At 42.4% G+C, this 120,000-nt stretch overlaps 2 protein-coding genes across 3 annotated transcripts; both read right to left on the bottom strand.

Moving 5' to 3' along the window:
- Nucleotides 1-11,159: 11,159 nt before the first annotated feature.
- LOC147635829 (endo-1,4-beta-xylanase 5-like) lies at nt 11,160-14,600 on the bottom strand. The gene is made up of 8 exons (XM_086801187.1): nt 14,358-14,600; nt 14,156-14,196; nt 13,792-14,023; nt 13,317-13,507; nt 13,024-13,128; nt 12,752-12,898; nt 11,807-12,457; nt 11,160-11,722 (listed from the first exon to the last, which is right to left on the bottom strand). The coding sequence occupies exons 1-8, from the start codon at nt 14,425-14,427 to the stop codon at nt 11,303-11,305; spliced, it is 1,857 nt and encodes a 618-aa protein (XP_086657313.1). The 5' UTR covers nt 14,428-14,600; the 3' UTR covers nt 11,160-11,302.
- Nucleotides 14,601-44,822: 30,222 nt separating this feature from the next.
- LOC147635828 (cysteine-tryptophan domain-containing zinc finger protein 7-like) lies at nt 44,823-107,679 on the bottom strand. Of its 2 annotated transcripts, XM_086801185.1 has the most exons (11): nt 107,067-107,679; nt 106,842-106,914; nt 98,060-98,202; nt 97,592-97,957; nt 95,951-97,488; nt 95,388-95,854; nt 95,211-95,305; nt 94,970-95,124; nt 79,661-79,821; nt 61,879-62,048; nt 44,823-45,235 (listed from the first exon to the last, which is right to left on the bottom strand). In XM_086801185.1, exons 1-11 carry the CDS (start codon nt 107,265-107,267, stop codon nt 45,047-45,049), a joined length of 3,558 nt encoding a protein of 1,185 aa, XP_086657311.1. In that variant the 5' UTR covers nt 107,268-107,679; the 3' UTR covers nt 44,823-45,046. The 2 variants fall into 2 exon arrangements, with proteins under 2 accessions (XP_086657311.1, XP_086657312.1); XM_086801186.1 differs by lacking the exons at nt 44,823-45,235; nt 79,661-79,821 and having other exon boundaries at nt 61,912-62,048.
- Between the last annotated feature and the right edge of the window lie 12,321 nt (nt 107,680-120,000).

Genomic DNA, 120,000 nt, shown 5'->3' with positions numbered 1-120,000 from the left:
ATGCTCCTCTTTCTCTTTTTCTTCTCCTAAAAAGTATTGTATGCAAAAGCCCAAAACTATGTTCCTCTTTCTCTTTTTCCTCTCCTAAAAAAATAGTGTATGCAAAAGCCTAAAACTATGCTCCTCTTTCTTACAAGGTCTGTCTTTTAACGAGACCAAAATCTAAGTGCACGGGAGACCTACTAACCCAAATGCATCTAATTACACCATTCCACAACGCCACCCACATACCAACCTACATTGTTTCACAACGTCTCTCATGTGTGATGCCCATAACTTGCATAGTTCCTCCACATCATCTCCCTTGATGCAACGTATCCACAATGGCTCATACCAAAAAGAGAAAGAGATCCCGATAAAGGTTGCCTTGCAAGTCTAAGGAGAGTATAGACATAAAAAATAGGAGATATACTATGCTTGCTAGAATTAGCAAGACTTATGAGGAAGAGTGGTGTTATCAGAGACAAGTGATAACTCTTTAGAAATAAGGAAAGATGGAAAAGATGATGTTCACTTAGAGTTTGGTGAGATCTCTTATAGCTCACATGAAACCACTAGCATTGACAACTTCTTTAGATCTAGCTGATTGGGATGAAATGATTACCACTTATTATTGAAAATAAATAAATAGTACATAATAATTAATATCAAGAAATATCCCAACTTTAAAAGTATGTAAGTGTGTACACATTTCTTTAGGTCTAACTTTAGCTGGGATGAAACCACTAGCTCTTTAGTATTGAAAATAAATAAATATTATAATAATTAATATCAACAAATAAATATTACTATAATTAATATAGAAGTGTATACACGTGTGTGCACTTTGAGGGGGAGATGGTGGTGGTGGTGGTGGTAGTGCGAGGTCATGGGGGTCATAATATTTTCTCTCTCAATTATGTAACATTATTTTTATATCATTTAGTCCATTATATATTTACAAATAGCTTATACACTAGTTAGATAATCTTTTAGCTTATACACTGGTTAGATAATCTTTTTAGTCCCTCTATTGTGTAATATTATTTTGATGGTCTATTATATATTTACAAATAACTACATTAAAGAATCAATGATTTGAAGTCACCTTATAAATCTTAGGTTTTTGATTCTCTAAACTAAATACTTCATGCATTCACTACTATATGGTAGCTTAATATCGGCGCTTATACCGATGTCATTGAACGGGGTCGAAAAAAGCCCCGTCTCATCGGTATAAACGTCGGTATCTACGCCGGAACGATGACGTCAGTATAAGCATCGAAAAAAAATACCGGCGCCTATATACCGGTGTCTATACCGACGTTACACCAACGCCTATACCGATGAGCATACCGGCATCTATACCGGCTTCTACACCGGCGCTTATACCGGGGTCTATACCTGTGTCTATATCGACGTTTCGCCGGCATCTATGCTGACGACAATACCGGCATGTATACGGGCATGTATACCAGCGCCTATACCGGCATGTATACCAGCACATATACCGGCAACTATACCGAGGAATATACCGACGCTATAGCAAAAAAAAAATTTAGATAGAATAGTGTTGCCTGGCTGTTGCCTGGCTGCCTACAATGAACAGGATCAATAGCAGCAAACAGATAGCACCATTCTGTCTAAAATAGAGCACAAAAACAACCGTGCTCGTTTTTTTATTTTTCAGATAAACAAGAAATTAAATTAAACATTAATACTCAAGAATCTTTTGATCATATACCAATAGTTTGAAGGTCATCTTACATCATGGTAATGCCTCCCAATTGACGGTCTCTCCTTCTTCTTCAAGCATCTCAAATAAGGCCACAAGGCCATGTTTGTGAGCGTACTTCTCCTCTCCCCTACTTGATGGCCAACTCCTACACAAACGATTAACAATTACAACTTTTAGAAACCAACATTTAGCCCACATACATACATTTAGATAAAAAAAATTGCTACAAATACTTACGAATTCATGGCGCATGGTTTCGTAACCACCACTCCCAAGATGAGAAGCCCCTACTGTTTGGAGTCTTGCCCTTGCCGCCTCTCTTTGTTGTTGAAACCTCTCTGGTGTCTCTGTGAGCTCCTGAGCAATGGCTTCCCACTCCCTGTCATCTAGCCAAACAGGTTTCTCTTTCCCCTCTCTAAATGCATCCCTCGCCTCTGACCTACGATGCCCTATCAAAATGTGAGCTGTATACTGTATCCACTCATTAGAGACGACATTCATAGGGTCAGATGGCTGAAACTCTTGCTTTATCTTTGTGTTTATATAATTTTTCTTCTCCTTATCTTGCTGATCCCATTTAGTCATGACAGAGTTGTGAAACTGTATAGTGCACAATTGTCGAATGCGTGTCTTCATTGCCTTCCCTGCACTATTCATTATTGGTGCCCCATCCCTGATTGTATATATCTTGCTGTTGTCATGGTCATGTGCACCCTAGGGAGTGGAAGGTGAACCTATGGGTGTGCTATCAACAGATGAGAGCGAAGGATGATGCTCACGTGGTGGTGGTGTCACAGCATTTGTGGCACTACCACCACAACAACCTCCCCCTGAAGACCTACTACGTGAGCGACATCTATGTGAAGAGGTGGTAGATCGAGCTGTAAGAGGAGTGGAAGGCTGTGTGGTATGAGGTGTGGGAGCTGCTATCGTACCTACGGGTGTGGGAACTGGCGTCGGGAAGCCAGATGGTGAGGCAGATGTCCCTGCTCCAGAACCTCAATAACTCTGAGCCATGGCTCTCTGCTCTTGAGTCATGGACAAGAGAAAACCATATAACTGCTGGGGACTCATGCCCTGCGGTGTAGGATTAAATGAGAAATCAGGACTGTAGTCGAGCGGCGGTGAGTCATCACCCATGGCCTGTTGGACAAAAAACCATATGACAAACTTGTGCGAAATGAAAATTACACGGTAAACAATGAAAGAACCATATGACAAACATTAACAATGATAAACAACAATGGTAAAATCATATCAATTTGCACCTGCACTAGTGATTATGACAGTAAACATTAACAATGGTAAATAATGAAAGGACCATATGACAAGCATTAACTTTCCTAAACAACAATGGTAAACCATATCACTTTGCACCTTCAATGTCATAAAATCATTACAAATATATGTCATAACTATTTGCATAATCATTAAGATACATCATTTTAAAATTCATTATCTATTCTATCATCCTCATTAAGATCAGTAGCCCCAAAGAGATCTATGTCTATGTACATTTCAGCATCCTCATCATTAAAAGTTCCTTGATGAAGGATGTCCTCATCATCTATGTCTTCTTCCTCAACATGTTTTTTAGCTTCATTGGTTTGTACCTCTTCATTTGCTTGCTTCTCTTCATTTTTGATATCGGCTTGTTCTTGCTGCTCCCCACCACCCTGTGAATCCACATCACCCTGTTGTAGCTCAAATTCTTCATAAATTTGCTTACTGCGGCGGGGGGTGACTTGAACCACAAATAGCCAGCGTGGATCTTTTGGATCCGCTTTAAAGACAACCTGTGTTGGAAATCATGGATCTAGGACTAGGCTAGCCTATGGAGGCTCAAACATAATGCTAAACATAATTATAAACAAATGACAAAAGCAATACAAAGCAACACAAGATGCACTTACTTGACCAAGAGATTGTGTACTTGAGAATGAGTTGTACTACATTACATTGAAATGACCCTTTATATAGGTCCAAGTACCATATGGGCTTTGCCTTTGCATGTGGGATAACTCCTAGCCTTCACCACATTCATCCACATCCCTTTGACCTTGTCTATGATATGACATAGATCACTTTTTCTAACACCCTTCCTTGATCATGGCATATCATAATGCCCTTCCTTGCTTCTAACATGAAAGAAAAAGCTTAACTCATAAGGAGTATAGCCCTACAGTACATAAAAGAAATTAGCATCGCTCATAGGGAGCATAGCTTCTACATTGCGAAAAGAAAATAGCATGACATGAAAACATTCCTACATGAAAACATTCCTCTCCCATACCCCATCATCATCATAGCATCATCATCATCATATCCATGGGCATCATCATCATTTGTTGGTCATGGAGACCCAACTCCCCATCAATCCCCCCTTGAGGGCTACATGGCCTACTGAGAGATATTGTGGGCATCATAATAACACATAACCTACATCATCGGTGGTTAGAGGTGTCCATACATAAACATTTGGGTAAGAGAGGGCATAATTCATTCGTCATTATGACATGTGAGCCATGACATAATAATCAACATAGACAGCATCTTGTTCATCTTCATTGACATCTTCGTCTTTGTCTCCATCCATTTTTGCATCTCTGTCTGCATCTTCATTTTGCATAGCATCTTCTTCGTCCTGACATTGCACATAGACTGGACGTACGTGCATTCCCATCCTTGAGGCATCTTCATAATGCAGAGAATTTTCTAAAAAGAGGTAAAAGAACATCCTTCCTTAAGTACCATATGAACAGCCTCTTAAAGGTTTTTCAAACCTTAGTCTCAAAATAAGGAATAAGAATTCTTTATTTTCAAATTAAAAAACGGCCAGATTTTATTCCACCGACGGGCGCTATGCTGATTTCAGATCTGGTCAACTGCGCTTCGCTTGCTACTCATCACTCGCCTCTGATGCTGCTTCTACAGCTTATTGCCTTGATGGAGCTATCTCTGATGTGCTGATGAATGCTGAGTTGAATCGTGTTTGCTTGCTGATCATCACCTCCTCGCTGCCGTCAGCTTCTCCCGTTGTTGTTGTCTACGCTGCTATCTGCTGCCTCTTGTACTGTCTATTCTTTAGATGCTCACTCTCTCTCTTCATGCGGTGTGTGTTGCTCAGTTATTTCCTGAAATTTCTTAGCAAGTACCTCTTGTATGGCAGAGCGAGTGCTCGTCTATGGACTCATATCTTGATGATGTTTGTTGTGCGCAGGTGCTGCCGTGGTGATCTCTCCTTGCTATGGCCTTTGTAGCCTCTTCTTTGGTGCTGGTCTTGAGAGACGACCACTCAATGAGGCCTCGACTGCTGCTTACTGGTTGTTCCAAGGATGAACTATTGGGTTCTAAGCTTGTGCATATCCACTTTCTCTTCTTTACTCTCTGCTGTGAGCTATGGAGAACACCGCTTCTTTCTAATGACAGTGAGCTGGCTTTTGATGTGTAATGTGGGAACAAGAGCAAAAGCTCTCTCTACTTCTTTGAAATGAATGCAATGGACAACACCTAAGGAAACCCTAATGATGCAAAGACTAATGCAATAATTTTGCTATTCCTTCTTCTCAATGGCACTTCCTTTTGCGGGCACCATATTGAAAAGAAATGGCAAAACAACTAAACTAAGCTAAGCCATAGCCTGCCAGGCTCTGATACCATGTTAGAAATCATGGATCTAGGACTAGGCTAGCCTATGGAGGCTCAAACATAATGCTAAACATAATTATAAACAAATGACAAAAGCAATACAAAGCAACACAAGATGCACTTACTTGACCAAGAGATTGTGTACTTGAGAATGAGTTGTTGTACTACATTACATTGAAATGACCCTTTATATAGGTCCAAGTACCATATGGGCTTTGCCTTTGCATGTGGGATAACTCCTAGCCATCACCACATTCATCCACATCCCTTTGACCTTGTCTATGATATGACATAGATCACTTTTTCTAACAACCTGCTCACAATGCTCTGGGTGCACAAAAGTATCTTGCTGATCGGTCCATACCTTTGTGGAGTCCACTTGGATGAGGCCACTCTTGTCTCTACGTATAGTTGCATGTGGCCCATTCGTGATTACCTTGAACCACTTCACATCAAAGATAAACAACTCAAAACTTCTGAAGCCAACCTTTAATATGTCTTGAATGGTTCCAGAGTAATCAAGCATTCCAGTAATTGTGTTATTATCACTTGCACTTGCACTTGCACGACTTTCTTGAACAAACTGTGCTGTGACACCACAATCAAAGGTGGCTCTTCTTTGGTCTATTCATTCTACTCAAAAATGACATCCATGTGACCAAAACGCCCCATATTTGTGATACTACAAATAGCACATAAAGATTGTTGATGGACAAACAAACACTGAGACATGTAGAGAAAAAAAAGAGAGACATGTAGAACTTAAACACTTACATGCCAATCGCATCCTTTTGTAAGCTCCTCCTCCTCCTCTGTTATAGTTAAACCAGCACGTTTGGCTTCTAAAATTGTAGCTTCTAGCCATCTACCTGTGGGAAAGTCCGGAAGAGCTTGCATACCTTCTGGATATGGGAGATTTCTTGTAGTGCGATTCCTTCTAAAACTTAAACGATCTTGTACTCAATGTCGCTTGAGAGCTTCATATGTCTCAATCCACTTCTCCATTACATGAGAGTTCAAGATGCAAAATTTGTTGATTTTTTCCCTCAAATTGTTATCCATCTTTCTCTTAATGCCTTGGCCTTGAGGTTCCTCACCAATGACTCGCCTGTTAGACTCTTGAGACCATAGTCAAGGTATCTCTGGATCTGAAGAACTTAAATATTCAGTGATGTAAACAAGGGACTCTTGTATCAGCCACCCTTCTGACATACTACCTTCTGGGCGAGCCATTTGGCGAACAAATCCCTTTAATGTCTTCATAAACCTCTCCAAAAAGAACATCCATCTTGAATGGACTGTTCCAGCAACTGCAACCTCATCTACAACATGAACTAGCAGATGCATCTGGATTGTTAATAAACTTGTAGGGAAAAACTTCTCTACCATGCAGACTGCCTCTATGGAGTTTAAACGCGATGTCTCCAAAGTGTCTCTCTTTATCTCTTTTGAAGAAATCCAGCACACCAATGTGCCAATCTTATAGATAGTAGCTCTAATGTCTTCAGTGAGGCAATCTTTTATTGCTATGAGTAGCACAAGTTGTAGAAACTTGTGCCAATCATGACTCTTGAGGCCACTAAGATCATCATCCTTTGTAAATGCACTTTTCAAGCAATGCATATAACCTGTAGGAGTCCGAAACTCTGAAATTGTCCTCTTCACTTGTTATTCCTCCATCTTAGACGGAGGTTACGAGAATCTTCCCTAAAAGCCGGCCATTTCTCTTCAATGTGTCTCCATGCGGGTGAATCAGCAGGCAATATCTTGTCTTTCAAAAGCCTGCAAGTATGGCAATATCTGATCGTTACTATTAAGATTTAGTCAAATACAAGTTGAAAAATTATCATTTCAACATTAGGTGTAATCTCCAAAAAAATCCTTACTTGAAGAGTTCAGTGACACTTGTATTAGACCATCCAAAAATTGACTGCAAATTTAGCATCGTAAGAGATGCACGCAATACAGATATGTTGGCACCATTGTATAATGGAAGGCGTGCAAGTTTACGCATGGCCTCTTCCTCTGGTTCATAATTTGACTGTTAAGAATGTCGTGGGTGGTTGATGATCTTCATGTTCATGCTCCTCGAAGAGAGCTTCTTGTTGCTCGATGAAGGCATCCAATATTTCCTCCATTGGACCTTCTTCCATTTCCTGACCTTCTTACATTCCCTCGGGTGCTATTAATTGAGCTCCATCTGTCACTCCCTCCTTCGATATTCTCATCCTTTGTTGGGGACGAGAATTCATAGGTGCAATGTTATCAAGATGCGGCTGCACACTTGCTTGGTTGTACGATTGAAACCGTAAATTTTGCAAGCGCTTCATTGAAAATATGCCAGCGTCATGAATATGCTGGTTGCAAATCCTTCGTTTTCGAAAGATTTGGTACTTACATCGCATGCATGGACATGCTATTCTCTCTTCAAGATTGAGAGGCTCCATCTAGCAGGATAACATGTACATGTAGCTCATTAAATACAAATCATTATGCATTACACAAAGCATTATGTAAACCATAAAACATGGCTTCTTTTTCCCAGCCGAGGGAGATTTTAAAAATAACATTTAAAGCGTCAAACGGGCTTCTTTTTTCCAGCCGTTGAGGGAGACTTTAAAAATATTTAAAAAAGCGTCAAACGGGCTTCTTTTCCCCAGCCGTTGAGGGAGATTTTAAAAATAACTTATACATTAGCTTATCTTCTCTCCATACAAAATTAAGAAGGTAATCAGAACAAGGATGGAGAGAGGGGATACCTCTATTCATAAATAGCTATTTATAAAGGCCTTATGCAAAAATCTATATGCATAAATTCTGCAAATAGAGCCTACACATTGAGCTCTATGCATAGAAGCCTACACCTAAAGCTGAACGCATAGAGCCTTATGCATAAAGCCTATGCATAATTATCTATACATAAGCTTATGTGTAATGCTCTATACATAAGTCTTATGCAAGCTTTATGAATAAGGTTTATGCAATCGTATGCATAGTAAGGCTTGCAAGCCTTAAGTATAAGCTTGCATAATAAGGCTGCAAGACTTATGCATAAGCTCTATGCATAAGCCATATGCATAAGTCTTATACATAAGCTCTATGTTATAAGCCTTATACATAAGCTCTATGCTATAAGCCTTATGCACTATGCTAACCCTTAATCCCATCACCCAATGGTGTAATAAACATGATCTTGTCTTACATGGATAAGAGATCTTACCTTGATAACATATATAAACTCTATGAATAAAGAGAATACCTTATGCATAGAAAAACAGAGCATAAGAAATATATGTTATATGTATAAGAGAGTATAAACATTCAAAAAGCTTATGCTCTCCATCCATGCAAGGCACTCTACATCAAAAAAGCTTTATGCATAAAAACATAACGCATGTGAAGCCTTATGCATAAAGCTCATCCATAAGATTTATACATAAAACATTATGTATTAAGCTTTATGCATAGATCTTAATTCATGCATTCAGCTAGATTCATATAGTTCTATGCATAAACTCTATGTATAGATCTTGCATAAGCTTACAAGCCCTATGTATAGAGCTTTCATAATCTTACAACCTCTATGTATAAAGCCTATACATAGAGCTTATACATTAAGCTTACAAGAAGGCTATGCATAGGGCTTTCAACAAGAAGGCTATGCAAGCTCTATGTACAATGTCCATGCAAGCTTTCAAGAAACCTATGCATAGAGATTTTATAAGCTTGCAAACTCTATGCATAAAGCCTATGCATAGAGCTTATGCATAGAGATTTTACAAGCTCGCAAGCTCTATGAATAGAGCTTATGCATAAAGCTTGCAAGAAGGCTATGCATAGAGATTGCAAGCTTATGATAGGTTTTATGTATACATCTTGCACTAATCCTATGTATAAGCTTGTAAGAACCCTAAACCAACCCTAAACCATAAAACAGGGATGCAATAATACGTAGAAAAAAGCATAAACAAGGAAAATCGAAAGAGGGACTACCTCTTTTTTGCGAAGCTGAAGGAGAGGATTGGTGAAAGATTGGTGAAAGAGCTGCAAAACAAAATATTAAACAAAGTAATTAGTAAATTAAACATAAGAATAAGAAATAATACAAAGTAATACAAAACCCTAAAATCTCTATGCATGCATTAGGAGATCTATGCATACATAGGGAGCTCTCAACATGCATAGAGAGCCAAAAAAAAACACAAAACCCTAAACACCCTATATCCTAAAAAGCAAAAGCAAGAGCATATAAGTTAAAGTGGAGAAGGAGAAGAGGAGAAAAGAGGAAAGCTTGAAGGAGATGCTGAAACGCATACCTTCTCTGGAACGCCACGGAAAACAGAGAACAATAGGTTCTCGGCTGTAAAAAACTTACGAGCGTCGGTATGTGCGTCGGTATACGTACTGGTATATACCTCGGTATATGCGTCGGTATACACAACGGTAAAAGCATCGGTATACACGTCGGTATACGCGTCGGTATACGAAATTTTGAAAATAGCTCGCCCGACTTGTCTCCTCTAAGATTACGACGGACATACTGACGTTCGACATTTGCGTCGGTATTCTAACGTTGGTATGCCCTAAACCTTTAGTAGTGATTTGCCGAAATATACTAAATTTCTAAAAAAGAGGGCAGTGGTGGTGAACCATATGAATTTTACGTCAAAACTCCTACATGTGACATACAGTTAGAAAGCCCTTGTAACATAGATGTCACAATCATTAGAATCTACCTTTTAGTGGGGAAGGCATAACTTGAGCATATCAACTCTAAATTTGTTGGAGGTGGCATATTTAGAATCTACTTTTGAAGGGCTTTCCAACATTATATCACATGTGAGGGTTTTGATGTAAGATTTGTAAGGTTCATCTCATGACTTCCTTTTTTATATCAAAGTGATGGCATGGCTCTACTTAGAGGGCCCTTTTTAAGTCCAAATTTTACATAATGATCCTTCAAAGTTAAAGCTTGCAATATAGAGAAGGCTTTTATTGCTAGTATTTGGCTTTTTTGTGTTGCAATATAGTGTATTAGCTTAGGATTATAATATATTCATGTAGATTATATCTAATGGGAGAACAAAGGCTTGCCTTAAGAATGGGTGCACGAGAGAGAGAGAGAGAGAGAGAGAGAGAGAGAGGACTAAGGGTTATTTTTTGAATCCTAACCCAATTGATGATTTACCTATGTTTTACAAAATTTTACCAATTTCCTTGTAATTTTTTTATGGATAGACAATAGCTACATGTATTTGAGGAAAATGCATTAAAAAAGCATGGTTAACTTAAAAACTAAGTGGGGAGAGAGAGAGAGAGAGAGAGAGAGAGAGAGAGAGAGAGAGAGAGAGAGAGAGAGAGAGAGAGGTGGGTAGAGTAACCCTTATTTTTGGATGTGATTATTGTAGGAGGCAAACATCACTACCAAAAATAAGAATGTAGGACACATTTCTAGATGATAATTAGTATGCACACTTGAAATTATGTTGACTGGTGACCATGATGATGTGGATAGGGGTTACTCCATAGAGATAAGGATAGGCTTCAAAGTTCACACAATCAGGCACCTAGGAAAAAGAATAAAGTAGGGGAAAATCAAATCCTTCTTAATAATCATTGCCGTAAATATATTCCAAGATTTTGTCAACAAAGAATACAGTGGCTCTAGAGCACTGAAATGGGGTGAAGCATGAACCTTGGTCACTCATACGAAACCTTAAGGAGTGACATTTTTCTCCTAGTGGTTGAATTTACAAGCAAACATAAACAAGGTATGATTGAAATGAACAGTAGGTTTCCATAAAAGCAAGAACTTTATTGTTGTTGTTATTTTATATTTCTTGTAGTATACCGTTGTATTTCCGGACCATGTTCAATGGCCTACTACTATTATACATGATTCCTCGAAGTGCAAGGAGGTCTTTAGTATTTCTCTCCTTAAAAGTAAGAGGATAGCGAGGGGTGATGGCCACGAATGCCGTTGAGGCGGAGGAGGGTGGCTGGGTCAGCGGTAGCGTTGGCGGCGGGCAACCGCATGCAGAGGCGTAGGGTGCTTCTTCCGGGGGACACCATGACGGTGGCGGAGTAGGTGGCGTTGCGCCAGCGAATGGATAGTGCATGTTCGCCGATGGGACCGCGCCACTGTATGGCGCCACCGCTATGTGCCATCACCTCCACCTGCTGCCACCCCTGGAGCAGCGTGTCAAGCACGTTTCCGGTGGGGAGGTTGACCAAGTTGGAGTCAGTCAAGCACATACGGTAGCAGCCGGAGGGGTTCCAGGAGGTCCACAACACAATGCCGGCGATCGCGGGGTGGGAGAAACCTTCAAGGAGGACTTCCTGGAGGTAAGCGGCAGCCTGCAAAATGCCAGTCAGCTCTTTATAAGTAACGGAATAAAGAGGGTATTGAATTATCGAGGGTGGTATCCTTGCTCCTTTTACCTTCGTGATGTTGTTGCCGAGGGCCTGCACGTTGATGTCCAGCTCAGTGAGCCAAATGGGGTACCCAAGAGTAGCCAGCTTGTCGATTGTGCTCCGCATGTAGGCCACATCGGGCTTGGTGAAATGGGACTCCAAACCTATGCCCAGATTCGCCACCCCGGCGGCGTGGAGCTGGCGAAGCTTTGCAATGTAGGCGTCGGGGGTGGAGGCGGCGTCGTTGACGTTCTCCAGCGTGTTGTACTCATTGACAAAGAGCGGGGCGGCCGGGTCCAGTGCCTGGGTTGTCAAGAAAAATTCTGTAGAGGCGTTGCGGTCGCCCAGCGCGTCCTCGTAGAAGGAGAAGTGCAGCTGCTCGTTACTCACGTCCCAGCCAATGAAGCGGCCGGTGTAGCGACCCACCACCGAGCGGACGCGCCCCATGACCGCCTGCCGCAGCTCCGCGGGCCGGCCAAGCTTCTGTACCCACTGCTGCTGGAATTTGGGGTCGTCCCACACCACGTTGTGCCCTCGGACGGACAGGTTGTGGGCCTCACAGAAGGCCAGCATGGCGTCCGACGTGTTGTAGTCCACCCGTCCCTGCTGCCGCTCCGTGGAGTACCACTTGAGCTCGTTCCCGAAAACCGCCGTGTTGAAACGCTTCAGAAACCACTCCTGATGACATTCAACCAACAAAAAAAAAACTGATCACAAGGGATGAAGTGATTTAAGCAACATTTAACATATCCCATAACACGGCGGGCTTAATTAATTAATGATGCGTTACAATGTTCCACGTGGTTTCAATGCTCCAGCCAACCTCCAATATCTTTTTTATCTTTTTTTTTAATAATAAAAAGACAGGAGGGATTATATTATAACATAACATATCTTCCAATGCTCCAGCCAACTTCCAGTCAGCATTATTATTTAATCTGATACTCCAATATAAACTAATCATTATTTAACCTGATATTGCTTGTTGCTTAGGATGTTTTGCTCGATGGCTGACCCAAACTTAAAGCCCAGCTTCGTGCCCACCACTTCAATGTTGGCGTCACGCACCCTCTTGCCCATGAAGTCCACAACGTGCAAGCTCACTGTTCTCCTTCGCAGCTACGATTTAAACAAAACAGGATTTTTTTTTTAACAAGCTGCAAAACCTGCACGACGCCGCGCCATTGATGCAGTAGGCGCCAGCTGCTATGCCAAACTGCAATACTACTGTGAGACGTAATTACCGATTCTCTCCACGCTCTCTGATGCGATAGCCACTCTTCGTTGCTGAAAGGCTGCACGGAGACACGATCCAGCCATAGCTCCATTCCCGATGTAAAATTTATCGTCTGCTCAATACGTCATACAACATTAGTCGATCAAATCTGAATTTTAGCAAAGTACTGGATTAATATATTTATAATCGTATTGCATATTGCTAGGCAAATTAGTGCATGATTAATCAATCGTTCAAGCTTTGATTGCGCGAGGACGATTTTGAACTAGCCGCGCGCGCTCCAACCTTATTGATCCTTACCTCAAAGTAGAGTCGAGAGGAGGTTGCCGGTGTGTAATCCAGAACGAAGCCTCCTTTGAGGAAGGACCAGCATCCGCTCTGCGCAATCACTAAGCCTGCGCCCACATACTCCTTCCCACTATCTGTCACCACGGTGGCCTTCACCATGGCAGTCGACGTTGCGCCTGCTGGCCCGCTCACTTGCAACCATGCTGCATTTCACTTCAACACTACAACATTTAATTATATCACTAATTAAGCCCTTATAATCTGCTTTTATCTATGCAAAAAATGGTTTTCCTAGGAGGCAGTATGATGTGTAATTAACCACAAGTTCCACAACTATAAAGCCGACTAATTATTGCTGCCAAATTAGAAGGATGCTTTGAATCATTCCAATAAGGCATGCCAAATTAGAAGGATGCTTTGAATCATTCCAATAATGCATGCATGCATGCAGCCACAGGAGGAATTTTGAAGGTGCAGGAAACGAGACCTGAGACACTATACTTCACTCCGCTTGTGAGATTGCTTAGCAGCTGCGAGGGACCGTTGTAGCTGGCCGTCCTGTTGGCAGCCACCACGAATCTGTTTCCATCATCATGCGCATAAGATCTCAGCTGGAGAATGCAGTTCCCCAATGGCGACCACCCATTCAATCCATCTTTGAAGTCTGGATTAGTGACGATGCCTCCGTCGTATAGAAGGGCACCTGGCTTCGATAAACACTAGTACGTGATGTGCCAATACAATTAGCAGAATAATATTGCACCCATGAGCACATCTTCCATTTTCCTTAATGATACGATACATTACATCGACTTTGCCCTTTAAATTATAAGTGCCGGTAACTCTCTTACCTCGCTGTATGCTGTTGGGTCATAAGCCGTCCAGCTTTGAGCTGCGATTGAGGAGTGGCAGAGTTGAATCAAGGTAAGTACCAGGCAAGGGTATATAGATTAATTCGTTCCATACAAATGTGAAAAGTAGGTGCTGCATTCAGCACTGAGTTAGCAGCAGCTATGTGATGGAGTGTGATATTAAATCAGGGGCGAAGCTCACCTGGCCTTGGTGCCAACGTAGCCTGCAATATTATGAATATCCAAGCTGGTATCATGCGATGTAGAGACATGTTATATTGCGCCTTGGGCACAGCTATGGTTGGATACAAGCACTGATCGGATCGGACTGATGTATATATATATATATATATAGATTAGCCTACCATCAAGACAATCTGAAGGCCGATGTTTTATCACACAGAGTGGGGGCTTAACGATCATACATATCTAAGTTTGCACCTTGAATCGTGATCACCTAGGGAGGAACCTTTTGTAGGGAGCCTTACAGGTAGCTTACCTTCTACTAGAAGGTTGGACTGTCGCAACCTCTGAGTGTCCATTTGTTGCTTGCGTGACTTAATTAATAAGCGTTAAGTGCTAAGAATGTGCACTTTGATACATCTAATAATAATCTAGCAAGAAAATCTCCAACACGGATTTTAAATACCGTGATTAATAATCGTTGATTGACGCGCCAAAAAGAGCTTACGCCTGAGTTTTTAGACATCAAACTTTTACGAATTATGCAACGGAAATGTGCCGGATTTTCTCATTGGAAGACCCTACTCATTCGTTCCTACAAGATCGCGTACTCCGCACTTGTAATAATTAGGCCGGCCACAGTCTCGTTATCAATTCATTGCATAAGTACCCACACACTTGAATGGGCGAACTTTAATATGAATCATTATGATGGTCCAAGTCATTAATCGGAACTCTATCATGCATGCTGCTGCACGGAAAAGAGAGGCAGCAGGCTGCCTTGCAATGCCAGTCTGCGCGCACACACAATCATACACGCACTCAAGATTACTGGTTTGCCCACAGTTTTACGATTTAATTATGTTTGGTCACACCAGTTCTAGAGTTAGGGGCGGATCACACGGCCAAATGGGGTGGCCCATTTCTGCTCGCCATCAGTGGCCGTGAGTGTGAGAAAAAAAAATCAACACGAAATCATCAGTAGCGTTTTTTTAAAAAAAAAATTTTATGGGAAAACTATTTTGAATCTTACAAACTTTCCCTCTTAAACCACGAAAAGCTAACAAAACCACTTAGCAAAATGGCCCTGCAAAACTGCCATAGTCTGGAGTTTGCACCGACTTTTCTTGGAACTGCCATCTCTTAGTGGCCTTAAGCCATGGTCACCCGAGGTAAAAAATGTGCACATTTTGGCTTCCGCGTGATCTGCCTCTGTTTTCATTCGCCGAGCACCTGGTCTCTTTGTTCGCTCTCCATGCAAACTCTACATGGAGAGGGCGCGCCGCGGAACATATACCAGCCAACCTTTCGTCACATCGTAAAAACTGTGATAGTATCACGGATCACACTCACTCTTTGCGCTTGATCTTGCGAAAATAATCGTATCAATATTATTCGTAATTATCCACTAGTTTTAACATAATCTCATTATTTGTACATCACGCATTAATATTTGAGTGAAAGGTTACCTACTTAACCTTGGTTAAATAAATCCTCTACGTAAATAAGTAACACCTTAGGACCAATGGTTTCTAACCGTCTAGCCTTCTGGCTTCTTGTTAACACCCATTTTGGGTTCTTAGTAATTTAGTTCTTGTCTACTATGTGTCATCTCACACATAGTCTAGTTTTTCACATGATATCTTTAACTAAGAACTAGGCTTCTGATTTCTTTTCTCATTCATATCTATGCCTTGATGTGCATACCTGTTTAGTTGATCCGAATAACTAACTATGGCATGTACTTATTAACAAGGTGCAAACCCTTCTAATCCTATTGCAACTAACCCACAACACTACAAGACAACAAGAGCATAGCCATCCCCACAACCGCGTGCTAACAAAGGAAATTCAAAATTTCAAATTTCTCTGACACACGGCTAGGCGCAGCTATGCAGGTGGCTACAACCATGTGATAGCTGTGCTTATAGCCGCATGCATAGCCACGCCTATATTTGCACTGTAGTTTGCAACAAAAAATAATAATAGGTACAGAATGGGAGAGATGTGCCCCTACATCTCTCCCATTATGTCTCCATTTTTTTAACATATAAAAAATATTACAAATAAAAAAATAATTGCAATTCGTATACACATGAGAAAATGTCATTATATTACATATATATTCTCCATCCCCAAAAAAATTACATAAGAAGATTGAGTGGATTTTACAAAAACTAATAAGAAAACTAATTAAGTTAAATCATATTCATATTCATCTTCAAGATCGTCCTCGCCACCATAATCTTCCTCCCCACCACCACAGTATCTCTTGCATTTAATAATGAAACAATGCAAAAAGTTAGTGCTAAAAGCAAAATAACATAACTTGCATGGATTGAGTGGATTTCACAAAAACTAATTAAGTTAAATCATCTTCATCTTCATCTTTAAGATCATCCTTGTCATAATCTTCCTCCCCACCACCACCACCACCATGTGCACCACCACCTTTTTCAGTATCGTCTTCTTGCATTTAATAATGAAACAATGCAAAAAAGTTAGTGCTAAAGGCAAAACAACATATGAATTGAGACTTTGGTGATAATTGAAATTCAAGTTCAAAGAATCACCTACTCTTCACAAAGTCATAGTTCTCCCGAGCTCATTGGATATTAGCATCAATGACCACTCCCGATTGTTTCAGCCACTCCCAAGTCTCGACTTCATTGTGATGCTTGCGGTACCTATTCTCCTAAGCATTTGGGGATGACCTCCTACTACCCTTTCCTACAACAAATTATAACATACTTAAGATATGAAATTCATGAGGAGAAATGTACTAAACTTCGTGATGCATAAGAAAGAAGAAACTTACAAATTGTGTGAGCCAAGTTGCCTTTCCCTCGGAACCATATTTTTTCACACCATAGTATATGTTGCCTTTTGCTCAGGGTATGGAGTGCCCTCCCTATCTTCTTTCTTTGCCTTCTTCCACACCTTAACCAAGCAATTGGCAGGCATTCATTTCCCTTATTTAGTGCACCTCCTTGCACGAGACCTCTTATTGTTGAGTATCTTTATGATGCGATCCCTAGTCCATTGGTTGAAAAAATGCATGCATGTTGGATTCAGGAATTGCTCATGCATGCACTGCACCATATACATGAAGTCTTTATCCTTTTGCTCCACCCATGGTTTGAAAGCATCTTTATAAGTTTGATTAACTTCCTGACACAGAAGTTATAATAAACCCTCCACCCCATCTCATCCATAAAGGGCATGTCCTCCTCATCAAGAGTATAATAAAGCATACCATCCGTGAGGACCTCGTTTGTCCCATAGGTGAAGGCGACTGCTCACCTTCTCCAAAGCATACCACCCCCCACTACTAGATTGTCGATAGCTCTAAGAAGCCCTCACACTACCACCATCTGAGAGTCATCGTCGTGAGGCTATCACATGTGGCGAAGATGGCATCGTAGATGTGAGCGGGGTTTGTTGTGTAGAGGGGATAGGAGTAGGCCATGTTGTGGTAGAAGCCAAAGGACAAGGAGTAGATAAAGTGCAAGGGAGAGGGGCAAGCAAAGTGGCAGTGCGAGGGGTACAGAAGGTAGTCGAATGCATGGAAATGGGTGATTGCAGGATAGATGAAATCTCTAGCACATATAAAAGGTAGGGAATATACTCGAGCGGCTTAATAGCTCGGCCCGGTACTTTGAGTTCAGCTACCACCAAGACACTTGTGCCTCATAGATACTACATAAATCTGGGTCATCCTCTGATATAGAAGGTGTATTTAAGGATGCCCCTCCATATATCGGATCATTTTCTAGTGGTGACCACATCTATAAAAATTAATACTACTAGGATTAGAATAGACAACAACTTACAAGGAGCATGCAAAGTGGAAGGGATAGGGCCTATGCATGTATAGAGCCTATGCATGCTCTAACATGCATGCATAGAGCCTATGTATGCTCTAATATGTGAGAGGATCCCACTTCACAATACTTGCCAAACCTCCTTACGTGAGCATGCAATGTCACTTCTCACTGAACTTTAACATAAGGAGGTTTAGCAAGCATTGTTATAACTATGTCTATACACATGTAAACTCTATGAATAGAGAGTATACCTTATGCGTAGAAAAAGAGAGCATGCATAGGTATGCTATATGCATAAGGGAGTATAAACATTCAAAAGCTTATACTCTCCATCCATGCATAGCACTCCACATCAAAAAAGCTTTATGCAGTAAGCTTATCCATACAGCTTTATGCATAAAAACATAATGCATAAGGATTTATGCATAAAACATTATATACTTAGCTTTATGCATATGTCTTTATGCACAAAACCTTATACAATTAGTTTTATGTATATGTCTTCATGCACAAGCTTAATGCATAAAGCCTTATGCACAAGCTTTATGCATGAAGCTTTATACATTAGTCATATGCATAAAGATTTAAACCCTAAAAACCTTATGCATAAAGCTTTATGCATATGGATTTATAAACAAGCTTGATTCATAAAGCCTTATGCATGAAGCTTTATGTATAAAGCTTGTGTGTATGGCTTTATGCATAAAAATGTAATGCTTAAATCCTTATGCATAAAGCCTTACGCACAAGCTTTTTGCATAAAGCTTTATGCATGAGACCTTACGCATAAAGTTCATGCACAAGCTTTATGCATAAAAACATAATGCATAAGCATAAGCATAGAGCCATAACACATGAGCCTTATACTTTATGATTAAAAAAATGCTCCCAAGCACCGGGGGGTGTATCATAAACAAGTAAAGAAAGGGATTATGAAAGACACGTACTCTTACCTTGAGAAGAAGAGAAGTTGAGTTTGCGTTACGAAGTTGAGCATATGTTACAAAGTCAATCTACAAGTTTAAGCAAATATATATATATATATATATATATATATTAGTAAAGCATATATGTATTAAGCTTTTGCATAATCCATATGTATAAAGCTTATGATGCATAAAGCTTAATGCATAAGCCATATGCATTAAGCTTTATGCCAAAAGGTGTATGCATAAGGCTTTTACATTAAGCTTTATGCAAAAGCCTTATGTATTAAGCTCAATGTGAAAGCCTTATGCATAAATCTTAATACGTAAGCCATATATGCGTATGCATTAAGCTTTACGCATAAGGCTTTTACATTAAGCTTTTTTAAGCTTAATATATATGCTTAGGAGGTTCACTCTATGAAAACTCTCTATATCATGTGCATTCAAGGCCTAATTTAAAAACCCTTTATCTATAAATTTTTTATAAATAAAACACATGACCCTTTTCCTATTCAATATATAAATACTGCCTTTAAATGGTACCTTTTTGTATGTAAAAAATGTGTTAAAAAATGATTTAAAAAACCCCTTCCGTTGAATCCACGTGCCACGCTTATATATTTATGAGTGACCCCTCGAGTGTATATGGCTTATGCATTAAGCTTTATGCATGTCTTTTACATTAAGCTTAATGTATAAAGCTTAAGCTTAAATATTTTACATTAAGCTTTATACATAAAGCTTAAGCTTAAACATTTTACATTAAACTTGCTTTATGCATAAAACTTAAGCCTTAGGCATAAGGCTTAATGCATATGGATTATGCATAAGCTTTATATTCAAAGCTTATACATAAAGCTTAAGCTTAAACCTTTATACAAAATCCTAATGTATAAAGATTTAAGCTTAAGCTTAAAGCTTAAACCTTTATGTATAAAGGTCTACGCTTAAGCTTAAAGCTCAAACCTTTATACATAAGCTTATACATAGAGACTTAAGCTTAAACCTTTTGCAAAGCTTTATGCATAAAGCTTAAGCTTAAATCTTTTTCCATAAGCTTATGCATAAAGTCTTAAGCTTAAACTTTTCTACATAAAAGTTTAAACTTAAGCTACCTTTATGCAAGAGCCTTATGCATAAATCTTTATGTAATTTAAGCCTTATGCATAAAGAAAACATAAAGGTTAAGCTTTATGTAAAAAGCTTAACCTTAAGACTTTATGCAAAAGCCTTATGCATTAGCTTTATATATAAAGCTTATGCATAAGCCATATATATTAAGCTTATGCATAAAGCATATGTATTAAGCTTATGCATAAAGCTTATACTTAAACTTTATGCATAAAGTTAATGCTTAAACTTTATGCATAAGCTTTTACATAAATCTTAATGAAAAGTATTATGCATAAGTAAAAGTATAAGTCACATGCATAAAGCTTTATGCATAAATGCTTTTATGCACATGGTTTTATGCACAAGCTTAATGCATAAAGCCTTATGCTTAAGGTTTATGCATAAAGCCATACTGCATGAGCCTTATGCTTTATAAAAATGAATCTAAGCATAATGAAAAAAATGCTCTCAAGCACCCAGGGGTGCACCATAAACAAGTAAAGAAAGGGATTATGAAAGATAAGTATTCTTATCTTGAAGAAGAGAAGTTGAGTTTGTTTGCAAAATTGAACTTATGGATCGAGCATTAATCTATAAATTTAAGAAAATATCTATGTTAGTAAACAGATATGCATAACCTTATACATAAAGATTTGTGCATTAAGCTTATACACTAGCTTTTTGTATAAAGCTTAATATGCATAAACCATTTTACTAAAAGCTTTATACATAAGCCATTTTACCAAAAACTTTATGCATATGCCATATGAATTACCTTATGCATGAAGCTTAATGTAAAAGCATAGGCATAAGCTTAATAATGCATATGGCCCTATGCATGTATATTAGAGCTATGCATGCTCTAATTTGCATGCATAGAAACCTCTATGTATGCATGTTAGAGCATATACACTATAAGAGAAGGCATCATTAGCAACGTTTATTTGCAGCGTTTTACGTTGTCGCTATAAGAGCCGTTATTAGTGCCGCTGAGCATCGCTATTAATGCCGTTATTAGCGCCACACTGAGCGACGTTGTAAAACCATCGTTCTGTTAATAAACGATGCTCACAGCGATGATCGAAAAAAAACAGAGTGTTGAAATTAAGTAGAAATAAAAACTTAAACTAAATTAAAATCTAAAAAGCTTGACAAAAATTCAAATATTTTTGAAATAAAACAACAAAATCATCAAATCGTTATACAAACCAATCAATGTGTACATATGTTATGATAATATAAATTAAATTTATACGGTCATCAAATCTATCTTGAAATAAATCCATGCATGCCAATTGGTCTATCTCTAAATCCATCATTTTGATGGCTCCTATATTAATACAAAGTCATATTTCACTACATAAAGAAGATGTAGAGGTATTATCATCATGGTCGTCATATTGATTGTTAGTTACATCCTCCATTGATTGTTCGATGCATTTCTTTTTCAACATCTTTATCTTGAAATATACGTTTAGATCAAGAAGCAACTTGTATTACACATACTGGTCACCAATTAGGATCTCTTTGGTATGGAGGATCAAACACAACCTAAAATAAAGAACCACAAAATATTTATAAGAAAATATATACAACCTAAAATAAAGAACCACAAAATATTTATAAGAAAATATATACAATGCCTTCCTTCTATCTATAGATTCATCAAAATTGAAAATCAAGTGTAAACTTGTTCACAATGTTATGGTAGAATGTATGTGTCTCTTGAATCTTGCCATGATTTAGTTGAGAAAATTGTAAAAAAATCAGCTTGGATTCTTCTTGAGACGATTGCTTGAGTACTTCTATATACCACTTTGAACCACTTAACATCAGGAATAAATTGATGATGTTTATCATATACCACTTTCTTTAGTGCATGTGCTTGCTTGGATACAAGCGATGGACCACAAATTGGACATGCATTATATCCTACAGTTGTGAGATGACCCACAAAATTGGCATGTAAGAAATTAAAAGTTAATAGACATTACAATACATTAGAGTTATAAACGAATCATTTGTTCATGCTTAGATAAGAATCAATTTATAAGTGCTCCTTATTACAACGCTTTTAGTTCTTCCTCAAAGTTTCCCCAATGACAGAATACTGAGGCATATTGTGTAGTACTTGTGCACAAATGTCCATGCTTTCCTCATCCTAGTGAACCATATTTAAAAATGACACTCGACATTACAAATGCCAAACCATGAGTTTACATTTCATCTCATAAGTTTATATACTAACCGAGGAATTGGATTGCATCATCAAGTTGGTTGGCATTGGTTCAAACGATCCCTATTTTCTAATATTCTCCAATGTCACTTGATGTTCACGTACACAAACATTCTTGCATCTTGCACATGAACAATAACCACTCTCATGAACCTCCAATTAATAGTGACCCATCACTATCCAAACTAGTAGAAGACATCTCTACCGGACATAAAAAGTTTGCAATTAAAAAACTAAATATGAATACATGCACTAAGTCTAGCAGTGTCAATGGTATATGCATAGGTTTTCTCTATGGAATTTACCCAGCGTCGCTATAAATGTCTCTATAAGGGTTGCTATTAATGTCGCTATAAGCGTCGTTAAAGCATCGCTAATAAGTGTCATTTTTAGTGATGTTGAGAAAATTAACTTTTCGAAACCTACGGCACGCCGACGCCTATCTTTCTCTCCCCCAAAAAATTCCCTCCATTCCTTTCCTTAAGTTCCTGCACCGACTCCTCCGTTCCATCAATCTAGCTCCCCTCACATGCATTTGTACTCTTTATATTCCCCTTCCCCTTTCTCTTCATGAGACTCTTTCTCTTCATCACCAAATGGCTATGGTATGCTCTTGAAGGTATTTTTCTCTTATGTTTTATTCTAATGCATTTGTACTCTTTATATTCCCTTTCCCCTTCCCCTTCCTCTTCATGAGACTTTTTCTCATCACCAAATGGTTATGGTGTACTCTTGAAGGTATTTTTCTCTTATGTTTTATTTTAATGCATTTGTTTAGGATTCTTCTTCTTCTTCCCCTTCCCCTTTCCCTTTCCCTTGCTATTCCTCTTTCTTTTCCTATCCATCACTCTACAAGTGATGGTGTGACCTAATTATTAGGGTTCACTTCTATTATGCTTAACCTAATGATTAATAAGAAACATAATGAGATTAAGATTAATGCATAGAGTACTAGCCTTCTCCATTTGCTTCTTCTCCTTCTCCTTTTTGTGTCTATGCTTAATGTGTATTGGTCTTTTGTATGTTTCTTGTGTTTGTTAGGTAGAGTTCATTAAATATGTTACTAATCACTCTTTTGCCTTTTTATGTTGTATAGGTCTTACACTAATTATATCTTTTAGCTAGACAATATAGAGGTAAGCTCTCTTTTTCTTATATTCTTTAGGGTTTTGTATCTATGCATTAAGCTTTTAGGGCTTTGCATTACTAATTACTTTGTTTAATCTTTTATTTTGTAGGTCCTCTAATCCTCTCCTTTAACTTCACCAAAAAGAGATAAGCCCTCTAATTATTTATGCTTTTCATCTACCTATTATTGCACCCTTAGGTACTAGGGTTTAGAATTAGCTTAGGATTAAGAATGCATGAATCTAACTTAAGCTTAATGCATGCATTAAGCTCTATGCATAGAGCTTAATCTATGCATTAAGCTCTATGCATATATTAAACTCTATGCATAGAGCTTAATGCATGCATTAAGATCTATGCATAAAGCTTAATCTATACATTAAGCTTAATGCATATAGAGTTTAATTTATAAATAGATTAAGCTCTATTCATAGAGCTTAATGCTTAGATTAAGCTCTATGCATAAAGCTTAATGCATGCATTAAGCTCTGTGAATTAAGCTTAATCTATGCATAGATTAAGCTTTAAGCTTTATGCATTAAGCTTAATGCATAGATTCGGATCTATACATTAAGCTTTATGCATAGAGCTTAATCTATGCATTAAGATATGCATAGATTAAGCTCTATGCGTAGAGCTTAATCTATGTATAGATTAATCTTTATGCATTAAGCTTAATGCATAGATTAAGCTCTATGTGTAGAGCTCAATCTATGTATTAAGCTTAATCTATGCATTAAGCTCTATGCTTAGATCTTAATGTAAGCATAGAGCTTAAAGCTTTTTAATGCTAAATCTATGCATAAAGCTTTTTTGATGTGGAGTGCTATGCATGGATGGAGAGTATAATCTTTTTGAATGTTTATACTCTCTTATGCATATAGCATATATATCTTATGCTCTCTTTTTCTATGCATATTCTCTCTATTCATAGAGTTTACATGTGTGTAGACATATTAATCACAATGCTTGCTAGACCTCTTTATGTTAGAGCTCAGTGAGAAGTGACATTGCATGCTAATGTAAGGAGGTCATGCAAGTATTGTGAAGTGGGATCCTCTAACATATTAGAGCATACATAAGCTCTATGCATGCATGCATATAGATCAAGCATAGATGTGTTAATAATTTTTTTCTTATAAATGTGTTACTTTTTTTACATGTTATGTTTTTTAGGTCTTGCATTGTTGTGCCCTCCTTCTACATAGAGTGACTCAAGTATCATTCCATCTTTTGAGGTACTCTCCAATGTTCTTATTCTTCCCACATATATGCTTTGTACCCTTGGGTAGTACCAGGGTTTTAATTTTTCTTAACTCTTAGGCTTAGAGCATAATGCATAGAGATATGGGACATTATTGCATGCCTTTTAGAATATTGGTTAAGTCAAGTCAGGAGTGGTTATCCCCGTGAGTAGGTGGTTATAGTGGCAGGGGATCCCTTGATCTTTTCACTATCCTTCTCTTGTAAAAGAGAAGTTGCCTTTGGCTTTAATAGTGAAGAGCGTGTGGAAAGTTCCTGCTAGAAGCTATCATCTGAAAAGGGGCACTGTCCATCTTGCTTGTCTAAGCAGTATTGTTATGCCCTCCTTCTACTACATAGATCAACTCAAGTAACATTCCATCTCTTGAGATACTCTCCAATGTTCTTATTCTTCCCACATATTTGCTTTGCACCCTTGGGTACTGGGGTTTCAATTTTTTTTTATCTCTTAGGCTTAGAGCATAATGCATAGAGATATGGGGCATTATTGTAGGCCTTTTAGAATATTGGTTAATTCAAGTTAGGAGTGGTTATCCTCGCCGCGAGTAGGTGGTTATAGTGGAAGGGGAGCCCTCGATCTTTTCACCATCCTTCTGTTGTAAAAGAGAAGTTGCCTTTGGCTTTAATAGAGGAGAGCATGTGGAAAGTCCTCAGAAGCTATTATCTAAAAGGGGCACTATCCACCCTGCTTGTCTAAGCAGTATTCTAGAAGGTCTCAATAAAGTTCTAATATCACATGAGTAGTATAAGAGTTCTAATGCGTTCTTGTGTTATTTAAGTTTGAGCATGCCTTGTTTTTATAATGTAGACATGTGGGGGGACAATCCAAACTCAAGAAGCTCAACGGACCATCATTTAGTGTCCATCGCCGATGCTCCAAACACGGAGCATCTCTCACAGTGGCCCCGCTAGTCTATCACATCGGTATGGGATAGAGAGAGTGTGTGGAACATTTTTGCTCCACCCTCGCTTCCTTCCACAGTTAACCCTACACCAATGGTTGGGGGGCACTCCGTGGGGGGCACTCCGATGGGTGGTTCTACTCATGGGTTACTCACTCCTATACCTGTGTCTACTCCCATTTGAGGATCTAGTCCACATCTAGGTGTCGAGCCTTCACGTGGAGGTTGTGACCAGGCCACTCCACTCTCTTCTATGGCACCTAGTCCACGACTGTGTACCACAACCTCGTTAGATAGGAGGTCTGCCTCTTCTCATCAGTCTAGTGGGAGTCGTCGTTCTGGTGGGGGTGAATGTGGAGGTTGTTTTTGGAGACAGTAATAGATTTGCTTCCAATTCACCATCAGGAGGATGTGCCAGCATATCAAGTGCTCGGAGGGTTCACCTTAAAATATTTAAGTATATAGCACATGAGTTCATCAAGAGGTGTATATTGATCCATAAAAATTACAGAATTACATTTACAACATGGTTTTTTTTAACCAATTTTGAAAAAAAATCGTAAGTTTATGAAGAAAGCCTAGTATATTTTGTTCATAAACTTGTATGTAAGTGTAACAGGTTTTTTGAACACCCCTTGAATGCACATGATACCTAAAATTTCTTAGAGGTGAACCCCCCAAGATTAGGTGGTGGATCCAAATGCCTATGACCCAACAACGTTTCCTTACCGTGTGAGGAGGACAGATGGGTCGATCATTGAGGATAGCAAGAGGAAGCATATTATGGCACGCATGCACCACCTTGTAAATCTTGAGTTCAAAAACATTTGGGGCATTGATTGGAGAGCTCAAGACAATGCAAAGAAGCAATACATTCTAAGTGTATTCAAGACAGATTTTCTTATGTCGCACCCCGACTTATAATTTAATGACCTCAAGAGGCTGAATCGTATTGCGGGGTCATGTGAGTCACAGGAATCATTGATTTCTTAGGCCATCAAGCGTGGTGGCATCAAGCCGCCAGGAGAATCATAAAAGGATTGGAAGAAGGCCAAAAAGACATACCACGCATGCATAAAAAAGGGGCTTCTCATCTTGGATCAGGTGGAAGGCCATCTTTCCTCGCTTAGTTTGTAAGTATTTGAACTCTTAACATTTTGTATTCAAAAATTTGGTTTCCAAAGAATTAAATCTTATATAAATTGTTCTTTTTTTAATGTGCGCTCGCTTTATTGTAGGAAAATGTGGTGGGCCATTCTCCTTCTCATGAAGAGTACAACTTTCACTCTACTACAGGATGACCCATTTTTTATGCCTGGTATCGACGGCGGTGGTTGCGCCATCGAAATACTCGTAGATATATAAACATCTAACTAAATGTTGAAGCTGAGCGTCGAAATAAGCGTCGAAATCAAGGTCGGAAATAAGCATCGAAAAGTGAGTCGAAAACTTTTTTTTGGACTTCTTAAAAAAATTAAGTATGCAAAAAAAGAAAACATTGACAAAAACCAAGTATTTCTTGGTAAATAAAATTAAAATGAGATATTATAGCTCATCATTGACTCTCTCATCCTCAGCTAGATCCATGGCTCTGAATACATCTATTTCTAGAAATACCTCTCCATCTGCATCTTCATCAATAGGTGTAGCCTCTGTATCATCCTCTTCTATTCTAAGCATTAGAGGTGGTTGTGTTGAAAGTTGTTCTTCTATTCCTAGAAATACCTCTCCATCTGCGTCTTCGTCAATAGGTGTAGCCTCTGTATCATCCTCTTCTATTTCAAGCATTAGAGGTGGTTGTGTTGAAAGTTGCTCATCTATTTCTTCTTTAAATTCTAGATTGGTTGTTGTGTTTGCTTCTAGCTCTTATCTCTATGCATGGTTGCTTGTGGTCCTTGAGTCACTACCTTGAACCACTTCACATCAAAAATGAAAATAGAAAACTTTATGAACTCAACCTTGATAGCATGCCAACTTCACTACTTAGATCACTTGCACTTGAACGACTTTCTTGCATGAAATTTTCTTTAACACTGCAATCAAATGTTTTTCTCTTCTTATCTATTCGCTCCACTTGAAAGTGACGATCGCGTGACCAAAGTGCACCAAATTTGCGATAGTGCAAGCAAAAGAAGATCATGAAATTGTATCAAGAACAAAAACTTATACAAGACTATGTCTTATGGTTTGTACATATAAAAACTCACTTACATGGTAATCACAACCATATGCAAGCTCCTCCTCCTCCTCATCACACTGTTAACCTCACTACTCTGTTTTGCTTGTTGTATGGTTTGCTAAAGCCATCTACTAGAAGGAAATTCTGGAAGTTGATCAAGTGAATCTGGGTATGGCAATGCTCTATTTGTTCAACTCTTTCTAAAATTCAAACGATCTCGGTCTCTTTCCCTCTTTGCTAGGTTATACCTCTTGATCCATTTCTCCATAGCACTTGAGTTGAGGACACAAAATTTATTAATCTTCTCTCAATGCCATATCCATTATTCTTTGAAGTCATTTTCCTTGAGGCTCTTCCCCAACGAGCCGATCATCCTCTTCTTGTGTCCACAATCGTGGCATATCTGGGTCTGACATACTAAAAAATTATGTTATGTATACAAGAGATTCTTGAACAAGCCATCCCATTGACTTATTGCCTCCTTTCTTCAACACTACTTTCTTTGACGAAAATTGGTGGGAAACGAGGGTGGCCGATAAGGCAAGTGTGATTGAGGTTAGGTTGTCCATGAGAATGAAAGAATTTAGAACACCCAGGCTAGCACGAACATTAGGAGACTGTGAACTATGGGTGGCTTGTCGAACATACCTAAAGGGATTTGGATGCTTCTTAAGCTACTCTTTGAAACATCGGCGGTGGCTATTTGACCTACTTGCTTGAAGCATGTTACATCGGTTCCTCGGCTTAGGGGTGAAATTTGGGATTACTAGACAATGCATGCAGCATTACATTGACCTTTTTTGGGCATATGTACCTTGCTTGATAAGCACGGTGAAGGCTAATTTTGTGCCTTGGAGAGAGGTGTTGAGCATGGTTGATTAAATCATCACTATGTGAAGAGCTCTCTTTGGGTGCATGGATCCGTTAGCTCCATGGACCACAATTGGGATGCCCATTTGATTGAGTTAAATGGAGGATTTGCTGGTGGGCATCTTCACGAAGTCCAAACATGGCACACGTATGGATGGAAGGCTAGTAGCCCTTGTGAGTGTGCAAGAATGAGACTCAATGAAGAAAATGAGACAACAGAACCAGATTGAAGAAGGTAAGCATGCATGGGGCATGGGTTCTACATGTAAGAATGGGACACGGTGTCTGAGTGCCTTGATAAGCTATGGTTTAGACCATTGGGTGCAATTCACAAAAGGCATGGGTGTCGGCTGGTGGACCACAAGGCAGGAAGGACTATCCAAGCCTATATACCTAAGTGCTGATGCCAAAAGGATGTGAGTGAAGAGGATTGGCTGCACACCAGAAACTTGCAAGGGTCTACCTATTGTAAGTGGAAGCTGATTTGGGTTTGATGGTAATGAGATTTTCTTTGGGGTTTGCAGGTGGTTTGGTGATAAGGTTATCTGAGCAATGTACCTACAAAAAATCCCAATTGTACGACCTCTACCGTTTTTGGGGAGTGATCTACTCACTCTTGGGAGCTCAAATAAAGCAGTAAAAGGAGGAAAATGGTTTACATGCACTTAGCAGTTTCTTAGGAAGACGTGGACACACATCTACCTTATGTTAATCGTCGTGTGGTGCCAGAATGTTGGTAGCGGTTAGGAGTGGTCTTCTTTATGTCAAGGGTTGCTTGCTCAAAATAGGTGCACTTTGTTGCTTGCATGCAGTGTTGGTGTATCAGTTGGTTGTTGCTTGTGGTCTTCACGACTTTGAGGTTAGTGTGGGAGAGGTTGGTTGGTCAGCTTTGGGATGTTGGTGATGGTTTCAGTAAGGTTGGGGTTTATGTTGGTGAAGGGTTTGATTCTTATAATTGTTGTAGTATTGCTTGTGTCTTTTCTTGCTCCCTCATGCACGCACGCGCACACACACACTATGCCCCTTTCTCTCAAGCTGTCTCTCTCATACACACACGTGGATTTTCTTGCGCGCGCGCGCACACACACACACACACACACACAATATCCCTTTCTCTCAAACTCTCTCTCTCTCTCTCTCTCTTTCACACACACATGCACACACTATACCCCTTTCTGTCAAGCTATATCTCTCATATCCCTTTCGCTCAAGTTGTCTCGCTCATGCATGTACATAAAATACAATAAGCCACATGCTTTTAGAACACACATATAGATCATGGTGTCTGGCTTGATGCCCTCTTTTAGCATTTTTTGGAAAAGTGAAAGCGCATCAAGACCATGTCCATGAATCAGCATAACCTCCAATCATTGCACTCCATGACACCTCATCATGCTCGGGCATTTCTTGGAAGACTTGTTGTGCTTCATCTATGCTCCCACATTTTGCATATATGTCTACAGGTGTGCTAGTTGTGTCTACATCTGCTTTAAGCTCCAACCTAAAAAGTTGATCATGTATCCACCTGCCCTTTTCTATTGCACCTAGGTTGGCACAAGCTCTCAAGGCATTCAAGAGCATACCTTTGTTTGGTTGAATGCCCTTTGCTTGCATTTACAATCCTTGCCATGGTAGCTTATTTCTCGATGTTTTATGAGAGTCCATTGTTATGATGTGGAGATGATCCATGGCACACTATATAGCATTGTTTATCCTCTTAACTAAGACTATCAACTTTTCATGTGACATCTCAAGAAAAAAAGGGTATAAGCGAGTCTATTTGGCACCTTGTAGGTAGTACTTAATCATCCAAGGTTCATGACATGGCTGTAAGAACGGACACCAGGATATGGCCACTAAAAATAAGATTAGTGCACCCCCCACCCATGATTCCTCTCCACCATCAAGTTCTTTTGGCCTCAAGAAGTTGACCAAAAATTGCAACATAGTCAAGAGGGTAGTATTTTGCAAGAGGAGCACAAATCAAGTCCTTTTGCCAAGCAAAACCTGGACCATGATGATGGGATCACTCACAAAGGGGGTAGAATACAGAAACTAGCTTGTGCACAGGTCATGACTCTCAAGAGCCTTCCCATACCCATTAAGCCAAGACCAAGGGCTTTGACCAAGGCGAACTTGAATGGTTTGTAAAGGCTAAGATATAGGTTTGTAAACCCCCGAAAAGCCATTGTGTTGTTGTAAGCGCGAGCTCATGCGCAGAGCGGACGCAGCCTGCAGGGCCAAAGGGCCATGACTGGCGATGGCTAGGAATCCCCACACGCATGGCGCTCTGACAGAAAAGGGGTCTCTCCCTCTCTACAGCAGACCGGATGATCGGCAACGTTGCTAGATCCCTCTGTCTCTCCTGCACTCTGCAGATCGGCGAAAGGGAGGGGTGCTGGCAAGGATGGTTTTGTTTTGTTTTTTGTTTTTTTTGGGAGCACGTAGTACATTAATTTATTAATTTATTGCTTTTAGTGTTTTGTTTTGGTCTCTTTAGTGAAAAAGGAAAGAGAAAAAATTTTAAAAAATAAGTAAGGAGAAGAAAAAAGCAAGGAGGGGTCGAAGAAAAAATAAATATAAAGAGGGATTTAAAAAAAGGGAAAAAAGAAGAAAGAAGAAAAATAAAATTTTTAAAAATGATTTTAAAATTTTATAAAAGAAGAAAAAATAAAAATAAAATGAAAAATGAAATAGTCAAAAAGAAGAAAGGAAAATAAAATAAAAGTTTTTTTCAAGAGAAAAATAAAAGCATGGAGGAAATGTTTTTCTAATATGAGGGGGGGAAATAAAACTAAAATAATAAAAAATATAAAAAATAAAAGGGGGGGAAGGGAAATGGAGGGGGAGGTGGAAGGAAAAAATTTAAAAGAGGGGGGGGGGGAAGGGAAATGGAGGTGGAGGGGGAGGTGGAAGGAAAAAATTTAAAAGATGGTTGTTTTTTTTAAAACTATATAATAAAGAATGAAAGAGGAAGAAAGAAAGAAAAAAGGAAAAAATGAATGAGGTGCAAAGTTGTGTGCATAAACGAGTGAAATTATAGGGGGTGTGTGCATGGGGCCAGGTGTGCAACGTGCGAAGGCAAGTGCATGTGGAAAGGGGTGTGCGATGAGCAGAGGTGTGGGTGCGTGTGTGCACACAATGCAAAGGTGCACGTGTGCAAATGTGTGAATGGGGTGCATGTGCACGAGTAGTGCATATATGGGGTGGTGCACGTATGTGCACGAGCAACTGTGTGCACGCACGTGCAAGAGCGAATGTGTGAATGGGTGCACGATGTGCATATGAGATGCAAATGTGAGTGCACGTGCATGGGGGAATGTGCATGCGCACGCTACGAGTGCAATTGTGTATGCAAGAGCAAATGTGTAGGAGTGCATGCACGTGCAAATGTGCGTGTAAGTGCGGTGAAAATGGAGGTGCAATGCAGATGGAAGAGTGGTGCACGTGCCAGTGAATGTGGGTGTGTCAACATGCGTGTGCGTGTGAATGTGTGCATGCATGGGTGAAAATGCGAGGGGTGCATGCATGCAGGTGGGTGAAAATGCGAGGGGTGCATGCATGCAAGTGGGTGCATGTGCATGTGTATTTGCGTGTGTGCAGTACGCAAATGTGAGTGTGTTATGCACACATCCGGGTGTGTGCACGAAAATGGGAGTGCGAGGGGTGCATGTACACGTGCATGCGTGTGCAAATGCAAAGGGGTGGGGTACATGTGGAAGCGCGAATGAACGAGATGTAAGTGTATGTGCACGCACATGTGCATGCAAATGTATGGGGTGCGTGCAGGTGAATGTAAAGGAGTGTGTGCACATGGGTGTGGAGCATGTGCGGATTCAAATGTAGAAATGCAACCGACTATGCAACTGTGAGACAGTGTGAATGTGTATGCACAATGTGTGCGCACGTGGGAGTGTATATGAATGGGTGTAAGTGTTGCAAATGTGCGAATATGTGTGGGCACTACGTGTGCAATGGGTGTGTGTGGCTTTTAGTTGTTTTGGACTCTTCTTGATATGTTTTTGCATTTTTTATCATTCCTAATGAATGGCGTGATTGTACACTTGAGCGGGGTGGCTACGTTATGTAAGTGCACATTGGCTACGGTTCAAGGCATACCATGCATATGTTTAGTGGGTGAGGATGAAATATCGTTTACCCATCTACAACAACGAAAGCTTAGATGTGCCACCGCACTTGGCTTTGTTGGCGTGCTAGATTGAGCTGTGTCTGTGTCTTTCCAATCCCCCCTGTCTGTCCATTTAACAAGTACCTCCTGGTACACTTTATGTCGGGTTTGTCTATCACGATACTCTAGAATCTTTTCAGGTTCATGTGGTATCTTTGGTGGCTCTATCAAGTCCACCAAAATCTCTGGAGAAACTGCGTTCTCTAACCCGTGAACTGATTTCTTCAGTTTACTGACATGGAAGACAGGATGGACTTGAGAACTCTCCGGTAACTCAAGTTTATATGCTATGTCCCCAATCTTCTTAAGGATTTTAAAAGGACCACAATATCTCGGAGAAAGTTTATCACACTTTCCCGTTTTCATGGTTTCTGACCTCGCAGGAACCTTGAGGAATACAAAGTCACCTTCTGCAAAGGTCACCTTTCTGCGTCCTTTATCCGCATAAGTTTTAGCGCGATCCTGAGCGCTACGAATGCTCTCACGTGCGGCTCTGAGCATATCATTCATATCTTCAAGGAAATCCTTGACAGATTGAATCTTCTCCTTTTCTAGGCTTGCAGCCATCGGAGATCTCGGCTGGAATCCATACATTAACATGAATGGTGTAAATCCAGTCGCTGAGTGTTTGGAGTTGTTATAGGCAAACTCCAATAAGGGCAAGTACTCTTCCCAATTAGATTGCTTGTTACTAACATAAGAACGCAACGTATCCTCTAGAATTTGGTTAACTCTTTCAGTTTGACCATCAGACTCCGGATGATCTGCCATGCTCATACTCAGAGTAGTATCCAACTTTTTGAAGACTTCCCTCCAAAAATGACTGTTGAACTTTCTATCTCTATCCGACACTATATCTGCGGGCAGGCCATATAGTTTGTAGAGATGTTCAATAAAGAGTTTTGCCAACTCTGGCGTTTTAACAAGTTTCTTCATGGCGATAAACTTTGCCATTTTAGTTAACTTGTCCACTACCACCCACACCGAGTCATTCCCTCGACTCGTCTTGGGTAAACCGGTAATGAAATCCATGGAAATGCTTTCCCATTTCCCCTAAGAAATCTCCAGCGGCGGTGGATGGAGTAGTCCTCCAACCTTAAGACGTTCGTGTTTATTGACCTAGTACTTATTGCATTTCAGCACATAAGTCTGGACGTCCTTAAACAAACTAGGCCAATAAAACTATCTTTTTACTAGTGCATAGGTCTTCTGAATCCCGGGATGACCTGCACTTGGACTATCATGACTTTCTTTAAGAATTTGGGCCCGAAAGTCACCAATAGTTGGTACACATACTCTACCCTTGTAGAGTAAGTACCCGTCGTCAATGGAGTAATTAGCATATTTCTCCCCCTGACAAAGTTTATCACCCCCCTTTGAAGCCGTGGCAGTCAAAGGTGATGAAGGGCCTACGTCAGAGCTCTCCGGCTCCAAACTATACCCGGAAGACACGGCTAGTCCCTCCGGACTAACTCTCGCTTCCCTTCCCATTGCACCTTCGGCCAGTCTCTCCGGACTAGCAATCCGTGCCAAACGAGGGAGGTGGTCGCGTCTGTGAAGAAGTGCGTACGCGTACAGCGCGCCAGACCTCTGTAAAAGATGGATCGTGCTCACATAAACCACGTAGTGACTCCAAGAAATCATTCTTGAATACTATGAAACTAAGTTCATTAATCTGTGGCATGCGACTAAGTGCATCTGCCACCACGTTATACTTACCTTTCTGGTAACGTATCTGAAGGTCAAACTCCTGTAGAATCTCCGCCCACCGAGCTTTTCTACCCTTCAGTTCACTTTGACTTGAAAGCCATTTCAGACTTTCATGGTCCATCCGGACCTCAAAAGAAGCACCATATAAATAGTGTCTCCACTTTTTCAGTGCATGAACTATCGCTAACTCTCGCTCGTAAGCCAAGTAGTTACACTGCGCACGATCTAACTTTTTACTCTCAAATGCAATTGGGCGTCCCCTTTGCATAAGTATGGCCCCAATGGCCTCATTACTAGCATCTGTTTCCAAGACAAACCGCTCATTTGGATCGACAATAGTCAAAACAGGTGCAGCTGCTCTACGGTCACCTTGAGCTTATCAAAGCTCTTCTGTTGGGCCAACTAATGTTTTTAGTTTTTGACCGTAAACTGGTCAGTCTCAACGAGACTGCGATCTTCACGTAGTCCTTCACATACTGTCGGTAGAACCCCGACATGCCAAGAAAAATCTACACTTCCTCGAGATTCTTCGGCGCTGGTGGCCATTTAAGAATAGCCTCTACTTTTTCTGGCTCCATCCGCATACCATCGGCGGCGGATATAATATGACCAAGGTAGTGAATTTCTATTTCAAAAAATTCACATTTGCTCTTCTTTGCAAATAGTTTGTGCTCTCGCAACAACTCGAACACTAGACGCAAATGCTCTATGTGTTCTTTTTGTGTCTTACTGTACACAAGAATATCATCTAGGAAAACTACTATGACTTTTCCCAGATATGGACGTAAAATGCTATCCATCAGTGTCATAAACGTCGCTGGAGCATTGGTTAGCCCAAATGGCATAACCAAAAACTCAAAATGCCCGAAACGGGTCCTAAATGTTGTCTTCGCAACATCTTCTGCTTTAATTCTAACCTGATAATACCCTGATCTCAGGTCTACTCTTGTAAAGTATCTCGATCCATAGAGTTGATCAAACAACTCATCCATGCGTGGCATTGGATACTTGTTCTTAATTGTTATCTGATTAAGAGCCCTATAGTCTCTGCACATCCGCATAGATCCGTCTTTCTTCTTTACCAGAAGAATAGGCGATGCCCACGGACTTGAACTAGGCCGAATGAAGCCTTTGTTCAAATATTCCGTCAATATTTTTTCCACCTCCTGAGCCTCGAAGTGGCTTAATCTATAAGCAGGTTTACTTATAGGTTTTGATCCTGGCATAACTTCGATGCCATGGTCTACTTCTCTAGATGGTGGTAAGCCATCTAGCAAATCATCAAGAAAAACATCGTGAAATTCCTCTAATAAATTCATTAAAGTATCTATGTACTTTTTCTTTAATGTCTCTTTCACCTTGGATTTTTTCTTGTTTGAATCGCATGCATGCCAAGCAAGGTTTTTAAACAGTGGGTCTCGTCCAAGGCTATTTTGTTTTCCTTGTTTGTCTACGCAAACATCATCTACAGTTTCATCTACGGAAACAAAATTTAAAAGAGGGTAACAAGCATATACCTCTGCTATGTGGCCTCTGCGGATCTTTGTGCACAGCTCCATGGAGGAATTAAGTGGTGTGGCGGGGACTGTACGGTCACCCTGCAGGGTAATGACTCTACCTCCATGCACAAAATGTAGCGTATTATGTAGGTACCTCCGAGCTAGACTAGGGCCCAAGCCATACAACCACTCCCTACCTAGATATACGTCTGCTCTGGCTAAGTGCATGACCTGAAAGTCAAGCGGAGCCTCGTAGTCCTACATAGATAATGGGACCCCCAATACTACGGTATTCCATACCGTTTTGTCATACCCGTTGGCTAGGCCAACAGTATACTCATGATCGCTCTGGGTCTCAGTCAACCCCAACTTCTTGACTAACGAGAGTAGTTCAAGAAGTTGTGTCTAGCTCCATCATCGATAAAAACTATGACTCTACGGCCACCTATGATGCCGTACATGCGCACCATGTCATGTGGACCTACAGTAGGCTGCCACATCGCTAGTGTCACCGAACAAGCATGATGCTCATCACAATGACACACTGTCACCTCTCTGAACTCTGCGGAACTAAGAGGGAGTCTCTGGACCTGTATGCAACTGCCAAGAGGATTTACCATCTCTTTTGGGCTCGTTGCCGCTAGTGCTGGCTTTAAGCTTTGGACACTCAGCCTTCGTGTGCCCTACAGCGTTGCAATTAAAGCAGCGATTTTCCTTTCGCGCTTTAATATACTCCTCTTTTTTTTGGACTTCGCTGTCTCTTTTCTTTTTGGATGGTCGCGGTTTTTTAGGCCAATGACCACCCTGTCCTCCCTGGTCCATTCTATCCCCTTGCTTATCACTGCGGAACCCTTTTCTCTTAAGGCTTGACCTCCTCTTCTCACTACCCTCGGCCCTGCTCAAACCACCACGCGCACTACGGTGCTTGATGTCATCAAATATCTGCGCATACTTAATTGCCTCTGCTAAGTCTTTAGGCTGTAAGGGCTCTACGTACTCAAGGTAATCATCTTTGAGGCCCCCTTTAAAGCCTCGCAATGTCTGGAATGCATTGATCCCCTTTAGCTTGAGTACTATCTTCCTATAGTCTGAGATGTACTGAGTCAGGGATTTGTTCTCCATCGAGCACTTGTCCCATAACTCCCAGCTTCTCTCCACCTCATTAACACGCAAAACTCTTTTCGAAACATCGTTTCAAAATCCGTCCAAGTGGCAGGACGAGTTGTCAAACTCATCCACCACTTGTACGCTTTGCCGGTTAATGAGAGGCTAGCCTCTACGGACTGCACCCGGTTAGGCTGCTGTCGCAGCACGTGCAAGTCTGACCACTTCGCTAGAAACATGTTGACCGAGTCCTTGTTTCTCTCCTTCTCCTCGCCACCAAAACCAGGCGGCTTTAAGTCTTTCAATAACGACGAAGCTGTCTCTACGGGCGGCCCCGTTAGGCGCATCGGCCTATACTCCTGCAACCACTGGCGAGGCTACGGTCATCCATCCCGTAGGAGCTCGTCTATCACAAGGAGTCGGAGTACTAGCCGAGGCGGCTATCAGTGTGTCTAACCGTGTGGAGATGCTCTATAGCATCGTGATTAAGTCAGCCTGGACTTTACTCATATTGTTCAGTTTTGCATTAAGATATTTAACAAGTCCACTAGAGAGCTCCGTCTCTATCAGGACGTCGGCAGGGTCCAATAGGTCATAATCGTCGTCGTCATATTCCAAGAGGTCCTCCTCGGTCCCCTCGACAATGTCGGTGTTCATGTCATCTGGCTCATCGATCAGAAAGGCGTCATCTGCTACTACTGCAGCCGCTCTGCGGGCTCGTTGGGTCCTAAGGCGGGGTCAGCAGACGAGGAGAGCGCTGGCGGATCACGCGTGATCAACGAGCGCACTCCGGACCGGACAACGGTCGGGCGTATAATACGGCCTGACAATTCAGTCGGGGTCAAACCCGCGACCGAGGACAAGAGACCTGAAAACCCTAGAGAAGTAGAAGGTGGTGGGGACACACTACGCCTAGCAGATATATTTTAATTCTTGCACAAATAAAAATGCGAGAACTCAAAAATTACAAAAAACGCTAATAAAATGAGCAGTGGTGAGAGAATAGTCACCCCCCTTACGGTCGCCTGCGACGATTGTCGACTGCCGATTTGTGTTGCGCTGCGAGCCTCTACAAGCGTCGCTACTGGAGGATGCTCCGATCCGAGAGAAAGGTGCGTGCAACTCATTAAAAAAATTATTCCCTGCGGGAACCTGTGCCTGAATCACCCCGGATTATCCCTCCACTGTCAGGATTATTCCTCCACTGCCAGGAGAGAGGTGTTCGATTGATTTTTTTTAATAAATAAATTAATTAATTTAAAAAAATTCCTGGCTGGCCACCTGTGGGCTGGCCGCCGCGCCGGCTGCGCTGGCCTGGCTGGCCGCTTGTGAGCTGGCCGCCGGCGTTGGCCTGGCTAGCCACCTGTGGGTTGGCCGCCGCCGCCGGCGCTGGGCTGGCTGGCCGCTTGTGGGCTGGCCACCGCCACCGCTGGCCTGGCTGGCCGCCTATGGGCTGGTCGTCGGTAGCACCAGCAGGCAGGCCTCCCGCTGGGCAGGCCGCCGATTCCCTCCACACACCAGACAGCCGTCGGTACCCTCACACAGTCGACAGCCGCCATTACAAGCTTCCCCACATACGACCTCTTCTTTCGTAGACAAGCTCCAAACAAAAATAAATAAATAATTTGCTTACCTGCAATGGAGAGCTTGGGTGTGTGCAACAACGGAGGGAGAGAGAGAGAGAGAGAGAGAGAGAGAGAGAGAGAGAGAGAGAGAGAGAACCCTTCCTTCCAGCTATGGCCGCCTCCCTCCACACAGCCAATTATGGAGATAAGGATAAGATTTTTATTGAATGGTTGAAAACCATTGAGTGGGCTCCGGTCCGCGGTCACGCACTGACCCTGACCAAATGGAACTGACGCTCTGATACCAATGTTAGATCACCGTAACACCACTACGGGCACTACCACACAGGAGGGCACGGCCTCTGGCTCACCACCTAGCCATAGAGGAAGAATGAGGATTGCCCCTCATCCCCCAGGCTATATAGTGTGTGGCCTGCCGTCCACACTAGCCTGGCCGCCCATGACTCCGCATGGGCGTCCTCTCCCACTGAACCCTGGGATGGCCACATCCTCGGCGCTCCGACTGAGGCGTTGACCCTAAAGCCCCATCTGGCCATCCGGTCTGCCGTCAGTCTCATCACATGCATTACAACCTACGTGACAGAAACTCTATTGGTCATCTTCTCTCTCCACTCTAACTCGTCGGTGTCTTCTGTTGACTACTAGCCTTACATGCCTTATGCACGGCCTTATAAGGCTTTTCAAGTCTTTAACTTTTAAAAAAGCAATAAAGCTTGTCAAAGGAGAGAGAAAGATAGTAATCAACCACTACATCATTATTCCCTCTATTATCTATTTTCTAAGCTACTGGTGGAGACCCCGAGAATATGATTTACTGAAATTCAGAAGGCTATGTCGGAATTTGGACCCTTGGATTTAAAAAATGCCTAAAGTTAGGTGGTATTACTATCATGAGATAAGTACATTCATCTTCTCCAAATTGCTTACAATAATACTCCTCATTCGGCTCTCATTTGGCTACTGTCAACCACCTTTTGAAATTGTGTATGAAAAACCTTTGCCTATTCTGGTAACTAGACTTTTCCACAAAATCGAAGCTACTGATCAATTCACTATTGATTTTAGTAGCATTTTGAATGATGTAAAATATTCTATTGTTCATGCTTAAGAACAATATGTTAAGAAAGCAAACCGTAAACCTAAAGCAATATCTTTGGACATTGGAGATTATGTACTTTTTAGAATTGAAAAGCGTCGACTTAAGAGTGTTAAAAAAATTTAGTTGTTAAGCTTGCTCCAAGATTTTATAGACCTTTTAAGGTGATTCACAAAATTAATGATGTTGCATATAAACTTCAATTACCTTCTCATTGGCATATTCATAACCCATTTCATATCAGTTTGTGAAAACCTTTCAAGGGATCACTTCCCACTCATCTTGTGTATAAGGAACCACCTCTTATTAAGGGTGAGGAAGACATTTTGCTTCCAGATGATATCATTGATCATCAGATTACATCAACTTGTACTGAAAATCAATATATTAAATATTTAGTGACTTTCCAAAATCATCCTCGTGAACATGCACGATGGATGCTTGAGAAATATTTTCATTCTTCCCTTGAGATCCTTCATTCTTTTCAACAAACTTGCAATTCAGGGCAATTGCAAACTCAAGCAAGAGGGAATGTTATGGGAATATATTTTAAGCCCTCTTAAAAATATTACTCTTCCCTCTTAGATAATTCAAGGATGCTTGGATTATCTTTGTGTCAAGCCAACTCACGTTAGTATCATGGGTGCTGCCATTATAAATATTAATATGTTTGGTGGATATTGACATATTTTTGGAGCCTCCAATGTTTGTTTCAATCGGTTTGTATGGAAGGGTGATTCTTGGGTTACTTAAGCTTTGGAAAACATGTGTGTGGTTATGGTTTGTATACTTATGGAATATTTCTTCTTATTGGTTATTTTATAGGTGAAGAGGATTTCGAAGATTGAGGAGAATTCACATATATTTATTACTTGGCACACCATTTTTGTAAACAAGCTTTGTATATGCATGTGCTACCTTATGCACATTTTGATTTATTTCGAAAGCCTTAGTTTATCAAGCATACACTTGAACTTTAATATTTTGTAAAGGGTGATATGCTTTAAACCCTAGCGTCAATTTATGAACACTCTATTTTGAGAATAAGAGTGTTGTGCAAGAAAAGAATCTTTTTTTATTTTTGGAGGCTATGGCCTAATTCGGAATAAAGGAATGCATAAATACTCATGTGTAGGGAGAGGCCACACACATGAGGAGAGATGATTGCACCCAATCTTAGAGTCGTGCTTTATGAGCTAAGTATTATTTGTTTTTCACTCAAATATTGAATTTGTTAAACATGTGGTATGTGATAAGTTATTTGATTTGATTTAATCAAATTCTTGCAAATTTCTTTTAACTCTATTTTTCTAGAATGTAGATCCATGATGTGAATCATTGTACTAGTCATGTGTCATTGACCTCTTCCTTGTGATGTATCAAAGACAAGGCTATAAAAGCATGTACGTGATACAAGGATTAATCAATCAAATCAACAGATTATTGAGTCGTGCAAATCTCTCTCTCTCTCTCTCTCTCTCTCTCTCTCTCTCTGTCTACGTATTACATCCCTCCCTCTACCGTCTTTTCTCTCTCTTTGCAACAATGGAGCGAACCTTGAGTTTGCTAGCTACATCTGTGTAACCCTAACCCTGGTCCTTCAACTAGTATCAAAGTTGGGTTGCCCATTTGCTGTGAAGCTGCTCGACGACATTGTGGTGCGATAATGGCAAGCAACTAATGTTGATGTCCACCTGTCGACCTCTACCCGCACCTTAGTAATATGGTTCCCAATCCACATCATCAACACAAAAAAAGAAAAAATCATGGGAGAAAAACACCAAATTGAAGCACTTGTACACGCAAACATTTACGGCTTATCGAAATTGAGCCCTCTGTATCAAATTGGAGCTACTACATTGACAAAAACATTAGATTTCTTCTGCATAGCTCTCAATTTGAGTGATTCCAGGTTCTCTGCCCTAGCTTCGGAGCTTAAAAGGGGGATCTAATCCCTCATAAAAATCTATGTTTTTATGTATGTTTCATGGGTCCTCTACCCAGGTTATCCCCTGAAAAAGATTTATAATAAGTGTTCGACATTTTTGTCAGGTCAGTGTCTGTATCGCCTTATGTTGCAAAAGGCTCCACCATCCCAGTCTATCCCTTTTTGAATCCAGGGGGGTTGATCTAATAGTAGACTAATGTAAGTGAAATTCATGGGTGGTCAAGCTCTTTTGGCACATGTTCCCTAGACCTCTGAGTCTAGGCACAACCATGCTTGTTAAGCCTCTGAGCCATGCTTGTTGAGCCTCTACGCCTTTTGTGTTGAGCTCACTAGCCTCTGAAACACACTTACTAGCCTCTGAGCAAGGAACATGTCTTAGTTGGAACATTAGAGTGTAGGGTTGAGCCCAAATAATATTGGCTATTTAAGACCTGTCTGATCTCCACCTTCGCTCCAAAGGAGATTTTGTTCGGTATTTTGGAGACTCTTTGTATGTACCCATCATGTACATGTACCCCTGTTTGTGTACCCGTGTATGTCTGTGTGTGAACAACTCTTGTTTGTGTGCGTGAACACTCACTTATGTGAGTAAAAGAGTAAGTACTCTTCCTACTGGACGACGGCTTTTATTGCTAAATTGCTGGCATTGGTAATCACCTCAAAAGAATCATCCCATGAAGCAAACTTGAGAACTGGAGACTCAAAGGCAACTTTCTTCATTGCACGGAATGCCTAGAGTGCTTTGCCCGAACGAACACTTTTTGTTGACACGTACGTCTTTATGCCCTTGAGCAAATCTGTAATAAGAGATGCTACAAGGTCAGTTATCCATGTGGAAATTGTATGCTCGACTGAGACCTGCAAAAGAATGGATCTCCTCGACATTTTTGGGAACATCCCATTCAAGAATTTCCCTTATCTTTTCAAGGTCCAGACTAACCCCATCTACCCTATGACATATCCCGAATAGTAGATTTCTTGAATCTTCTACTCCAAACTCGATGTTTTTTGCATTGATATAGAGCTCATTGTCGCGCAATAGTTGCAAGACCTTTTCAACATCTTTCTCATGCTGCTCTGTAGAGCAGGAAAAGAAATGACGATATTATCTAAAAAGATGAACACAAACTTTCCTATGAGCTCCACAAACACCAGAAACATCATCTTGTTAAACATCACCAATACATTAGTGAGTCTGAACGACATCACCACAAACTCGTAGTGGCCACGTTCAATCCTAAAGGCTATTTTGGAACGTCAATCGTAAAGATCCAAACCTTATGATAGCCACTCTTGAGATCTATCTTCGAAATAAACTTCGCACCATTGAGTCGCTCAAGAATAAGCCACTCTTGAGATCTATCTTCGAAAGAAACTTCGCACCATTAAGTCTTTCAAAAATATATTCGTTCCTAGGCATTAGGAACCAATTTTCATTGTGAGCTTATTACTTGCCTTGTAGTCCACGCATAATCGTGTGGACTTGTCTTTCTTTTGCACAAATAGGATAGGTGCAACACAGGTGAAGATGAGGGCCAGATAAATCCAGCTCAGAGTAACTTGAAAAGTTGATGCACCTGGTCACCCTCAAATACCTTAACTTGCTTTTCCGTCTCATTTGCGTGCATTCCCATCTATGTTTTGCTTCGTGTTGGAGATTCATCACGACCCGCTTATGCACGGCCTTATAAGGCTTTTAAAGTCTTAGTTTTAAAAAAAGAAGCAAGAAAGCTTTTGAAATGCTTTTCAAAACAAAACGTTGATGCTTCTCTTCAAGCAACGTTGCGTGCTTGATGCCGCTTCTTATGTTAAAGACAAGCAATGGAGCTTGAATATATCTTGCTTTTCAAAAACATGTCACTCTTTATGACGAGAACAAATCGACAGTGCTCTTCACCCTTGAACTCGGCTGGCTCTGATACCAATGTCAATAAACCTTTGAAGAAACTATCGAAGCTCAAAAACTAGAACTTACTATTATGTTTGGGCCTCGGCCCTTTACATACAATGTTCACAAAAAGCAATTTGCTTTCCTCACAAAATCTAAAGTACGCTTCTCATACAAAAGTATTTGTGCCAATAAGTCTTTAACTTTCAAAGTTTGTTCCCATGCTCTCGCTTCCCAAATACTATTTGAGCTTGTATTCTTTCAACTTAAGGTTTCAAACTTAGTTCACATGCTCTTGTACTTGAGCCTGTACACTTCAATAGGTGGTTTTGGGGGGGGGTGGGGGGGGGGGGGGCGGGCATCTTCGACCCTTAAGTGTACTATGCAAGTAGTTCATTTGGTTGAGTGCCTGTGTTGTGTTGTCATGAGTGTTCTTAATCTTGTTTACGGTATTTGATTCTGAAACACGCTCAAAGCTGTTACACATCCCCCCTTTTGTCCACTTGTAATAGACAATATAGATTTAGAAGCATATACATGGCAGCACATATCCAATGGATAAAAGATGTTGACTACCATCCCCTAAGGCCAAATATGACCTATGGGACCCTGTACCAAGCATAGACCATAAAAGGCATCATACAATATGAAAAGAAAATTCTTGAAGGTCTATGCACCAAAGATGCAATGGTAACTCTTAATACAACTGAATTAAAACACCCTTCGTTGTTGGTACACACTGCCCAGAAAAAGTCTCATGTGCAAATATAGTGAACCACACAGAGCAAGGAGCATGTACACCCACCATTTTTAAAAAGCTTTTTGAAAACGGACCTGCCAAATTCACCACTCCATCAAGCCAATCTAAAGAGAATGCATGCTCGTCGATGCACTATATCATCCTGGGGTGGTAAAGCTGCAAGCTCCAACATCTCTCACAAATGGAATCTCTCCCAGCCTGGTCATCAAGCGAAGTGGATACAAAATATACACACCAAATAATGATTGGCAAGAGTCTTCAATAATGGGCTACTGAAGCAAAGAGCCAGACCCAGAATTTTCTTCTTAAAAAATATAACCTTTTTACAAAATGTGCTCAGTGTACATATGGTACAATTCAAATTCCCTCCAAACTGCTGTAACATCACTTGCAAGTGTATGCATGCAGCAGCAGGGCAATAATGGTCAGAACCAAGAAACAAGTCATCGTTCTTGGATCACTCAAATATGCACAGCCCATGTTACAATCGCAATTCCTCCATAGCTACACGAACAAGTCGAACTAAGCTCTCCACATCATGAAAACTGAAGTCCAAAACCCTCTTTAATGCAGCCATGCCTTCTGAGGAGTCCGCAGAAGCTGACTCCGCAGCAGTGAACGCATTGTATGACTTTGATAAAGCTTCCACTGCTGCAGTCGTATCTCCCACCTGAATAATCACAAGTTAAAGTTTCAGAATGCCGCATCCAATCAGGGGATACCAGAACTTGTCAGGAACAACACGCATGTACAAAAACAACAATTTGCCCCATTTTAAAGCTATTTACCTCACTTAAAGAACTTTTACCTTGTTAATCATCCCAAAGAAAACAAATTGCTTGGTAAACCTTGCAATGGTCATACATGTCACCATCCTAGACAATTCCTAGTATTTTTCACACTTGGATGAGCTCTAGAAGACATTAGAACGCCCAAAAAACCAAGAAAGTAAAACCTTTGTAATTGGGAGAATTATCCGGTACAAGAACCATCACGCCTGGAACCTCGTCATGATGCTTGGAACAGGATCTTGGTCAAACAGTTCACGTGGGAAGCATTCCTAGCAACCCTAGAAGCCCTCACGAAGGATTCACACGTGGGCATTTGATAGTGTTCACATCAATTTTAATGATGGGAGGATAAGTTATTACTTGGGCATCCTGTCACCAATTGGCCGACCATTTGGTCCATCTCCAGTTTTTGCGTCTCGTTCACTTGAGGCCAGGCCGGTGTCTCGTGTGAAGAGGCCAGTATTTTGCTGACATGGACGGGAGCCAGACTGGTGCCACCCGTGTGTTAGCAGGATGGTGTCGTATGGACGGGAGCCAGACCAGTGCCACCCGTGTATGACCTGGACTGTGTTCAACCCATGGGATTGTCACGCCATGGAAGAGCCAGTATTCGTGCCGTGTTTTGCCTATGGGACTGTCACACCATAGGGAAACTCGTGCCTGGAACTGTGTCTTACCTATGGGACTGTCACTCCATAGGAAGACCAGGTTTTTATGTTTTTTATGTCATGCCAGTTTTGTGCCGACAGATATTTTGTACTTGTTCCATGAACGGGAGATATGTCCATGTTACTATTTGCACATGCACACATATTTTGCATGTTTGAAACTGTTTTCGCATGACATGTATTTGTGTGTTTGCCTGCTTGACGTGTTACTTACTGAGCGGGGACGCCTGCCAGTGAGTCGTGAAGTCTGCTCTGTATTCTGACAAGTTTTGGTGCATGTGAACAGGTCGTAAGTATGTCGCACTTGTTGTTTTAATGTTTTTTTATTCTAACCCTTTATTTTATAAGGTTAGGTGTTCACACTTATTTAAAAGTGGGCACCCCCTTTGGGCACCCACTTAGGGGCCAAGGTGGGGAGCCCCACTTTTAAGTGAGTGTGGGGGTGGGCATGGTCACCTACCCCCACTAGTTCCCCCACATGCATGCGTGGGTATCACCAAAGTTAACTCCACTATAATTTTATTAAAAAGACTTCCTCCTTCAAGCGTGAGGATCCATCGCATCTTTCTGGCGTTGATTTCATCACCCGGTGATCACCTACGTTTGCTGTCGAATCAGCTGCTCCACCACCCATATCCTCCAGCCGGCTGCTCCTCCAATAGGCGGCTGCCTTCCCTGCACAACGACTGCTGCAGTGCTCTTTGCTGCTGGCTGCGCCTACCTCTCTACAGGTGGCTGAGTACCCTCTGCTGCTGGCTGCGCCTGCCTCTACAGGTGGCTGAGTGTTGTTGCAAGCGACTGTTTGCTCCACGCTGCTCTCTCTCCCAGGCGGCTGGCTGTACTGTACTACAGGCGGCTGCTCACCTCACATACAGGCAACTACACCTTGACTGCTGGCGGCTGCTTCTCCTCCCAGCCAGGCGCCCATCACATGCTCTGCCTACACAGAGTGGGCTGCCACCATCTGAAGGCCACGTCTCAACTCTACTGCTCCCCCAGGCGGCTGTGCACTGCAGCCAGGCGTTACTAAACTGCACACCAAGCCTACTACTGAATTGCTCCCCCAGGTGGCTGTGTGTCCATCACTCACAGGCTGCGTGTGCATCACCAACAAGTGGCCTCTTGCTTCTAGGACATTGTCACCCACCAGTAAGTTGTGCTCCTCCTCTCACAGCAGGCGGTGGTGGTCTATTGCGGTGATTCTTGTCTTGGTGGTTCACCACGAGGCAACTCTTTCTTCGACAAGGGTGGCTTCATATTCTACACAAACACCACAAGTATTGGTTTTCTATCAACCATCTACAAGTGAATTTCAGATTTCAATAAAGTATTTTATGTTTAAATCTGATAAAGGATTCATCCCGCTCGGCCAACACCCGTTCGGTGCCGGGTTGTCCAAGCTCTATTGGAGAACCTCGGTCCAAAGGTGCTGAGATCGGGAGAGCCAGGCGTTAGTACGAGAGCGCCTGTTTGTGCGTGGTCTCGGAACACCAGTGAGGCGCTCTCCGCGGAGTCCAGTGAAAGCACAGGACCGTAGAGATTGGACCACACTAGTGGTCGTTCTGTTTCGAGCTTCTACATCGAAATTCGAGCCTATTTGTTTGGTACTGTTTTCATATGTACATGGACATTATCTGGTTCTTGGAACCCATGGAGCATTGTATTTATTAAATACTCCCAATAAATATATCATATATTGAGGGGGGGGTCGGCCCGTTCCGGCCCCAATGCTGGTGTCCATCTTTCCATTTCATTTCATTTATATTTCAAGTTGTTTTTAAGTTGTCCATTTCAAATTTGTGATTTTAAAGTTGTGCTATTAAGCGTGTGGGTGTCCAACGGAGTCTTTCCCACTTGCGGGATCGGTTTCATTGGTATCAGAGCACGGTTGTTTCCCTCTTCCTAGTGGGGAAACGAACCTGTGTACTGGACATCCCGCTTTTAGCAAACTCAAAACACAATGGACAGCCAAGGCAACCCTTTGGAAGTACCAAATTCGAGGGGTCCATCTAGTGCTTCTCATGGGTCTGATGCCCTACGTGGTAGGCACAAGCCCCTTGAAAGGGTTCTTGATAGTGAATCCAAGGGTCAACTGTCTCCAGGAAAGACAGTTATGCTTGAACAAGAGCCTGAAGCTATGAGGGCTGAAATGGAACATATGAGAAAACTTTTGCAGGCTCAAGAGCAAGAGTTAAAGTTCTTGCATGAAGATCCCCATCTACAAAGTGCTATTGAAGCCAGGAAGGCTGATGCTATGGTTGATGTAACCTTTGAATCAATGGCTCGTGAAGTGGGCAAGAAACCAAGGGAGTTGGCACTTGCCTATCTCCTTCGCAAAGGTGATATCAAAGAGGGGGATGACGGAGAGCTGAAATTCAGAAATCCACCTCGTTTGAAGCATGGAGATCCCGCATCCCAAAGGCTGAAATCTTTTATGCAAAAGGAAGAGGTGACTGTCACCTCTCGACATGCATCCTCTCCCCAAGGCACTAAGCCTGACAGATATATGTATGCCAGTGCTCATGGAGGGCACGAAAGTCACATGCATGCAAGATATGTATCTCATGGTGACAGGTCTACTACCAGAAAAATTTTGCCTTCTGAATTGTCTCATGGAGAGACCATGCCATATGCAGGTAAGTCACATGCATCTGAGCTTCGAGTTCGTGGAGCACATGCCACCGTGCCCCATGAAGCTTCTATGACGGCCCATGGAGCCCATGCAGACAGGGCTACCCCGTTGGATAAGGGGAAAAGAAAAAGAGAGGACCATGAGCCTCATGCCAGGAAGCTCAAGGAATTCAAAGCAGGTGATAAATCTGTCAAATTTGATGTCTTTCATGGTGAACATGATGCTTCTAAGGTGTTAGCGTTTGTGGCACAGTTCGACATTGCTTTTAGCGATGAGGATTTCACAGAAAAATCAAAGGTGCGCCATGCTAGCATGTTTTTGAAAGGGACTGCTGCCCATTGGTGGATCACTGAAAAGATCACCAAGGATCCCATCTCTACTTGGAAGGAATTCAAAGATAGATTTTATGCTCAGTTCTTGCCACCCAATGCAGAGCAAACTCTCACTCAAAAGTGGGACAGGTTGGAACAAAAAGATAATGAGAGTGTGCAACAGTATGTTAACAAATTTTGGAAAGTGTTGCTGGAAGTGACTCCCTTCATGCAAATCACAGAGGATGAAAGAAAGAGGAAGTTTCGTTCTGGATTGCAACCTGCATATCGATCGGGAATTGAATTGCACCCGAAACATACGTTGCAACAACTCACAGCTTCTGCTCTTGCTACAGAGCAATTGGTGCTCAAGATCAAGCAGGATCAAGGAGGTTCCAAGGGGAAGGACAAGGCTGCCCCAAATCAGCAAAAGGGTGGACAGCCACCTAAAAAGAACTTCCGGGAGCCCTACAAGGGTGGTAAAGCTGAAAATAACACATCTAAAGAACAGGGCCCAAGGAAGAACAAATTTGGATTAACCCCGGAGCAAAGAGAGCAATATGCCAAGGATGGAAAATGCTTTTCTTGTGGTAGCAAAGACCACATATTTCGGCAATGCCCAGATCGCAAATCAAAGCACGAGGATAAGCACACCAAAGCTAATGTACATGCAGTTCCTGATGTGCAAGGTAATACAGGTCATGATGCAAAAGAGCGTATGGTTTGCAAGGCTTGGGGGCAAATCAAGGATCAGCCCGCACTCTTCATGTTTGATGACTGTGCAACTGACAATTTCATCTCTATGCAAATGGCAGCTGCATTGGGTATTGAGGTTGAAAACATGGGACCTCAGATTGAAGCCGAAGCTGCATTTATTGGTAAAGAGGTGCAGGTTACCCCTTTGATAGGGAAGTTGCGTATCCATATTCAGGGCTACCTTGATAATGAGCATTTCCTAGTTGCTCCTCTGAATGGATGTGATGTATTGTTGGGCAAGCCGTGGCATCATAGGCTTGAGCCCCGCAAAGACTACAAATCCAATATGATTTCTTTTATGCATAAAGGCCGCATGCATTTTATTGATGCTGGCAAAGAAGGGGATTCCATCCCAGTTGTATCACACATCCAAATTAATAAAGCAATGAAAAAGAGTCTTTCAGCGTACTTGGTTTTTGTGCGTGATAGTCTTGTGCCAAATCATCAAAATGTGGATGCTATATCTAATGATAGGCTGAATTTTCTTAATGCATTCAAAGACTGTTTTGCTGACTCGTTGCCAGGTGAATTACCTCCCCAAAGGCCCGAAGATCACCGCATAGATCTTGTGCCAGGTAGTTCTCCACCTAACAAACCCGCATACCGAGTGAGTGCTGCACAACAAGAAGAAATTATGAAGCAGGTAAACGAGCTTTTAGAGAAAGGTTTGGTTCAGCCCAGTTCCTCACCTTACTGCTCTCCTGTGCTTCTTGTTCAAAAGAAGGACGGATCATTCCGTATGTGTGTAGACTATAGAGCTTTGAACAAGCTTACCATCAAGAACAGATTTCCTATTCCACGTATTGATGATATCTTGGATAAGCTTGATGGTTCGGCTTGCTTTAGCAGACTTGATTTGAAGAGTGGTTATCACCAGATACGCGTGGTGCCACAAGATGTCCATAAGACTGCATTCAGGACAGCCTTCGGATTATATGAATTCTTGGTAATGCCTTTTGGTCTCACCAATGCTCCTGCTACTTTTAATCGTAGGATGGATAGGATATTCCAACCCCATCGCAAGTTTATAGGAGTCTTCTTTGATGATATCTTGGTTTTCTCCAAGAATGAGCAGGAACACAGAACTCATTTGGTCACAGTGTTCGAAGAGTTGCGGAAGCATAAACTTTTCGTCAATGCCAAGAAAAGTGAGTTTTTCCTTTCAGAGATTCATTATTTGGGACATATTGTATCCAAAGATGGAGTTACAATGGATCCTGCAAAGATAGAGACTATTCGGAATTGGCCCGAATTACAAAACGTACATCAAGTACGTAGTTTTCTGGGATTATGTTCGTATTACAGGCGTTTCATAAGGCATTTTGCTATGATTGCCACTCCTCTACATGATCTCACAAAGAAGAAAACTGCTTTCAAATGGACTTCAAAGGAACAGGATGCTTTCTTGCAGCTCAAGCATGCTATCATTTGTGGCCCAGTATTGATTGTTCCTGACTTGCACAAGTCATTCGTGGTTGAATGTGATGCTTGTGGTGATTACATAGGAGCTGTCCTAAATCAAGAAGGGCATGCAATTGCATACGAGAGCCGTCGTTTGCATGATGCTGAGCTTCATATGGATATCTATGAGAAAGAGCTCTTGGCTGTAATTCACGCCTTAAAGATTTGGAAACACTACCTTCTTGGGGCTGAATTTGTAGTCAAGACAGATCATCAAAGCTTGAGATACTTTCTATCTCAAACCAAGCTTTCAGAGAAGCAGATGAGAATGGCAAATTTTCTTTCCATGTTTCATTTTCAGATTGTGCATACTCCAGGAAAGAAAAATGTCGTGGCCGATGCACTATCTAGGAGGCCTTATGTTGCTGCAGTCTCAGTGGCCTCTCATGGAGATCTATCTGCTATGAGAGATTTGTATCATTTGGATGCTGATTTTTGCCATATATGGACGGATTTGATGGCTGGTCATTCACATGCCTCTTATGTTATCAATGAGGGTTATCTCATGAAGGATAATTGCCTATGTGTGGTGAAGGATTTGCGTCCAAAGGTTATGGACGAATGTCACGCTCCACCTTATGCTGGTCATAGAGGTATTATGCCTACTACTCGCATGATTCAGAGGTATTTCTTTTGGCCAAGCATGCGTAAAGACATTGAGGCGTATGTGCGTGCATGTATTACTTGCCAAAAGGTGAAATTTGACAGGCAAAAGCCTCCCGGTTTGCTTCAGCCATTGCCTATTCCCTCGCAACCTTGGGAAAGTATCACGATGGATTTTATTATGGATTTGCCTAGATCCCAGCATGGGAATGATGCTATTTGGACTATTGTGGACAGGTTTAGCAAGCAAGCTCATTTCTTGCCCGTCAAGAAAACCATTAAAGCTGATCATATGGTAAAGCTTTTTCTTGCTAATATTTTCAAGCATCATGGTATGCCTAAATCCATTGTTGGGGATAGAGATCCCAGGACTACAAGCCTATTTTGGAGGGCTTTGTTTGATAATATGGGTACTAAGCTTGAGTTTTCATCAGCTTATCATCCCCAAACGGATGGCCAAAGTGAAGCTGCAAATTCAGCCGTGTTGGATTTGTTGAAGTGTTATGTGGCAGATCAAAAGAGTGCATGGGAGAAGTATCTTCCACTTGTTGAGTTTGCCTACAACAATACAATCCATGCTTCCACAGGAAAGGCTCCGTTTGAGATTATTTATGGCAGAGTGGTCTTGCCACCCATCCTTCGTACAAAGGATGAGATTTTTGCAGCTGATGAATATGTTCGTGACTTGGATGTTGCCTTTGGTCAGGTGCGGACAGCCATTGCAAGATCTCAGGATAAGCATAAAATGGCTGCTGACAAGCATAGAAGGGACATGGAAGTCAAAGAAGGTGATTGGGTATTGCTGAAATTTGAGAAGGCTAGGCTTCGGAAGAGGCCAGGACGAGAAGGATCATATCCTAAGCTTTCTCCTCGCTATTATGGACCCTTCAAGGTGATTCACAAGATCAATGAAGTGTCCTACAGGCTTGCTTTACCTAGTCATTGGAAGATTCACAATGCTTTTCATGTGAGTCTATTTCGGAAATATGTGGGGCCAGATCCTGATGAGCCTGTCACAGAAGATCCACCAGAGATTGAAGAGCTTGAGGAGATCCTCCAGCCAGAACAGATTGTTTTTCACAAGGAGAGAAAGCTACCTGCAGGAAAGCTTTCCAGGAGATACCTTGTGAAGTTTAAGAATTATTTGCCTATTGATGCCAAGTGGGTAAATGAGGATTATTTTGCAGATTATCCGCAATTGTTGCAGGCATATCTTGAGGCTTTTCAGTTGAGGTCAACTCTTTAGAAGCCCGGGGGGATGTCACCAATTGGCCGACCATTTGGTCCATCTCCAGTTTTTGCGTCTCGTTCACTTGAGGCCAGGCCGGTGTCTCATGTGAAGAGGCCAGTATTTTGCTGACATGGACGGGAGCCAGACTGGTGCCACCCGTGTGTTAGCAGGATGGTGTCGTATGGACGGGAGCCAGACCAGTGCCACCCGTGTATGACCTGGACTGTGTTCGACCCATGGGATTGTCACGCCATGGAAGAGCCAGTATTCGTGCCGTGTTTTGCCTATGGGACTGTCACACCATAGGGAAACTCGTGCCTGGAACTGTGTCTTACCTATGGGACTGTCACTCCATAGGAAGACCAGGTTTTTATGTTTTTTATGTCGTGCCAGTTTTGTGCCGACAGATATTTTGTACTTGTTCCATGAACGGGAGATATGTCCATGTTACTATTTGCACATGCACACATATTTTGCATGTTTGAAACTGTTTTCGCATGACATGTATTTGTGTGTTTGCCTGCTTGACGTGTTACTTACTGAGCGGGGACGCCTGCCAGTGAGTCGTGAAGTCTGCTCTGTATTCTGACAAGTTTTGGTGCATGTGAACAGGTGGTAAGTATGTCGCACTTGTTGTTTTAATGTTTTTTTATTCTAACCCTTTATTTTATAAGGTTAGGTGTTCACACTTATTTAAAAGTGGGCACCCCCTTTGGGCACCCACTTAGGGGCCAAGGTGGGGAGCCCCACTTTTAAGTGAGTGTGGGGGTGGGCATGGTCACCTACCCCCACTAGTTCCCCCACATGCATGCGTGGGTATCACCAAAGTTAACTCCACTATAATTTTATTAAAAAGACTTCCTCCTTCAAGCGTGAGGATCCATCGCATCTTTCTGGCGTTGATTTCATCACCCGGTGATCACCTACGTTTGCTGTCGAATCAGCTGCTCCACCACCCATATCCTCCAGCCGGCTGCTCCTCCAATAGGCGGCTGCCTTCCCTGCACAACGACTGCTGCAGTGCTCTTTGCTGCTGGCTGCGCCTACCTCTCTACAGGTGGCTGAGTACCCTCTGCTGCTGGCTGCGCCTGCCTCTACAGGTGGCTGAGTGTTGTTGCAGGCGACTGTTTGCTCCACGCTGCTCTCTCTCCCAGGCGGCTGGCTGTACTGTACTACAGGCGGCTGCTCACCTCACATACAGGCAACTACACCTTGACTGCTGGCGGCTGCTTCTCCTCCCAGCCAGGCGCCCATCACATGCTCTGCCTACACAGAGTGGGCTGCCACCATCTGAAGGCCACGTCTCAACTCTACTGCTCCCCCAGGCGGCTGTGCACTGCAGCCAGGCGTTACTAAACTGCACACCAAGCCTACTACTGAATTGCTCCCCCAGGTGGCTGTGTGTCCATCACTCACAGGCTGCGTGTGCATCACCAACAAGTGGCCTCTTGCTTCTAGGACATTGTCACCCACCAGTAAGTTGTGCTCCTTCTCTCACAGCAGGCGGTGGTGGTCTATTGCGGTGATTCTTGTCTTGGTGGTTCACCACGAGGCAACTCTTTCTTCGACAAGGGTGGCTTCATATTCTACACAAACACCACAAGTATTGGTTTTCTATCAACCATCTACAAGTAAGTGAATTTCAGATTTCAATAAAGTATTTTATGTTTAAATCTGATAAAGGATTCATCCCGCTCGGCCAACACCCGTTCGGTGCCGGGTTGTCCAAGCTCTATTGGAGAACCTCGGTCCAAAGGTGCTGAGATCGGGAGAGCCAGGCGTTAGTACGAGAGCGCCTGTTTGTGCGTGGTCTCGGAACACCAGTGAGGCGCTCTCCGCGGAGTCCAGTGAAAGCACAGGACCGTAGAGATTGGACCACACTAGTGGTCGTTCTGTTTCGAGCTTCTACATCGAAATTCGAGCCTATTTGTTTGGTACTGTTTTCATATGTACATGGACATTATCTGGTTCTTGGAACCCATGGAGCATTGTATTTATTAAATACTCCCAATAAATATATCATATATTGAGGGGGGGGTCGGCCCGTTCCGGCCCCAATGCTGGTGTCCATCTTTCCATTTCATTTCATTTATATTTCAAGTTGTTTTTAAGTTGTCCATTTCAAATTTGTGGTTTTAAAGTTGTGCTATTAAGCGTGTGGGTGTCCAACGGAGTCTTTCCCACTTGACGGGATCGGTTTCACATCCCAATTTTTAAAGGGGTTCATACTTGGTTTAAAAGGGTGAAGTTATTATTTCTTGGACACCCCATTTGTAACTCCAAGTGGGGCAGAAGGGGTTTCTCAAAACACTTGACCATTGCAATTAAACACTTATATTGACCACAGCCTTGTACACAAAACTATAAAAGAGACAGGTGCACATCTGACACCACATAGAGGCCAAAATGGACCGACCTGCCCACCCCCCCTTTCCCTTGAATATTTTATTAGCCAAGGAGAAAAATATCATGTACAAGCTTTGGGGGAGCACAAACTCCAAATTTATCCACATACAACCATGAATAATTCATATACACAAGCTGTCATCAAAAAGCCCCATGAAAATGTGAAGAATATGTATATTCCGTGTGGATACTGGCCAACATAGCTTATCCAATAGCCCACATAGCTGTCCAAAAACCCATATGGCTGAATCATAAGCCCATAAAGCTGTCCATGAACCCATATAGCTGAATCATAAGACCATAAAACTGTTCATGGACCCATGTGGCTGAATCATAGCTTATCCAATAGCCCACATAGCTGTCCAAAAACCCATATGGCTGAATCATAAGCCCATAAAGCTGTCCATGAACCCATATGGCTGAATCATAAGACCATAAAACTGTTCATGGACCCATGTGGCTGAATCATAAGTTCATAAAGCTGTCCATAAGCCAATATGGCTGAGATACAATACCCCATGACAATAGCTGGTGCCCAATGGCTCAATTTCATGCACAATGGCAATAGCAAGTGTCCAATGGTTGTCCATATATAACCAGAGTTGCATTCCGTACCCGTACTCATCCGATGTGTACCTTCAGTACTTTCTATACCACTCCATACGTACCATACCTCATACGGATAAGGTCTTCGTACCAAATATGAGGTTCAATGTACAACACTTACTTGACCCGCTTTTTAATTATTTTAGTCAATGGTTAATAGATTAGTTTTCATTTCAATATTACTATTGTCTTTCATGCTATTTTTGTATGGATGCTAGATATTTCTTATTTTACATACATACATACATACATACATACATACATACATATATATATATATATATACACATATATATATATACACATATATATATATACACACACACACATACACACACACACACACACACACACACACACACACACATATATATATATATAGTGTGAAAAACGTGAACATACTTAAAGTACTTATCTTGATGTGTACTTTATGTACACGTACCATACCGCACCGTACCTAAAGTCAACCACTATGTATATAACCGATTAAGAAGACAAATACCCAACGGCTGAAAATTCTTAACACAATGATTAAATAACCTTGCCTTCAATCTCTCTTCACAATGGAAGCCTTCAAAACAATCCCCAACATGCCACTAAACTTCATAGGCAGCCTTTGAGAGAGAGAGAGAGAGAGAGAGAGAGAAAGAGAGCAACCAGCATTAGAGTAGCATGTAGCGAAGAGTTGCCAACATGGTAGGCTAGTTTCCAGCAGTAGTGCCTCGTCAAATGAAGGGACGGGACTAGATGAGGCTCTCATAAGCTAGAATGGCAAGTAAAAGCTATAATGACAAGCGTGGAGCTGATGTGACAAGTGTAAAGCTACTTGTCTCACTTTGATCCTTAGTCCTACCACATGTCCCAATTTAAGGTTTTCCCCCATAAACTTCATCTCTAAAAATATCTCAACTCAGAGACATTCTGTCAAGGGTGTTTCAGTCAGTCCACCCATTTGCTTAGCTTACGGACGTAATGACATGAACAGAATTTCTCTTGGGGATTTGTTATGTACCTAGCACTAACCCTTTGTTGAGTATTTTGAAGACTTTGTGAATGTACCCATCATGTATGCGTATCCCTGTTTGTGTACCCACTTATGTTTGTATGTGAACAACCCTTGTTTGTGTGCGTGAACAATCACTTATGTAAGTGAGTAAGTACATGTGAACCACCTCTTATAGCCATTAGCGTGCTTGTCTATGTAAGCAGTGATGTCATTGTCCTAGCCATGTGTCATTGACCTCTTCCTTGTGATGTATCAAAGACAAGGCCTCCTAGCCTATAAAAGCATGTACTTGATACAAGGATTCATCAATCAAACCAACAGATTATTGAGTCGTGCAAATTTCTGTTTAATCTCTCTCTACGTATTACATCCCTCACTCTAGCTGCAGCAATGGAGCACCAACAACCATAGCCAGCCTTGAGTCCTTTGTACCTGTGTCCTGGTCCTTCAACTGATATCAGCGCTGGGTTGCCCATCTATTGTGAAGCTGCTCGACATTGTGATGCTGCATTGTTGTCCGCTTCGATAATGGCCAGAGTATAGACGTCAATTTATCGACTAAAGCTGCCAACCTCTACACGCACCTTAGTAATAAGGTTCCCAATCCACGTCATCCACACACACACACACACACACACACACAAAAAAAAAGGGAAAACGGGGGAGAAAAACACCAAATTGAAGCACTTGCACATGCAAAATTTAGGGCTTATCGAAATTGAGCCCTCCACATCAAATTGGAGTTGCTACATCGACAAAAACTCCGGATTTCTTCTGCATAGCTCTCAATTTGTGTGATTCTCGGGTCTCTGCCCTACCTTCGGAGCCTAAAAGGGGGATCTAATCTCTCATAAAAATCTATGTTTTTTATGTATGTGTCATGGGTCCTCTACCCACGTCATCCCCTGACAAAGATTTATAACAAGTGTTCGACATTTTTGTCATGTCAGTGTTTGTACCACCTTATGTTACAAAAGGCTCCACTATCCTAGTCTATCCCTTTTTTGATCAGGGGGGTTGATTTTTGAGTAGACTAATGTAAGTGAAAGTCGCACAAGCTCTTTTGGCACATGTTCCTTAGACCTCTCAGTCTAGGCACATCCATGCTTGTTAAGCCTTTGAGCCATGCTTGTTGAGCCTCTAAGCGAGGAACCTGTCCTAGTTGGAGCATTAGAGTGCAGGGTTGAGCCCAAATAACAATGGCTATTTAAGGACTATCTCGGAACATCTCCACCTTCTCTCCAAAGGGGGTTTTGTTGGGTCTTTTGGAGACTCTCTGTATGTACCCATCATGCACATGTACCCCCGCTTATGTCTATGTGTGAACAACTCTTGAGTCTTCTTTGTGTATGTGAACACTCACTTATGTGAGTAAAAGAGTAAGTACTCTTCCTGCTGGACGACAACTCTTATCGCTGGCATCAGTAATCACCTCAAAAGGATCATCCCATGAAGCAAACTTGAGAACTGGAGACTCGGAGGCAACTTTCTTCATTGTACGGAATGCCTCCAGTGCTTTGCCCAAATGGACAATTTATGCCACACGTCTTTACGCCCTTGTGCAAATCTGTAAGAGGTGTTGCAAGGTCGAAAAATTTGTCCATGTAGAAACTGTATGCTTGAGAGAGACTTACAAAAGAACGGATCTCCTCAACTTTTTTGGGAACATCCCATTCGAGAATTGCCCTTATCTTTTCAGGGTCGAGACTAATCCCATCTACCCTATGACATATCCCAAATAGTAGATTTCTTCTACTCCAAACTCGCTCTTTTTTGCATTGATATAGAGCAATAGTTTCAAGACCTTTTCAACATCTTGCTCATGCTGCTCTACAGTAGCAAAAGAAATGACTATATCATCTAAAAAGATAAACACACACTTTCGTATGAGCTCCACAAACACCAGAGACATCATCTTGTTAAAGATCGCCAGTGCATTAGTGAGTCTGAATGGCATCACCGCAAACTCGTAGTGGCTACGTTCTATCCTAAAGGTTGTTTTTTTGGAATGTCAACCGTAAAGATCTGAACCTCATGATAGCCACTCTTGTGATCTATCTTCGAAAGGAACTTCGCACCATTGAGTCGCTCAAGAATATATTCGATCCTGGGCATTGGGAACCTATTTTTCATTGTGAGCTTATTGAGTGCCTTGTAGTCCATCCATAATCGTGCAGACTCGTCTTTCTTTTGCAAAAATATGATAGGTGCAACAAAGGGTGAGGGGATTGGAGCCGGATAAATCCAGCTTGGAGTAACTGGAAAAGTTGTTGCACCGTTTCGCCCGCAAATACCTTAACATGCTTTCCCTTCTCATTTGCATGCATTCCCATCTATGTTTTGGTTCATGTTGGAGATTAATCACGAGCCTATGCGATGATCCTCAAGGCACCTAGGTGGGAGATGCAACGGGAGATCATCCTTTAGCATAATATCTTTAAACAATGCAAGGAGACCATCCAGCTTTTGCATTAAAGCGGTTGTTGGTTGAACAGCACACTGTTGGCTATGGACATGAATCAAAGCACATTCGGCTCCTTTTCTAATGGCTCTTTGCGCCTGATATGTGAGATGAGTGGAAAGTCGGTAATGCTCCTATCCCCATAAATCAAGACATGCTCACGAACACCATCAACAATAGTGAAAGTATCCTGCCTCCAATTAGGAATGGGTGCATAATCCTCGCAAATCAAGACAAGCTCAGGAACACCATCAACAATTGTGAAAGTATCCAGCTTCCAATCAGGAAGGGGTGCATAATCCCTAAACCACTAGTGGCCGATGTTGGAGGTGTGGATGCAGCTGGACCACTGGCTACTGTGGAGGCAGAGGTCTTTGAGGCTTGTGCAGCCTGCTACTTAGTACAATCTTTCTTACCATGCCCCACGATGTGGCACAAGATACATCAGTTCTTCCCCTTGTACCGCGTTTGCTCTTTTGGTTGAAGATATCACCAGTAATCATAATCACAAGAAACACTTCGAGGTTTTTTTCGTTTCGAGGTTTTGTTTCGAAAGGTTTCGTTCCTCGGCTAAGAAACCACGAGGTTTCAAAAAATCAATAATTTCATAAAGTATAAATACTTAAAGAGCTTATAGTAGCCATCTAAAAACATAGTGTAATGATGAAAAAATGGTGTATTCTCACACACCTCGAGAAACCGTCCTTATTTTGGTGAGGCATTATGACAAATTTGCTTGACTAGAGGCCACAAGTGGTTCAATCAAGGACTCTTAAGAAATTGAAGAAGAGAAGGTAGAAATTGGGAAAGATTTAAGACATTGAAAGATGGTGTCTGAAGAAAAAGGGGAAAGAAGAGAGGAGAAGAAGAGAAAAGGAGAAGAAGAGAGACAGAGAGTTGTATTAACATCTTCAAAAGGCCAAAATGACCTATGAGACCAAAAGGTTACATCATATCCATGAGGTACATAAGCCTAGGTACAAAATAGTAATAAAGAAAGATAACAAAAATCTAGAACTTTAAAATCTGATCTAGGTACATGAGCAGAGAGCTCTCATATCACCCTAATACATCCCTCATGGGCCGCTGTGACATGGTGCTCAAGGTGGTAAAACTGAGCTAGCGCGAGAAGGTCCTGCGATGATGGGAGATGATGGCCCGGATCTTCCTGTGGTGGCGTGGCCGTGGGCGAGGGCCATAGGGTCTGGGGCGTCGAGCTGTACTCCATTCAGAGGAGGGTGACACAAGCTGACTTCTTCCCATTTCTTTGTATTACAAAGCATGTGTGGCAGGCGGACCCTGTTTTCTTTAGCAGATGTTTTTTTTCAAATTCATGTTTTTTTACATCCAGTTTACTCATGGATCACATGCATCACTTTTTCGTCCCATGCACCCTTTGGTCTTTCGTAGACATTGATACTCTCTCTCTCTCTCACACACACACACACACCTGTCATCTCCCATCATTGTAGGACCTTCTCACGCCGGCTCAGTTTTACCACCTTGAACACCATGTCACAGCAGCCCATGAGGGATGTATTAGGGTGATATGAGAGCTATACCTAGATGAATCCAGGAACATGACCAAATTCACCTTATAAGAAAGTGCAATTTAAAACCTCATGGTAGTCATCCACAAGACAATAAACCATCAACTACATCATGCATAGTATGGACTAGATACTACGACATCCCCTTAGGGTGATATGAGAGCTCTCTCCTCATGTACCTAGATCAGATTTTATAGTTCTAGATTTTTGTTATGTTTCTTTATTACTATTTTGTACCCAGGATGATGTACATGGATATGATGTAACCTTTTGGTCTCATAGGTTATTTTGGCCTTTTGAAGCCATTAATACAACTTTCTTTCTTTCTCTTCTCTCTCTCTCTCTCTCTCTCTCTCTCTCTCTCTCTCTCTCTCTCTCTCACACACACACACACACCTGTGCAAGCTCACGCATTAGCACTAGTAGCATCATACATCCGCTTTTATGTGCGATGTGATGGGTATACCATGACGAGCAACATCACAGCCAAGAAACTGGCTTAAGCTGCTACCTTCAAGTTAGAGAGAAAAAAAGTATATTCTAGGTGTAGATGTTATCTGTCCAGAGTTCACTCTTATGTCAGATCTAGTGACTATTACCAAAAAGAGCAGGAACATAACCATGCAAATCTTCAAAACTTGCCTAAGGTGCTACCTCCAATAGTCAAAACAGAGTATTCTGGTAATCTACTTTCATACTAACTGTTTTGCTCCAACAATTCTCAAAGAGAAAAGCTATGTACAACAAATAATGATAAAAATTATTTTAAAAAATATTATTTACTTTAACCACTGATTAAAAACTTTATCAAAAACATGAGAAGATACTCACGTATTGCAATATTCGATTATAACTTGGACGACTTTTTGCGGGGATTATAAAAGTGCCTCCCATTTGAGAGTTTAATGATGGAGATGCTGCTCCCCGTGTTGGCAGTCTATCCATTGTTAAGTTGTTAAGATTATCCACGTCTGATGCTATTGATGAGCTTGGTGATTCACCTGCATAATTAGATTCAGAATCTCTCTCTCTCTCTCTCTCTCTCACACACACACACACACCATGCCCACTTGGTGCCAACCACAATTACCTCGCCTTCACCATCATCTGCACACCACCTACCCCACCACAGGCACCGCCCATCTCACACTACACCCAGATCCATTTCAGCCATGATTGTGATCTTATCTATGCAGATCAGCTCTACCGTCGTCTCTTGGATGTAGACCCGTCTGCACCTCTCACCACCCTCACCTCACAGCTCACAACCATTATCCACACATCCGCCATCAACAGTTTTCCACACACCCGCCGGTCCACCGCCAAAGCCGCAAAGGTACCATGCCTCAAAATTGTTGGTATGACGACCAATGCCGTAGCACATGTGCATGTCTTTTGCGTGGGTTAGGTACCAGCCAAATCCAGAAGCGTGAAGCTGAACCAATTAACCAGTACCTTACTCGCCACAATAAACGAGCACATCGTCACAAGGACTCATACCAACTCTTCCTAAGCCAGAATTCTGACAAGGCTTGGCATACGATCCAGGAACAATGCACTCACCCAATCCCATCATAGACCCACAGATCTAGCATTCATATGCACACTCCTTTTACCACATATTAAAGCCTGCACACGTACCATGCCTCAGAATTGTTGGTATGACGATGAATGCTGTATCACAGGTGCACGTCTTTTGCATGAGTTAGCTACCGGCAAAATCCAGAAGTGTGAAGCTGAACGATTAACCGGTACCTTACTCGCCGCAAGAAACGAGCACATTGGCACGAGGACTTATAACAACTCTTCCTAAGCGGGAATTCTAACGAGGCTTGGCGTAGGATCCGGGAGAAATGCTTACCCACTCCCATCACAGACCCACACATATGGCACTCATATGCACACTCATTATACCACATACCCCACCAACCCCCCCTCCCACATCCACCTCACGCACGTCCCACCACATCCACCTTCTTCATAGGAGACATGGTGAAGGCTATGCGCATGCTTCAAAACAGCCGATCACAAGATCACGAGGGGCTTATGGTTGAGCACCTCTCTTAGGCGACACCTTGGAACCCCTCCTAGCCCATATGTTTAATAGCCCCCCTACCCCCCCACCCCCCCGGTCATCACACACTATTGCAACTATCCATAAGGTGGGTGACCCCCCAACTGGTCATCACACACTATTGCGCCTATCCCATAGTCACAGGGAATGGGCATTTTTAGACTTGGGAATGTTGGGGATGGCAGCATCTCCCTGTTCTCATCCCCGTTGCATGTCACTCTGTAGTCACAGGGAATGGCCATTCTCAATCTTTTCCGTCCCCGTTCCCTGTCCCGATTTCGCGTCCCATGTGACTATGGCCTATCCATAAGGCGGGGAGACCCCATGGATCCTAATAACTACAAAACCATCATGATTGGCCAAATCTTGGCCTAGCTCTATAAATCTATAATTGAGTCTAACCTAAGCACACTAATAGAGAGAGATATAGGGCACCAAGGCAGGCAGGCAGGATTCAGAGGACCTTCTCCATGCTAGATCACATATTCACTCTTCAGGCTATCATCAAGCAGGCCAAGGCAGATGACCGCCGACTATACTACTACTTTGTGGACTTCGGCAAAAGCTTTTTATATATGCCTTGGGCCCGTCTCCTATAGCGCTTACAGCATCTCGGGGTCCCGTCTCACATGATCTGAGCTATCATTACACATTATGAGTCAGTTATTGGCAGGGTGAGATGCCCGGGAGGACTCTCTGAGGAGGTCTCTAGCACCATCAGAGTGAAACAAGGATGCCCACTATCTCCCACCCTCTTTGGACTCTACATAGATGAGATATCAGACTTCATTGAAAGAACCGAAGGAGGAGTAGTTTTTCTAGGAGATCCGAGGTATTCATGTTTATATACTGATGATATTTTACTCATTGCAGATTCTGAGGAGTGGCTATAGAAGCACATGGATACTTTACAAGATTTTTACACACAAAGGGGGCTTTCAGTCAACCTTGAGAAAACCAAGGTTACGGTATTCCACACCTCCTACCTAGTTGCAGGCCATATAGAGATCACATACATGGGTAGCAGGGTTGAGGTGGTGCACTCAATATGCCTATCTCAGAGCTACCTTCACTAGTCCACGCTCTGCTATGAGACAAGCAGCAGAGAATAGACTCACTAGAGGATATGCAGCTCTACCCCTATTGGGAGGCAGAGTTTGTTGTGGCTCCTATGTTGATGGAGGCCCTGTTCCAGACAGTCACTTATATACACAAGGTGAGGGAGAGAATTCATCCTAGTATGGCACAATACTCCACTTGGTTTCACGGACAGATGGACCGGCTCCCTCCATTTCAATATGATCCAAATTCCCCATACATTAGACTTATGCGTGAGGACAGGAACCAGGTGATCTAATACAATCTATTGGGGCTACACACGTAACACATGGATCACACTAGTAGGCCCATTGCCTACCAAGATGTAGTACTACAACAATCATTTCCTAAGATTCACAATAGATGGTTTCATACAGAGACCAAGTTATCTCACTGCCTTCATGTCTCATGCTATGAGCATAGCCATTGGCCAACTTAGGGTATCATTCCATAGACTGAGGATAGCGACTCGCAGAGCTGAGCGGATACCCAAAGAGGACAGGACATGTGGACTCTGTCAGACGGGGGGTTGAGTCGAAGGCGCATTATGTTTGCCAGGGCCCAGTCTACTGATCTCATCATCAGCTTTGGAGTGTTTATGGAGTACCTTTGATCACATACACTCAAAGAAGAGGAATCGCTCAGCAAGAAAGCAAATGAGCTCGTCTTTGTTAATGCAAACTTGCGTTTGCTAACAAAGATGAAGCATGAGTACACACATGATAAATACATTGGCTTTCATAAATCGGAGGTAAACACAGGCTCCATTATTGGTGATATAGTTGAGGAGGCAGAGGGTGATGATCAAACACATGAAGATGGCATGGAAGAAGCTCTACCAGAGGAGAAGCATGAGAATCAGCTTCAAGAGGATGAGGCTATTTCTGTAGCATAGAAGAGTCTTCAGGAGTCAGGACTCTAGAGCTTGACTCATTGATGATTCAGTGATGGATTTAGCTTATTTTGTGATTATGGCAAGTTCTAAATGCTTTGATTTCTCATGCAACTTTAAAGTTTTAAATTGTGAAGTTTCAAATCAGAGTGTAGTATGTAGTATGTACACTATAGACTCTAGATTTAGCACATGTTTTACATTATAGTATTATACATGTGGCCTCTCAACTTAGTGACTTTCCCTATACCCCCCTCTTAGGATAACCTAGGATGATGTGGCGTTTCCGTTTCTCCCATCCTCAAAATTTCCGTTTCCCCGTTTCTCACAACTATGATGAGGTCAGAGGGAGATTTCACCATCTATTCAAAGAGGGCTTTGGACCCTTATCCCGGATCATGGAGTACCCAGATCAGAGTTCCCTTGGACTCTTCCTACTTAAGCTCAGCCGACACAAAGAGTCACTACTCAGAGATCCTCGCCCCCCACAATCTCTTAGCTTAACCATTACCAATTCTTTCCAGCCTACAAGGGTGGATAGGGAGGCACCACAGCCTATCACAGTGATACGGGACTCTATACCACAATGCCCCCTCGCATCAGGCCCATGGGAGTCACATCAGATCAGGGACGCACACTCCAAAGAGCTGGACGCCCTCGTCTTATCGGAACCCGGCCACCCCCAACACATCCCAACTTCAGGAGATCCTGAACCACCATCGAGCAACCTCATCCTCATAGCAACAAACTATCAACATCTCTAGCCTTCTTGTATCACCCATGATGGACATCCAAGGTTGATTGAGTATTTTAATTCAGCTCTCCCATATCCCATCACCTATACCTGGCATAGCAAGATCTATATTTTTATTTTGTATAATCTCAGAGTCTGAGATCTTACCTTTCAGTTTTCAGTTTTAGTTTACTGTTGCTTTTTCCTTGTTTATCCGTGACGAGATTTCATGGACACTGTATACAACATTTTGGTCTCACATACCCTTTGGGTCTTTTGAAGGCGTTAATGTACGTTGTAACTCTCTCTCTCTCTCTCTCTCTCTCTCTCTCTCTCTCTCTCACACACACACACACATGCAGGCGCTTGAGCCCCCGACGTGCCTTTTGACTACTAGTCACGCAGCTGCACACAAGAGCCCCCTACCCTATGCGTTGTTCACCGAACTTGCACCACGCTACCTGCACTCCCCCTAATTTATGCTCTGCCCTATGTTGCCCAATGCTGCCCATCCCCCACCCCCCCCCTCCCGCGGTCGAAAATCAACACACACACCCGCACAAATCCATGCTTTTTAGCACCGCATGCACCTCTGTGCACCACGCCCCCATACATCTCCTCATTTGTAGACATTCAATGCCCTCACAGCCGCAAGGCACGTGCATATGTATTAATTTCCATTTGTTTGGTATCCTCTTTGGAAAGAATACTAAACAAATCATTTGCAAAGTTGCTCGCCATATCTAACTGCTGGTGAATGTGAGAAGGAAAGATGCTAAAACAAAGCTTGAACTTTTCGTCGCGACAAGTGTGCTGATTTCTGAGCATTGAAGTTACCGATCTCCCCCGAAGCTTCTGCATGTTACAGTGGTATCAGGGCCTACTTCAAGTGCAGAGATTCAGCAAAGAAACCAGAATTTTTTCTCGTTCGTGTGGTTGGTTTTCAGACGCCGGTGGACTACCCCTTTCGGAGTGATTCCTGTCCCTCGAAGGATGGTTGGTTTTCAGCCTCCGGAAGTCTCCCACACACATAGTGGATGGTCAGATTGCGCTCCGAAAAGGAAGTGCGTTTTCCTGCTATGGCGAGCTTCGACGACGAGAGAGACCAAGAACCTTGGAACCAGAGTGCACTGGGCAGCCCAGCTAGGGCACCATGCTTGAGTGTTACAAAGATGTTCCAGCACATGATGCGAGCAATCGCAGACCAGACGACCAAGTTGGAAGAGCAGAAGGCGCAGATCCAGGCTCTAGAAGAGCGTACCCGTTCTCCAACGTCGCGTTTTCCATCCCCTCCTCCCTCTCCTTCTGTAGCCCAGATTCCAGATCCTCGACACAGGGACCCTCTGGCGGGGTAACGACCGCAACCAAGCTCCTTGCTTGAGTTGCAGATGCGTGCATTGGAGATCCGACAACGTGAAGACAAAGCCATGCGACGCGTGGAACATGAGCGTTACCTTAAAGCTTTGGATGCCAGATTGACACCAACGGCGCCCTCGAATCATTTTCCCAAGAAAATGAACTTCAGTAAGTATAATGGTAGACTCGACCCCACAACTCTTTATTCATGGTTGCATCAGCTTGAAGTTTACTTTGCCGCAGTTCGAAAGACAGATACTGACAAAGTGATCTCGGCTAGTTGGTACTTGGAAGGTGAGACCGTTCCTTGGTGGACTCAGTGGGCTCATGCCCACACCAGATTAGGTATGGCAGCTTATGTGTGGGACGAGTTTGTCCGCGACCTTACGCAGCGGTTTCTACCGCCCCACTACCTTGAGCGACTCAAAGACGAGTTCAGGGGAGCGCGTCAAAACGCACAACCAGTCCTTCAGTTTGCCAATACAATTTTGACTTTATGTTTGCAATTAGACTTATCTGATTCGGACAACAAAGGGCAGTTTTTGTATGGCCTTGACACGAAAATCCAATGGGAGGTGCGTATGTTTAGGCCAACCACCTTCGAAGACGCACTCTCGCTTGCGCAGAGTGTAGAAATGAAGCATAATGGTGGCAAGCCCAAGACTTCCCAGCCGGCTACCTCCAAGACTACCGCCTCAGAGGGGAAAGGCCAGAACCAAACAGGGTCTTCCCCAGGACAAAGCACGTGAGCCTCTGGCTCCAAGAACTCGAACAATGCGTCTAAGCTTACTTCAGACCAGAAAGCGGAGGCAGATAAGACACGTGGCAAGTTGAGTGCCGAGGAGATTTCGCAGTACAAGGAGAGTAGATGTTTCTTTTGTCATACAAAAGGACATACTTCTCGGGAGTGTCCTAAGAAGACTCCAAAGACCACCACCGCAGCCTCCACAGCTTCCGTAGTGAGCCCAACTCCCACACAGACCCCAGTGGTTGCCCCTAGTTCTTCAAATCCCAATGCTTCAGTTGGAGCAATTATTAGCCGAGAGCTCGAAGATAAGCAGAAGGGTGCCCATGACCAAGAGTATGAGCACAACGAATTGCTCAAGTCCTTTGGCTACATAGGTGGCCAGAGAGTCGTTGTCTTGTTTGACAGCCGTAGCACAGAGGATGTGATCACGAAATAGGCCGCTCGGCGTGCCCGTTTCGTCCTGACTTCGGTGGACAAACAGGTTGAGGGTTTTAGCACAGGCATGACAACGAGCGTCAAGTATGAAGCTCTAGGTGCTAAATTAGTTATTCAGGGTATAGAATTTGTGCGTGATTTTATGGTTTCCCCTCTTGTAGAAGTAGACATAATTTTGGGCATTCAGTGGCTTCACAAGTTTCTTCCTGATGTCAAGTGGGACAAGCAGACGTTCCAAATTAATTGGAATGTGTCAAACGCCCCAGTGACCATTAAGTGTGAGCCAGGAATTCCGAACTTTCCGCTCACAAGCCACTTGCAGGCTAAGCGAGCAGTCAGGAAAGGCGCACATTGTGTGATGATTTACATCCAGACAGCCTAAACGGCGGCTAGTGCTTCCGAGAAGTACTTGGCTCTCCATCAAAAGTTAAAAAGATTTTTCTTCGGGACAGTCTCCCTCCCTAGCTCCCCCCGTCCAAACCGGAGGACCACAAGATTGACCTCCTCCTAGGCTCGGAACCCCCCAGCAAGTTTCCGTATCACCTTTCCAAAGCAATGGAATCGGAATTGGACCACCAACTCCAAGAATTGTTGCAATATGGCTTCATCCGCCCCAGCGTGTCGCCATTTGCAGCCCCGATCTTATTTGTCAAGAAGAAAGATGAGTCTTCCCGTTTGTGTGTCGATTATCATGCACTCAATAAGCTGACTATCAAGAGTAGATTCCCGATGCCTCGAATTGATTATATTCTCGAGAGGTTGAATGGAGCGAAGGTGTTCTCGAAACTCAATTTAAAGAGTGGGTACCACCACGTGAGGATTGTGGAGGGGGACATCCCCAAGATAGCCTTCCGTACGGAACGGACCCACTATGAATTTGCAGTCATGCCATTTGGCTTGATGAATGCCCCAGTAACATTCAACCGCATGATGATGCGTGTTTTTCGGGATTTGATTGGAAAGTGTGTTCACATTTCTGGACGACATACTGGTATTTTCAGCTACGGTTGAGCAGCATGACATTGATGTGGAGAAAGTCCTTAAGTTGCTGGAAAGCAACGAGCTCTACGTCAATGAAAAGAAATCGAAATTTTATTTGTTGCAGGTGCATTACTTGGGATACATAATTAGTGCAGAAGGCATTCGACTTGATCCGGCTAAAGTGGCCGAGATTGTCAATTGGGAGGTACCTCAACCAGCATATGACATCAGATCCTTTGTGGGTATATGCCAGGCATGCTCCACCCACATAGACAAGTTTTCTGACCTCTCGGCGGATCTCACCGATCTGCTAAAGGGTGTGAAGACAAGAAGGCAACGGATTCGAATGACTCCACGAGCGTTGGAGGCATTCAAGAACCTCAAGGTGGCTTTATCTGAAGCGCCTTGTTTAGCACTTGCCTCGTGGGACGAGCCATTTCAGGTGATCACCTATGCGAGTAACATCGCAATTGGCGGTGTGTTACGACAAAATGGTCATCCACTAGCTTACATGTCTTGTAAGTTATTGCCCGCACAGAAAAATTACTAAGTCTACGATCGTGAACTCCTTGCAGATATTCAAGTCTTGAAACATTGGAAACATTTTCTTTATGGCAGTGACTTTGAGATTCGCACGGACCATCAGGCATAACGCTGGATTCCGACAATGCCAAGTGCATAGTGGAGTGACCGACAACACCGCTGGAGCCAAATATTCCAGCAATTCGGTGGTATGATTGAGTACCTTCCAAGAAAGGCCAATCCAATGGCCGATGCATTGAGCAGGAAGGGACAAGTGACTTCAATTCAGACCACTAGACTCGACATTGTTGGTACAAGACTAGATGACATAAAGCACACATACGCGGATTCTGAGGAATTCGGTACACGATGGGAACAGGCATTGGATGCCACAGGACCATGCCACTTTCTGATACGCGATGGTTGGCTTTTCTACAAAGGCCGATTGTGTCATGAAGTCGTTCAGGGCAGCTCTTCTCCATGATGCCCATGACGCCATTACTGATGGTCATAGGGGCATGAATTCGACTCGAGAGAAATTGGAACGGCAATATTATTGGTCAAAGATAAGGCGAGATGTGTTTACATATGTACAACGTTGCGATATTTGTCAAAAGGTGAAAGCTTCTCGTGGAAAGAAGATAGGGTCCTTTCCAAGATATTTCAATGGACTTTGTCACAAATCTGCCTCACAGTCCGAATAAGCGTAATACTCAACGCTTAACTATTGTTGATAGATTTAGCAAACTTGTTATGCTTATTCCTTGCAGGGCCAATGTGACCGCCAAGGATGTTGCCCAATTGTTCATTTAGCATTGGTACCCGATTGGCGGGATTCCTAGGACCATAGTGTCAGACCGCGATGCCAAGTTTACCAGTCATTTTTGGAGGACATTGTTTGATAACTTTGGTACTAATTCGAATTTTTCCAGTGCATTCCACCCACAAACGGACGGCCAGACAGAGATATACAACCAGTTGGCCTTTGATGTACTGAAGTGTTATGTCCACAATCAGCAAGGTACGTGGGAATCATATTTGCCTTTAGTTCAAGCTGTTTTGAATAATTCTTTTTCTTCAACTATTGGCAAGACTCCATATGAGGCAACATTTGGAAGACCATTCCAGTCATTTTTGACCAGGACCTTGTCTGCGAACAGAGTGACGGAGTCTTACCAGGAGATTTTAGAGTCAGTAAAAGACAGGTTGGCTAAAGCGCAAGAGGCCTACACTCGACACGCCAATAAAGACCGAAGGGATATGAAGTTTTCAGAAGGGGATTAGGTTTATCTTCAGATTATGAAGCAAACGTTGAAGCAGGTGGGCAAGCGAAGCCCAAAGTTGTCTTTCAGGAGCTTCGGACCTTTTCCCATCTAGAAAAAGATCAATGAGGTTTCCATGCAGTTGAAGCTACCTCTGAGTTGGACTAAGCACGATGTGTTTCACGTCAGTTGGTTAAAGCCATATGCAGGTCCGACCCCTTCAGAAGTTAAAGACGAGGTGAAACCAGATATTGTTGATGAAGAAGAGCATGGCTCAGGCCGAAGACACAGACAGTTCCTCACGAAGTTTCAAGACCAAGGGACCCATGAAGCGGTATGGCTTGACAAAGTTTTTCGACGACTATCCGGCGTTATTGACGGATTATTTGGAGGCTATGCAGCTTCCGTCAAGTTAAGCAGAAGGGGATGTCACGTGTATCCCGCACTTGGATGCCACGTAGACATATCTGTACAAAAGGTGCAGGACCTGGGATGGTAAACTGGTCTCATGTGAGCCCAGTCTTGGACGAGTCAGCCAGGGTTCCATCCTGGTCGTCCGAGGTCAGGTGTGCATTCTGTGCACATGAGTCCAAGGTTAGGTGTGCATCGTCCTGCACATGAAACAGTGCCAGTCCGCGCTGTGAGTCTCCCTCTAAAATGATGTCACTGATTCTGTGTATCTGGTATGGTACTTGATGCCATATTATTGTGTAGACAGTTAGGGTTTGCATATAGGAAAGGGGCCAGCACATAGGGCTACCCCAAGTACTTGTGTGGGCATGGGGACAGTGTAAAACCACCCCCATAAGGACCAGGAAGGTCCTGGCTGTACCCACCAGTCTTGGGTAGGCCATGGAGGGCTGTAGGACAACCCTAGGGGCATGTCAAGAGCAGCCGACAGGTCATCCAGCCTTCTGATGCCTGTAGGGCAAGTATTCAGTGCCCAGGCCTCTAGAAAACCATGCGCCTAATGCCCAGCCAACAAGGGAAATATACGCAGATTTTGATTAGCATTTAATGTTGTTTATTCAGTTGTGGGCTGATTTATGACAACCGATTGCATTTAAGGCAGCTGACTGGTCATCTGGAGTAGTATAAATACCTAGCCCACAATCCATTCTTTCATCTCATATTTCACCAAGTGCTAAAGCTGATCAAAGGGCCAGGATAGCCAAGGATAAGCTAACGCAAAAGGGGTGAAGGACTGCAGGTCAAGGGCAGAGTTATCTCAGCCAAGAAAGGTCAAGTTTTGTGTGTTTTCTTTTCAGATTTGCATCATTCTAATAAAGCAAATACACCATTCATGGTGGGGGCCCTACAGAGGGTATTCGGGACCCAATACTGTGTCCGCTTCTCCCTCTCTCTCTCTCTCTCTCTATTTTTCTGCACATCTACATTCAGTTTTGTGCGTTAATTTTCGTCGCGACAAGTGTGCTAATTTCTGAGCATTGAAGTTACCGATCTCCCCCGAAGCTTCCGCATGTTACACAATTGCAAGTGAAGCAACGGAAAGTGGAGTCAGATCGTTTGGCGATTGTGCTGCAAACACGATCCGACTGAGATCGAAACGATCCAACAATGAAAAAATTGAGTCAACTGCATCTATAGGTAAATCGCTTGATGAATGAGCTGAATTGATGATTAAAAACACCTGCAATGAAGCTGTTGCTTGAAGTAGAGAAGTCGATTCAAGATAAGAAAGCCTTCTACAGAGAAAGTAAGCTTCAATGGAGAACTTGATGTCACCAAAGCATCAAAATAGAGGTTGCTAACATGCAAAACAAAATGCAACGCAAAAAAGTAAAAAACCAAAAAACAAAAAGAGTTTTGGAAAAAAAATGACATGGCATTGATGACATGGTACTACCACGTGGCAAGATAGCAGTGCAAGGCCACCTTCCAGGCTTGTTATGATGTGACTAGCTTTTGGAAAGCAAAAGATTAAATACTAAAAAGAGAAGAGCTTATATATATATATAGATAGATAGATAGATAGATAATTTTAATTGTGCCTTTTAATCTTCATTAGCTACCAAACTAGCCTTGACAGCTGATGATGTTCTCAATGCCTAACCTATCATCTTGAACATAATCTTGTTTGATCAACTCTCATACTAGCTCTTCCTTAAGATCTGTGCACCTTAGGCCTTTAAAGAAGTGCCATCAGCCCCATCACATGGAACCTTTCAACCTCTTTCTTCTCATTAGTGGTGTTGGATTACCCCACACAATCCTAAAGCCATGACATGGAACCTCTCTCATACCCATTTGTCTCCATAATGCCTTGTAATCATATATGTGTTTTTGGAACAAGAGAAGTTGCCTTTGTAGGAGGAGAAGAATCAAATAATAAGAACGCTAGTGGTGTTGTTGTGACCTAGCGCTCAAGCAATTGGGGGAGCTTATACCAAACAGAAGGGGTTCACCACATAAGATTGAGCTGATTAAATGTGTATATATATATATATATATAGATGAATCCAGGAACATGCCCAAATTCACCTTTTAGGAACGTGCATGGTATATACTCATGGTAGTCAACCCACAAGACTATATAACAATCAACTCCATTATGCATAGTATGGACTAGATACTACGACATCCCCACTAATGTCATCAGTGCCCAATAGTGGGTGTAGAACTCTGTATCAAGATATGCTCTCACACACGCACTCCACACACACACACACACATATGAGCATATATTCACACAAAGCCCTTCGTACTGAGTTTCTGTTAAACCTCCAGAGATGCAAGGCAGACTCAGCCATAATGAAGCCTAGCACTAAGGGAAGTAGCAAATAGAAAGAATTAGTACAGCAAATAAGTAGTTGACATGGTAAATGCACCGCTAAAGATAGAAAGAATAAGCACAATATCAACTGGCCGCAACTTGGACGAAAAAGCACAATATCAACTGGCCGCAACTTGGACGAAAACTTCACAATGTGAAATCTGCATGTCCGCTAATACGGCTGAATTATATACCTAGATGAACTATAAGTGAGTTTTAAAGCGCTTTTCTCAGGTGCATTTGGGCAGGAACTATAAATTCAGCTATTCTCTCATTGTTGAGACATGTAGAAAGACAAGAGGGCTCTCTAGCTCTAAGAACTTGTATAGTTTTGTGGATTAAGTGGCATATGTTTAAGGTTGTGGCCAATTTCAGTGTTTAATTGCATTAATAGTCATAAGTGTTTTGCGAACCCCCCTGCGCATCGCGCTCCGGAAGTTACACGAGCACGGGTCTTTCGGCATTCCTCATCATACTAATTGTTCTATGAAACTGTCCCATCTACCAATCGGGGAGTGGCTCTAGTGTGTGGAAAGGCGACAATGGCGGATGTGTGAAGGGAGGCTACAACCTTTGTGGTAAGCTCGTCAAGTGAGATGTGTGGGCCAAGTCGGAGATGATGCGGAAGATGTGATTAGAGTAGACCAAGGAGGCCTCCCTGGTGAAGTGGTCTCTCGGGTGGTGATGGCGTGGTAAGGTAGACGGATGAGTGGTATACTGGCATGTGAGGGAGAAGGCTAGGTAGGTATGATCAGTTGCCACACCAATGGGGCAGGGCGAGATGGTGAAGTTTGAAATGAGCGGTATCAAGGAGAGAGATCCCATCAAGTAGTCCACTGTACTGGCTCCATGTCTGAAGGGGTAGCAGGTGAAGGAGCTGGAACCAGGCCACCGGGCTAGTCCATTGCAAATGACCCGAGAAGACCCAAGAACCACATGGTCAAAGAAACTATGACCAATATACGTCTGGACACTGTTCTCCAAGATCTTGACTTGATCAGAATTTTTGAGCAATTACCTAAGAAGAACGAGAAAATGAAGAAAGGGGATGAGCAACCAACAAAGGAGGATGCAGTTGAAAATCAAAAGTCTTCACCAAATAGATCTCCCTAAAAGAAATCACCCAATCCTCCACCATCTTGTGGAAGGAAGAGGAGCCATTCCAAATCAGCCCACTCTCATCATGGGAAAAGCCGACATAGTCAGAAAAGGTCCAAGAGCCCATCTTCTTCATCAAGCCTTTCATCATCTTCTTCTTCTTCTCCTTCTAGGTCACCCTCTCCACAGCATGGCAAGAAAGGGAAGAAAGGTAAGCACAAAGCTAAGGAGTTCAAAGGAGGAGGAAGGACGTGTATCATGTTCACATGTGGTCAGGCTAGTGCCCCATGTGAAAGGGTCAGTCATTTGGTGTCACACGGACGGGAACCACTTTTGTGCCACCCGTGTGTGACCAATATTGTGCCATATGGACAGGAGGTTGTTTGCTGCCACCCGTGTATGACCAAGATTGCGTCTTATCCATGGGACTGCCACTCCATGGTAGGACTGATATTTGTGTCGACCTTGTCTATGGGATTGTCACTCCATAGGAAGACTCGTGCCAGGACTTGTGTTTTGCCTATGGGACTGTCACTCCATAGGAAACCAAGACTTCACATTTCTGTCGCGCTAGTTTTGTGTCCAACAAGAAATCCTTGTACAAGTTTCGTGAAAGGGAGATTTCGTCCATTACATGTGCACATGCATTTATGTTTGCATGCATAAACTTGTTTTCGCATGACTTACTTTCATGTGTTTGCCTGCTATGTCGTGCTAGTACACTAGACGGGGACGCCCCCAGTGTACCGTCGGTGTGCTGTCTGCTAACGAGTTGGTGTGCCATGTGAATAGGTGGTAAGTATTACTCTTTTTGGCCTTTTCAAATGTAAAATCCCTTAAGTAATGTCAACCTTAATATTTATAAGGTTGGGTGTTCACACATTTAAACATTGGCTGGACATTTGCTTTAATGTGAGTGCCCAACATTATTAAAGCTTAATAATAATATTTATAACTAGTATTGCATGGAAAAATATTGTTTCCCCACACGTGGATGGTTGGTGGGAGGGTGGTAGATGGAAAGTACCCGTCTTTGTACTTGCAGCTTGTACCCACCTGCAGCCTGTACCCACCTTGGTACCTGCAACGTGTACCAGCCTATGTCCAGCAGTTTGCACCCGACTGTTCTGCTGTCCAATACCCGACTGTACTTGTAGCTTGTACCCGCCTCTGTCCTACAGTTTGTACCTATTGTTCCAGTACCATATTGTACTTACAATTGTACCAGCTGTTGCCCAACATCTGCTATTGCCAGCACCTGCCTATAGAGCTATATTAGCTGCTGCCCTGTACTCAACTGTACCTGCAGTCCTTGTACCCGCCTACAGTTTTGGAGTGCATTAGAAAGGGGAAGAGCTACTCTACTGAGGATTGAATTTGAATCCTTGTCAGGTATTTATTTCAGTTATTTTCAGATTCAGTTATTGTTAAAATTAAATGTTGTTTGTACAAGTCTTGTTAGGGAAAAATATCACACCCTGTTGCATTCGTTAAGTAAGGCCACCGGGACGGTGACTTTTCCCATGATTACCCTGACCGCGCCCTCACATTTTGAGGAGCCAGTGAAGGTCATTTGGGGTATGAGGAAAACTGGGAGCAAAGCTACCTCAGGAGCACTAGGTATTACTCCCTCCGCGGTGTTTCACTTGCCAAGCGTTAGTACGAGTGTGCATGTTGCTGCACGATCCCGGAAGACCATGTTCACCCAGTGAACCACTTTGCTCAAGTAGGGAGTCGATGGTCCGGCCAATTTTTTGGTCAGAGTCATTTGGTTATCAAATGGCTCACGTACAAAAAGTGGCTTTGAGAGTCTTGTCACATGTGACTATTGAATATTCAAAACTTTTAACTTTAAAGTTTATACTCTAGAGTAGTAACTAGTTCTTACATTCTAACTCTCTTATTTTTTCATAGGATTGCTCTTCCGGGGCATGTAAGAGAAACTGGAGTTCCTACTCATTCATACACACACAGATACGAAATCGTCTCAACACCATGCAGTTAAAGCTACTTGTATATTGCCATGCTAACATGGAGAAGATGCATGACATGGAGATCTCCAAACAAGTAGAGATCTCCAGAGTTCAAAGTTCGATTCATGAATGATGATTCATAGCATGTCACGATGATGAGTCGTAACTAATAATATATAAATATTTGCTTTCAAGTGAATGTCAACGAGTTCAAGTTGACAATGGACACTCTTAAGAGTGTCCACAAGGAGCGAGATCCAGATGAGAAGGCCATATATGCTGATCTTTACAAGGAGCTAGAGGAAATTGACCATCGAGTTTCTCGTACTCGTAGAGGTCGTGCAGCTAGAGGTGGCACACGAGTAGGAGGTCGTTGATGAACTGTTCGGTGCTCTACTTCGATCAGGGTGCCTACATATGTGAGACATGGCTCAACTTCAAGGAGCTCTTTAGCACCTGTTGCTAAAGAAGAGGATGCTCCTGTTGTTGTAGACATCAGAGAGCCCGAGCACGATGACGAGGACAGCGTCCTTAGCAAGGGCAGTTTTGGGTTGGTATCTGATGATGGGAGCACCTCTAGCAAGGGCATTCCTTCCCCTAGTGATTTCTCTGAGGAGGAGGACTAGAGTCTAGAGTCTAGAGTCTAGACTCTATAAATTTTTGTACTTAGTGTTGTGACTAGTCACAACACACTTGTGTATTTCCTATTGTAGGCCGCAGGCCACGGCTCTTATTTATGGCATGCCGCATGGCGCATATATTCAGTGTTCATTGTTCATGACTCTTGAGTCTTTGTACAATCAATTAAACACTCTGAAGCAAAAGGATGGTGAATCTATGAGGGAATACATCAACCAAGCCAAGTATTGTGAGGGAATACATCAACTAAGAAAATTACTTGTATAACCATTTATGAGCATGAGGAAAGGCCTAGCTAGAGACCCTAGTTGATCTCTTTATTCCTAGAAGGTTTATAGAGAGAGAATCCTCTTGATGTCCTCTATGCTTGAGGACATAGGACGTTCAATGAGAATGTATCTTAGATGCTATTGATTATGATGACAATTTAATGGGACCTCTAAAGGAGTTTAATGGTTTTGAAGAATCACTCGAGACTCCTTCTAGAAGTGGATCTCAAAGCCATTTTATGACAAGTTACAACTTCTCTAGACTTTGCATCTCTAAATGTGATACAATTATCTTTTTTTCACGTGTTTTTTAAAGTGGACCGTACCTTTATTTTTCAAAATTTAAAAGTCCCGTACCGGTACCGTGTTTTCGTACCTTCGTTTCATACCTAACAACTATGTAGTGCGTCTAGGATGTCCTGCAGCTTGCCTTGCAGTCCGTCCCATTTCTGCGATCCTGTCATCTTGGGCTGAAGGGTTCTCCTTTGAGGGGCGGGAAGCTCAGGTCAAAGTCATTCTTGAGAATGACCTGCAACAACGGGAACCTGGGCGCAGCCCTGTAGCTCCCAGGCAGCTCGTATCTAAGCCTAAGTTGCTGCCTTGGGAGCCTGAGCGAAGGGCAGGTGGGATAAGGGAGGCGGGGATAGAGAGAGAGAGAGAGACCATCAGGCGGCTGCAAATAAATGGGCCTCCCTTCAAAGCACATACGTGGATGCTGATGACGTAGAGGCTGGTCGTGAGCAAAGATAGTCGGTGCGCGTGAGAAGGGGCTGTGCACAGAGGGAAGTGCTGGCTACTTGAGTGATTCGAGCAGGGAATGAAAGCATTGGTTGCATGCGTAGCAAGATTTCAGCACAGCATGGATATTCATAGATGGCTACACATGGCACACAGAAGGTAGGCGATGTTTTCAAACACAGCACACGCGTGCGAGAGAGAGAGAGAGAGAGAGAGAGAGAGAGAGAGAGAGATGACTACAGATGGCACACACAACGTAGGCGACGTTTTCGAGGAGAGAGAGAGAGAGAGAGAGAGAGAGAGAGAGAGAAGTTACAATGAATCCATGAGTAACTGAATCAAGGAATAACAAACTGAAAATGAAACAAGACCTAAACTAAAACTGAGCTATCACTATCAAAATTGCCAAAGAAAGCCCTAGGCTCAACTGTATAAGTGCATTACATCCTCATAAATAGAGAAACAATCCACGGGGCAACAGGTGTGTGGCAGGGCCAAGTGTCAAGGGTGGTCCCTGACGGAGCGATAGGAGAGAATGCTGAGCTGTAGAGAAAGAGTACACACGACTCAATGCTAGATTGATTGATGTCGATAATCTTCACCAAGTACATTTCTTTATAGCCTTAGAGGTTCATCTACCTCATAGACTCACATGAAATGCATACTTATACACAATCCTAAGTGTGCGTACACATACACACTAACACTCTAGGGAGTGTTCATACACATATCGCACGCTAGCCTTTTCAGGGGCTGTTCACACATACGAGATTCCGAATCCCAACATCCATAGTATCTCGAAAAAGAAAAGTATCATTCAAAGATTTAGATGTGCGGAAGCTTTGACAGCCGGTAGCTCCCTCATCAAAGTGATGAAAGTTGCTTAACATCAATATCATCACATTCAGAAAACTAAGCATTTCACAGCTAAAGAACCTGGCTTGATGTGAGGTTTCCTCATGAACCTCGCAGTAAAGCAATATCAATGTGAGGTTTGTAACCTGGTGCAATTTGCTGATGAGCAGACTGAACTTCTAGTCGATCTTTACTGATGCACAAGCTTTTTGCCTGCACTACCCGCATGCGTGCCAATCCAGCACATTTGTAAGCAAGCGCAGTACCTGCAAGATCCTTGCTACGTTCATAATTAACACCACAAAACCTGCAAAAGGAAGCCGAAATAAGCACCAAACATTCCTCTTTGTTGTTTTTAAAGGAAGGTGTGCATGAGATCTACACAAACTTGACAAGAAATGAGATATTTTCTATAAAGCATTAGGCACTGGTAACAACGGCATCCAGTGAAGGACACCCTTGTAAAAAAATTATGCACAAAAATGCAAACTTTACAAGCAGAAAGGTCAGATACCTTTGCAAAAACTGAAGCAACGAAAGATTTCTCAGCAAAATCATCCCGCAAGAAGTGACTCTATCATAGATGCAATGCTTGAATGCTTAAACCTACCATATTACAAGCCTCAAGGGCAGCTGTTACCTTTATTGTTATATTTATATATGAACAAAGAAATAATTATGACTAAAAAGGGCCTGCTTTGAAATTTTTGCAGATTTTTTTTAAAAAGGTGATATTTTGGCTATATGAAGTAGTTCCATGCCTAAAAATTGATCATTTGGTGGGTCTAAAATAGATTATTGCCAAATCAAGGAGGTTTTTAATGGAGCCATAAAATGAGGAGGAAAAAAAAATGAGAGCAATAAAGGGGGAGAGAGAGAGAGAGAGAGAGAGAGAGAGAGAGAGAGAGATTAACGTCTACAAAAGACCCAAAGGGACACATGATACCATGAATGGTACAATACAATAATACCACAGTGCCATGGAAAAACTAAAAAAGAACGGGAAAACTGAAAACTGAAACACGACTCTATGCGCCTCACTGATGGCAGATGTGGCTATGGTGAGGGCATGTCCTGTCATCAGAGAATCTCATTGATCTGTCTCTGGGTGGTAGAGATCCTCGATGCTCTGAGTTTTTGTGGGATGCAAATATGGCCCCTATGTACCGCTGGTATAAGCTGATGTCGATGCGCCGGTGTCGGCATGGGTGGCTGATGTGGATGCTCGTGCCATGAAGAAATCAGTGATGGATCTCTGGGCAACGTATGGGCTGGCCTTGTCTCTCAGCATGTCCTCTCAATACCCGTCCCTATGTTGTCTCGGTTCTATCGGGTACATCCCAATACATCTCTGGTCCTCATACTGCATCACCCATGCCAGTGGCCAGGACCCCTCCCAGAAGAGGCAGTGAAATCTCTCCCCCATATCTCATAATCTGCTGGGCATTTGAACATATAGAAGGCCTCGTCCTCTACCTCCCTTATGGTGCATACTCTGCATATCCGCTCCTCTCATGGGATGTTCTCTGCACTCCCAGTCTCTACTCGGAAGCAGTGGGAGGATACTCCGAGCTGACCAATCGCAATGACCATAGCATGTGACATGCAGATCTACCTGTACATCCGGATCTCAAAGAATCCATCCCCCGTGAGTCTTAAAAAATGCTGTGTGTAGAACTTTCGTTTTGTCCCTATCTCTGATGTGTGTAAGCCGAGTAGATACAACCCAATGTGATCCGGTTGATCTCCTGTCATGAGAAGTGGGAAGTCTAGGTTGTACTGAAATGGGGCAAGACGATCCATTTGCAATCCATGTGCATGCTACCTCCGAGTACCATACCTGCTTTGGTAAGGGTGGCGGCCGTCTTCTCCACGAGATGGAGGGCAGTCTGGCTTGTCTCTCCCGCACCCTCTCCCTCTCATGATATAGCTACATAGAAGACTCTAGTGCTCGCCGAGGGAGAGATGGTCTCTGTCCAAGACTTATACAAGTTAAATGTAAGTAATGGTCTGGAAGAGAGCATCTATGACCAGTGGGGCTACCCCAAACTCTGTGCGTATTATGTCATGGGGTACCGCACCAACGGCTTACTCCTGATCATGCGTGACAACATCAGCACCTAAAGCCTCTCAATACTCCTGCATGCATCCTCCCCCAATCCTAGTCCCCAAACGGCAACTCCATACATAGCTGTTGGGCACACTGAGGTGTCAAAGAGCCAACACTTAGTGCAGGGTTCCTGAAAATGTGCCTAGAAGCAGTGCTAATTTGTTAGTGGTAGCAAATAGTCATACTAAGCACGGGGCCTGTAAATGTGACTCCAAGGTATACATATCTTTGCACTCTCTCTACTTGCACCCCTCTAATAGGAAGGATAGTCGTGGTCGGGGGTTGGTGTTAAATACTATCACTTTTCATTTTATCCAAATTGACTGTAAGGTCTCTCTCCCTACACAATCTGTCTAGAGCATCCAGGTGTTTTTGCAGTCCCTCCTCTGAATTTGAAATGTGGACAATCTCATTGGCCTATAGCAACATGTCCGGCCAGAGGCGTTCGTCTACCTCCAAAGCTGTCCACAAGGGATGCAATCTCATCAATATATAGCCGAAACAATGTCAGTGAGAGCAGACAACCTTCCTTAACCCCAATAGTCCAACATCTCTCTCCCAGGAGACCGCCATCAGTGCCTCATATAGTGATATCACAGCCCAACTCACATCATGTGGTAACTAGAGCCCTTGCAAGCGTCCAATGAACTGGGATTGAGGGACTGAATCAAAAGCTTTGCGGAAATTTACAAAGCAACAATACACATGCTTCTGTCGTGATTGTGCTTCCTCTATGGGTCTGCCTAGGAAGGTCTAGGATGAACAGGAACTTCAAAGTTTGTATAGAAACTTCAGTATTTTGTTCGGCGAACGGTACACACCATAGGTACATACGCAATACACAAAGTACCGAATCACAAACCCGAAATTCAACTATGCTCTAAAACAAATAGATCCATTGAAAAGCCTTCCCTTTTTTAGTTTCCCGGTCTGGAATGCCAGGCTTCTCCTCACTCGACTGATGCATAGGATCCCTACTTTCGGGCCTCATTGGGAGAGTTATGATATCTCTCCTGTGATACAACGCAAGAATTGGCATAGGCTTTGGCATTCATACAGAGGAGCCAAATCTCTCATTTCTTTTGGATATTTTTACTTGGTCTCCCCACCAATCAGTGGAGATCGGTTTTCGGTGTAGCACCTACCTGCCTAAGATGTGCGGCAGATTCTAAGACTATACAGCATTGTTTATGGGGATGCAGCATTGCACAACATATTTGGGGTTCTATAGCCCCCCTTATGGGCAAATTGAGTGGCCGCGCCATGCATGTTGTCACAAAATTCCTTACAGCTTCTATTTTTCTATTGTTCATGTTGACATACATGTATGGCTGGTGTAGCCTAACATGGTGTGTGTGTGTGTGGCATATGGAACCTAACATGACACTACATGTATGGCAAGTGTAGCCTGACATGATAGTACATGTGTGGCTTGTGGGGCCTAACACAGTGTACATGTATGGCTCATGGAGCCTGACATGATGTAATTCTCTGGGACTAGCTATCTTGGAGATCCTTTGTATTTATGTTATGGGAAGGTTCTGGAAGGATCATGAGCCCTCGACATTTTATCAGATACAACTGAGCAGATGGGTGTTTCTTCCAGTATAACTATACTCATGTGTGTGCATGACTTTGATTTTACCTTTGGATGACTTGTCTTGTTTGCCTAGACAATGCCTAAGATATCTGCCTGTGTTGTCCATGTGGTCGGGAACGCCTAGGCACCCTGTGGGCGTGTGTGCACACCTGTTTGGGACAAACAAGTGGTCTACATGTGTTTTGCAGGTGGTAAGCGTCCCCAAAAACCCAATTTACAGCTTTACGTTTTCACATACTAATAAATATGGGTGCAGGTTCACACACACTTAATAAGTGGCCGAACAACTTATAAGTTGTACACACTGGACGGGACTTATTTAATACATGTGGCAGCCATAAGGTGGGCACCGGACTTCATTTATACCCACTTCTAGTAGGCGCCCCCTTTTTGGACCCAAAAAGCACACGATTGAGCTATTTTCGGCAAGGAGCCCTTACTACTAGCAGAAAACTCAGATTTGGAGCATGCGCGAGCTGGTCGACCAGTTTTGCAGCTGTGGGCAGCCTTTTCTTACCATCCATCGCGACGAAAACCATCCAGGTGTATGGTAGAAGTTGGTCGACTACTCCTAGGAGCCTTTCTTGCTGTTGGCCGCCTATTTACAGCTCTTAAAAAGCTGCTGGTCAGGGCACAAAAGAGGGGAGAAAGCTGGCCAACTTGAGGAAGAGTCATCTTTTGCTGATCGGAGTCTTCCTGGAATGTGTGCTGGTACCAATCAACCCCTTCTGCGGCTTCTGAGAGCTGTTCGACTGTTGCTAATAGCCCTATAAGGCTGGTCGACTAGTTCTATGAGCCAGACAGGAGGAAGATGAAGATGCAAGAGCTGTCCCGGGCATATGTGGGAGTGCTATGGGCTGTCCATGGTTGTCCTACATATGCTTTATGCCGGGAATGCTCTCTTGTGCTGAGGATCATCAACAAATTCAGAGTGATGGCTAAAAAGCAGACAGAAGCATGTGAAGTGCTTAAGGTCAGATGAAAGGGAAGAGTGCTTCTTCAATGAATTCTTTGATTTTTTACGGAAGAATGGCATTCAGAGACAATTTACATATAGATACACTCCGCAGCAAACGGAGTTGCTAAGCGGAAAAACAAGCACATTGCAAAGATAGCACGAGCATTAATGACAAAGAAGAATATACCACATAACTATTGGACTGAAACGGTTTCTACAGCAGTTTATATCATGAACAGGACTCCTACTGCAGTCATACATGGTATAACGCCAGAGAAGAAATTCAGTGGCAAGAAACCTAATTTGTCTCACTTGAAAGTTTTTGGATGTATAGCTTATATACATGTGTCAGAAGAGTTGCGTACGAAGCTGGATCCAAAGGCAAAAAAAAATGTGTGTTTATTGAATATTCCCTTAAGCAAAAGAAATATAGATGCTATAACCCTACTATACATGAGTTGAGGGTAAGCAGAGATGTTGTATTTGATGAAATGAGTAGCTGCTATGCTACTGAGAAAGATGCCGTTGGAGTTGATGTAACTAGAAATGTGATTGAGTAGAATGCAAGTCAGCGATCACAGTCATTGAGTGGACCTAGAGAGTCCTCTACTGTTGGAGTTACGTGAAGCCTTATATGGGTTGAAACAGACACCGAGAGCATGGCATGATAAGATAGCACAATATCTTATCACTTGGCTTTCATGTGGGAGATGCTTATCATTCACTCTATGTGCAGAAGAGTGATAGGGGCCTTGTGGACATCACAATCTAAATCAAAGATGAGTAAAATGCTGAGTACGAAGAGGGCAAGTGCGACAGCAATGTTATGGCCATGTCCTCTGACGATATCTCCTTCCCAGCCTGAAGAACTTCCTGCTGAAGAGCCTGCAGCTTGTTAATATGCTCCCGCATCGTCGACGACTTTGCAGGGCTCATAACCCGCATCTGTACTTCCAAGGAAATCCTCTTCATGGGCGATATCCTGTTGTAAAGTGAGGCCAAATTCTGCCATATACCTCTGGCCAGCGTCATGTGTTTTACATGATTGATTACCTGTGGTGTGCAGTTGAGGAAAATAAACGAACAGACCCTGGCATTGACACGATCCCACATCTGTGTCTGGGCCTCCCGGTCCTTTCGGGTTGACGGTAACTCCCCTTCCTCTACTTCCGGCCGTGGAACACCAACAACGACGAAATCAGCGAGGTCGTAGGACTCCAGAACAGATTCCATCATCACCTTCCATATGCCGTAGTTGCTCCCGTCCAACTGACGGTCCACCGGGAACGTGGTGAGTGTCGGGATCTTCACATGTCTCTCGGCCATCTCAAACAGATCTGCCATAGCGGGGATGTACTCTGAAAAGGGTGGGTGGGTGGGAACAAAGAAGAACTAAAACCTGCAAGTGGCTGTCCAGCAAATCAGCCCGCCTTCCTCTTGCTTCTCCTCTTCCCAAACAGTCCAAAACAGTCCACCAATCAGCCACAAAACAGTCCCCCTCTTGCTCACACAAATCCCAAGACCTATCTAGAGCCTAGGGCTCTGATACCATGTCAGAATACGCAACGGAGATGATGACCAAATCTGGGAACACGAGCAAAAACGCAAGCAGAAAAACAGCACAAGAGAGAGAGAGATGTAGGCGTGTAACTCTGCTCTGATATACACAAGAAGATCCCGAGAAATGATACAAATGAGGTATGGGGGCTGGGGTCCTATATATACCTCCCTAGAGGGCAGTCGGCCATCATAAAGAAAAGCCCACGACTGATAAAAAGGTCCACGACTGCATAAATGCAGTCGGCCAGCAAACTGGTGCCCACGACTGATGAAAACCAGTCGGCCAGCAGCAAGAGTGCCCACGACTGATAAACACCCAGTCGGCCAGCACTGTACTGCTCTTGGCACCCTCTGGCAACCCTCCCAAGCCTCAAAAAAAATGGAAAAAAATAGGGGAAAAATGCGGAGAGTGGGGAAAAATGAAAAAACACCTCATAAGGGCGGGCACACCCACAACAAAGGCCCTGGTGTATAAAACTAGACAGGAGATGACTTCTAACAGAACAGCCACATCATTAATCATTTGTTTGATCTTGAATGGTTCATAATACCTGTTAGAGAGTTTGATGAATTGACTCTCCTTACCCTTCTTCTTCTTCAAGCGTGCCTTCTCAAACTTGAGAAGCACTCACTGGCCCTCCTTATAGTTAGTCTTCCTTCTATGCTTGTCAGCAGCTTTCTTCTGCTTGGCTTGAGATCTCTCTATGGCTTGATGCACTTGAGTGAGCATCTAGTCCAAGTCTTGTCCAAATTCATCAGCTGCAAATGTCTTCTCTTTGGTTTGCATTATGGACAGCAAGTGCGGCCTTCCATAAACTACTTCAAAGGGCGCTTTTCCTATAGAAAAATGAACAGTGTTGTTGTAATCCACCAGAGGTAAATACTTCTCCCAAGTTGCTTTCTTTTCAGCACACAAGCACCTTAGAAGATCTAAAATCTGTAAATTGACATTTTCACTTTGTCCATCTATTTGGGGGTGATAAGAAGAAGAAAAATCAAGCTTAGTTTCCACATTCTCAAAGAGGGCTCTCCAAAATAAACTGGTAGTCCTCGGATCTCTGCTCCCACTATGGACTTTGGAAGTCCATGATATTTGAAGATTTGAACCAAATAAGTAATGGCCATCTGTTCGGCTCCAATTTCTTTCTTTACTGGAATGAAGTGAACCATTTTACTGAACCTATCCACAATTGTCCATATGGCATCATTCCCTTTGGGAGTTTTTGACAATCCTGTAATAAAGTCCATGGCAATGCTTTCCCTTGGTTTGCTTGGAATAGACAAGGGCTGTAGTAGGCCTTGCGACTTACCTCGATCAAACTTCACCTTTTGGCATGTGATACATTCACGAACAAATGCCTCAATGTCCTTCCTCATAGAAGGCCAATAGAACTATCTTTCTATCATCTCTGTGGTAGGGAGAATTCCCCTATGACCAACAAATGGAGGGGCATGGCATTCCTCCATAACTCTTTTCCTTAAATCTTTCACTATGCATAGCTGATTCTTCATCATTAAGAAACCTTCCCTTAGGAAGAAAGGCATGCTAATGTTTCCTTCTTGTAAGCAGTGCCATATCTGAGAAAAATCTGCATCTGTAGCATATAAATCACGCATTACTGTGAAGTCGGTGGGTCTCCTCGATAAAGCATCAGCAACCAAGTTGTCTTTACCCTTCATGCTCTCCACTGTAAAGTGAAACATGGACAAGAAGTTTGCCCATCTCATCTACATAGATGACAGCTTCTTCTGGGTAAGAAAGTACTTTAGACTTTGGTGATTAGTCTTGAGTCTTGACCACAAAAGTAGTGTCCTAGAGATAATGCTTCTAGATGGTCAAAGCATGAACCACCGCAAGCAATTCCCTTTGATAGGTGGAGTAGTTCTTTTCAGCTTCATGCAACTTCCGGCTTTCATAGGCAACCGGTCTTCCTTTCTGCATTAAGACAACACCAATGCCTACATCGGAAGCATCACAATGTATTACAAAATCTTTATTTAAATCTGGCAGATGCAAAACAATATTTTTGCTGGCCTCTTCTTTAAATCTTTTGAAGGCAGCCTCCTCTCTTTGAGTCCACTTGAAAATAGCCCTCTTTTTGCACAAGTCATGCAATGGTGTAGCAATGTGTGCAAAGTAGCGTACATACTACCAATAGTAGGAGCAAAGTCCAAGAAAGCTTCTCACTTCATGGATATCCTTCGGAGTTGGCCACTCCACAATGGCCTTGACTTTGGCTGGATCCATCATTCGCACACCTGCTCGGAGAATGTGCCCTAAGAACTTGATTTCCTGCAAAAAGAACTCACTCTTCTTTGGATTTATATACAACTTATGTGTTCTGAGTTCTTGAAATACTATAGCTTCTTGTGTTCCTCTTCATTTTGTGAAAAGACAATAATGTCATCAAAGAAACTTCCAAAAAAATTTATGTGTTTACTGAAAATCCGACCCATCATTCGGTTGAAGGTCGCCGGAGCATTAGTCAAACCAAAAGGCATGACCAAGAACTCATAGAGACCAAAGGTGGTGCGGAATGCAGTCTTTGAGATGTCCTCCGGCGCAATCCGAACTTGATGATACCCACTTTTTAGATCAATGTGACTGAAGATTGAAGCTCCGCTGAGTGTATCCAAGACATCATCGATTCTTGGAATAGGGTATCTATTCTTCACAGTGACCTTGTTTAGGGCTCGGTAATCCACACGTGTGGAAAGAGCTGTCCTTCTGCGAGCAGTAGGGAGAGTGGCTAGGTCAGATCAAGCCCTTCTCCAGCAGTTCATTTGCTTGTCTCATGATCTCCTCCCGTTGTGAAGCACTCACCCGATAAGGAGCTTGATTCGGAGCCAAGCTTCCTGGAATGAGATCTATCTTGTGGTCTTCAGGTCTTTCAGGTGGGAGTTCACCTGGAAGAGACTCACTGAAACAATCATTGAATTGTTGCACAAAATTCATATGCTCATCATTTTCAGATTTACTTTCTTGTGCAAAAACCAAAAAACTGCAAATGGAACTTTTCATTGCTTTCTTAATCTGTACATGACCAACAAGAGGAATGGAGTTTTCCCGAACTCCTACTTCTAATGCAATATTCTTTCCTTTATGAGTAATCTTGATTTTATCTTCATCTAGGCCATACATAGGTACAGCTTTGACCTTACGCATCCAAGGCATTCCCAGCATTACATCACACCCTTGAGTAGGGCCTATGAGAAAATCCACATGATCCAAGTAGTTTCCTATGTGAATCCTCAAAGGATCCTTCACAGGGACAACTTGTGCTTGTTGACCAAAAAGTGTGTCAGCAATAGTGGATATACCTTTGTCTTCCTCCATTAGGCCAATGGATCTGGCCACCTCTTCAGAGATGAAGTTATGAGTAGACCTAGGGTCAATCATAACTACCACAGATTGATTTCTCAACTTACCAAATGCCTTCCATGGTTGTCTTTCTTTGGCGTTGTGGCTGGCTTCTGGAACTTGCACATCAGCTATGGTACCAACCTTAGGTTTTAATGTTTCTTCTTCGGTCCTCTTCTCAACATCCTTCTTTTTGCATTCCCAGGCCATGTGCCCTTTCTGTCCACACTGGAAGCATCTTCCTTCTTTGATGTGTTGCTCTAGCTCCTCCTTTGACAGCTTCTTGAAGATTGGTTTAGGCTTTTTGGTTTGATCTTTGAAATTGGATAATTTGGAGGTTACATAAGGCTTCTTTTCTGGCTTCTCTTGGTTTTTTTTCCTTTTTAAGTGTGGTTCCTCCGAAGAAGACCCCTTCCTCTTTATCATCCACTTCATGTCACAAGATTCTGCATTCAATGCAGACTCCATGCAATCCTTTAGAGTATCTGTGCGTGAAATATGCATGAGAGGATGTAAGAGAGGATTCAAACCTCCCTCAAACTTGTGGATCACTTCACTATCACTAATGTCGATGTATTGAGCAGCTTTGAGGTAGACCTCCAAAAACCGATTAATGTACGTTTGCACATTATCTCCTTGCTGATCCAACTTATCCCATTCTATGCACACCTTCTTCTTGAAGTCAGAGGGCAAAAACTGAGTTCTAAACATCTCCTTGAACTCCTCCCAAGTTTTTGGATTGAGATTCCTAGTAACAAGTGTTAGATACTGATTACTAGCAACTTCTTTAAGATGTAAAGCTACCTGATGGAGTTGAGATTCTTCTGTGAAGTTCCGGTTCTTGAAAGCCAAATCAAACTCCCGAATGAAGGCTAAGATCTTTGAGATGTCACGATCCTTCCCATCAAAGTATGGCAGTTTCACACTTCGATCTCCCAGCTTGCAGGTCTCTTTCTTCTCTTTCTCCTTGGTATCTTGAACAGCTGCCTTTTTCACCATCATGGGTGACTCTGTTGGTGATATATTAGAGGAATCTATGATGTAGGGCTCCAAGAAAACAGCTTGCCCATATGGATCGGGACCAATGATTCCCTTCTCCTAGAGGTATTCCTTTGCAAACAGCATAGGATCACCTAAATCTGATTTCTTCACATAATCTTCAAAATGAGATATCTTGGAATGGTTGATGGCCTTCTTTGACACCACCACTTGCACATCTGGATGATCGGTTAGCAGGTTCTCCATTTCTTTGATTCGGCGATGAAGCGCCTCCTCACCATAGGCATGAGAGTTACGCCGTATTTCTTCATTTTGGCCAAAGGATCTTGAAGTTCGTGGAGAATCACCACTTTGCCTTGTTTCCCTGTCAGCACCACCACCTCTTCTTCTTGAAGAAGAGACTTCCATTGACTCACTAGGATGAGCCAACGATCTTGATCTCTCTCTGTGGGTTGACATCTTCTTCTTTAGCGGCAAAAGGCTTGTTCCCAAGGATTGTCTTCAATCACCAACAAGGTAGGGAAGATAACACCGCTCTGATACCACTGAAACTCGCTGAGGTTGCGTAACAAGCTTATCACTGCTAAATCACATTAATCCACTTTTAACCATGGCTGAAAATTGAAGAAAAACTTGTCAATTTTCAGCCAACAATACTTGAGCCAAATAGATGGAAGAATAAATGAGAGAGAGAGAGAGAGAGAGACGACACAGCATATACCCACAACGGCCGGGTCCCTTCACAGGAATATGAATTATTCCTCCAGAATTTTACAAGTGTATGGGCTGATGTGAATCAGCATGGTACCGCCATCAAACAAGATAGAAAACAAAGCCTTTGGAATCTCCTAGTTTGTATGTGGTGGCCTACCACACACACACACGTGTTGGAGAAACTCACCCGTCTGTGTGCCACCCCAGTGGCCTACCAACGGGTCACACAACCGGTTCTCTTGTGGCAAGGATGCTCACAAGAGTGAAGTCCTTTGATGAAGATAATCAGCAAGCTCTTCTTCAACTCTTCAAAGCCTCTTCTTGAGTAGCACCTCCGTCTTCACATGATGGCCTTCTCTCTTGAAAAATGGTTCTCTACACTTGGTAGAGAAGAAGCTAGTCTTCTTGCCTTCCTGCTCTCAAAAATGCACAAGTTTACATGAGCTCTCCTCCTCCAAAATGAAGGGAATCACCTCCTTTTATAGCTAAATTCCTTTCTAAAAAGCTTTCTTAGTTCAAAATAGAAAAAGATTACACATGTTAGGTTGCATGGGAAACTTTTACACATGTTTAGTTTTGCATGGGAAACTTTCCTTTGTCAACAAATAGAAAGAGTTAGTTCTCTTTCCCTCTTTGGAAAATAGAAAGAGATGCTTATAACTCAAGTTCTAAAACGAATTTGCGTGTGCAACTGAAGAGACAGTTGCTGAGATGGCTTGGGCAAGTCACCACGTCACCTCAAAAAAAAAAAAAAAAATTGCCTGGGGGCTTTCGACCACGCTGATTCCGATTCAAGCCTCTGTTTTCCCAAAGATGAAGGGAAAGACCTCAAAATCAACCTCCAACTTAAAAGGTACATATCTTGTAAAACTATCAAAATTGAAAGTAGTTTAAGTAAGAAACATACTTAATCTCTTGTAAAATACAAATCGCTAGATCAACAACCAGTATTATGTATAAGTTTGATGCTTTAAGATGAATGCCTAAATGTTCAAGCATTCTGAAAATCAGCATCCAATGCAAGATCTTCAAACAGCTCACTGTGCATGTGCCTAAGGTGAGTCCCATCTGTTCCATACACTTGTATCCATCTATATGCTCTCCCATAATGGTAAGAGAGCATAGTCCATCATATGCTTATGAAGCATGTCCAATCATACTTCCCCATTCATGCATGCAATATTATGCTCTCCCATTTCGGAATAGAAGCATGTCCAATCATGGTTCCTTGGAAAAGAACACATGTCCAATCATGAAGTAGATTTCTCACAAATACAGGCGGGTGACAAGGCTCTTTCACATGAGGCATGGCGTGTCATGCTATGCAGGAAAAGCTAGATTCTATGGAAGAATGGCACTTGGATTTTGGTGCCTAGGCCACAACAACATAAGGTGATTAGTGTCCAATGGATCTTCAAAACGAAGTAAAGCTGATGGCAACTTGGACAAGCACAAGGTAAGATTAGTTGCCAAGGGCTGTGCTCAACGCCTTGGGGTCAACTTCAATGAGACCTTCGCTCCGACAGCTTGGATGGCTACCATTCGCACCATGCTTGCTCTAGCACGACATCATAGATGTCCCGTATTCAACATGGACGTCAAGTCGGCTTTCCTCAATGGAGAGCTTACATAGGAAGTGTATGTTGATCAACCACCTGTAACTATTTGGCCCTCCTAGCTCCATTTCACATGATGGAACGCATGCCCAAACACATGGACAGGTTGATGAAAGCATGGGATCAGAAATCAGGAATTTGACTCACAAAAAAGCACCAGTTTTAGTCAAAAAGCAAGAAAAAGTCAAATTAGGTTGACCATGAGCCAAGGACACCAGAAGACTGAGTTGAACAAAAAAAGCTTAAAGCCGCTTTTTCAAAAAGAAGCTCCAAGGCCAAAAAGCAAGGCGCTGAAGCTAGAAAAGCATAAATCAAGAACTTTGGCAAAGATGAGCAATATTTCATTATTATTAAAATATAAAAAACAAAAGCAAAGCGAAAAGCTTGGCCCGCTTTGGGCAAAAAGCAAGGGCCTCTCTCAAGTATAAAAGAAGCATAAACCTCTTCCTTCTCATTCATTAAAGCTTGGAGTTTATCCTCACCTTCATCAACATCATCATCAAGTTTTCGAAGAGCAAGGGGATCATCACCATCGACTTTTTCAGCCGCTTGCCGCCCAGCCTGGCCACCGCCACCTACCAGCTTAGCCTAGATGCCGCCTAGCTCAACCCCACCGCCGCCCAGCTCCGCCTCTATGCAGCTGCCGCCATCGCCCGGCTCCGCCCAGCACAGCCCGATCGCCGTCGTCGCCCATCTTTGAGATTTGGGATTTGGATTTAGACCTGGAACTTGGACTTGGGATTTGGACTTGGAACTTGGAGTTGGGATTTAGACTTGGAGCTTGGACTTGGAACTTGGACTTGGATATTGGATTTTGATTTGGATTCATTGGATTTTGATTTGGATTCATTGGACTTGGAATCATTGGATTTGGATTTGGATATTGGATCTGGCACTAGCCCGGTGAGAGATACTTGTGGATCATCCCCGTGGTGTGCTCGGCATTAGAGATCTCGTGCCTCGACATCGACTCCTTGGGTTTCTACACCGACATATTTGTTTGATTTTGTATTCATTGGTTATATTGATCTTGGCCAACGTGCCCGTGGATTGTTCCTGAAAGGAGGTAGGGCCTATTCCCTACTGAGTGTGGTGAACTGTGCAAGATCCCTATACCCTTCTTTCTCTCCCCTCTCTCTCTCTCTCTATCTTTACCTCTTGGACACGTGGTTAAATCTGTCAAGGCACGCCCCGCTAGGCTTACAATGGTATCAGAGTCTCTTGAAGAAACTTTCGTGGGGTGACAGAGCCATGTCAAGAGCACAGGGAGACCAAGGACCTCATGAAGGGAACGACTATGAGGCCGATACAGAACTTCTAGATGGGAACCAAGGCCGTCGATCTATTTCTCATGAAACCGCGGCCATGACATCAGCAGAGTACCGATATTTTCAACAGTTTAGATAGTTTTTCCAAGACAGAGGATTCCTTGCTTGGAGAGCCAAGAAAGAACAGGACCAAAGAAGGGCTCAAATATTTGAAGATTTCATCAAGGACTGAGCCAACGAAGCCAAAGGAGTTGAAGCCACCAAAGCCTATCTTCGAGCCAAAGGAGTCACCATTTCGGAAGGATCAAAAGCCACCAGGTCTACTCTTTGTGGAGGGAACAAGGAGGCTATCCCTAGGCCCATTCTCTCGGATGTAGCTTCGTCAAGACAGGGAAAGGAAAGAAGGCAAAGGAGCCTTCATCAACCGGCAAGATGGACTTCAAGTCAAGAGAGAAAAGCGTCAAGTTTGATGCTTTTCATGGAAAGCGGGATGCCTTTTGGAAAATGTTGGTGTTCAGCACTCCCTCACCACCTCCATTTTCACTGACAGCTAGAGTGCATTAGCCGTTTGCGAGCAACCCAGTGTTTCATGCTTGCACAACGCACATTCAGGTGTACTATCATTATGTGAGGGAGAAACTCATTGCAGGAAAGATTAGCCTAGCTTATGTCTCTACACACGGCAATGTGGCAGATATGTTCATGAAGGCTCTCACGAGAGAGGATTCAAGATTTTTGCAAAGCTTTGGGCTTATTGACATTTGGGGATTGATCAGCCACACGAAAAACCATTGAATGACAGTTAATGGCTATATGACTCTAGAATATGCTTCCCAAAAGCTTTAAGAGTCTTGTTACTTCTATCTTCACTGAGTCTTGTGCTAATCATCTCACCTTTGAAGAGTTGAGAGGCCTTGTGCTTTAGAGAGAGGTGCGTCAGAAGCAGTCCAAGGAGGGGGATGAGAGTGCATTTGTGGCCAAGAAGAAGGGCGGCAGGCCTGCTGGAGATTAATGCAATGGCAAGACAAAAGGAGAGTCAAGAGGCATAATCCCCGAGATCCACAGCTATGGGAGGTGCCCAAAGAGTTTTGCTGGCTGTCCACTTTTGGGTGCACACCCGTGGATTGGACCCCCAAATCACTGTCACATGTACAATGTGGATGGCCAGAATCAACAATCATAAGCAAGCACATATAATCAATTATTACTATAAAAAGTAACTAAAGCCCTCACTTTGCTAAAAAGGGAACATTAAGGGACCAGCCTTACTCGCAAAGCTTAGCAGTGTCTGCATAAATACTCAAAGGGAGTGTGTTTTCTCCGTGTTCTGCACCTTCAGATTCCAGCATGGATGCTGCTTGAAGAAACTTCAATGCAGCCTGTAAGTAAAGACCTGTGCCTTCATGCTCCATCCCAACACGACCCTGTTTTTTTGGGATATGCTCAAGTATTAAAACCTCAGTAAATCAATACAGTAAGAAGCTCCTCTATCTAATCTGTACTATTTCACCTTTAGGCGATCTGCATGATGCTTCAAGTTTGTTGCCTCTCGAATTGCAAGGGTTGCCGGTGATTGGCCATGTTCCTTCCCAAGGGGACTTGCACCTGTCGTTATTTCAAACTTCATTAGGAATGACCTCTGGAAAAATCAATCATAAGATTACAGCAAGACTGGCACACAACATACCATCATTGGGACGGGAACGCTTTGGCTTCTCTCTCTCCTTCACCTTCCGTTTTTCTTCTGCAGCATGAACATGGCCTGAGGCTGCACTCCCCAACTTTGCCTGGTTTCCCTCCCGGGTCATGTGTGAATCTCCACCACCCAGCTTTGCTTGGCTACCCTCTTGGGTAATCTGTGAGGCATCAGCCAAACCCTTGCTTTTGCTGGAAACAGCTTCATTCAAAGCAGTCGGAGGGATCTTCCGCTTCTTGCTCACTGCAGCTTTATTCTTGTCAGAAACTCTGGTTTCTTGACTAGCATTTATACTTGTGGGGGGCATGACAGCCACCACATTGGCAGGAGGCTGAATCTGCTCTGCTGCAGGAGGGTCTGCCTGAATAGGAGGTGGTGGAGGTGCTATGTTACTATAGAGTGCTTGAGTAGCTTGGGTGGTCACTTCCTCAAGGACGTTGCAATTGTTCATGCCCGTTCTGATGAGAATTCAAAATAAAAGTTTAGCAAAAGAGTCCCTATACAGATCAAGTAAACAAAACTGCAAAGAGTAGACAAGATATTGTCAAACTTACAGCCAATCAAGCATCTTGCACCGCCACTTTTTTGGTAAATGGTCAGCATCTACTCCAGGAGGCAGAAGGCGCCATTTCTCACACTTGTCACATGCCACCCAGTTTTCGGTGATGTAAGTAACAGGGGGAGGCAAACCGTTTCCTACCAACGGAGGTGGTAAAACTGCCAGCTCAGATGGCTTATCAGAGCCAACTGCTTCAGGAACATAGCTTGAATGTGTTGATTTCATGGGCGCATCTTGCAAGGACAGATCTTTTTGTTTATCTTTCTCAGATAATCTAGAGAACTCTTTGCTAGGAAAATCAGATTTGACTTTTTCCTTCAGTTTCTCCTTCCTCCGGGGTTCCACGCTTTCTGTTTTGTGTCCTTTAATAACCAGATCTTTCTGCTGGAGATCCTTGTTGACAACTGTTTTGAAAGGATGATGAGGTCCTTCTTTCACTGTTTCATTCAACATCACATCCCTAGATGAAGTTTCTTTAATGAGTTTATCTTTTCCCGAACTCTTTTGGGCTTCCTTAGAAGCATCTTTTCCTCTGTCTTTAGAAGAGCCCCTAGATACATGGGCTTCTTTTACAGACTCCTTGGATCTTTTCCTCGCTTCTGTCACCTCCTTTCCAAACTCTCTACTGGTAGCAGAAACATCGGCAGAGGGCAGCACAAACTTCCCTACTCTGCTGCTCTTTGATGTCTGCTTCTTAGCATCTTGACTTGTGTTTGTTTTCCCCTCATATGGCACAACGCTTTCTTTTGCTGCACTCCTCTTTTTACCGTCTACTAGCTCCATGTTGACTTCAAGTTGCCTCTTCCCATGCATCCCCATCTCCAATGTGGAGCCTTCTTTGCCCGCATCTCTCACCCGGTGACCCATATCCAGTTGTTCATTCATGCTATCATGGGAGGAAGAAGCTGCTGTCTTCTCAACCTTATAGCCCTTTGTTAGTGGTTCTCTGCCGGACTCTACCTCCTTTAGGGGTTCAAAGGGAGAGCAGAAGTCTTTTGGAACATGCTCTGCCTCGTACACGGGGTAATCTGATGGAGCCTTGTCCAAGAAAGGCCCCTTTGATTCTGTGTGTAATTCGTAAGACCTCACTCCTGTCCCAGATTCACTCACAGCATCTTTTGCATGTCTTTCAACTGTACTTTCGTTATGCTTTGACGAGTCTCTTTCAAAGGCTTTCGAAACAGGCTTTGAAATATGCTTACCACTTTCTTTTGCACCTCCTTTATCTTTCTCAGCTTTACCTTTCTTCCTCACATTGTCAGAACTCACAGTATTGTCACCTTTCCATTCACTCACGTTTTCCCTGATTTTTTCCTTTGAATTCTCCACCTTCTCAAAAGGATCTCCATCATCTTTGATCAGGTCAGATACGTATCCAATATCTGCGTTACTTGGAAAGGGAGATCTTGTTTTCTCACCCGGACCCTCTCGATTTGTTGACCACAACCTTTCCTTTTGTATGAAAGGCTCTGCAACGAGATCCGGAAGTGGCGAAAGTAACATTCCATCTGGAATATGGTGGGACGTCATAATCTGTCCCAGAAGAAGATCATCATCAAGCAGAAGCTTCATTATATACATCAGCCATTTGATCCAAAAAATCTGAGTTCAAGTCAAAAGAGTGTTTCACACTTACCCTGATCATTGTCAACGGCGTCCTATCAGGGCTTGAATCCAGATCAGAATCAGACCTTCGATCCTCATCATCATCATCATCTGACGCAGATGATGAATTACTCAAACCAAAATCACTGTATATTGCAGTATTCTTTTTCCTTTCACTAGTATCTGACCCCATTTTGATCCTCAAAGTAACCTTTTTTAGGGAGCCAGCATTCTCTTCTACCTTCAATGCTGGAAATGAACTTTCTGTATTACTCATTTTTTCATTCACAAGTCCACCATCTCTGCCTCCATTCTCATTCATTAGAAGAGCAGAGCCAGAACATGCTTTAGAGTTGCTCACTCCTACAGCTGAGCCTGCAGCAGTATGCTTCACCTTCTGCCAGACCAATTGAAGAAAATGATGATTCCTCTCTCCCTCCCTCGAGAAAAACTTACCATGAAACAAGCTACATATTTATACAGCAAGAAAGCAGATTACCTCCACAATCCCCTTATTTGGTGATTTCTTTGATCGGCCATAGGGATCACTAGCTACCGTGCTTGCTTGCTTTTCTTGATGAAGAATAGAGGGAGCACGCTCATGAGTGGGTAGAAAGGATCCATAGCCTCCAAACTTTGAGCCTGAATCACAAAAGGGCATCATATACAAGAAGGAGAACAAAAAGAGCAACAGATAGATCTTCAATCACAAAAACTGCACAAGCTTCCATGTCAAGTTCCTGATCGTATACGACATTTGCAGTTCAAGAAAGCTTAATTTTTAGACTGCCTCACTCACTCTCAGTGATCTAGCAGGATATTACACACCCTCACTGGCAGGATCGTGGTACAAGCAGAAATCTCTCACCACTCACTTACCTTTCAAAGTAGAATTGAACGACCATGTACAAATAAATCAACCATGGCAAAAGCATATGAAAGCACATAAGAGCATGAAGAAAATAACACAAGACAAAGCATTGGGTGCAATCTCCGCTCCACTTTCCAAAATAGTCCAAGGAGCAATATCTAGCTTTCCTTACAAAATCGGGGTTATCTTCTACGAAAATAACCATTAGTCTTGCAACTAAGGTTGCAACCATAAATAATTGCACTCACATGTGCACAAAATATGACATGGCCCAACTATACAAAGTGGACTCCATTATGCATAGTATGGACTAGATACTACGACATCCCCACTAACGTCATTAGTGCCAACCCCGCATGATACCGCAAAGGATAAATATGTGCCATGTACAACCCTACACCCTGTTACATGCGGAAGGTCTGAGAGTCTTCTTTCAGCCCTAAACACCACTTAGAACATGCTAATGCAAAAACGCAGACAGAAGAGAGAGTAGAGAGAGAGAGAGAGATGGCTGGAAATTCAGTATATTCATATGGTACAAAAAGGTACATAAATCCTTGCAGCCATGGGCTGCCTTGAAAAGGTAGTAAAATACCTAAACAAACTCCTAGTTCTATGACCCAGCCAACAAGAGGCTGAATGACTAAAACAATGAGCAAACTTGCCTTTTATAGGCTGGAAAATATCCCATGGACTGGCCGACTGCTGGTCGGCCAGCTCCTGGACAAATAATTCACATAATGATGTGTCCCTCCACAAGATACTCCATAGAAAATACTCCAAAAATCTGGTTATGTTCTAATCTTCTCTTCTTTATCTTGTTGCCTCCTTAGGGTTAGCCTCTATGAGAAGCATGTACATGTGTGTGCACATGACATCCCCCTCACTGTAACATGCGGAAGCTTCGGGGAAGATCAGTAACTTCAATGCTCAGAAATTAGCACACTTGTCACGACGGAATTAACGCACAAAATTGAATGTACCCCTGGCCTGCCCCTAGGGCTGTCCTACAACCCCTCCATGGCCTATTCATGGCAGGTGGGTACAGCCAGGGCCTTCCTGGCCCCTCATGGGGGTGGTTTTACACTGTCCCCATGTCCACACAAGTACTTGGGGTAGCCCTATGGGCTGGCCCCTTTCCTATATGCAAACCCTAACTTGTCTACACAATGATCTGGCATCCAGTACCATACCAGATACACAGAATCACTAACATCATTCCAAAGGGAGACTCGCAGCACGGACTGGCACTGTTTCATGTGCAAGACAGTGCACACCTGACCTTGGACTCATGTGCAGGACAATGCACACCTGACCTCAGACGACTGGGATGGAACCCTGGCTGACTCGTCCAGGACTGGGCTCACATGGGACCAGTTTACCATCCCAGGTCCTGCACCTTCTGTACAGATATGTCTACGTGGCATCCAAGTGCTGCACGTGACACACCCATACTAAGTCCTAGTCGGCTCCAATCGGCTTTAGAAAAGCTAACTTGTGCCAAGCATTGTCCCACTCTAGATAGTCTTTAATCGATAGGGGTGCGAGCGACCGGACTAAGTGTCTAAACCCGGATCAAAAGGATGACTTTTCAGCAAATGCTATGAACTACCATGGGTGCCGAGGACGAAAAGACAACTTTTTTCCTTTCGTTTCTTTGGGATTCGCCCAAACTGTTTGGCAGATTCCCACGCCTTACGCACCCATTCGCCACTTTGTTTTCAATTGTTCTATAGACTCAGAGTGAAAACAACATTCGAATTGCATGTATTCAATCTACATTTTGACACATGCCAATCAACCTTGAAATATTTCATTATTGTTGCAACCACGCCTTCGGATTCTGCTAATCAGGTCGCTCTGCACCTACGCTGTTGAGAGTTCGTTCTGGTATCTGATGAGGGGCTCATCGCTGGCAAACAAGAACCTAGTGTTAGGGTTTGTGGAACCATGGAAGCTCACACACACACACACACACACACAGGAAGCAAATCGAGAGAGAGAGAGAGAGAGAGAGAGAGAGAGAGTGTGTGTGTGTGTGTTAAATTAATGTCTTCAAAAGACCCAAAGGGTCTATGAGACCAAAATGATGTGCACATAGTGTCCATGAAATCTCATCATGGATGAAATAAGAAAAAGCAACAGTAAACTAAAACTGAAAACTGAAAGCTAAGATCTCAGAGTCTGAGATTATACAAGATGAAAAATCTAGATCCTACTATGCTAGGTATAGGGTACAATAAGTGATGGGCTATGGGGGAGAGAGGGAGAAGTACTTGCACGTATATTCACACAATAATGATAAGAGAGAAGTACAAATGATAATAATAAAACCTAGTCTACGTGTCCTTTCACACCAAATGTCCAGTGAAAAAACCCATAGGATAAAAGTGCCTGTGGAGTTAGTGCATGTTCACATGCAGCACTACGTATAAGCATGTGTCTTCAAATCCCCCCCTTAGTGGTAATGTGAACCTGTAGAAGGATGCAAATCACTCTCTGTAGAAGAGTAAGCCTAAAGCTTAGAGCAGTAGGTTAAAGTGATCTCCCCTGCACGAAGCCTCTCCCTGACATAATGATAATGTATCTCTATGTAATTTGCACGTGCAAAGAAAACTGGATTCCGTGTCACGTTCACACCCGAAAGGTGTACAAGTGACATGGCATCATAAACATTAATCAAGAATTATTCGGGTTTAATCAGGATTTATCTAGTATTTTCCAACATTTTCTCAGGCATTTAAGCATGGTATTCAGCATGTATCTCGTGGTATAGGCTGAGTACATCATCTAAAGCCACACATTAGAATTCATTAGACTTCATAGGCATTTATGGAGGCAGCCGACAGCAAGTAGGTGGCAACCGACTAGTATTATGAGCATTTATGGCATTTATGGGCAGGTCGTGAGCATCTAGGAGTTGGCCGACCAGCAGCATCTCACCATATATGTAGAAGTGCATTATTCTTCAGCAGTTAGGCACCTTTCCCTTCAGCGTTTCCACCTTGGGAGCATAGGGAGTCTCCAGCATCAGCATATATTCAGCATTAAGGCAGTTTCCAGCACATCATCATCATCAAGCATCAGATTCAATCCATCATCCAGGCTTCTCTTTAGCGTTTTCCTTCCAGGAGACAAGGGAAGTCAACGGGACAACAGTTCACTCAGCATACAGTCATCATAGGCAACATATTCAGCACATAGTTCATCATTCCTACCTCCTACATAGAGGGAAGCCGGCATCAAAGGGTGGACCTCAACATTGGAGCAAGGAACAGTCCTCATCATCAGCATTCAGCCTATCCCTCTCCTCCCAAGAAGGATCTTCATCTAGGACAGCATCATAGATCTATTTAGATCTCATTGTAACCCATTCATCTAAGCTGCATTGCATTGCATTGACACTATTTGTCTATCTCTTAAGCATCATTAAGTGAAGTTTAGTTAGCCTAAGGTTGTGATTACTACAATCAATCCCTCACATGTCACACCGTGCCACGGCCACAGCACTCGTCAATGAGTGTAAAGTCCCTTCTATAGGATCACTTGATACACAAGCTAAACACACAAGATTAGTACAGCATAACCCAACCATAGATTCCATCCGAAATCTCCCCCCAGCCAGCCAGGAACTAAGGTTCCATTATCCATAGGCCAAGCCAATCGGCCCTGGTGTCCCATACCACCAGAGCCTCTCCCAAGGGACCCTCGGCAAGACGCCAGTGAACCACCATGTCCATGGCACGAGTCCGGTCCAAGCCCATACCATCAGTCGAATATGACTGAATGAATCTCAATAACCCATAAGTCACTTATATATTGACTACTGCCACTATAAATAACAATCTAGCTATAATTAGTTAGTAACCATGGATTATCAATAATAATGAGCCCTAGCCACCTGTAACCTACCTGTGGGCCTCAAGGCTCCCCAACCCTGTCTAGATTAGGACCTAATCCCAAGGATAAGTGGTACATAACACACTTCGCCTCCTAAGACCTTTCCTCTCTAGGAAACGAAGTCAAGGAATCTCCACTCTAAACTAGCAATTGTCTCCCAAGTTGAGTCCTCCACCGCCGTGTCTTTCCGCTTAATCTTTTATTCAAGGATCACTTTATTTCTAGGCTTCCTCTCCCTAAAGTCCAGTATACCTTTGGCTCATGTGGAACAAGGGACAAGTCCTCAACCTCTTATCAATTCTTGAGTGTAACATTATCCTCACCCTCCGTTTCTCCTTTAGTCTGCTCACATGAAAAACTACTCAACGTTATACAGTACACAAACCTTCTCATTCCGGAACAACAATCCATTCCGAATAAGGAAATAACCACCAACCACACTCACGGATGGCATGACTCCTGAGTCTAGATCTAAATCTATGGAGTTCCCTGCCTGGACCTACTGCCAATACCAACCAAAATGATTGTCGGTCTCACATAGCCCTCTCAGAGAGTCATAAAGGTCAACCCTAATCTCTTTAGACATCTATGTCATGGCAATGATGAGTGAACTCCAGTAGGACCGGTTGGGCCAATTTTTACCCTCCATAAGAGAGGTTTTTTCCCTCGTGCACTCTAGGTGTGAACCCACCCTTATTTCATTATAGGGTTCATCTTATATTATATTTTTGGCACTTATCACGACCTACAACATTGCTTTGTGTGCCTCTCCTTACTCTCAGAACCGTACTTCTTTCTATGTGCGAGTGGATTTCTGTGCTTGGCTGCAGCATCTCTCCAACATTTGGTATCATAGCCTTATGCTCTGTGATTTTGAGATCTGCAATAGCAACTCACCTAGAGCAACCAGTTTTTTTATGTGGTGGCACTGTGCAGCTTCAACCACCTCATCTCCCTACCTTGGTCTCTTCCATAGTCACAAGGGACGGGGGACAGTAACGGGGGACGGGGACGGTAACGGCACGGGGGACGGCCATAAGTAGGGAACGGGGACGGGGGAGGGAACGGCACTCAAAAAATACTTTTTTTTTTAAGTTTTTCTACTCCACTTATTCTACTTTGGAAGTACATCAAAATGAGCACAAATTTACACTAAAATGGTAAGCTTTTGAGTCATATTAACAAAATACGCCAATCAAAGAGTGAAGGGATTGACGGTTGAGGAGGATGCTATGGTTGAAGATGGCTTGAGCCTTGAGCAATGAGAGAGAGAGAGAGAGAGAGAGAGAGAGAGAGAGAGAGAGAGAGAGAGAACCTAGAGGCCTAGAGGCTTGGAAGTTGGAAGACTCAAGAGGCTTGAGGGAGGGAGAGAGGGAGAGAGAGACAGAGACAGAGACAGAGACAGAGACAGAGAGTCTAGATGGTAGAGAGTAGAGCCTTGTGTGAGAGGCTTGGAAGTTGGAAGTTACTAAGTTAGAAGAAGCTTGAGGGAGAGAGACTAGAGAGAGTAGATACACTCATAGAGTGTAGCTTGAGGCTTGAGGCTTGAAAGTTGAGAGAGAGAATTGCTTAAACTTTGAAAACTTGAAGGGGTGTGTGTGTGTGCTTGTAGCCTTGTAGCCTTGTTCTTATATAGATATTAGATAGGCAAGAGAGAGAGGCAAGGGCAAGGAGAGAGAGAGAGAGAGAGAGAGGCAAGGGCCAAGCCTCAAGGGCCAAGGCCCAAGGCCCCAAGGCTCAAGCCTAAAGGCCAAGCCTCAAGGCAAGAGAGAGGCAAGGCCCAAGCCTCAAGGCCCAAGCCTCAAAGGCTCAAGGCCTCGCCAAACGGCTAGAAACAGCCAAGGCCTCGCCTCGCCAAACGGCTAGAAACAGCCAGGGCAAACGGCTAGAAACGGCAAAAAAAAACCAGTCGTCTGACTGCGCGCAACGGCTCCCAGCCGTCCCCGTTTCCTACTAGCCGTCCCCGTTTCCTACTGCCGTCCCCCACAGCCATCCCCGTTCCTACTGCCGTCCCCTTCACCGTCCCTTGTGAGGGACGCCTCCAGGGGGGACGTCCGACCGTCCCCTGCCGTCCCCATTGTTGAACCATCCCGACCCGGCGTCCCTCCGTTCCAACAGTCCATCCCTTCCATCCCCTGTGACTATGGTCTCTTCAAAAGACCCCTTGGGGTGCCTAAAGGCCTTATAGGTCTTCATTTGCAAGGAGGCAAAGCTCCATTGGAGCTAGGAGAAGCAAGAAAAATAGCAGTCAGCCTCACCATCTTCGATAGCCCACTCCAAGAAGCTGTGTACACACACAAACTCGACGACGGCGGCAGTCCAATTAACCATGCCCCTTTTCAATTTTTCGATTTGGGTATTTTCGCCCAGTGCCGGCTAATTTGTGGTGGTTCAGCCCATTGCCGCCCGCCACCGCCACCCAACTCAGCTGGCATCACCACCGTTGCAACTCCCATTGAAATATTTTTTTCCCAAAAAAAAAAATCACCACTATGTTCCTTGTCTCTTCCGAAGTCTCCCAAGCCAAAACTTATCAAAATCGGAGTTCATTTGGGCCTCCAAAACCCCACTCCAAATTTTCAACTTGTCCCAAAACAAAGTTAAACCAAGCATAGGGGTGCATGTGGGAGTCTTCAAGCTACTCATTGGTTGTACCAACATCGAAATACGTTGATCGAGCTTGCTGAAATTACAAAAAGTAATCTCTATCCCTACTCTTTTCATGTCTTCAAAGAGCTACTTGCAGTGTTTCACATTGCGGTCAGCAACATACATACTTGCATTATTTGGAGGTTTTGCATCACTTGCATTTAGTTGGGTACAAAGAGTACACTTGCAGACAGTATGGCTAGTAATGATGTGTTTGGGATGCTTGCAAACAAACTGCCATAATTCACATGCCCAAATATGGCATGCTGTAAATCTACCTCTTGCATGGCAAAAGTAGAAGAGGTGGCCAAACAAGCATCCTATGGTCTCTTCTCAAATGAGTCCACATGATGCAAGCCCTGGTACAAAGTCCTAGAAGTGACTATCACATAGTTTTTCTCTCCATCTCTCACTATGCATCTGTCATCCTCAAAGTTAACCACATAACCTCTATTGGCAAAAGAGGAGACTAACAGCACACTCTTCTAAGTACATCTGAAATGCATAGGTTAGAACCATCTGTAGGCAGCTCACCAATGCCTTTGACAAGAAAAGAAGAGTTATTTGCACATGTGACTTTCTTCCCTTCTTGGGCAACCCTCAATGAATTAAACAAATCCCTCTTGGAGATGATATGTCTGGAGGCTTCACATTCAAAATACCATGTAACCTATTTCTCATTAACATTGAGAGGCAAGTGCTCTTGTGATCATCATAACTGCAAACCAAAAAAGCCCAATCATCTTGCACAAAGTTAGATGAATCATCAGCTTTGCCTCTAGGAGCATTAGAAGAGTCCATTGCCAAACCAGATTCTTTCTCCTCCTTGGCATGTCTCTTCCTGCACTCGCATATGTCGTGCCCTATCATTTTGCAATAATGACACTTTCCCTTCTTCTTGGGCTGATCTGCATCACTATTTGCTTTGCTTGATGGCTGTTCAGAATCAGCCTTAGACTGATAGTAGTCAGCCTTTGCCTTGTCCTTGCCTTTGTCATTGGCAACAACGGCCTAGTTTACTGCCAGGCATGATGGAAGATTTATTCCTCCTAGTCTATTCCTCCTCTAATAACAAACCCACCAACACCTCAAATTGTAGAGGCTTTGGGTTACCAAGAGCAAAGGGCATTTCAAGAGATGTGCAGATAATGCAGGATTAGGGAAAGAAGCACTACATATTTAGATGCCTAGTCTACTACAAAACACAAGGACACTTCCACTGCCTCTTCAAAGAGGGGGCTTGGGCCTCTGTCACTTGTGATGCAGTACAAAAATCAGAGATGTCTAGGACAATTCTTGCTAGAGATGCGTAGTCACACAAGGAGAGCCTGATGAGTCTGCACACTAGGTGGAGGGACACCACACAGACATTTATCACAGGCTTCTTTGGCCCTCACGATATGATCATGATTGATGCTCAGCCCTGACAGGACCACAGGGGACTAACAGATCATGGAAGAGAGAGACGGCTTCACCAGGAACGCACACCCCAAGCTTGAGGCATGCTGGCCCCATGCTTACATGGAATCCTGAGAGGGTGGGCACCGTTCCCTCCAAGGGCCATGCCCTCATTTATGAAGTACTCAACAGCTCCAGATCAGGGACATACTCCAACACCACTAAGTGGTGCCAGCAGGATTGAAGCTATGTATTCAGTAATAGGAGAGGATGCCACATGATAGTACCTACTTGTTTTATGACTTTACAGTTCACGCATGGATCACATGTACTGTTTAAGGTCTTATAAACCCCTTGGATCTTTTTAAAGACGTTAATAGAAATCTCTCTCTTTCTCTCTCTCTCTCTCTCTCTCTCTCTCTCTCTCTCTCTCTCTCTCTCTCACACACACACACATGCATACCTAGTTTCTCAGCAGAAACTCCGCCTTCAAACACCTTTTGAACATCACCCAAGACAATAGACAGCTTTTCGTCCTGCAAATCAAGAACAAAAAGCTGCTTAGAAAGAGGCAGGGGGGGAGAGAAGGGAAGTCACAAAATCCCACATGATGAATGGCCATGGAAGCCCCCCTAAATTTGCAAAATTCTGTGGGAAAAAAAATCAATTCAAAGGAAGAGAAGCTTACAAGGTAGGCAAACGCGGTGTCTGGATCGCAGCCAGAGTCCGGATCATCGCAAGCTTCCCCCTCTTCGAGCTCATGGTCCCCCATGTGGGCGCCCAAACCAGCCCACCGCGTGTCTAAGGGCTCAGGACCCAAACAGCCATTTCTCTGCTTTTCAACAAGGCTATCATTGAACTCCACCTGCTTGTAAGAATGAAAGGCCATATGAAGAGGGCAGTCATGCCCTCATGGCCTATGGCAAGATTTTTGCTACCATAGAGCAGCCACCGCCTTAAATCATCTGTGCAGAAACAAGAATGAGAGCACAGGAAGGAAAAATATTATCTGCTGCCGGATGCTCTGTGAAGAATTGAATTTTCCCGTTTTGCTTTCTTCCTGAGAGATGCTGATGGATCGATGAAGCAGACCTTGACCGATCCCACGCAGCGACAGCAGGGCAATCTGATCAAGTCATAAGCACAGAAGAGCAGAACTTTTTCCTTTTCTGATGATCGCGTCTCTTAGCTTTGTGGGGGGGCCTTTGAGCTCTTTTGTTTAAGGGTGGTTTTGGGCGGGGGAAGATTCCGGGGTCCGCCGGGCAGCAACAAAGGATGGCATATGAACGCGCCCTGTCATAAGCGAGGAGGGGGCCTGTACACAATGGGTGACGCATAAAATTATGAAATTTGATTTGACTCTCAACCCCGCCCACTTTGGTCAAGTCTAAACACCATAGAAGCAAGATATCCACCCAAAAATAAAAAAATAAAAAAAAAATTCTGCTCTCTCCAATGTCAAAGAACGAACCAAGGAACCTCTAGCCCCCACCTCCAATGTCAAAGAACGAACCAAGGAACCTCGAGGACCCCCGCCCCCCCCCAAATTATACCCATACACTTGTTAGAGCTAGGATTAACCACGCATGAGCATCCAGCTTTGTGTTGGCAATGGCCACCATAGGAAAGGCACGGGCCAAACATGCGTTTCTCAAAAGCAAAGAACATATGAAATCCATGCTACTTGACCATTCATATTCTTGTTACTTCTAAATTCATAGAAAAATTTGCCAATCGATGAAGAAATCGTCAAACCTGTATCAAAAGCTCGCATGAATCACCACGAGAATGATGCGTGCTCCCAGACACTACATATCTTACAATATGAGTTCTTTCGAAAACATGCATTGTGTGAGGAACATGGCCTTGCAACCTTTGTTGCTTGGCTCTTTTTTTAAGGTCAAATTTTGGGTTCATCAACTCGTTTTTTACTCAGTGCATCACTTGATGCAACCAAAACAATGTAAACCCACAACGTCACGCTAGGGACTTCGATACTTTAACCAAGTGGGCTACATGCCGGGGCTTGCTTGGCTCTTTATAAATGTCCTCTAATAAGATATTTAGGATTGACCTTTGTCATGAGTCACTACTATTTCTCACATGTAGGAGTTAATGCCTTTGAGTTATCGTGCAAATAAGAAACTGGTTGAATCAGTTATAAAGCAAAATGATACTTCTTACATTTATAATTTTGCATCCCTAGAATTGTTAAAGGTTGTCTAATTTAATATTTTTTGCTAGCAATAACTTGGGCTCAAATTAGTTTCCACATAACATTGCTTGAGGATTTAGAGTTGTGCCATGATATGTAAGACGTTGCAAGAGTAACTAGTCAATTTAAAGAGGACTCGGATTGCAAAAGTATAAAAGGGACAATTCAATGATTACAAGCATGTGAATCTTGTTGCTAAAGCTTGAGAATGTAAATATTCCTTCAAAGCCTGAAAAAAAGCTTTATGAAAAATCTAAAAAGCCATGGTTGGTTACTCTCTTCATGTGTACTTCTTCAAACTAGCTTCCTTCCTATGCATTAAGGTATGCTAAGCCTTTCAAGTGTCATTTTGGGTAGCCTCTAAGTAAAGAGATTTGGTTTAAAGACTTGAGCAAGGATCTACTAAGAAAACTTAACTTTGGATACTAAAACAATTTAAGTTGTTTTAGAGTGTGCACATGAACAAAGAATACAAAAATATGAAGCTTTTCCAAACATTCCACTCCTCATTTTGAAGTTAGTTTGTCAAAGGCAAGGTCACTACTAAACAACATGAAGCCATTCATTGTGGATGAGAGAGAAGGTATCCTTATGATGAGAAAAGTAACCCATGCACTTGTCTCTTAATGCTTTGGATGGTCTTAAAAGAAATTTCGTTATGGCAATTGGTAATGAATGCATGCAAAGGAGGCAGTAGGAGATTCAATTCAAAAGAGGTTCAATGCCTCACACTACAAAGGTTTCAATTGAAAAATGCTTCACTTTTCCAAGTGTGATTTGCTTGAAGATTAATGTGGAAAATTTATTTTTTGTTGATAATAAAAATAGAATTTCTATTAAAACTTCATGGACAAATATTAAGATTTAAACAACATCCATGGTATGTAGAAAGAGAGCTTTACATGAGAGTTTTTGTACATAGTTCATGGCATATTTTGCTCGACTCTATGTAGATAATCCACTTTACCTAATCAAAACATTATCAAGTTATTGATGATAAACCATACATAAGATGTGAAAATTGTCAAATGATTTGATGAGACGGTCAACCAATGGAGGTTAACTTGGTCCAAGGGGAGATAAGTGCTCTAACTAACTTTGTTCCATTTTTAAGCAAATAGTTGCTTACAAAGGTGGCTTAACCAAGTAAGCCCATATATTTGAAGGTGTTATAAGGAGGGGCAAAGGTATGAGAATGAAACACATTCAAAAGTTCTAATAACCTACCAAATACCTTTTTCCCACATTAGACCAGATAAAAGTTATAATGTTGGCCTCAATTTAGTTTAGCACAATTCAAACATATTGGAGCATAGTTATAAGGGAGAGGCAAAGAAATTGATTCTTTTGTATATAGCCATATGTCTCCATATAGCTTTTTTTAAAGGATCTCACTAGATGGTCAAAAGTTTATGGTTCATGATAGGAATATCCACACAAGTGATGGTGTCTTTTTTCTTAATCCATTGAGAATGAAAGATTCCTTTCTGAAGTGCAAGGTGAACCAATCTAGATGACATCATATTTGGAGGGTATTACTATCACTAAAAGTTACTCAAAAGATGTCAAGAGTGAAAGTCACCTTGAGACCTTCAAGACACTCAGGGGGCCTTTAGTTATAAGGAAATTCCACTATTATTTTTTAATACCAATACTTCTTGTAGAATTTCACAAGGTCCACCATAAGGTAATCCCACCATTATTTTTTAATCCCAATACTACTTGTAAAATTTCACAAGGTCCACCATAAGGATCAAGTCCATCTCTATTAAGTTGTTCGTGGTTTGTGCGTGCGTGCGTGTGTGCGATGGTGTGCATGCGCACGTGTATGTGTGCGAGCACATGTGCACACACGCATAGACAAATATGTATGTTTATATATGCCACCCATCAATTGCATAGCCATATTGTGGCACATTCACATGTACTAAATCCTAACCTGATGCATCTATTATTTGTACAAAGAAAATGATTCGCCCTAACTTTTCTTGTTCTTCTTTCAAACATTCATTCTCATGTTTGAACTCTGAGTAACAATGGTTATTACCTTTCACACCATATGAACATTTTTTACGTTGACAGTCTCTTAATCACCTTTTAGAGGTATTGATACATTGGGGTTTCTTTGACAATTCGCACACACATACATGCATACATATACATACACACATATATACGTGCATGCATATGACACATGTATGCATATGCACATACATATACACACACATACTTGCATGCATGCATATGCATATACATACATATGTGTGTGGTAAATACATTATATATATGTATATGTATGTATGTACATACATATAGATATATGTATGTATATACATATACTTTATTTCTAGGTTTTGCTTTAATTTAATGCTAATTTTAAATTTATATGCTTATTTTTAAATTTATATGCTTAATTTTCCTTTATCTTATTTGGTTTTTGCTAAATTTTTGGGGTGGGGGGTCACTATGCATATATGTAACATAGCACCTAAGTGCAAAGAGGGTTATTTTTAAAGAATTGGGGAACTTATATATTATATACATACACGAGGGATTAAGTTAATAATTATTTAATGTAATTTATTTATGTAAATTTATAAAGGGGGTGTCACGGGACCTTTTGTACTTCTTGGACAAATAATTAAAAACTCACAAATACATTAATGATTAAAACAAACACTTAAATCAAATTGATATGATAGAGCATAACATAGCATAAACAAGAGAGATTGAATAACACCATCAAGACATGATTGGGTGCAATCTCCCCCCTCATGGGTGTAGCTCCACTTCCACTACATGAGTATTTTGAGAATTCTTATTCAATAAATAGCCCAAGGAGTTATTAATACTTGTGCGTACAAAATTGGGCTTGTTAAAATGCAAGCATGAGTGGGCTATGGTGGATCAAATGCAAGAATCAACATAATAAGCAAGTGATTAGATGATGATCAAGACAAGATTAGTGAGCAATTAATCTAATCAGATAATGCAGGCATGGATACTCAAAAACTAGCAAATACTCATTAGGCCAATGCCTCAATTTATACAAGTTTGTCCATGATCTGCTCCACTGATTTGTTCCTTGATTTGTATCACCTCCCCTACATCTGGGGGAGACACCTCATCCTTGATTCTCTCCACCTCTTCACTTTTCCCATAATATCTCCACACATCCTAGATATTCTCATGCTACCCTTTATTCTCTCCCAGTAGATTCCTCTCACCTTTTCATTGCCACCCACTCAATTAGAGACTCTCTTTTACAGCCTCTTGCTAAGGACTTGTTCCCACACACACCCATTCACTTGTATATTTCCCGCACACACCCATTCACTTGTATATTTCAACACCTCCCCTCAAGTGAATAATCCTAGCACACTTGGACCCTATACCAAGTTCCCCTCTTACTTGGTAGCCCGCGAGACCAATGCCTCAAGTCCCTAACTCATAGTCCTTGACACTCTCTCTCTATGTGTCCAAGGCTACTACAAGTGTTCGTGACCTTGACTAAAGTGCTCACACATACATCTACCACATGGCCTACATTATCGGTGGCTCAGAGGTGGCTTTACTCTGTTGGGGTAGGTTACATTGGGTTGTGGGGTTTCTCTCTCTTTCTCTCTCAAAAAAGATGTCCTAACTTCTCTTCCTTATTAGGAGTCTCCATGAAGTTTGTCGATGTCAATCCTTCTTCATTTGGTTTACTGTAGCAGTCTCTAGCCATATGTCCTAGATTCCCACAGTTGTGGCAAGTGAAGGTCCTTCCTCCTCTCTTGCCTCTTCCTCGTCCTCGTCCTCTTGAGAATCCTCCTCGGGTGTAGAAAGCTCTTTCCTCTCTAGTTGTAGGATCCAATCCTTTTTTCTCTTTGACCTTGGTCTCTTGCTCTAGTAGAGCTCCTTCTATCTCATGTAGCTTCAATTTTGGTACATTCTTTAAGGTTGCCACAATGTTTTCATATTCTCCTTTGTCCACACTCTTCAGAAGCACTGCTAGTGCCTCATCATCCTCTACCTTCTTCCCAATGGTTGCCAGTTGTTGCTTAATGCTTTTGTATTTATTCAAGTGTGTGGTTAGAGGTTCACTTTCCTTCATGTCAAGTTTGTAGAATTGCATTAGCATATTTATCTTTGAATTTTTTGCTTGAGTGCCAAATAATTTATTAAGTTCATCCCATGTATCTTTAGCCCGTTGTATCCCTGTGATGTGGTGAATGATTTCATCATTTAGACTAAGTGCAATGAGCCCTAAAGCTTTCTCATTCTTGCTCTTCCACTCATTCTCCCCAATCTCCTTTGGACATTCATCTCTTCCCTCACAACTAGCCCCCACATATTTTTCCTCATGAGCAAATACATGGTCTGCATGTATGAAACTGCTCTCCATTAAATTTAGCTATTTCTTGTGCCGTGCTCATGAGATGATGTGAAGGGGGTCTTACCTCTTGATCCAATTCAAGATTCAAGGGCAGTGTCTACCCTTTTACAACTCAAATCTGGTGTTAAATGATGATTACAAGCATAAATTCACCAAAAATTACATAAAGCCAAGGGTAGTCGATCTGTACTGAATGGTTGGAGTACCAAACCATCTCCAAATTGCAATTTGAAGTGATAGGGATCTGTATCAAATACCCAATGGTAAATTTGAACCCCCCAATTACACCAAAATATAATTATTAGTACTAATTAATCACTGATTAGTGAAATAATCCCATATTTTGTGTGCAGAAAATAGAGTGTGTGAGGAGGCCAGATCTAGGGCCTTAGAGTTCAAATGAGCTCAACTCCTTTCAAAGGCATCAATAGCCGTTAGTCTAGTAGAGGATCAAGCCAAGAAATAAAAGATTTGACCAAACATTGAATGCTTAATCTCTGTTTTACCAAAGTCACTTGCAGATTTGTTGCAGAGCTTGATGCCACTTCTCCTTGAGGGATTTCTCAAATCTGAGATCACCAGCATGTAGAGCACCCTTGAAAACCCCTGGGGCTAAGTAGATCTTCAAATTGCCTCAAAAACTTGGTGCCGATAAATTCACATTTTTTTGCATACCTGCGCTGGCGGTTTGGCATTTTGAGATGACTGGCTGAAGCATGGGGATCATGGCTATATGTGGCTAGAAGCATTGGGCCTAATGTTGAGGATGGAGGGATATCAAGCCCCTCCACCAGCTAAGGGTGCAGAGAAAAGTTAAAAAAGGCCTAAAAAATGCGATTAGCTATTAATCATGATTAGCAAGATAATCTATTGCTTAAAAACAAGATGAGTCCTAAACTATGGCTCTGATACCATGTTAAAATGCAAGCATGAGTGGGCTATGGTGGATCAAATGCAAGAATCAAGATAATAATATTAGATGATGATTAAGACAAGATTAGTATCGTAATTAATCAGATAATGTAGTCATGGATACTCAAAAACCAACTCAAGTTATTGCTTCCTCAAGGGCATTACCTATAATGCTTAGAGCTACTTTCGTGTGATAACGAGTGCAAGAGAACCAATTAGCTTTTGACACATAAAGGTGAAGCTCCACCTAGAGCTTAGCTGTTTGGTAGTCCCTCTCTAACGACTCTGGTACACACGAGGCTAAAAATCTATGGCACTCATAGCCATCCTCCTTTACAAGTCATGAGTATGTAGATTTTTCCATTCACTCATGAAGTAGAGGCACACCATAAAACATGTATAGTGTAACATTGGGCTTAGATGTTTGCTTGTGTTTTAATTTCTAGGCTTTGTTCAATTTTATACTAAATTGTAATTTATTTACTTAATTTTTACCTTTATCTTTTTTTGGGGGGTTTTGCTTAATTTTTAGGCTGATCTCTTTGTTTTCATACATATTTTCAATTTTAGTTTGCATTCACGTGTTTAGAAATATGATAAAGCTTAGCTTTCCTCTAGATCAAGTGTAGAAAAGGTTAATTTTAAGTTTTTTACTTAATTAGATTGTTAATGAGGAATTAACATTTTGTTAGAATAGAAATAGGCTTAGTTTTTTTGCTTGTTTAGTTCAAAAGATTTTATCTTCTTAGTTAGCATAGTCTTTAAATCTAAGTTGAGTCCTAATGGCCTAGCATGCATTAGGTAAAAGCCTAATTTGTGTATTAGATTCGTTAAGACTATTTCCCTTCTCCCATGCACTTAAAAACCATCAAAATCTCCAAAAAAGGATATACTAGATCATTTTTTGTTTAGATTAGTAGTTAGGTTACGTTTGTCTCACCCTTAGGCTTCTCTCATATTACAAAAACATACCAAAATCATGAAAAACTAGTCTAGAACCTTAATTCTTGCACTCTTCAAAATTGGCGTGAGAGTGTAGAGTTTAAATATGCTATATTTAAACTTCGAACTCTTCATGTGTACTTCACCTAATCCATTTTGTTTAATGAATGGCCTTAATTACACTAGTCTTATAAAAAATTGAACTATTGTAAAAACCTACCAATTTTTTATGTGACTTGTTAGACTCCCCCAAGTTCTAAGTTTGAACTTGTTGAGTTATAAGGTTAAATTCCATTTATTATAAGATTAAATTTTTTCAGTTCAAACCAGTGCTATTTTAATCTATTCGAGTTTACGCTTTGAACTTGCATGTAGTTTTACCCACCGCGAAATTTGAACTTAGTTTAAATTTTCCAAGTCTTAATTTTAGTGTGCCTGTGACTTAAACTCCCTTACCTTTAATCCATTGGGCTCTAACTTTTAACTTACGTGTGACTTAAATCAACCTACCCGTGAATCACCCGACTTAAAATGTTGAATCTCTTCTCCAAATGTTTGAACCCATTTGTAATGACAATGTTTGAATCTATCTATATCACACACACCATAGGATTGAAACTTCGGATTGCCTATACAACCAAAGTGTATGATAGAACCCATCATAATGAAAACTTTCCTCACGTGCATGAAAAAACCATTAAACCATACTTTGAACCTATTTACATGGCCAAGACTCTACAATGAAACCCATTGGACATATTTTAATATGATTAAGAATGTCCTATAGACCTAGTTGGGTTCAAACTTTGAACCCACAATCAGATAAGTGTGAACCCACCATGGGAAAAGTTTTCTCATGTCCTTTGTGTAGTCTTCCATAAACATGTTATTAAATTGGTATTTGGTCACCCATATCCTATGGTCATATTTCCCTAAGATTAGCACATAGACTCTTTAGCATAACAAAGTATAGGATTATGTCATTAGCCATAGGAGTTCTAAGATGTCACATCAAGAAGTGGTTAGGAGTTACAAGATGTCATATCAAGAAGTAATTAGGAGTTACACATGTGTGCGAGTTATCTGAGAGTGGAGATGTAGGGCAAGAAGCTATTATGGAAGTTGAAAGGTCACATGGACATGGTTATTTAAAGCCCCCTTTGTATGGGATGTAACTTGAGAGAGAAGAGAGAATGGAATGAATACAATGCTTTTGATCTTGTCCTTACACATTGAGAGTTTATGGGCTTAGCAAGCCATGAACACTATGGTGATTGTGTGAGTTCTAGCCTAGAATCATATTTGTTATGATAGCATGCTTCACTCCCATTTCCACCCATTTTCTTCCTCTTCACTCTCTCCTCTTTTCCCATTTCACTCTCCACCCTCTTAATCGCAAGAGGAAGATGACGCAGTGAAAAACAAGAAGAAGACGTAGCCCCAAGCAAATCTCTTCACAAATGTTGAACTTTATGGCGTAACTCTCTTCATAGACACATCGGATGCACCTGTCAAGCTAATCTACAACTTTTTTTCAAACATGAGGTAAAAAAAACCATTCATTTATTGCTATTTTTGTTGTGCTCAAGGGTGCACAGTTTTTCAAAACTAGCTAGACTTGTAGAGGGCATTTTATCATTGGATTAACACACTTTAAAAATATAATTGGAAGCTCTCAATGTTATACACAACTTCTCTTCAAGTCTCATGCAAATTTTGCTTATTTTTTTAGCACTATATTTACTACAAGCAACATAGGTCACTATGCCCTCCATTTCCTTTTTCACTTATGATCAATTCAAAATCTTTTAAATGGGCACTTTACTCTCTTCCAAATGAGATCCTATGTTGAGTCAAGTATCAATTGGTAAAATAAGTGCAAACCCATATCTTGAATTCTTGGAAGAAAAGTTGTTTAAAGGAAAGTCCTATGTGTATTATGGTGATAGACTTAGAGATTATAAGGTTAAGTCCAAACCATATCTTAAATTCTTGGAAGAAAAGTTGTTTAAAGGAAAGTCCTATGTGTATTATGGTGATAGACTTAGAGATTATAAGGTTAAGTCCAAACCATATCTTAAATTCTTGGAAGGAAAGTTGTTAAAGGCAAGTCCTATGTGCATTATGGTGATAGACTTAGAGATTATAAGGTTAAGTGTAAACCCACATCGTAAATTCTTGGAAGGAAAGTTGTTAAAGGTAAGTCCTATGTGCATTATGGTGCACATTATCTACCCAAATAATTGCAAACCCATATCTTGAAAGAAAAGTTGTTAAAGGTAAGTCCAATGTGCATTATGGTGCACAAATTAGTAGATAAACGCATAGAATTAAAGATTGTAAGGTTAAGAGTAAGTTTGATGTAAGGACTAAGAATGTTCAATTAAGAGTAAGTTCGATGTAAGGACTAAGAATGTTTAATTAAGAGTAAGTCTGATGTAAGGACTAAGAATGTTTAATTAAGAGTAAGTCTGATGTAAGGACTAAGAATGTTCAATTAAGAGTAAGTCTGATGTAAGGACTAAGAATGTTCAATTAAAAGTAAATCTGATGTAAGGACTAAGAATGTTCAATTAAAAGAGACAAAGTCCTTAAGCTTATGGAAGGATTGCCATCTCACTAATAAGAAGGAATGAATGTGATAAGAGAGAGAAACCAAGGTCGGGATTGGTCGAGATATTCTTAAGAATTCAAATAATGTTAAGAGTAAGTATGAAAGTAAGGACAAGGAATGCTATAAGGTTAAGAGTAAGTCTAAATTAAGGACTAGGAATAGAGATTATAAGGTTAAGAGTAAGTATGAAGTAAGGACTAGGAATGTTTAATTAAAAGGGGCCAAGTCCTAAGCTTATGAAAGGATGATCATTTCACTGATAAGAAGAATGAATTTGATAGAGAGAACCCAAGGTTGGGATCGGTAGAGATATTCTTGAGAATTCTAAGAGAAGTACAAGACCCTGGTTCTATATGCATAAGTGTGTACTAAAAAACGACCATAAGACTCTTAAAGATTTTCAACATCAAGATAAAACCCATATAAGAGAAGTAAATAGATGGCCTTCAAAAGACCCACCTTATATGTGAAGGACTCTACTTAAAATCTAAGATGAATGACTTTGAAACTAAAGAGTTGTAATCTCCTAATAGAACTTAGGAGTGACCCCAAAGGAGTTAGAAAATGAATGTCTTGAACCTCATAAAAATTATGCAATTGGAAGGAATTCAACTTGCTTGGAGTTGTCAACAAGAGTCTCATTGAGCTTGCGATGGTTTACACTATTTTGGATATGAATATATTACATTTGCTTAGATTCATATCTTGGAATTGGTATTTGGACATTGTATATATATGATGCATATGTAATGTGTGTTTGTGGAAGCCCGTAAAGGTAGAACCACACAAGTTTATGGTTTGCCATGTGGGTATCATCCACCCCACGGGGTGCATCACATGAAGGTGGTCATCCGAGACCTTGACCTCTCTTGGCTGAACATGGGGTGTGCTCGTGGTAGAACAAGCAGGGCCTGATGGTGAATGAGTATACATGTTGGTACTAGACATACGCGGGGCATGCTCGGTGGTTGACAAAAATTAAAAATGTCTTCTCCTTTTTACGTACAACTCTTTTAGCTTGAGTATGAGTAAAAAATGGGCCTAATTCAACTTTGTTTTGGCATTGAAGATAAATTTCTTGGTCATCTTTTATTAACCACATGGTATGGGTGTCAATGTCAATATGGGGTTTATGCTCATGTCTCCATGGCATACCTAAGATGACATCCACACCTTGTAAAGGTGCCACTAGGAATGTTCTCTTTTCTTTTAGTGAACCCATTTATAATTCTAAATCTCTAACCTCCCTGGTGCAATTGTATTTAGTACCTTGAAATGCAGCTTTTACTTTGTAACTAGAGTATGATGCATCTAAGTTAAGTGCTTTGGGTGTGTAAGTGGTGTGACTATCTTGAAGTTTGCTTGAAGTGCCAGCTAGAGGGCTGGGAACTCTTTTCCCTGGTACCCGGGGTAAAACATAACCAAATTCCTAAATGGATCCTATCACTACAGTGGTTGGGCGGTTAGCTAACCCATGGGATTAGATGGGGCTGGACTGATGGATCCCTAAATTGAGACTCAACGGTGTTATGTTACGATAGATGAAGTAAATCCCGAATTGTCCTTGTTCTATGGAAAAGAATCAACGGTTGTGCCTCTTGATGAGTTGGTCTCTACGATCCAAGTGTAAGTCTCTTCCTTGATTTGACCATGTGACTTACGGGTTCGATCGGATCAGTTTGGTTAGTTAAGACCTTTACTACGTTTGAATAAAATATCATGGAGGAATCGCCTATGTCTACTGGGCGAGGGAAGTTTTTCTGGGTTCGGTTTTGTAAGAATCGAGGGATTAGTCTCTTGTCTGGATATCCGTGGGTGGGAAAGGCCCCTAGTGAGAGGCTCTGCCCTATGCAAGAAGTTCTACTTCCTCTGCTAGCACCCCTGAATTCGTTGCACGGAGGGGGTAGGGATCTTTCAGGAAGCATAGACAATACAAGAGAGAGAGGGAGCAAAGGAGATAGAGATCTTGTGTACAAGATCACCTTTTATAATAGCATGATGCTTTACAATGGCAATAGCCAGCCAGGGAAAGTGTTGCACTATTCTTGGATTGGAAACTTAACAAGTGAAGATGGGAGGCCCCTTTATATAGTGATGCAAAGGAATTGGCTGACTACTCCTAGAGCTAGCCGATATCCCACGACCTACTGCGAAAGGGAAAAACAGGATAAAGCCTAATAAATAGGCACATCCCCATAACACAAAGATGCACAATATTCTAACAATAGCTTCACCCAACACTGTCAAGCTTGCCAGCCTAATCCAATGGGCCAAGAGTGCGGGCTTCACTCTTTTTCATAGTCAAAGTCAAAATGTTAAAGAAAGCAAGTAATCGAAGAAAGTAGAGGTGTTGGAGATCCTAATTTGAAATAGGATTAGAAGCATTTGCAAATGTCTTGCACACGAAGAAAGCAGAGGTGTTGGAGATCCTAAGTTGGAATAGGGTTGGAAGCATTTGCAAATGTCTTGCATATGAAGAAAGCAAAGGTGTTGGAGATCCTAAGTTGGAATAGGGTTGGAAGCATCTGCAAATGTCTTGCACCATAGTCACATCTTCACTT

Source organism: Cibotium barometz, chromosome 8 (genome assembly GCF_041138505.1).
Source record: "Cibotium barometz isolate CiBa-2024 chromosome 8, ASM4113850v1, whole genome shotgun sequence".
Lineage (NCBI taxonomy): Eukaryota > Viridiplantae > Streptophyta > Polypodiopsida > Cyatheales > Cibotiaceae > Cibotium > Cibotium barometz.
The sequence above is the reverse complement of the archived record's forward strand: the minus strand, read 5'-3'. Positions and strand labels throughout refer to the sequence as shown.

Coding starts and splice junctions, on each gene's coding strand:
- LOC147635828 (XM_086801185.1), bottom strand. CDS start 107,267: ATGGCCTTTCATTCTTACAAGCAGGTGGAGTTCAATGATAGCCTTGTT. Junction 97,958..98,059: donor CAAATAAGGGGATTGTGGAG/GTAATCTGCTTT, acceptor TTGGTCTGGCAG/AAGGTGAAGCATACTGCTGC. Junction 95,855..95,950: donor TGCAAGATGCTTGATTGGCT/GTAAGTTTGACA, acceptor AATTCTCATCAG/AACGGGCATGAACAATTGCA.
- LOC147635829 (XM_086801187.1), bottom strand. CDS start 14,427: ATGTCTCTACATCGCATGATACCAGCTTGGATATTCATAATATTGCAG. Junction 14,024..14,155: donor ACCCAACAGCATACAGCGAG/GTAAGAGAGTTA, acceptor ATCACGTACTAG/TGTTTATCGAAGCCAGGTGC. Junction 11,723..11,806: donor TCGGCAACAACATCACGAAG/GTAAAAGGAGCA, acceptor GGCATTTTGCAG/GCTGCCGCTTACCTCCAGGA.